Genomic DNA, 136,038 nt, shown 5'->3' with positions numbered 1-136,038 from the left:
TCAGTAAAAACCTTTCAAAAAAACCCTCAGTTAATAGCTCAGTTGTAATATTTCTAGATTCTGTTTCAGCATTTTTGCTAAAGTTTGTGCCTTTTCATCCAAATGAAGGCTTGTAGTGTGAATGCTTCCAAAATGTTTTTTATATTTATGCTGATATTCATTGCATTATATCAGATACATCCACCGCTTCTGTCCTCTTCCAAAACCTTTGTAACACATCAAGATATCATAAATATCAAATCTTTTTTGTACACATCAGACAAGATTCTGAGATAAGCAGCCCAGTAGTCACCATAGGTGCAGTATGTAACCTCGACAGCACATTCTCTTCATTTGTGAGGCATCTTGTCGCAGACCAAAAGCATTAACCCCACTGTGCTAAGAGACCAAAATCCAAAGGAATCATCGACTGAGACTGATGACTGCCGGACCCCGCAGCAATTTGGGCTAAAGTGGCTGAAATGTCACGTAGGATAGATGAATGGACACATCAGATTCATCATCCTTAAAATGTTCAGGTCCTTCATCAAGTGTAATCAGAAAAGGGCAGTGAGAGTGTGACTGTAAGACCCAACAGACTCTTTTACAGGCACAGCAACTGCAGCCAAGCTATTTTATCACTGGGTCATAACATCCATCATGAGTACCACCAGACTACAGGATTAAGCTACATAATGAACACAACTAGATGTCATTGGCTTATTAGCCGCTAACACACACACACAAGGCTTGTTATTCTCTTTGCTGGTGAACTATCAGGTCTGCTTATAAGTTCCAGAATCCCATCAGTTACAGCAGTTTTGTTAGAAAAACAACATGATGCAATGAAGTGCCTCATAGCTGCTGAATTCTAAGTACCTTTCTGGACAGTAACAGACAGAGGACAACTGTGGAGGCGTAACTGCTGATTGTTATCCACGAATACTTACCATATTCTACTGAGAACAGCAGTGGAGTGTTGCAGCCTTTGTTTTGAGGGGTGGCTGAAGGACATTTCCCAGACTGAGGTTTTCATTTTTGACAGAAAGTAATTTTGCTGCTTGTGGGTCTATTGTTGCTTGTTGTTTGAAAGGTGACTTTAGTTCTGGGAATCCATCTTACGAGAAAAACAGCCTTCATTCAGGGTCACAGGCAAGCAAGCTATTGGTCCTTCACCTTTGTCAGGAGTAATATATGACATACCCACTGCTGTGACACCTTTATAATACTGCGGGCCACATGAGTAAGTTCAACCTTAAGTGTTAACCTACAGTATATTTTGTATAATGGATCCATTCTTTAAATCATTTGTCAAATAAAAGCATGCAACTTTTTTCTCCTTTTTTAAAAGAGAACTCTTTTATGAGCCTTTTTATTTCAAAAACCTTGGCTAACCTTGGCTAATTAGCATAGTTATATATTCTGTTGATTAGCAGCAGTTGCTGACCTCAGAATAAGTTCCACAAATATGACATATGGGAGGAATATAGAAAGCTTAGTTATACTAGTTTAGCTGATGTTTTACAGCTTGATGTAGGAACTGAATACTGAAGTATTGAATGCTAGCATGAAGTTAGCATGAAGCTCACACCACATTTTGGCCCGATTTTGTAACTTTTTGTTGGTTACAAAAGGTCAGGGGTCTAGAATCGAGCATTCCAGAGTGGGACACGACTCTTTATGTACAAAAAAGTGGCCAGGTGGAAATGAATATGGAAATGCCATTTATCCCTGCTGGGCTTAAGCCTAGCTATCGTGAAACATGTACGTCTCTGGACCAGGAGAGAAACCTAGAGGACATGCAAACTCTAGATTGTGGATTTGAACCCAGTGGTCTGTTGTTGTGAGGTAAGAGTGCTAACTGCTGCATCACTGTGTTACCTAGTATGGGAATGCATGATGTTTGCTCATTTATTCACTTAATAATTTATTAAAAAAGACAAATTTGCTGTAGTTCTGTGATGTTGTCTATGACAACATGTTACCAGAGATCAGGGTATGCTGAGAAGATCCTGCTGTGGAGAATGTGGTGGACAAGATGACATTACTGATGTAAGGGATTCTATATATTCTCCAGTAGTAAAAGTGAGTAAGTCTTACAGACAACTGCAACAAAAACATGTTACTGCAATGAAAATGTGATGCGAAAGTATCAAATAACCATTCAAGTTCAGAGATTTAACAGATGGAAAGGTTTTTAATTATTTACACCTATACCTATTACACCTAATACTAATGTTGACAGGCCCATTTATTATATTTTGGACCAAAAAGAAGTCCAGCTGCCTTCATTTCGAGCCCTTAAGAATATTATGACCTAAATTACTGTGGACCGACACAGAAATCAGTGACTATGACATCAGTGATTTGTGGCTCAAGGATAAACACTGTAGTTGGTGATTCTAATACATAATTATATTTATGAATACAAGAATGTTGCTTTCATTGAGCTGTTCATGAAACAAGTCCCTGTTAAATAGCTGATCTGTCATTTGATTTTAAGTCATAATTTGTTACATGGCAATATCTTTCCTAAATTAATTGCATTATATTTAAAGCCTTGAACTTTTTGAACTCTCACAAGCTAAAATGAAAATAAACCTACCCTCAGATAAATCTAGTTTTAGAATAAATAAAATATTAGAAAAAAAATAACATGTACTGGCTACCATGACTACCTTGTGAAATCCATATTTGAATCCCCAATATTGACTTTCTGACTACCTCCATCTTGGTGTTTTGAAACCACATGTGAGAAGTAAGGGCGTAGATCTGACTGGGAAACCGAGGACACTCCACACTCTTAAGGCAGGGACTTGTTGTTTACAATCAGAAATCTTTTTAACAACCAGAGAAGTCGCCCCCTGATGGTTGTTAAAAGAATACAAGTTTAAGACACTCCAGCTTTGGCTCTGAATATTTCGATCTCAAAAACTTTGTTGTTCTCTTGTTATTTTTTACAAATGACCATACGTCCATTTTCATAAGCTTGGTAGTTGTGGCTAGTAAACATGTCAACCCGATGACTGCACTTGATCGTCCCATCCAGAACAGTCAAATCCTTCCCAAATCAAAAACCCTGGATTAACGGAGATGTTCGCGCGGCACTGGCGGCACGGAACACCGCCTTTGCCTCCGCGAACACATCGGACTACAAACACGCACATTACCAACTCCGGAAGACGATCAAAGCAGCCAAACGTGAGTACAGGGACAGGGTGGAACAACAGTTTGACAACCCTCGGAGTATGTGGCAGGGACTAAACACGATCACAGACTTTAGAGGGAAACCCAGCACACCGCAGACCACGGCCTCTCTGTGTGAGGATCTAAACGTATTCTACGCTAGATTCGACACAGCGAACACCATGAGACCGGACAGTGTGCGCACCGCGGATGACGTCAGTGCGCACACTGTGTCTGAGGAGGATGTGCGGAAGTGCTTCAGGAAGGTGAACGCACGCAAAGCTACTGGTCCGGACGGGATTCCCGGCCGAGTCCTCAGGTCATGCGCGGCTCAGCTGGCTGGAGTGTTCACGCACATCTTCAACCTTTCCCTCTCTCTGTCTGTAGTCCCAGCCTGCTTCAAAATGGCCACCATCGTCCCTGTACCCAAATCCTCCACCATCTCCTCATTGAACGACTGGCGACCTGTAGCCCTGACCCCCATCGTAAGCAAATGCTTCGAGAAGCTGGTCAGGGACTTCATCTGCTCTGCACTACCCGACTCACTGGACCCTCTACAGTTTGCATACCGCCACAACAGGTCCACTGATGATGCCATAGCCCTGACACTACACACTGCCCTGTCACACCTGGAGAAGAGAGACACGTATGTGAGGATGCTGTTTGTAGATTACAGCTCAGCATTCAATACCATCGTTCCCTCGAAGCTGGACAGGAAACTGCAGGATCTAGGACTGAGCAGCTCCCTCTGCAGCTGGATCCTTAGCTTCCTGTCTGACAGACGCCAGGTGGTCAGACTGGGCAGCATCACCTCATCCCCCATCACACTGAACACTGGTGCTCCACAGGGGTGTGTACTGAGCCCTCTCCTGTACTCACTCTACACCTACGACTGCACAGCCACTAACAGCTCCAACATCATTGTGAAGTTTGCGGACGACACTACAGTGGTGGGTCTTATCACCAACGGTGATGAGACGGCTTACAGGGAGGAGGTCAGCGCCCTGACCCACTGGTGTCAAGACAACCATCTCACCCTCAACGTCGCAAAGACAAAGGAGTTGATAGTGGACTTCCGGAGGTGCAGAGAAGTACACACCCCCATCACCATCAACGGCGCTGCTGTGGAGAGAGTGAGCAGCTTCCGGTTCCTTGGCGTACACCTGGCTGAGGATCTTACGTGGTCAGTACACACAAACAAAACAGTGAAGAAGGCGCAGCAGCGCCTCTTCTTTCTCAGGAGACTGAAAAGATTCGGCATGAGCCCCCGCATCCTCAGGACCTTCTATCACTGTGCCATTGAGAGCATCCTCACTGGATGCATCACCACCTGGTATGGCAACAGCACCGCCTACAACTGCAAAGCTCTCCAGCGAGTAGTGCGGTGCTCTGAACGGATAATTGGAGGTGAGCTTCCCTCCCTCCAAGACATCTACAGGAAGCGGTGCCTGAGGAAAGCGGGGAGGATCATCAAGGACTCCAGTCACCCCAGCCATAAACTGTTCAGACTGCTTCCATCAGGAAGGAGGTTCTGCAGCATCCAGTCCCGTACCAGCAGACTGAGAGACAGCTTCTTCCACCAGGCCATCAGACTGCTGAACACGTCATAGACACCTCAGCTTCACTACTGGAACTTCAACATTATGCACTCCACACTGTATATAAATGCCACTTGTTTTGCACATATTCAACTCTGTATATTTTATATATTTTATTATTATTATTATTATTATTATTTTATTTTATTTTTTTACTATTTAATTTGTAAAAATGTGTATACATACACACACACACACACACACACACACACACACACACACACGTAGGAAAATATTTAGTATACACATCCAGAAATGCATACACTATTATATATTGTACATATATTTATTAGTTTCAGGTTGGCCATTCTTGTATTTTGCTCGTTTGTGTTGTTGTGTTTGCACATCTCTGTTGCTTGTGGGGCTCGCACACAAGAATTTCACTCGCATGTGCTGTGCCAGTGTGCCTGCACATGTGATGTGACAATAAAAAGTGATTTGATTTGATTTGATTTGATCATTACGTTTGCCTCTTTTTAATTAGCTGCTTTGTATTTATAATTGGTAAAAACTACTGATTTAATTGACGTAGCACTTACTTTGTCTGATTCATTCAGTAATGTAGTGTAGCCTTGTTCAATCTGTCTGTGTTGCTGACAGATTTGAACACTGTCTGAGCATTATGTTGGCTGAGCTGAATGTTCAGCCGCAAACCTGTCAGTCTCCCAGTAATTGCTTTGCCACTCTGTATTTCTTTTCGGATTACCAAAAGATAGTAGAACATGTCAGCTGTTAAATTGAAGGAAAACAGTCTCTGTAGTAAGCTAACAACACAGACTTTATTGAATTAACATAGTGTTGTCTTTGCCAAGGTTTTCACAATATGTCCATCTCAGGAAAAGTTAATTCCTGTTTCCTGAAGGGTGACTCAGCATATCTCTTATGAATTAAAGAACAGCGAGTGTTGTTGTTGGTGCTGATGCAAATATTTATAGAGCATGTGGGGAAATGTGTTTTCTTGGCACTGCATTAGCGTTTAAACCCCACATGTGCCAAGTCTGTTGTTACCAAACCTCTGATGCCAGAATAGAGTGAAAATAATTCTTCCTAGGGTTTTTCTTGCTCATATGACCTATTATTTTATACAAAAAGAACATTTAAACCACTTAACATCTTGATATCTTCTGAATATTGTTGTTTGTGGGTATAAGTATTCATGTTGTACAAAAACCCTGCAATGCAATGGTCTGGTGGATGTTACCTCCCAACTTTTTGGGGGTAAACACCCACTAGTAAAGTAATTAACTTATTTGCTAGGCCGAAGTTTGAGAAAGCCTTGACAGTGCTTAAGTCAACTGCATTAAGGTTTAGGTTGACGGGGGAGTGGGTTGCATAGGCCACATGTGGAAACTGAGAACTTGCTTAGACTTCCCAGGTCAGTCATTCTCTTTCCCTTTGCCGAGGTGTTGGGCTGTCATGCCCACATTGACTGATTCGGATCAGTGGGTCCTGCGAATTATTCTGGACTGCAGAAGGTTGGAGAAACGGACCGTTCATCACCTTAATGGAAGAGTATTGATTGTGGTGCAGAAGCACGACCCGTCTGCAATAGTAATGGACTTCCTGAAATCACAAATGAAAAGGCATCAGGGGATATCGAGGAAGATGGGAGACACTGCTCCCATGATTGTTAGCACCTTGTTATCTGTTTGGATGTGTGAGTGCCAGGCAGCACCATTTTGTCTAATAATGTGCTCACATAGATAAACCTATTAAGGGATCAGTTCTCCATAACATGAAAAATCTAAATCTACCAGACTGGAAGCGAACCCTATCTTGTAGTGCTGACAAGATAATTACCTTCTTAAACTCAATAGGTTTCCTTTAGCCTTCAGTTGGAGTCAGTCTTCTGTTAGTGCAATAATCATTTGTTGATTTTTTTCTGTTTTTGGCCATTGGCCTGTGAGCAAATATTTCGGTCATTACGTGCTCACTTCTAGCTCGCCTTGAATTGACTAAAGCTCCTTAGAGCTCCAGACTCATGGTTTCTAATTCACAAATGGAAAATGGAAAATTTGGAACCTAATCCAGAGTCAGTGGTAGACATGTGCTCTGTAATAAGCTTATTAATATAACCAAATGGTGAGAAAGCTGAGGTTGAGTACCCCAAAACCTCATGCATTGCCTCATGTTGCAATGTGCTCATTGCAACATTGACCTTTACCAAAATCTTAGCCAAGTGTGTTTTAGCTGCTTAAACTTAACCATGCACCGATGCACTTTAGATGGCCTAGCTTTCAAGGCAAGAAGACACTCCTTAGTGGACACCGAAAAGGAGAAGTTCTTCTTATTGCACTACTAGCCATTGGAGTCTAACAAAAACTTGGGGGACAGGGGGTCCATAACTACAAAGTCTTATTTACAGCCTCTGATGATGACATTTGTTTAAAGTCTTACAATCTAAAACTGCCTTCTAGTTTTTTGTTCAGCACAGATTTTTTCTAGGATCAACTTTGAGGATCAGTATCATAGTTTCAGGAATGAAACGGCACCGATTCAATGCCTGTGTCATAGAGTAATGAATGTTTCTGCTAATTTACTGGAAAAAAGCTATAAAAATTGCACACTGGACAAACGCTCAAGGCTCATATCGCCATATGGGTTAGGGGGTTGGTCAAAACAAGTTATAGCATATGAAATGTGTCCTTTGACGATGTTGAAAACTCGATTTTGTTGCCCTATAACTAGTTTTTTATTTTATTTAAATAGGTTTAAGTCTTTAATCTGCAAGCTTGTACAATCCACCGCTGTTTACTTGATGTGTAGCCCATGCTCTCTGATGTATCTGCTTGAAGCTCTCCTTTTCTCCACCGGTCAGTGTAATCCCCTTATTCTGTAATGTCACGTGTCAAAATCATTGACAGCTGTTAAGGTGTGAGGGCCAAGGCAAGGGATGACGGACTGCACACTTGTCAACAATGTACATGTATGTTTGTGTTGTGGCGTTCCGACTGCAGAGCCTAATATCATAAGACTCTCTTGGCCTCCATTCGGTCGCATTTGACAATCCCCTAAGTGATTAGTGGAACAAATATCTGCCTGTCGTATTACAACTGTTGTTTTGCCGGCCATTTGTAAAGCTCTTGTGTCTTGCATGTTTTTCATTGGGAGATCATCTCATTACACAGCAGAGAGTGTGTGTGTGTGTGTGAGTGTGTGTGTGTGTGTGCATGCAGGTCTGCCTTAAATCGCTGTTATCCCGGCATCTGTTCTGTGCATGTTATTGATTCTAACCTTTGTAGACCACACCACAAACAAAAAGGCGATTTCCTCACCTGGATATTTTCTTCCCCGCATTTATATGGAAATTGCGCTCATTTATAATGCTCCGTAAAATATGTAAATGGAAATTATACTGCCCCACTGGTAATTTGGTTTCGTCTGTATCGCTCCATCTCCATCTGCCTGTCGGACTGTGAGTCGATTCGTCAGACTTTATCTTTGCCAGCCATTTTGAAAATTGCTCAAACCTGTCAATTTTAGTAACAAAAAGATGAATGATTCAGTCACAATTATCTTTCTTGCAGTGACAAAGAGCTTGTGTATTTTTCTGTGCCAGTTTGCATGTCTTAATTTAAGCCTCCTCCGCATGCTGTGAGGGAAAAGGAAAAACAATGTTTCATTTTTCTACTTGAATTTTCTCGACTACAGAGGAAGCAAAAAGCCACAAAGGCCCGTCATTGCAAGATCAGAGGTGGGAAAACCTCTGTAGCAGGGTTGTATCCAACGTGATCCTTTGATATAGAGGTGTTTTCATTTACAAGGCAAGTTGAGAAAAGAGAACATTCCTAATTACAGTCAATCCCTGTGGGAGTAGCTGCAAAGGGATGAAGGGTTTTTATTCAAGCACACACACACAGACATGCCCACATACCTGGAGACAGTCCAGAGAACCTCAGTCTTCTAAGGCTGGACTGAGAGCAGCACTAATGGAAGTGTGACTAGTTCAAGTGCACTTAGACAGTTGAGCAATATAGTGAGTGGGTGTAGTGGAGTGATTTCCCTGCAGATCCGGGGATTCATGCTGGCAACTATGACATAAGCCAGATTGTCTCACATTAAGCTGTTTAATAAGGCGCTTTTGGTTTTTATGGCTGGAAAACACAACTTGTTGGGGAAGTTTATGGAGCAATTAATGTGCAAATAAAATGTGTATGGGACTTTGCATGCATACAAATAGCCAGCGGGTTGTAATTTAGCATTTGTTGCTTCTCCTGTGAGCCAAAAAAAAGAGAGATGAGTTAAGAGCAGCAAGGAAGATGGTGAAAGGATCTCTGTGCTCGTACAGACATTTGAGTGTGATGTTAATTATCCAGATGTGGGTCGAAATAGGCTCATCCTGGCCCAGAGGGGGAAAGAGGAGATCATTAAAATCCAAGCCCAAACACACAGTATGGCGCGCTCAGCATCACAAAGAGGTGATGCAAAGAGAGCATCACAAAAAAATTAGGCACCAGCTAATATACCTGCTTAGGCATGGGAACCTTTTCACATATGGCTATGCATCAGTGCACATTTAAGTATGAGCGTATGCGTGTGTGCTCGAACATGCACGCACAAGCTGTCAATCAAGCAACGCTAAATATGGGTCAGCACGGATTTAACTACTGTGTGATTAGCGTGCGATCAAGTCAACATCAAAGACACACAGGAGCATGTGTGTCTTTGATTCACAACCAGGTTTGGAAACTACAGCTTACACCAGGTGGACTTGAGCAGTGGCAGTGGGTTTTATGGTAACATTTCAGTGCAGCATAAGTACTTAAAAAAAATAAAAAATACACGCCCTAACACCTAAAGGCATGCCACCTGTTGTAACTAAGAGTGTGAAACTGGCTAGCAAGTAAAGAAAGTGATGTAAACTGTTAGCTAACTGCTATATAACTGCTAGCGTAAAATTATATAAAAAGATTTTGGGAAAAAAATGTACAAAGACTAACTAAGAGAATTACAATAACAACGGAGTGTCAAAGATAGTTTACCTAAAAGTAATCAAAAAAATAGCTAAAATAATTAGCATGACTAAAACTGCTAGCTTAAATTAGTAGGTAATATGTTCAGTTAAAACAGCTAAAAGCAGGTTTATCTAGCTTTTAACCATTAAACAGTTGGAATAACTAGAATTACTAGTGATGTACGATACCACTGATTTCCTTTCCGATCTGATACCAAGTAAAATTCAGGGTGGTATCGACGATACGGATCCGATACTTTGTGCAAAAACTTAATGTTTTATTGTATTTCAAATTATAGCTTCATTATGATTACAGGGCATCAGACTACTTGTTCCTATTGTTTAATAGGTCTGCCCCAGGGCAGCTGTGGCTACAACTGTAGCTTGCCTCCACCAGTGTGTGAATGTGAGAGTGAATGAATAGTGGAATTGTAAAGCGCTTTGAGGGTCTCAAAAAGCGCTATATAAATGCAATCCATTATTATTATTATTAATAATGCAGAATTATCATATAGAAATAAAAAAAACCTGAAGTTGTGAGCTATTTGAACACGCTGCCTGCCTGCAGCACTAAAGGACTCCAAGAGACGTCTGCCTCACCCTAGCAGCACCTGTCCCTCTCCTCTCCTCCTCTTCAGTTCGCCTCGTCATATTCTGTGATATGATTTACTCTGAGGTGTTTGACAAGGTTAGTAGTGTTGCCACAACACCTCACTGTCTTGCCACATGTATCGCAAACCGCATCTTGGCTGTTTGTGGAGGAAATATACGTCTACACACAACTCCGTTTATGCTCAGCTGCTGTTGTGAGTGCACATGCCAAGGGGCTGCCACACATTCATACAGCTGTAAGAGAAAGTAGTTCCTTCCAAATGATATAGTTTCTTTCCACTGTGTTCCTGTTAATGATAAACTACAAATTTACCCCAAATTACTAAAATATCGATATTTTAATATGAGAATCGATTCTAGAACATAAATAACTGGTATCAATATCAATCAATATCGATCCGCACATCACTAAGAATTACCACCTCACAGCTGAATGCCCCCACCAGCCAAGTCTGTCCAGAATCCCAACTTACAGTGAAGACTTGAAAAGGACTGGATCAAATGTGCTCAATGTATTTATCCTTGCCCAATAAAGCTGATTCTGACAGAACACCAAGCTGAGACCGCTGGTGTAGATGGTGCTTGAAACGTGACTGTTGCTTCAAAGATGCTGCAAATTCTAACTAGTGGATGACTCACACATATCAGTCTGGCAGGTTCAAGCTATAGGGAGGGCACCTAGTTTTAGTGACGAAGCTGATTCAATGGCTTCCCCCAGGTGAAATATAGTTACAACCTCCCTGTTTCTGAGTTATGGCTTTGAATAATGACATAATGATATTACAGTGAAGAGACGATCGACCCATTGGAAGAAAAAAATGTGATCACATCGTTAATTTCATCCTGTTTGACATTTTGCATAATTAGCATTTGGAGCTATTTATTAACAAAAACACTGAGTCAACCATTTAACTGTATTTTATATATCCTATCTGTTCAAGTTGAAGTTTAATGGATGAAAGAGAAAATTAGCTAGAAGAGGTGGATATCGTTAAGTTGAAAGTTATGGATAAAAGTGAACCCAATTTACAATTTGACTGACACTAGTGATTTTCATTAACCTCCAGACATGTCTGTTTATGTGCCCCCTGACACATGCAAACTATGTTTTTTTCATTCTTTGTAATTATTTCAATTAAATTTCTCACAAGAGCCACAGTATACGTACATTAAAGTGTCAGAGGATAAAGAGTCTAAATGACCATATTTTGTCAATCTAAGGAGTATAATGCACATCAACATTAACATTAATTCTGTATTCAGTAATTGTGTAGGCTGTTTAAACCTATTTAAAATGCGATAAATCGAGTGCTGTTGACATCAAGCTGTAACGTCTTTGGATAAAAAATGAAACCAAGTTCTTCTAATGCTCATTTGAGGCTGGCTCCAAAAGCAAGTCAGTCCCCATAGACTCTCTTTGTAAGATGGCCAACTAAATAGCATTATAAGGCATGTTTACAGCCTAGTTAAACTAATTGTTTTGGATAGTTTATGTCTAACGACTGTACAGAGGGTGATTTGTTTTCAATAACTCATGCATCATCGATACTGGTAAGACATAAAATCTAAAAGTGTGGCTGCTTTAATCGACAGGACCCTGTAGCTGCTTGCTGTCTGTTAGGCCTCATCCCTGCAAATTTTGGCTCATCAGACTGGACATGTTGACTGTGTTTGTACTGTTGGGTATTTTTTAATGCCGTTATAAGAAAAATAATCAGGCTTGCTGAGAATGGAACAGAGCTGGTGAGTATAGGATTAGACTGTTAGCACTCATTAGCAGAAATTCATCAGATCGCTAACAAAGCTTGTCATCTGGCAAATATGCATGTCAACCTTTCATCTAGATATGGTCACATCTGATTCCTAAAAAACAATATTGTCATGGTTCTTTTCCAAATGCTAACTTTACAGTCCAAACTCCACGGTGGCTATGTCTATCATTTATAAACAGTCTATGGTTGATACAGGAGCTGGGAGCTCATTGAGTAGGACACAATATGTCCAATATACGGTACTGTGCAAAGGTTTTGAACCACCCCTCAATTCATTACAGTTTCCTTCCAAGAAGCCAGAGTTTCATGTTATTTTTAAAAAGTGGTTTTAACCCTTTCATGCATGAATTATGACAACCTCAATCAGGATTTTTTTTCTTAAGTATTTTTATTCTTTAGGCATGAAAAGATGAATAAAGAAAAAAATCCTGATTGAGGTTGTCATAATTCATGCATGACAGTGTTAAATAACAATAATTACAGTGAAACACTTTATACACCTATAGTAGCATTAAACGACCAGTGGGTGGCAGGGTATGAAGCGTCACATCAGTCCAATGTAGTGGTTTATGTGCAAGTATGCCATCAACACTGACGCAAATACAAGAAAACACCCTTTGAATAGCTGTCCACTGTAGTGACCACTATGAGTGAAACGGTCAAGGAAATAGTTGTGTAGGCTTTCTGAATGTCTTTCAATTTTTTTTCTTTGGACATTGGTTGCGTTTTCACCAATTTTTTAGTCTGGTCCGTGTTTTCAAAGAATTTTTTTTAGGTCACCTAACACTGACCTATGATTGTTTAAGAATAAATATGGAACCTAACTCAAAGGATGGACCAGTGTTGTTTCCATGGCGATCCAGGGTGGCTGTAAATAAGCCTTTCCTAAGGAAAGGCAATGGGAAGAAAACTTTAAGGAATGCCAAATTCCATGAGAACTGTCCACTAATCAGACCATATTTAAATTACCTGTCTAATATTTTGTAGGTCCCCACCATTCCAGGATATGAACAGAGAACCTCTGACACCAGGGCGTTGGCAGCTGACCTTCTGAGTTCTGTGGGTTTTAGAGTGGGACCTCCATGGATCTGGTTTCTTCTTGCACGTCGCATACAAACTTGATCAGACTGGGATCTGGGAATGTTGGAGGCCTTGGGCTGTTACTGGTGTTCTAATACAATAACTGTTTGTGAAAATTGCCATTAATAACAGCATAGCAGGGACGTTTTCCTGCTGGGAACGACTGCTGCTGTTGAGTGGATGGCACCTGTCAGAGGAGCAGAACAAATTGATTTACATTATTTACCTGTCAGTAGCTTTAAAGTTGTTTGTATTGTGCCACAGTACAAGACAGCAGACTGCAAAATGCTGCAAAATAGAATGTAACCTGTGCTCAAAATCATCCTCTGCCACACAGCCGGTAATGAACTGTGTCTGCAGTATGACTGAGTAGTGTGGTTTTTCAGGATATTGAGAGGCTGGCGGTTCAGCTTGGATTCTCTTGCCCTTGGCCAGATCGAAATAGGACTTTTTCAACTCAGAATCTCATTCCTGTCGTCGTCACAGCCGGAAATATATGATGAGCGTCTCTTTCTCAGCAGTAGACCATGGATGATCACATTTTACACGCCCGTAACCTTTCACAATAAAAGACGAGGCCGCTGTCCGTGGTGCTGAAACCACTCTGCTTCCCTCCCTGCTAATGTGTTGTTTCACAGTAACGTGGCGCTTTTTCTTTAGCGTCCTTCCTGCTGCTGTGGAACTGTCACTTAAAAATAACTGTAACAAAAGGTTGACGGCGGCAAGAGGATCACCTAGTGTGTTATGAAAGTGAATAAATGAGAGTAAAAGGAGTGAGGGATCTCCATCTCTATTGCTCTCTCACTCATGCACACAGAGCGAGAAGGAGAGAGAGAGAGAGAGAAGGGGGAGGGAGTCCGTTCAAGCAGAGATAATTAGAAGAGTGGTCACTATTGGAAGAAAGCAACCGATAAAGTCAGGGGGAAAGGGGGAATACGAATCAAAGCCGCATAATAATATGAGAGGAGGGAGACAAGAGTCTTAAGTCTTAATGGAGCATCATCAGCACTGAAGTCCAGCCCTGGCAGACGCGAGCAGTTTCCTCCGGCTCGCAGCGTCCAATTACAGCGGAGCAGCTCAGCCTGTGTGGACTCCTCAGCGCTGCCCAGCCAGGAGCGAGCAGGGCAGAGGGAGGGAAACAATGTTCCGACGCTTTCCCCTGCTGTGATTTCAAGTGGAATTCCTCTTTTTGTTTTTAAATTATTGTTATTATTGTTAAAAATTCTTATTATAGTTTTTCTTTCAAGTCGCCCGACCGCTGCTGCCGAGACCAAGTCCGTGCACGCAAAGAAAAGGGTAGGTTTTAAATGCGCTTTCCTTTCCTTTCTCGCCTGGGATAGTGAGACTGAGGTATCTCATACTGCCGGTTGTTAGCGACCCCGTTTGACGTTTGATTTAAATCCACATTGGTTGATTTTGTTTGTTTGTTTGTTTGTTTGTTTTTTCCTTTTCTGTGTTGAAGTAACAGAAAACTGTGCAGCCCACTCACACAGATACCAGAAAGGGAGTAAAACAGAAGAGGTGGCTTGTTTTGGGAAATGTTATTATTATCATCTCATAGTTGAAGCTGGGGAGAACACCATTTTTAATATTTTTATTCCTTTTTGGGGATTTTGTTGTTGTTGTTTTTCCCCCTGTCTGTGAGTACGTGTTACTTAAACTTATAGGTGACATATAACCGTTCCTAGAATATGTTAATTGAAGTGAAAAAAAAATAAGACCCTTTCGTTTCTGTATAGTGTTAATACTACAGCAGTATCTAACCTGGTCTTTGTATTATTTTTGTGAGTGTGTGTGTGTGTGTGTGTGTGTGGGGGGGGGGGGGGGGGGGGGGGGTAGTAACACGCCCTACAGACTTCAAATTCAGCAGCCTAGTGTAAAGTCCTGACATGGAAAGTCTGTCTAACTGTGTGTGTGCTAAATCACTTGTTATTGCTGTGTATGCTTGTGTAGTTCAAATCAATCTGGTGCATCTGCTCACTTCTCCTTGCAAGATGCCAGATTTTTGTTTGTTTGTCTTTTTTGTTACAATGATTGTACATGAGACGGACAAAAAATGTAAATACCTCCCGGTATACAACACATATAACACACATATCGAGTACAAATACTGCAAGTCCAATTCCGTACTGACACACGCATCACTCAAAACTCACCTTTGTATACATGACTACTATAACAGGGTTATTGCATTGCACAGCATTATACTTTGCAGGTGTACCTAACAAATGGGCCAGTGAGTGCACATAAATAAATAATGACCTATACAGCTCAACAGCAGCACAAAAGGCAGCCGCCATGAAACAGAATCAACACCTGTCAAAGAGAAAAGAAAAGAAAAAAACTTGAGGAATGATGAGCGTCACATATTCTGGGTTCCGCTGCAGAGCGGTTGTATCTCACTGCACTGGGTCTGCCGGATAAACTGGGTCATCACTGTTTGACCAGCTGTCAAAGGTTCTTGCTGTTTGTCTTGACACAGAACTCCAGGCGTGATTAATTAGCAATCCGGTCACAGCAGTGATTTGGAACTTTGTACTTTGTGTCCTCATGTGTCAGCGCTACGATGCTTAAACAGTTCTCTTAGACTGTAGAATACCTTTCAGACAACTTACACTAATGTCACTGCAGACAGAGCTGCAGCATATCCAGATTATCTGACGAGCTGCTGCTGCTATTGGAGATATTTTAAAGTGAGGGACCAAGAGTGATATATGATTAGCATGCAGTAGTGTAACCCTACAGGAAGACCACCCTGCTTTCTTATTTGGAATTTTAGACGTCTCTCTTCCCTAATGTCAAGAGTTGTAATGTGCTTGCCTCTGCTTAATTGCTATTCTGCACATGAAGCGGTGTGGAGCCAAACAGCAACCCCCCCCCCCCCCCCCCCCCCCCCCGCCCCCCACCCTAGATAGGACCTCGTTTGTTTAACTCTGAGGGTGGGGAATCTGTCTTCCGTGGACATATCCATACAGACAAGTTGACTTCTTACGGCTGCAGAGATGTTTAATTTTTCATTGGCTACTGTCTGCCAGACAATGATGACTGAAATGTCTCATGGCTGTAATTGTATAGTACCCTCAATTCTGGCCTGACTTGATACGGGCAGATGGCAAAGATCAGCTGAAATAAGAAATTCATGAGAAAAAAAAAGAAGCAGATTCTGTTAAAGTTTCATTAATTCCTGCCTGTATGCCAGACTGTACAGATAACCACAGTATAGGCTAGGTGTCAGAGTGCAATTTGACACACACCTGACATCCATTACTTGGAGTCAGCAGATGCTGTCACTTCCATGGCAACAAAGAAACATAATTTATGAGGATTCAGTGGCTCCTACCGCAGACAACCACTGCACACCCAAGTATTACAGAAGTGCAATATAGATGGATGATAAGCAATCATTATCGGAGCATTTCATTTCATTTCTGGACACATACGCTTTCACACACAGTTTCACTGCTGCTTGAGTAATACCTGCACTTTCAACTCGACTGCTATAAACAATATTTACAATTCAGATTCGTCCATCCAGAACAATGGGGGAGGGGGTGGGGGGGCAGCCGCTTAAAAGAAAACAGTCGCATAGAAAAAGAAAATCCATTCAAGTTAATGCTTCTGTCAAATCCAGGGAAATATAAGAATGGAAGGGATTGTTCTGCTTTGCCATACAGGATGATCTGTCTTCCCAGCATTTGCCTTCAAACTTGTCTGATCTCATCCATCCTTAAACCTTCAAACGTGAGTGGTGTTTGTCAGTGTCGTACTGGGCACAGCAGAAAAACAAGAGGTTTGAAGCCCGACTGATGAAAACGGACCAAAATGTATATAAATATTAAAATAAATCAATCAGTCAAACTGCTTATTTTAATCTGGGGCAAATTAGGCAGCCTGTCAGATGCGGCTACTGTGAGAGAAACGGCTAGGACTGATCGCATCCACCAAGCTTGACAATTAGAATGGACAGTGTGCGACAGAGAGAGGCTGGAGGAAAATGTCTGTGAAAATGGAAAAAAGTTGTGAGAGAGCACATGCGTATGTGTGACGTTGTGTTCGAAAAGGTGACACAGCCTGCTGCCAGCAGTGTTTACTAAGTGAGTAATTGAGGCACGCATACACAAACACACAATTGGCTCATTTATGTTTATTGTTCTCTCAAAATTTGCACTTAACTATAATTTCTTCAGGCAGGAAGACTGACACCATGCTGTAAAGATGAAGTTAGAGCCAAAGTTAGTTTGGCTTATCATAAGGACTGGATACAAGAAACAGCTCGCTCTAAGTACCCACTCAGTTTTGGCCGCTCAGCACATTTAGGAATGCAGATATGATCAAGACGATCTGCTGAAGTTCAAGCCGAGCATTAGAGTGGGGAAGAGGGGTGATTTAAGTGACCATTATAGTGGTGTTGTGAAAGCCACGGGGGCTGGTCTGAGTACTTTAGAAACTGCTGAGATTTTCCTGCACAACCATCTCTAGGGTTTACACAGAACGGTCGAACAAAGAGAAAATATCCAGCGAGTGGCAATTCGCTGAACCAAAATGTCTTGTTGAAACCGGAGGTCAGAGGAGAATGGCCAGACTGCTTGGAGCAGACAGGAAGGCAACAGCAACTCAAATAACCACCTGTAACAACTAAGGTGGCAGAAGAGCATCTCTGAAGCCACAACTTGAAGCAGATGGGCTAGAGCAGTAGAGGATCACTCCAGGTGCCACTCCTGTGAGCTGACAACAGGAAACTGAGGCTACTATTCGCATGGGGCCACTGAAAGTAAACAACAGAAGATTGGAAAAATGTTGCTAGATCTGATGAGTCTGTTTCTCATCCAGATGGTAGGGTCAGAACTGGGCATAAACAAAGTGAAAGCATGGATCGATCCTCCCTTATGTTAATGATTCAGGCTGCTGCTGCTGCTGTAATGCTGTTGAGCATATTTTCTTGGCACACTTTGAACATTATTTAAACACCGTAACCTACCCGAGTATTGACCACAGTGTACCCATCTCCTGATGGCTGCTTCCAGCAGGATAACACATCGTGTCATAAAGCTCAGATCATCTTATACCGAATGGTTTCTTGAACATGACAATGAGGTCAGATGGTCTCTACAATCCCCAGATGTGGTGGAAGAGGGGATTTGCATAATGGATATGCAGCTGACAAATCTGCAGCAACTGTGTGATGCTATTACATCAATGTGGACCAAAATCTCTGGGGAATGTTGAATCTGTGCCATAAATGATAAAGGCGGCTGTGATACAGTTGCTGCACTTGTCTAATCATTGTAGCTTAAACCAAAGCAGGTGCCGACTCCTAACCTAAAAGCTAGTCAACTCAAAGTGAAAACAAAGCTCAGCTGTTAGTGAAAAAAGAACACGAAACATGGCATTCAGGTTAACAGTGTGGTGATTTATGTCACTGACAGCCCACCTGTTTTTTTAAAAACAAGTATTAAGGCCGTCCAGACAACGTCCATCTGCTTACACACACATATACTAATGTTGGTTATTACAAAGTGCTGTAACTTTGGAGCTTGTTAGAAAATTTGTAAGAGATTTAAACATGGTGTTCACTGTTTGTGCAGCGTCTACAAGCAAGTGTCTCCACATTTGTATTTTGCTTGTTTACATTTTTGTATTTTGCACAACTCTGTTGCTTGTGAAGCTCGCACACAAGAATTTCACTCACATGTGCTGTACCAATGTACCTGCACATGTGATGTGACAATAAAAGTGATTTGATTTGATTTGATTTGATTTTGAATCGGAAGAAACGGAAGACAATGGGCCAAAGTTTTGCTAACTGAAACTGTCTGCATTGTATTTGTGGTCTGAATCTGACTTAACCAATCATGTTTGAGCAGGTAATCCATCACCAATCCATCAAATAGCAAGCATAGACCTGGATATACTGATATCGTGGCTAAAGCAGAAGATCTGGAAATTTGGCTCCTCCTCCCAGAGGCTAGTTAGTGAGGTTCCCAGACTGATGTATGTGTGTTTGCCTCTTATTATAATCATGTAGTCTGTTAGTAAGTGGGCAGCAGTTTCATGCTCTGTATTCTTTTATAAAAGGTTCTTGGTTAGTGAAAATGAAATGCTTTTGCTTTGCATTAAATCCATCCATGGTCAGTATACAGTATATAGTGGACTGTGTACAGCACCTTCATGGTGGTACAAATACAATGACTGATTTATTACTTTGTCTGGTTTCCTTTGAATTGTTAGTTGTGTGTACTTTGTCAGTTAGGGTCGCACTCTACACCTGTTGTCTGAGTACAATTTAATTGTCTAAAATAGCAAAACAGAAGCAAAAGCACACCCTAGAAAAAAGGTTTAAAATGCATTTTAAAAAACTATGAATTTAAACTTGTTACATTTTTGGCCACATTAGTTTGTTCTATTCATATATAATAAGATATACATGTGATATAGCAGCAGCCTTATTTTTATGTCAGACATTTTCTGACACACTGCTTTTGCAGTGTTGCTTGTATTTCATCATACTAACCAGATTTGGGGGAGAAAAAAACGAAAAAGAAGGCATGGAGCAACAGAAAACAAGTCGCAAGGCTAAAACGGGTCGAAAACCTTCTCCTGAGCTGTGAGCAATTATGACGTGATGTTTCAGCCACCCTTCCCGGACCACGAAGGCATAAAAATAAATCTTATGTGGAAAATGGAATGGAATATTGATTATGCAGCGCTGCAGTCGCCGCTGTGCTTTTAGTTCTCAATTATCAGTCGCAAATCAAACTGACTTGCAAGGATTCCAGCACACAGACTTGTTGAGCCTGCGAGAGACACCGTACGCTGATATTTCTAAATTGCTCCGCTCATGGTTGCAGTTTCAGCCAGAGCAGCAGCCTGTATAAAGCGTCGCATGAACCTCAAAACAAAATCAGAGTTTGTGGGTTTATTCGAGGCTCCGTGCAGAATATGTCAATACCTTCAGAGTCTATCTGCTTGCCAGCTTACATTAGCAACAACAGCCTCCACGTCACAGACAGACGTGTCACAGCAGTTTATCATGTGAACTCTTAAATAGCAAAGATTTATCGAGTTTGTCTTAGTACGCGGAGAGGGAGTGAAGGTTTTAGAGTAAATGCTCCTCTGGGAGTGGTGGCGGAGTGCTGCTGCTGCTCAGAGGGTGATTTGGCTCGAGGCAACCTGACAGTGAGCTAGACACACACAGACAGGCACACACACACACAAGTAACCCAGCAATAAGCAACATGCAGTCATTTACTCTGTTTCTCCTCAACACAGACATTCACAAATGCCAGCTCCCCTCCCCACTGCTTTCACGGTGAAAATCAATGGTTGCAGAGCCCAACTGGACGGAGTAATAGTGGAAAAATAAAGAAATCAATGCAGACTTATTAACTGAGCAGAGCTTCCTTTACCGCTGACACAAAAATATGTGAGTGTTTGACTTGTCTGTGTCTGTGAATGATGATAGCTGCTGCTGGTTGTAGACAAGATGTGCGAGCGCATAAGCATATGAGCGTCTTCCTCTATGTGTGTGTGCGTCTGCCAGTCAAGAGTGTGTGTCCCTGAACGTTGGTGGCTGGTGCTTGTATATGAGTGTTGTATTGTAGGCGTGCTTTGCATGTTCATGAGCGCTCCTGTGTGTGTTTGTGCATTTTGGTGCGCACCAACAAGACTCTCTCTCAAAGTCAGTGTGTTACTCTTGGGTTAGTGCCACAGTGCACTGCCGGAGCCTTGGCCCTCGGTTTATTTGTGGACAAAAGGATGCTCGGAGACAAATGATTTAGCACCTGTCAGTCAGAGCTGAAGGACAGGCGATGAGAAAAGAGAGAGGTCAGAGACTATGGAAAGGGAAAATGATGGCGGCTTTTCAAGGAAACTGTGAAGGGAACAAGGAGAGAAAGAGGGAGGGAAAAGTTGAAGCTGGAAAAAGAGAAAGAGATTCAGAACCAAAAAAAGAGAGTGAGAGAGAGAATTTACAATTTAGCTCTGGGTCATCACATAGCTCAAGTGCCTGTGAGCAATTTTCCCCTGGAAATGACAGCTTCTATTTCTGCAGAGTTGTTTGCCTAACAGCAGCTCACAGGAACTGTGGCTGGCCTTCAGGCCCTGCAAGCAGAAACTTCCCTGATTGCGAGAGTTACCATAACAACGGATGAGGCCGACCTGCACCAATGGCAACGCGGGAATGTGAACTTTGATTCCCGCCTCCAGCACTCTGGCTAGTCTGCTGCACCTCTGACATATCAACACCTACCCTTCTTGGCAAAAACAAGAGCGAGCTGTCGGCGCTGTGAGTGTTTGGTCAGCCAGAATGTAACTGTTCACCAGTGGGTGATGATTTTGTTTGCAGAAACAGATCACTGTGTCAAGCGCAAAAGAGACATTTGTAATTCAGAAATGCCCAAATAAACAAGTCCAGTGCAAAATAATGTTTGCAGAGATGTGCGTGGGCGGACGTTAGGAGCTGCTGGTGAATGCTGAGCAGGGCTTTGTGTGATGCCAGGTTTATTAGATTTCCTTTGGCATTTGTTGACTGACATCTGCCCTGGCAGGTCTCTGCGGCCGCTCTCTCCCTGACTCTTGGCTCGCTCTACAAACCAACAAGCCTTAATCATCTTATGTACACTTTCCCACGTGGTCAATAAAGATATATTGCTGACCTCGTTTTTTTTTTATGCCGAACAAAGTGCCTCCCTCCACAAAAACGTGGACAGCACAGACAGAGGCTTAGCTAACAAGCATCTGATTGTGCAGATTACCGCGTGTTCCGCGAGGGATTACCGAGACAGAAATGAACAAATTGACCTCTTACCACCAAAATCCCACATCAGCAAAACAAAAGATAAGAGTCAAGTCTCTGCTGAATCTAGAAAAAGTGGAGTATACATTGTACTGCAAAACAAGTGTCAGCAGCATTATTTAAAGAAGCCTGCCCCCGCCCGTTGTGTTATTTTTGTCACTGAGTCCTTTCAGTTTGCAGAACCTGATGACTCCATGGGTACCCTTTGTGTGTGGGCCATCCAGACTCTGTATGCGTGCGGTTTTTAAAAAACTGAGCAGCCCTGGAAGCAAGGAGAGAAATGCACGAGCTGTATTCTGGCAGTGCGTCGTTTGCATTGATGTTGGGCTCATGTTCTAACAACAAATATCTGACTGTGCACCCTGTTCTGAGTGTATTCTTAGCCGAGGGCAGGCGTCTTCCTCTCCGGTTCCCCTTCTGACACTTTTCAAGTTAAGTCAAAGCTATTTAGAAGTCATCTCACTGTGAGAAGTAACAAAGGCTCAATGACAGACCAAGGCCTAATTCAGAATTCAATTTTTGTGCTTTCTCTTCCCAACAATAGAAATACCTAATTTCTCTGCATGCTTGTTTGGCGAGCTCCAGAGAGGAAATGGCATGCTTTTGTTAATAAGTGTTTTTTTGGTGAGAGGAGACGATTGAAAAGCTTATGTAGGTCACATTGTATTAATCAAGCTGGCTACCCTTGCAAATGTGCTCTAAATGAAACACACAATGTTAAAAAAAAATAATCCAGTTTTATTTCGTATTTGCTTAATACTGCAGCGTGACCGCACTGAGAATTACTTCTCAGCCACTGAAACAGCAATCCCAGTACTTTTACGCTTAGGCATTTCGTCTGGATTATAACGCTGCCTATGGCGTGGACAGGCTTGATATCGGTCCGACAGAAGAGTTCAAACACCCGGCAAATGAAATATTTATCAGTCACAGTTTATTTCAGGCACAGGACCCTTTCATCATTTAGCTTTAATGAGAGCTGTGTGCATTCTGATGATTAATAGACTAAACGATCTTCAGATCGTTCCGAGCAAGATGCAAATACTATCAGTTATCTGTCCGGGAGACTCTTTAAGTAAACTAGGATTTTTCACAAGTTAGACAAGCTTAACGGGGGCCGGGGTACGAGCGAATGTTTTCTAACAATGTGAGATTTTAGATTGGATCAATGAGACATCGTCTTCTCTGCTGGAAGAAGCTGCTCCAGGACGAGGCAGGTGGCACAGTAAAGCACGGTAAATCAACCTGCTGTCACGGGGACAGAATGACAGGCTCAGTGTGACATTTCAGTGCATATTACATCTCCAGCCCTCCGGTATCCTCGTGTGACCTGCTGCAGATTAACTATTTTGAACACTGCCGGCCAGCATTGAGTTTTGATGTGAGCAACCAAGCAGAACAATAAATCCCTTCTGGACCGTATAGATGCAAAAAAAAAAAAGAAAAAAAAAAACAAAACGGGCGGAATGAAAGAAGTGCATGGATGAGTTGCTCTGCGATGGGTTTATATCAAAGCAAGACGTTGCTGTAAGGTGCAGCGAGCAGCCGATGCTGATGGTTTTGATCAGATGATTAGAGCTGGTTACCACTGGAGAGTTGCTTTGAGGAGGTAAATGTGCTTTCTGAGATTACAGAGTTCAAAACAGAGACCGTGACTCTTTGCTACACATTTGTGTGTGTGCGTGATTGTAAGACAAAGAAAGAGACCGAAAATGAGGGAGAGTGTGTTTGTGCATGCATTAAGCAGACAAGAGAGAGGTCCTTGAGGCAACCTGAACATCTTTTATCACATCTTTAATTAATTGAAGCCTATAATAGAAGCTGCTGCAGTCCCGCAGAATAGACACAGTTGAATGGATAATAGCTGGGGATGAAGAGATATGCTTGTTTTTGCTTGCTTTCTTGTCAATCCTCCCTTGCCATTTCACAGTTATATGCTTTAACAGCACATCTGGAGCTGCTGTCAGTCTCCGCTTTGAGAATAAAGTGCATTAACCAAGAAGAGAGAAATGTTTTCCCCTTTTTTCCCATCTTTTCAGGTTCTGCCTCTGAAGACCTACTGTAAAGCCGTCATGGACCTCTTGTGGTTCTCCAGACTAATCCTGATCATCCTAGTCCTCATCCCGCAGCCGTCCCTGGGCTGTCCCTCCGGCTGTCGCTGCTACAGCCTCACAGTGGAATGCGGATCTCTCGGGGTCAAAGAAATCCCACAGGGCATCCCGTCTGTCACCGAGGTCAGTTGGACTGTATGTTAGAGCACTAGTTGCCCGTGCCCCCGCCCCATCCAAACACACACACATGCACACCAGAGGTTTTCAGTTGACTTCCTCTCTGATCCATTCTTATTACCCTGAAATGATTGTGGTTAATCAATTCACCGTGACCCTCTTTGATGTAAGCCTGAGGGAAGGGCTGCGCTGTTGGCTGTGTAATTATTCATTCTTGCTCAGAGCGCGACTCTTGCACAGCTCTGATCATCTGTTGCGAAGATGTTTAACATTATGCCGTGGTTTTTTTTCCTCTTGGGTTCAACCCCCCCCCCAACATCACTGCAGCTCATGAATATTAATGTAAAGCATGCCCTGCATAAATTGTTCCATTAACCTCAATCAGCAGGTCTATCTCGTCCATCACACTTTACCTCGTGGCCCCCGTGTTTTCTTCCAAGGAAGCGTCACAGATGAATGCATATTACCAATCAAGCTGCAAAATTGTGCATGCCAGATCCAACGCAGAAAGCACGTCTCATAAAAAAACTCAGTCTAATGTTCTTTTTTGGGGATATGCTGACTTAAAAGACCTGTGATTTCTGACTAAGACACGTGAAACGCAACCAACTACCATTACTACCACAGTGCTCATTCAGGCAGAATATAACCCATGTCCTTCTCAATTTACAGATGGCCCCTAAACACATCACATGCAGGTAATCATATACTGACAACAAGAAGGTTGCACTCGCAGAATGTGCGTGGGTGTCACTGTGCCGGCTCAAAGTGGGGCTCTGCAGAACAGGCAGATTGTTGGCTGCAGCTAAAAGATGTAAATAAAAGATGGACCTAGCCACTGTGACATCACTCATTGTGGAGGCTCAATATGAAGCCTGATTTTGAATGTCTATGTCTTCACCCGGTGTTTTGAAACTGAACGTGTAGGGCAAAGGGGCAGATCTGGTTCAGAAACAGAGGCTCGAAACTTTTCAGTAACATAGTAAAGCATACCCTCAGCCGTCTCTGGGCTGTCCCTCCGGCTGTCGCTGTTCCAGCCTCACAGTGGAGTGCAGATCTCTCAGGGTCAAAGTTCCGGTTTGTTAAGTCAACACATTTTACTCAATTAAAATCATGTTGTATTCATTATGACTTGAAATTAGTGATGGATCCTATTGGGAGAGTAGGATCGCAGACAAGTGAGCTGATATGAGAACCACTCAGCCAAACCTATCTGAAGCTTACATACTTTGGATGTTATTTGGATTCTCAGCAACACATATGCCAGATTTGAGAAAGATCAGATGAACAATGATTACCGATGATAGGTTTAGAGCATACAGACATCATTAGAATTAGTAAGATTATCATAACTGTGAACTAATTCATTCTGCGGTATATGGAACACCACACATGACTACATTTAACATGCACAGCCCAGTGAGACAGTGTTTCAAGGTGGATCTGTTTCTGGTTTAATCCATTGTGTGGTTAATTTCTACCCGCTGAGTGCAGCACAGCTATAAGCCACACTCATTTTCTTGTACAAAACAAACCTCAGATGAAACCTCACATCCTATCTTCTGTTTCCCTAATGTAATCAATGTGTGATCACTCTGCTAATTTCATTTACCCTGTCGTCCATAAAGACCATTTTCCTCCAGGACAACGCGATAGTGCAGATCCGTCTTCAGGACCTGACTCGCCTTGGCAGCCTCCATTATCTATACCTGCAGAACAACAGCATCTCAGCCCTGGAGCCCGGGGCTTTTCTCGGGCAGGGGCAGCTGCTGGAGCTGGCCCTTAATGGTAACCTCATCCACCTGGTTACCTCTGATATGTTTCGGGGTCTGGAGCACCTAAGGATCCTGTATCTCGCCGGCAACCAGATCACTCGAGTCCAGGACCACACCTTCAGAGGACTACAGGTTAGGTTGTGTCAGCCCGAATGTATTAGTTGGAAATAATTAATGCAAACTTTGAAATAGGTGTTCTAGGAAACAAATATAGAATGTTTTTACAGAATGATGTCTTCAAATTTAATGCTACGTTCACACTGCAGGCGAAAGCGCATCAAATCTGACTTTTTTGACCCTATGTGACCCATATCCAATCATGGTATGACAGTGTGAACGGCACAAATCCGATATTTTCAAATCCGACCTGGGTCACTTTCGTATGTGGTACTGAATCCGATACATATCTGATGTTTTAGAAAGCGACTGCTGTTTGAATGGTCATGTTGCATTAAATCCAGACGCCAATTATCAGCGCCGGAGAAGCGCTCAAGAAGACATCGCGAACGCTTCCTGGCCATCCAGTGAAACTGTTGGGAAGACAACGTTGGAGAAACGTGAACATTTTATTTGTACTGTATAATCTGCAGATTCTGACAGAAATCTGCAACTATCCTTTGAAGCACCGCTCCTCAAAAAACAGCAATAAGGATAATTATTGGGCCATATGTAAATAACAAAATAACTTTATAACTTAAAGCAAAATTGGGAAACGTAAAGTCCGAAACAAGTCTTTATATTAAGGGCCATCAGTCAAACAATACTGTTTGGTCTGGGTCTAAACAGAGCGAGTTGTGTGTGACGTCTTCTTTTGCACATGCGGGCCGCTTTGAGGGTTAACACTAGAGCGCATTTGCTGTCGCATTTTATTTGTAGTGTGAACAAGCAGACAAAAAAATTGGATTTGATCAAAAAATCAGAATTGAACATTAAGAGCTGCAGTGGGAACGTAGCCTAAGTCTTATTCGTGACTGATGTCTCCTTAATCCCTAGCATGTGGTAATACAGTACAGACTGACTCAGGTGGAGCTGAGACACCCTCCTGTCACTATACTGGATAATTCTATCCCTTATGAACTTGCACATTTTATACTTACCTCTGCTTCCCCTGCTTTGTGCCATTTTTGCTGTCTGCAGCGTCTGCAGGAACTCCACTTGCAAGAAAACAGCATTGAGCTGCTAGCTGAGCAAGCCTTGTCTGGATTGTCGTCTCTGGCCTTGCTGGACCTCAGCAGGAATCACCTCCGCACCCTGGGAGCTTCATCACTCAAACCGCTTGTCAGTCTGCAGGTGCTCCGTGTTACAGGTGGGTAGAATTCCTAGATTATATTAAGTGTTACTATAATATGATAGAATCATCCAACACTGATTTTAATTCAAGGTGCCTTGAAAAACTTCTCTCTTTCCACACTTCCGAATAACTCACACCCCTGCAATAATGTATTTCCAACCACTGAAATTCACACTCTACCAATGAAATTATAACAGCGGGTCACAGCAGGCAGACTTCCGAGAATTAAAACCAGAGGAAAAAGCCAACTAAATTAACAAAACAGCTAATTAATGGGACCTCATGTGGAGGAGCCTGTTTACTCAGATAAAATCTGGTAATCCCTCCTCCCACACTTTTCTAAAGTTGGACTGACCCTTACTGTAACTTCCAAGAAAGCAACAATCCCAACTTCACACTCATTACATTTAATGACAGAGGCATTAATGGATTCAAAGAGTGAACTTCTCTCCAAGTTTGACATTTTTGTCACTGTCTATATGTCCCAAAGAGTGTAAAAAATGTACACAGTCTGTTTTTGTTATTATTTAAACAGCTCTATGATGTCTCTGTGACTATAAACATGAACAATGATTTAGTCTTGATTACTAAGGCCCATGGTCTTGCGGTGGGCTCAAAAGAACTCCACAGCACCACAATATGTTTTTTGTCCTGTCTCACTCCCATTATCCTCAACTGGTCACGGCAGAGCCTGGTTCTGCTGGAAGTTTCTTATGTCCTGGGTTTGAAATCTTGGTAAATCTAAATTGCCCACAGGTGTAAATGTGAGTGCAAATGGTTATCTGTCTCTCTGTGGTAGCCCTGCGACAGGCTGGCAACCCGTCCAGGGTGTACCCCGCCTCTCACTCTACAGCAGCTGGGATAGGTTCCAGCCCCCCTTGACCCTGATTGGATAAGTGGAAGAGAATTGATGGATAGATTAACTGAATTGAATTAGAAAGTTGATATTACATGAACAAAAAAATATATTTAACAAATCCACTTCAGTAGATCATGCAGGTGGCCAGGGTTACTTTCCACCATGCTATCAGATTTATGCTAGGTTAATTTTGACCTTGAAAACTGCGTTCCGTTTATATCTGTTTCCTTAACTGCTTTCTTTCATTCCCCTATAGAGAACCCATGGCGCTGTGATTGCGCTCTTGGCTGGCTGAAAACCTGGATAAGCGAAGACGGACAGCGTCTCTTGAGTTCTGCAGAGCAGCGTCGGCTAATGTGCTCTGAACCTCCTCGCCTCTCCCACCTCAGCCTGGTGGAGGTACCTCCAAACAGTCTGGTCTGCATCCCTCCAGTAGTGCAGCTCGAGCCAAGCCACCTGACCGTTCGCCTAGGAGAGAGTCTTCGAGTCTCCTGCCAGGCCTCGGGATACCCTCAGCCTCAAGTGACTTGGAAAAAAGCCTCCCATGGTAAACCACAGTTGTCACCTCGAGGCCTGGTTCAAGAGCTGGGACCCAATGGGGAGCTGTTTAGGCCTGGGGCCGGTGGAGCGGTGACAGCCTTACCAAGCAGTGGGGGGATCAAGGTGGGAGGTGTTGGAGCAATCCACGGGCCTGTACGTGGAACTGAGGAAGGTGGCGAGAGGGACAGCTTTGATCCAGACATGGGCAGCGGCATGCTGTTTCTCAGCAATGTCACCGTAGCACATGCTGGGCGCTACGAATGCGAGGCCTGGAACCCTGGTGGTGTGGCTAGGGTTACTTTCCACCTAGCAGTCAACATGTCTTCTTCCTCCTATTCATCTCAGTTTTGGCCTCGTTTGAACACTCACTCCTATGTTTCATCTTCGTCCAACTCCTTTTACCAGCCTGAGGTTGTGGATGTTAGCCAGGAGCCTCTGTATGAGCAAGACAGCATGGACTTTAATGCCCTGGGCCCTGCCACACAGACTGCTATTGCTGTTGGCATCTCCTTGCTGGCACTCACTGCTGTTCTCCTCTTGATTATGATCTACACTCGTCACCAGCAGTATCAGAAAGATGACACTGGCTCCTATTGCACGAGCAAGGAAGAGAGCATCCTCTATGTGAACGACTACTCTGATGGACCCACCACCTTTGCGCAGCTGGAGGAGTACCGCGATGACCATGGCCACGAGATGTACGTACTCAACCGAGCCAAGCCGGTCCTGGGTTCCACTTCGTCTGCATGTCCCATGATGAGCGGGTTTGTCCAACAGAAGGGCATGAAGGAGGCTCTCCTCAATCACGAAATGGTTCAGACTCTGACACGATCGGGGGGATTGGGACTACGCAGAAACCCAGCGGATGGGGGAGAGGGGCCCCTAACAACAGACCCAGAAGAGCTCTTCCTCAGTCAGAGTCTCCTGTTCGGATCACAGGTTGCCTATGAGATCCATTGTTAAGGAGTCATTATTATGCTCTGGCATGAAACAATATGTTGATGGACTTTTAATTAAAGACAATAATGGAAATCACCTTGGTGCAGTGATTTGAAGCATCAGATTATTATCTGGCCTTTTAAAGAGGGGAGATTGTCAGTCAGTAATTTCTGGGGGAGCCTGGTTCACAAGTGGCCTCTGAGAGAGCTTCTTGATTGACTGTATGACACTCGTGATGGGTTAAGAAGACTGACGATTGAAGGGGAAATAACACATGAACCACAGCTTTCTGTCTCAAAATCAACCCTTTAAGGATAACTCTAGGTGGGTAACCTCGTCAGAAAAGTTTAGTTACACTAAAAAGAGGCTGAAACGATGCAGCACACAGTGTCTGCTTTATTCTAATTTCGTTCGTTACGCTTTACTTTTCGTGTTTCGTCTATGTTTTGTGTAGTATAGTACAAAGTTAATTCTCAGAGTGAAGTACAGTTGTTTTGTGAATCCTGCTACACATCCCATTAGAATTAGGCCTAAAGCAATCCTCTTACTGAAACTACATTAACATTACCCATATGTGCGAGTGGGTGTGGGTAGGTGGATTTGTTTATAGAGGTTCATTCTGAATGCAGAAATCTAGTCTTTTTTATGTTTGTATCATAGCATTGTTTTTCTTGATGTTAACATGTTGTGTTGTTTTATACCTGCTGACTGCAACACTAGAACAAGATATTAGCATTTCTAATGTGTGAAGTCGACTCTCTGAAAGAACTCAAGCTTCATTAACGTCAGTCTGTGATTACCATTATGATGTTAATAATGTACATTTTGTCTTTGGTTTCTACATAATAAAATGTATTTTAAAAGAGAAAGTTTTTCCCTTTCCCCTCTTTTTCTGACTCTATAGACCATATTTGAAGTGTGTAGTTTTTCCCTGTGGTCTTCCCTTCATTCTATGAGATGTGAAAAGGGCTTTATAGAGAGACTGTAGATCTGAGTCACAGTGTAGAGGCCAGTCTGTGAGAGGTCAATGGTTCATAAACCATTTATTCTTTCCCTTTTCTGCTAAACACTGCAGATATCAAGTGTCCTTTCACAGCTACTTGTGGACTAAGATAGATGGTTGCAACTGAAAATGTGTTGAAAACCCAAATAATCTCTGCTGCTTTACACCAAGACCCAGAGCTGTATTGATTCTTGTTCAAAAACATGTCAATATTCTTTTTAAACTGGCCTCTCTGTAGGTATTTTAAAGCTGTTTATTACTGAGTATTAAATGTCATGGTTATGCTATGCAGCTTAATAAGGATTACAGCCAAAGGACATGTTTTAAAAATGTAAAGCCTGCTTCTGTCTGCCACTAACACTGAAAGTATCAGCACGATGCCACGGAGCCAAATAAACAAAAGTATTGTATAGTCTGAGAATGCTCTCTTAAATAGTCCAGAACTGGTATATGCACAAGTGAACCATCCTGTGCATGTAGTACATTTTTGTTGCAGTATGTGTTTGCTGAAGGTGGTTTCTATATAGCTATATGATAAAACAAGCAAAACTGCTTCAAAATTGTTTGGTTTCATGAACTTTCTAGACAAGAGCCATTTTTGAAACAAAAAACAAACAAGCAGCTCTGTTTGGGGTTGAAAATAGAGAAGGTGGCACAGGCTTCAGGTATCAACATACTAACTAACTTTTAGTGCATAAAACATGGACATGCAGTGCCATATTTATGATTATTTGCATCATTATGCATTTTGGAACCTAGAGCTTGGCAGACTAAGGAGTAGACATTTTTGTATATATATCTACTGTAGCCGCCACTATTGAGGTTCATAAAATGAAGCAATAAGGCACCAGAGAGGTTTGGTGAAGTGGGTCTTACTGTCTGGCTGAAGAGCTTCAGTTTAAAATCATGATTCTTTTATTTGCTTTCCTCTAAGTCTGATATAGATTCTCTCCTGAAGAAATAACTTTTATATAAGCGATCAGTAAAGCTAACGTTACTGAATGAAGCCTACTTACAGTAAACTGTGCAGCACATTATCACTGCAGTGTGCATGTATACAAGTACACTTAGTCCAAATGCTGATGAGTTACACTGTTGGACTTACAGACACTGGAACACAGATTAGAAAACTGATTAGTTACATTTGTAGCCTATCACCAACAATGCCTGTTTAATCGCCAGAATAAAAAATCCTTTATTAGGCTGACAGCAACCTTTAATGTTTAAATGTATCAGTTTAATGTTGCAGAGCTCTAACGTGGAACTGTCATGTTAGAAATAAACAGCAGTACTAAGAGCATTAAAACATAAATGTGGCACGAATGACGGACCCCACCACATTATCACACTTGTCAGCACACACTTTATTTCCTCTTGTGGTTTCCACAATACTCGCACCTGCAGCTTTTCAGTTCCCACCCGCCCATACGCCACCAACAACAACGACTACAACAGGACCCAGTACAGACTTTTATACAGAGCTTCCCCCGCAGCCACGCAACGAACCACGCCTCGCCACATACCCCCACCACCCAACTGAGGCTGGGGCCATGTCCAGCTGAAGACATCAGCTAAGACTTGTACTTTTTCATAAGTCCTCTAGTGACTGCACCTACTCTGGAAAGAGGTAAGCACACATATACAAACACATGCCAGTGGGAGACACAAAACACAGAAGGAGAAGGACCTCAATGAATGTATCCGCCGTTGCAAATGAATATCAAGAATGTTTTGGAAAAAAGGGAGATCAAATAATCAATTGGCCAACCAACCCACATTAGCATAAAGACTGAGACTAGAAAAACAGCTAGCCTGCCTATTCATTACTACAAATAACTCTGGATTCGTTTTATACCCAGATTTCCGTTTGATGGTATGATCACTAATGGAAAACTCAGTTTCAGGTGACACTGTACATACAGATTTGCCAACAGCAGCATTACCGCCAGGGAGCTAAGCTAACACAAAGGATAAAAGTACAGCATTCCCCAGACAGAAAAAAGACACAACCATCTGGCTGAAACTCACAACAACACCTTCTTATCACAGATGATGTATTATGCTGCCTATCTCACACAATGAAATGTGAAATACTCTTATTCCAGTTGCCCCCACCAAGTAAATGGATTTTCTTTGTGTCTACTATAACACAATTCGCGGGCTGTGTCATTGCATGTCCGACAAAGCTCGGTTCACAATGGTTGTCATGGGCACAATGGATTCAGTACATATAAGTCATCAGGCTAATGTTGCTGTGTCTGATTGAGTCTTACTTTCTCTGTGTGGATCACAGCAGGTAGACAAAAACACAGAAGCAAGCATAAGACTGTCCAATAAAACTGCAGTACATCCAAAAATGGCAACGCTTGCTCGTCTCCATTAAGGCATAAAAGCTGAATGCATTGAAACCACATTGTGCACCTTTGCTAATTACTCCAAATGATTCCCTCAACCAGTTTACCTGCAGACCCATGCTGGTTATTAGAGACCTCCCTAATTGATTTAACAGACAGAAAGTTATGCAAAAATAACACTAATGATGGCAGTAATATGGAAATCAAGACTTTTAATGTACTGCCACTGCTAAGTGCACCTCAAATGAGTAGTCAGTACATGATTTTGCTATTCCAAAATACACGGGCACTTTGCAATACAACATTGGTCACTGTGTGAGTGGATTATTCCCCATTTTTCATGCAGGAGGCAGTTTATGGTTTCTGAAAGGCATATTGTAGGGATGAATATGTTTAAGATTGAAGAAGAGATTAGAGTTTTTGGTTTATTAAAACCCTTCAAGGACTGCCAAGGGCAGCTGTCAACATTAAAAATTGAATTCTTTTCATTAAAAAAATAGAACGGGAGAGTTTAGCACACGTTACTAGTATAATATATATTCACAATAGGTACGCACACGAGCCTTTATTGCTGAGATGTTTTGCCAGTCTGATGTAGCTGTCTCTTTTTTATGCCTAAGTGATCCCATCAATCAACACGTGAGTGAGGATGCAGCAGAGAGGAGTGAAAGCTCATGGTTCTCATACTGATGCTGTTCTTTTCTTTTTTGTTATTTTTTTATTTTGCTATTTTATTTTTCCCCATCTACACCTTTTCTCAAGCATCTGTTTTCATCTCTCTTCAAACTCACTTCCACACAAGAGAATTAATTTTTCTGTAAGGTCAAATATGAGATATGTGAGACTGAATTATTGACGCATTTCTGCCTCGCCTGTCCTTTTCCCAGAAGAAGGGTTTGCACAAATTCCATCTAATGCTTCATGGCACTAACTTTGCGCACAGATTTCCTCCGCACATGCTTTTTTGTTTTGGATTTATGCAACTTTGATGGTGTTTAAACTGTTTTACAACGTAAGATCAGATGTGAGATTTATTCATATTTAACAGCTGTAGTAAATATGAATACCAGAGCTGGGATTGTAAGCTTGTGCGTAACTGTAGAAAAAACAAAGAGTAAGAAACAGTAATTAACCCCCTGTGTGTTGTTTCAAGTCAAGTGGAATGTTTTTCAGCAGCGGTGTTTAGTTTGGATGCTCGGTTGAAAATGTGGAATTTTTTCCGTAATCATTTTTATTCGAGGCATGATTAAACACAGAGTGATATTTCACCCAGGTTTACATGATCCAAAGCTAGAAAATCTATTCAGGTCATTGCTATGTTTTTTAGCACAAACTGTGGAAAACAGAAGAGAGATATAAAAATCAGCCATGGGTCTGCTTTCTGTCCCTCGCACTAACCTCCATACCTTTGGGGACACAACCTTCAGTGTGGCGGCCCCCACTTTCTGGTACTTTCTCCCATATGATCTTCCCAATGCCACGTCACTGGACGGTGCATTGGGCTGGGCTTCTCAGAACTCACCTCTTCAACAAAACCCTCAACCTCAAGCAAATAGTGTTTTTACTCTTGTGTAAAGTGTCCTTGGGTTTCTTGAAAAGCGCTATACAAATCTAAGTTGTTGTTGTTATTATTATTATTATTATTATTATTATTATTATTATTATTAAAAATTCTCACCTCACTTTGTTTCTCCCAAGCCAACAGGCACAGCAGAGTCCTGTGGAAAGAAAAATGTCAGGTAATCACACTGATAAAAAAAAGATTATAAATCTCAAATATGACTGATTATGACTGTATTGATAAAAATCATTATTTTTTTAATGTTATGACACGAGTAAAGTCACCAGCTGCCATAATAAAGCAGTTACTTTATTAGATGCTCATAAAAAATACTGACTTTTAAGCTTCCCACATAGCAAAATTGGTATGGCCCAGACGTGGCCCACACAATGTGCTTACACATGGCCCACATACTGCAAAGAATGACGGCCCTTTGGTGGCCCAGATCTGGTTTGCCAAATGTGGCCCATTCATGGGCCAGCACAAGGCCAGTTGCAGACACACTGGTGGTACTGTGCTGGCCCATGTGTGGATTATCTCTGGCAAACCTGGTCTGGGCAACCAAAGGGCTGTCATTCTTTGTGGTATGTGGGCCATGTGTAAGTTGTGTGCAGCCACGGGCCAGTTGCAGACACACTGCTGGCCCTGTGCTGGCCCAGAACAGTTTCAGCTCTGGCCCCAGATGTCAGCCTAATGTGTACCTTAATTAAGCCATGTAATAACAACATGTGCATAATAGTGCAAAAGTAACATGAAAAAACTCTGTTCAGACTGATTCTTCAACTCTCCCAGATTACTGAAAGTGCTCTATACAACATGCCACATTCACCCAATCACACACTTTCTCTTAACTGAGTGCTTCCTAACTACATTCATACACTTTCACACTCTTGACATGCAGACTGGATGAGCCAGGGGACCGAACCACTAACCTTTGAATCAGTAGATGACCTGCTCTACCGCCTGAGCTACAGCCACCCACTGGCAAAGATGAGTAAACTCTCACTAGGTTTTGGATAAAGTGTACACTCACAAACCTGTCAAACCTGTGAAATGTTGGCTACCATAGCAGTATAGTATTGCAACTTGGCATTTGGGTCTTCTAGCTAAAATAGGAAAATAGGAACATAAATAGTGCATCATTGCCAGACCTGGCCCACATCTGGTTGACATTCACCCTGCCATAACACCAGCCAGTCAGAAGTGCCAGATTGATGCCGGATCCCGGCCTGTTTTCTATGGGCCTGGGCCACATAAACCAAACCATAATCGGGCCAGATATGGCATGCAATTGCATAGAGAGTGCCATCATTGCCAGACCTGGCCCATATCTGGATGACATACGTCTTATCATGCCAGAAGTCAGCCAGCAGAGCCAGCTTGATACCAGATCCGGGCCAGACCTGCTTGCTATGTGGGTTATCGCTTATATACTGTATTTCCAAGTATGTTTGCTTATGTTTCAATAAACCTCTGCACCTAGACTTTTCCACAATACCTTAATACGTCTTTTCATATAAAGCATATTATAAAGCTACAAGGATTTTTTTAACGCTTTATATAAGGACTTAATAAAATGTTTAGCCTTTTGAAGATATAGATAGGCAGTTGTGTTGTCTGTGAAGTAAATCAAGACTGTAAACACGGAGACTGTGTGTAGTATACTTTTCCTTCAATATGGCTACTGTTAATGGCAAAAAATGTTAAACACATAAAGACATTAAGCTTATGCAATGATAAATATAAAAGTACAAATTAATCATGCATTACAGTAAATCTAAGCAGTAAAAGTGTACAGTACAGTCTAACTTTAGGGAAACATTAAAGAGTCACACTTAGCTTAGAAAGCTACGGCTCCACTGATGATAGGCTATTCGTGCACTACAGGCTATAATACACAAATAGAACAAGCTAAAGAAGAGTCTGAAATCCCCTAATGGCTGCATCTACTGCTCATCTTGCAGGAACATAAACATTTCAATATACTAAAACCCCAACAGCACAGTGATAGACAACAAATCAAGATAAATTGCATTGTTGGGGATTCTCTGCTTTAATTAGCAGAAAGGAAAGCTGCAACAGGGTAACAAGATGATGTGGCTATATTACAGAGTACTATCACAATATGCCATTATGCAGTCACTACTATGGCAAAGTCAGCTACAACAATGCCAGTAACATAAGTAACAGAAATAAAAACAAGATTCCCACATTACTCTGGACGCACAGGAATTTATCAGGTACAACAATACGGGAAAACTGATTTAACAGAAAAATGAGAAGACACTTCCAGCCGGCGCAGATTTAGTCAAGTCTTTGTCACAGCTCTTTTAAGTGAATTTCATTTGCAAAGCTCCGGACTTTGAACGTTTACTGGGAATACGTGCATTGAAACTGTGCGGATAATTGGATGAACGCTCTGAAGGGCTAGGTTTGCCCACTGAAGATGTTAACTCTGCATGCTAAAAATGGTATACGCAAAGCCACTGCATTCAAATTTGACGTTAAGACATCCTACTCAAGCGTGCCTGGGTGAGGAGTTGGTAGTGAGACCGGTGTCAGTGCTGTGACAATCGTGCACTTGTGTCTCTGCACACTGCATGAATCTCTGTGCAGCAGAAACAGTAGGGGCTGGGACTTTCAGTACAGAGCAGCAATAACATTTGGTAATTATTATATATAAACTGTTTTGTACCATTGTCATCAGAATATTATTGCTATGTCTAAGCTAGCCACAAAAGAAATCATCAGGTAAACAGAGCAGGCTAATTAGTTCCATCAACAGCTGACACATCTACATTCAAACTCTCGAATCAATGTTTTAAATGTTTAGCTGAAAGTAACGCCCTCACTGCAAGTAAAGTGCAAACTTGACCAAACCAAATTCAAACGTTATTGATTTTTGATTTGTTGAAATGACCTTATGAATTGCACTTGATATAATTAGCAATAGTGTAATGATTTTTTGAAGTGTGGCAGTAAGCCACAGAGCAACTATTTTAAAGGCCTTGATTCTTTTTTTGTACATATTTTTATTGATTGATTTTTTTTTTAAATTTTTGCATTACTGTGGTTTGTAAGAATGTCACACTGTGTGTGATTATTGAGCATTGAGACACACGATGTGCAGTTCCTACAGAAGCTGATGTTCATCAGCTTTTGTACCAGAGTCAAAGGCTTTTTTTACACTGAGCTAAAGTTATTATGATACAGCTATGCTAGCGTTTGATCAGCTAGTAACACCTTGTAATTTAATTTCATTCTTCCTCTCTGTAAGAAAGAAGATAACAAACCTTTTTAGTCCAGAAAAGAGTCCAACCTCAACTATTGTACTATTATTGGGGATGTGCGTGACTGTTTGGTTAGACATTCAAAAGTTGCTATCATTGTTGGTCGATGTCAGAAATACTAGTCAGTTAAACATGTTATGTTAATGTGTAAAGGTAGTTATCGGATCCAAGATATCGCAACACCATAAGCTACTCACCTGGGCTGCAGCCGTGATGGTCACCCTCTCCCTATTGTGGTTTTGCAGACATGTGACCATTAACCATGTGACATTAACTTATCTGCTATTTTGGATATGTGACAATCATGGTGACAATGTAGGAGCAAGTGAATAAAGCCCCAGTCACACAGGCCTAGAGATTGGTCTGTAATCATATGGCAATCACCAGTACTGAGGAAAAAAATGACTAGTGGTTGGACGCAGTCACTGGGGAAATGATTTGTAGAGACGCTGTGGCCATAGTTTGAATTAAAGTGATGGACTTGTCTACAAACAATAGCCAGGTACTCTCAGAGCTGTAGTTAAACTGTGAAAAGTGCAACCAGATATGAAGATCGTTTGCCTTCAAAGTAAAAGTTCAACCTTATGAAACATGTTAGCAGTTTTTCAAGTTGTAAAACCACTCCGACAGTTGCAATGTTTGCCTGCAAATACTCACTATTTGCAGGCAAACATGGAAAATTATAGGCAACTGTGGCAGTTTGCTAACAAGCAGTCTGCTAGCAACTAGCTGTGCCTACTTTGAATCTGATTCCACCTGAGAAGACACAGCAACCTTTGGAAACCACTGCCAACCAGTCAGGGAATACACATTTTTCCAAAGCAGTGATTGTAGCAGATCCAATATCGAGAATAAATCTCAAGCAAAGCATGCATGACGTAGCATGTATGATGTCATATCCTCTATATCTGTAAATAGAAGCAGAGGTGGAGAGTAAACAGATGCCTATGCTAATCAGTGCTGTTCTGCTGCACTTTAAAGTTTTAAAAAAAATATCAGAATAAAATGGAATTTAACCAAGTTTTTCACCGAGGGTGTGAACACTATAAGGTAAGAAACCATTGCTGCTAACACTGCAAAGGTTAGAAAGACTCTGCAGACTAATCTGATAATATGTTTGTGATGTCATGATGCAATATGCTGCACATTTCATATAGCTCCTAAAATACACTCATGGTATTTGCGTGGCCAAAGTTCATCTTCATGCATTGAAAGCGAGCTCAGTTTTACAGGTTTTCTGAGGTTTTTTGCGCTCTTTTCGTCTAATCAACTACTCAATTTTGTTTCTCATTTAAACAACTTTAAAATTTGTTGCCAGGGACATACTTAGTACTTTTGGTTTGGAAAAAGCCCACTTACACACTTGCTGAAGTTGTTGTGTTTTTAACTGCATAGTTATTTTGTCATGTCATGACATGACCCTTTTGGACTAAAGAGAAGGCTGTGTTCCAATGCTGTGTTTTCATTTATTAGCTTAGTTATGGGTGTCAGTGCTGTTTTCAGTAGGGATTTTTTAGCCTCTTTCTGTAATACAACTGGTCCATTGTGGCTGTTTTTAACAGCTACTTTAAAACCACAGGTGGTACAAAATGCCTTTAATTAAATTGTTTCCAACATTGTTTTCAGCATACTACAAAGAAGGTATACAGTATGTGACCAATCCATGGTTGTCATTGTGTTACTGAAGTAAATTGTGTTTTTTCTCTTACTGTCACGGTGGCTGTATTCTTCTCATCATCCCCCAGCATGCACATGCCATAGTGAATGCAATGGCTGTACAGGAATGCAAACCTTGGCAACGCTTCTAATAAATGCGAAATATGGAGCCACTGAACAGTGAACGATGTTGCTGCCTTCTTCTGCACTGCTCGGTCTAATACTGACCACCGGCACAAATGGACCATGAACAAGAATATAATCATATGTTAGGATAAGGTTAACTAGAAAGTCAATTGCTTTGCCATTGGTAGCATGGTAAATTAAGTCATGGACCAAATATTCTATTACAATAAAAGGACTATTTTCCAAATGTGAGCTTTGTGTAAAGATTAGCAGCCTCTTGATGGTCCATTTAGATCGAGGTGATTTAATTCTAATTTTAATTGATTTCAAAAGGTCTCATTACACTAAGAGCAGATCTGCCTTATTCTACAGTGCCTACTTTTGCATTTTTAAAAAACGTTTCACAGGCAAACTTTAATATAAAGCTAAGCAAATGTATGACTTTTGATCACTAAAATCTTTTAACATATTTAGACATTTCTTATTTATCATAGCTGGAGTAGATTGACACAGTATTTTTAAAGGTGCACCGATTTGTTTCAGTAACAGTGGCTTCAACAACAACAACTGGGCTTAGGGAAAAGAGGTCTAAAAATCCCAGTTATGCCATTTATGAGATTAACTGGTGAGCAGCAAGAGGTGTAGATTTCTCCATGAGTTGGAAGAGACCAAAAAAAAGTAAAAACGGGAGTTCATACTAGAGTTACATCATATGAAACAGAAGTCTCTCTTACACAAGCCTTTATTTTCACGACCACCAGCGTCAAGACTTCAGGGGTCCTGGCCTAATTCCTATCACCGCTGGGATTTCATGCTGCTGTGATGAGCCATCAGAGTCTAATCGCCAAATAGTGTAATTGAATTCTGACACAGAATAAATCATGTCCAATAACTTATAATGATCTCTACTCACTTAACTACTAATGTGCACAATCCTTTCACTTTGATCCTACAGGAAACTTTTTGATGCTGTGGATATTTAGCAAACTCATAGGCAGGACGCATGCAAACAGCTGGAAGCATCTAAAGAACTCCTCTTAAAATTGTATGAAACTTTCTGTTTAGCCACATGCATATTCTTACAGCTAGGTCTTCACAGGCACCTGGTATCTCCAGCATCATCCAGGTGGAAGGTGGACTCTGCCCATAAAGAAACGGATATCAGTATCAGTACTAAAATAGATACTAAAATAGATCCATCCACCCATCTTCTTCCGCTTATCCAGGCAGGATCGCAGGGGCAGCAGCCTAAGCAGAGAAGCTCAGACCTTCCTCTCCAGCTTGTCTGGGGGAACAGAAAAGGCATTGCCAGGCCAGCAGAGAGATATAATCTCTCCGACATGTCCTGGGTCTGCCCCGCGGCCTCCTCCTGGTGGGACATGCCTGGACAACTACATCCTTGTCAGATGCCCAAACCACCTCAACTGGCTCCTTTCGATGTGAAGGAGCAGCGGCTCTACTCTTTGCCCCTCCGGGATGGCTGAACTTCTCACCCTATCTAAGAGGGAGAGGCTGGCCACCCTTCGGAGGAAGCCCATTTCCGCCGGTTGATCTCGTTCTTTTGGTCACTGCCCACAGCTCGTGACCAGAGGTGAGTGTAGGGACGTGGATCGACCGTTAAAATTGAGAGCTTCGCTTTTACACTCAGCTCTCTCTTCACCACAACAGACCGGTACAGTGTCTGCATTACTGCAGCCGCAGCATCAATCCGTCTGTCGATCTCCCGCTCCCTTCTCCCGTCACTTGTGAGCAAGAACCCAAGATACTTAAACTCCTCCACTTGGGGCAGGAACTCATCCCTAAAATAGGTGTGCCATTTCAGCAATGCTTAGTTGAAGCTTAGGGGCCCAAAGTGTGCTAAGAAAATATCTACCAAAGCCTGAACAACTGACATAAGACAGGATACATACATCTTTCCATGTAGCACTCTGAGTATCGCAGTTTCCTAATCCTAGCTGACAAGTTTCAATGTGTTGTGCATTCAGAAATGCACAACACATCTTCTGCATACCTTTGTTGCCATGAGTTCTTACTGTTACTGCCTTCCATTTCCTCAAAGCAGCCTGGCCATTCTCCTCTGCCCTCCATCATCAACAAGCCATTTTCATCCAGAGGTGATATCCAGTGCTGCTCATTGGATAGCTTCTCTTTTTCTGACCCTATTCTGTAAACCCTTGAGGTGTTTATGCAGGAAAATCCCTGTAGATCAGCAGATTCTGAAATACTGAGACAAGCCCATCTGGCACCAACAACCATGGTGACAAAAAAAACATGATTATCCTTGCAGCTGTTTTAGAGCAACCACAGACGTCTGAACTGAAAGCAAAAAAACAAACAAACAAAAAAAAAAAACTACAGAACTACAGAAAATACACTATCCCAGAAAACATTAGGCTCCTGCTGAGCACGAGCTGTACTTATGAGTCAGTATTGAAAATGACTCTGACTGCAACATAAAATCCATGGACATCATCAGCCTCTAAATGACCAAGCTCACCTTAATGCCCCCCTATGCTCTGTGAGCAGACCAAAACTGAGTTGTAACACCCATAAATTGTACAGTGCCAATGGTAACATAGAAGCATGAAATAGATATTGATCCATATGTGTCCCTCTGTTTTCACCACGATATTCTGTCTAGCAGAGAAAGATAATTATCCAGCAAGAGCCCACTTATATTTTATGACAATGTAGAGTATGACACTTTTACATTAACAGAAAAGCAAACTTTTTGATGAACAAATCTAAAGCTGAGTCAGTTTAAAATGCAAATAAAATTAGGGGTCTGTAAACACTTTGCAGATGCAGAATTCCTTAGCTGTGCAGAGTCCCCAACAACTGAGTCGTACTTTTACAGCAGAAGGATTTTTTTATGCAAATAACCAACATATATACATATATATATGATAGTAATCTGAAATACAACATTTCTGTTAGGACTTCGAATCTGTCTTCTTAAAGAGGCTGTCAGAAATATCAGTTATCACTGAATAACTGTTGAGAGATAACTGTTATTCGTTTTAAACTTCATTGAACGTTTTCCAGATAATTTGTGTCATTCAAAGTCATTGCCGTCTCCTGCATATAGATATTAGCTTATCTTGTTCTTTTCACTCAGTTAATTCAGTTTTGTGCACTTTATGTTTGCTAAAAGTAAATTATGTTCTATATTTGGTTCAAGCAATGACAACATGATGTCAAATTGCAGAATTTTCTATATTTATTCTATATTTTCTCTGGGAAATCGAGATAGCCCACATTATATGCGCCATGGGCCTCTGTCAGCCCTCAGTGCCCGTTCTTATCGCTGTGCATTTTCTGCAGATGATGAGGACACAATGCTTCTTGACCCAATTGGACCACATCGCAGGAATGCTGCTCCATGCTGGCAATGACATTTAAAATCACAATGCTTATTGTTGAAGGAACTGAACCCTGACATAGGCCCAATCAGCAGCATGGTCAAAACGGCCTCGTTTCTCCAGGCATTTTCCATGGCTGCTTCGGGAGAAAGCAGCTATTCTGCGACTATTAACGTAAACCACCTGAACCTTAGTTACATGTCAGAAGAACTCAAAATAATTAGCAGCAAGTTGCAAATCCTACTGCAAATTGCTGCTAATTATAGTGCAATTATGTGCTAAGAAATGTTACGGTCTGTAACACAGCAAAATGTTCAGGGTGCATAAATAATAATTGTAATGTCTGACTCTGCAATAGGTGTATGAGTGCACAGGTTTGATTCATAAAATATGATAATTTTCTGTTCTTGGCTTACGTTTGTCTCCTTGTGTTGCTGTGTGTCTGCGTGACATGAAAACTACGAATGTTCTCTTGCGGCACCCTTTGTTCATGTTATGAAACATCCTGAATCACAGCTAACTGGAATACTTCCCATTATTTTACATTTGACCCCAAGAGATGAAATTATTGTAGCTTGACAAAGCAACCAGAGCTCCAAAGTCTTCAGCGGATAGAAATATCAAATGAGTTAATTCCATCCACTGACTTTCTTTCTTTTAGTCATCTTTTTCCCCACCCCAAGGTCAAGGATACACTTGCCATTAAAATGTCTACATTCACATTTTTAAAGGCATCTAGACTTTTGGATGGAATGGGATTTATAAATAGCAAACGCTGCGATAACTGAGATTTCTGTAGCATTTGTAAATGTATTTACTGTTTAAAATGAGGTTGTATTGTGCAGCTGTGGTCTCACTTAAGCAGCTAGAATAATCTCATCTGCTTCCCTGCAAATCTGAATGCCTCTATTGGATGTTCAATATTAGCGATAGTTGGTGAAAAGAAGGAAAACCACTTTAGAATATTGGAGGTAAAGAGGATAAAGACACCTAAGCAAGTCTGCTTTACACGTGTGTATTTTTTATTATTCTTTGACATACTGACAATAGGTATTTTCTTTATTTATAAGAACATATTGCACTCATTTTGAATAACACTGTGCTGGCTATGTCCTTCTGTGGTCTTATGTTCCATTATAAAAGGGCTCGTCTCTTTCTCAAGGTGCTTAACCTTTTTCTCTTGGCTATAATAAAACATCCTTGGAAATATGAGAGTTTAACAGTATAAAATAATATAAATCTGGACCTTGAAGATAAAACAAAAGGCAAAAGAAAACTACAGTATATATTATTTTCTCATTAAAGCCTCCATACAATGGATAATAACTGCTAAATAGATGTGCTCAAAGGAGTTCAGATGTTCACTGCCACAGCACACCCAGAGCCCTTATTTCAGGCCAAGTCATGTGTTCTCATTGGGTGAAAACGATAACTAGGTCCCTTTTCAGACAGTTTTGTGTTATTTTTAAGCTTCCATCACTATAGAAACACTGAGGGAAATTCTTTCTCTAAGCAGGTTGCAAAGGACATATTCAGTGTCTAAATTATTGATTGCAAAGTATGCATTAATTTCTTTCTTTTTTTTAAAGCTGCATAGAATTTTGTGGATGAAACAGTTTCTGTGATTCAGAGAATCCAGAGAAATCTTTGCTCACAAAACCTGTTTGAGTAGTTATGATCTTTGTGCTCTCAGGCATGATTGCATTTAAACACCAAAGAGATCTTAGTTACATGTATTGGTGCTTTTTCTTTTTTTTCTTTTTTTTAGATGGCTGTATGCTTGTGCAAGCTTGGCCTTCAGACACTGTCACAAAGCAGAATCCTATCCTTAAGCCTGGGCCTTGTTTCAAGCCAATGCCTTATTATCAGCAGCATCTGGGCGCAGGGCGAGTACAAATTTATTGATTGTTGCCATCCTCAAACCGCAAGGGCCGAGAGAATGGTTACAGACATGTAATTTTATAAAGCATGTAGACATCAAGATGAACTGAAATGCTGTTACCCTGAATGAAACACAAGCACACCCTAACGCATTTTTAAGATAAGAAATCCTGGGTTTTCTCTGTACAGAATTCTGTTGGGAATAACAGTAGACTCTCACTTTTCTTCACTTCCTACAATTGTGTGCAGCGTTTGAAAAAACAAAGGAATATTTGTGTGCATGAGTAGACACACATACCCACAAACACAGATGCACACGCCCACAGAGATGCGCACACAATATATAATGAAAAGAACATATTTCATACAGCATTGACCTCCATCTAGTGGCAGAATGGATTCCGCTTGAATGCATTAAGATTAATGATGAAGCTCCTGTAACACAGTGGAGACAAGACCGTACTGAAGCTCTACAACAGATTGAGCTACAGAGAGCAGAACAGACCACAATAAACCACGATAACAGAACATACAGGACAGCACAAAAGAACAGTGTATTTCATTAAACACACAAAGGTTGAAGCTGGGTACTGAACAGTACTACTTCACCTCCGGTGATTATTTTTTGTTACATGTCATGCTTTCTGTCATACTTGTTTGTTTTTTTTACTGTGTCGACTTTATCCTTGGATCTCTTCTGCCTCTCTTTCTGCCAGCCTGTCTCTATGTTTCTGTTTTGTGCCTCTTTTTATGTGTGGTTTTATTCATTCAGCCCCTACAAAACGGAGCAATATGTTCATTCAAATAGAAACGGCAGAGATTTGAACACCCTGTTACATCACATAAGTGGAGCAGCTACGGTAGCTTATCTGTTACACAACCTTCCACACATATTTGCAAGTAATTTTGCTGAAGTAAAAGCCCATTGCTTAAATGGTGTATGCATGAAAAAAAACTGATGTTTCTGCCCAGTGAGCACATTCAGATCTCAGTGACTCAAAGCAGTTTAACAGCTGCTTTTGAAGTAATTGTAGTTGCGTTTGTATAGTTCGCATGATGACCATTTACATGTGAAAGCTACGTAAAAGTGAACACCCAAGCTTGTCAACTGCAAAGTTCACATCAGTTCCTGACAGCTCGATGCAGTTTTCTGCACTGCCGAAACATTTCCAGCATCGGTGCTGCTAACTGCCAAAAATCCCCCTTTTAATAATTAATAATAATAATTAAATTCAAAGTGGTGCATAAACACAGGGTTGTTGAAAGGAGGTGAGAGAAGAAGAAACAGTCAGTGCATCGTGGGAAGCCGTCGGCAGCCTAGGCCTACTGCAGGATGACTAAAGGAGGATTCAGGGTCACCTGATCCAGCGTTTACTGTAAACATTTAAAAAAAGGAAAGGTTTAAGCCTCATCTTAAAAGGAGAAAGGGTGTCTGTTTCTTAAATCCAAAGTCTGAGCTGGTCCCACAGAACAGGGGACTGGAAACTTAAGGCACTCCTTCTCATTCAACTTTTAAATACCTCAAGAACCACAAGTAAACCAGCAGTCCCAGAGAAAAGCACTCTAGTAGTACTATGAGATGGGAAAAAAAGATTAACATGATGGCGCCAGCAATCTTTGGTTTATTTTTTTCTTACACAGCAATATTCACTTTAAATTGCATCATTTTTTAAAAGAATTATGTGGTTAAAGCCAGAAACATCAGTGTGGACAAAATGCAGTTTTCCAACTGATTGTGCCCTATTATCAGTTTGTCTGGGTTTCCCTATAGTCCTTGGCCTTCATCCTACAAACTGACCTTTTTTAAACAATCCTTTAGTTCCCATTTGGCTCCTTTTTTGAGCTGACATTAGATAATGATGATACACATAACAAGCTTTTTTAAGTATTGCCATGATTTAATTATTTGTGATTCTTAGGAACTATAAAGATTAGAATGTTATTATAAGGAATTTCCAAGTTGGAAGTAGTAATTGCACTCATTAAAATTACACCAATAACGTGTTTTTTTAGAAAATGTGATGTAAAAAGCAATATTAGAACAAACCAAGCTAAAAACAGACCAAGCAGGCTAAGAAAGATATTCAAATCAGTCATTTACCCTGGTCATTATAACGGCCTTGGACTTGGATTCTATTCAGAATAGAATAGAATAGACAGTGCAGATATACACAATGAGAGTTGTTCTCTCATTGTGTATATCTGCATCGTATATAATTCTATATTTTCTTAAGAGTAAATATATTTTGGCCATGGCAGTAGCTGAAACTAACCTTTGCTTTGTTACCTTTGAGCAAAGTCTGCATTGCTATCAATACTATAAGTTTGCTGGGTTGTATCATCCAAACCTTTCCTTTCTGCAAATGTCACGATCCTGGGTCTGTTGACCCAGCGTTTTGAGTTTTAGTTTTATGTAAGCCCTTCGGGTTCCTAAGTTCATTTGTTATCATGCCTAAGTGTTTCTAGTTCTTATCATTTCCCCCTCGTGTTCCCAACTATGGTAAATCTCCCCTGCTCTTCATGTGTTTCATGTCTGTGTCTTACATTGTCAAGTTCAGGTTGTCATGTCTAGTTTTAGTGTTTCCTGTTTTATTCTGACAGTGTCATGTGTTCTTTGTTCATTGTATTTAGCTTTCCTCTCCTGGTCCTGTCATTAGGTTTATGTCAGTCAGCTGTTCCCCCATGTGTCTCCACTTCCCCTGATCACCTCATGTATGTATTTAAGCCCTTTGTTTTCTGCATGCCACTGTCAGGTCGTCTGCTCATCCATGTCTCATCTCCAGGTACCCATGTCACTTCACTATGGTTAAGGTTTTTCATGTTTTGTTATTAGTTCACCCAGTTTAGGTTATTGTTTAGTTTTCACCGATGCCCTATTATTTTGTACCCTCGTTGCTAGCCTCAATAAACGGCTTGTTTTGTTAATCCACACCACGTTTTGGTCTGCGTTTGAGTCCTCCTCTGCAACACATACGGTCTGCCCCAGCCAGACCGTGACAGCAAAAGCATATAGTTAGGGCTGGACCAGGTGACACTGAATCCTCCCTTAGTTATGCTGCAATAGGTGTAGGCTGCTGAGGGATTCCCATGATGCATGGAGTATTTCTTCGTCAGTCACCTCTGTCACTCACTATAGGCCTCTCTGCATTGAATCATATTTGTGATTAATCTCTGACTATCTTCCACAGCATGTTTCTTCCTGTTAAAAGGGAGTTCTTCCTTCTCACTGTCACCAAAGTGCTTGCTCATAGGGGGTCATATGATTGTTGGGTTTTTCTCTGTATGTATTATTGTGGGGTCTACCTTACAATATAAAGTCCCTTGAGGCTATTGATGTTGTGAATTGAAATGAATTGAATCCTAGCCTCTGGTGATATTAATATAACCTAAAATAACACATGTTGCTGCTATAAGGGGTCATAGTTGATGAGATGTCAATTTCACTCTATTATCAAGGGGCTGCAGTTCACAAACAAAATTATCACCTGCCATGCCTGAACATAGGTGCCGGTATGGCACACAGTGAATGAATCTTGACTCTTTGAATTTTGATATTTTTTCTTCTCAAATGAAGGCGAGCTAAATATTAATATAATATTTTCAAGGTCTAGTTGACTTGTGGGCTCCGCATTCATTTCGACGGTCTCATTAGCTTGTTCAATTTACAATTCTAAAGCCCGGTTTGTGGTTCAGTATGAGAACAGACAGTTCAAGCATAAAATGTAGAGCTGTTCCTTTCAGAGTTAATTTGCCAACTCCTTCTAATGCATTCTGTCTCCATTTACTTCCTATTTTCTGAAGTGCATTTCACAACTACGCTAACGTCATGTACATTTTCCTCCACAAGTTTTCAGTCAGACTGTATCCATGTCTAAACGTGTTAATTAGCCATATCATTATGATGATATTACATATCAAACAGTGCAGTCTAGTTCCACTAATAGGAGCAAAAACTGAAATCATTTTTCCCTTCTGGGTCTCATGGGCTTTTTAGGCAGACAAGATTTACTGTTTTGCATTTCATATTCTTTCTGTTTAGCCTTTGTAGCAACAAGCAGCAGTTTGGAGCTGAAAAAATGACCACTGCATATGACCATTATATCTACAGGCTTTATGATTTCTTGGGCTCCATCAGTGTTAACATGTTGTTTTAAGTGACTGCATAATTATGTTACCTTATGATAACAGAAAGAAAGTCTTACAATGTTAAACTAGTATTTTATTCTCAATTGGTAGTAGTTTCACTGGCATGTAACAGTTTCTTCCTGTTGAAACTGATGTACTCATGGATGCATTAAAGACTATTAAAGTCTGTGTCTGTGTGGGTCTGGCTACACTTAGACATAGAAAAATGTAGCTTTTTTGTAAGCATGTAAACAGCTTTTTAGATCACTGAAAACAGCACTTTGGAAAACTGCTTCCAGGGTGAAGGTTTTCAGAAAGTCAGTTTATGTGTTCACATGTGAACAAGGAAAACGGCCCACACCTTTGATGTCTGGGAGCATCAAAGGTGTGGGCCTCTATTTCCTTCTTTGATGTCAGAATGGTGCACGGTGTTATTGTTGGTGATGGTTCCTCCTAGGCTTCTGATTGGCCAGCCTTTTAATACAGACACGATTATATCGCCACCTGTAGCGCTGCTGTGCTTTTGACAGTATTTGACATCATTTTGCACTTTCTACACTGTTAGAGTACAATTTTGACCTTTTTGAGCAAATGCAGCATTAAAAAGCCCTAGTCAATTGCATTAATAAGCAAAATAGACAGAAACTAAAGCAGAGCCAAAAGTAAACTATACTGTCCATATACGCCATCTGTGAAACACAAACAGTTAAACCCCAAGTGAGTGTTTCTTCTCTTCAGTAACAACTTTGATTGGCAGATTCAACAAAATTTAATTTTAGTTATATAGCTCCAAATCACAACAACACTTGCCTCAAGGTGTTATATATATTAATGTAAAAACGCTACAAGGAGCTAACCCTGAACAAGAACTTTGCAACAGTGGGAAGGAAAAACTCCCTTTTCCTTTTAACAGGAAGAAACCTTGGGCAGAACCAGGCTCAGGGAGGGGAAGACATCAGCAGTGACCGGTTTGTTGAGGAAGACATGAGAAAAGATACACAGTGGAAGAGAGTCAGAGGTTAATGACGATTAAATGCAAAGTGGCATGTAAGTTAGTGAAGAAGAAACCATCAGTGCATCATGGGAAGCCCCAAGCACTCTAGGTCTACTGAGGTGTAACTAAAAAGGAAAGTTTTATGCCTACATTTCCATCTGAATGCTAAACTTGGTTGATATTTGTGTGTGATTATCTAGCTAGTAACTTTGCCATATGACCCCTATAATTAGTAAAAATCATTCCCTCTTTTCCAAAAATGTCACAAGTTGCATAAACACATACAGTCTGGTACATAAATAAAAAGTCACATATAATTATACACGTGTATTTTGTTAATTTATTTTATTGAGTCTAAAATACTGAGTCAAGACAAGACTATAATGTCCCAAATGTATATTGCAGGAAACAGAACATGTAGCTCTGTTCAGACGTGGTTTGGTATGGTAAAAAAGATACTGGAACAAAGACCATATGTTTTGTGTGGAAAATTAATAGAAAAATTACATTCAGTTACAAACAGTAACAATTAACAGTTCACAAAATGATCTTAGTAAGCACGTACGTCCATGGTAGCCTTGTTATGGAAAGCAATAGGAACATGTTGCAGGTCACCCATGCCCGATGGATTATCCTGTAGTTGACAGAAAGAAGAATGAGTGATCTGATTAAAAACGATCCCTGATAATTGTGTTTCTTAAAGAATGTAATAGATCAGAGATGGCCATGATAATGGGGGCTTACAGAGAATCTCTCTTTCATCTCCTTAAAGTGTCTAAGTTCAGAATCCTCCTCTAGAAAGATGATATGAATGAACAAATATGAATGCAAATTAGTAGTCAGATAAATTTAATGCATTTTTATATCATATAAATCTATATAGAGGATTTGTGGCCGATGCATGCACAGACACACACACACACACACACACACTTCATAATTTAAAATTCAAAGGAATATGAAGTTGCCTTACTGTGCAGTATCCACAACTTTCTTGCCAATACAGCCAAGCCCACAAGGAGCAGGAGAGACGAACACACCGCTACAGACTCCAACATGTAACTAGGAAGCAGGCACAAAGCAGACTGAGCAGACAACCCACCTTCAACATCCATTAAAGTGAAGATAAAGAAGTGCTTGACGTTTACCGGTGACTGCTCCAGGACTCCTTAGTGATGGGTTTGGGTGGAGGGAGGTACACAGCAGACTGACTCGGAGGAGGTGGGGATGTCACAGGCTCTGCTATTGAAGGTAAAGATATTGTAGCGCTAAAAAAATACTGTAACAACTCTGTACATATGCTGTGATAGGTGAAGAGTGTTTGCAGCGTCCTGACATCAATATTGTTGATAGGTGACTTTTAATAATCAATACCCCCAAACAAGTAGAGACTTGAGAGCTTCTGCCATCTGTCACAAACACATATTGATCTTTAAAGCTGCTTCTTCTCAATTCAGCAGCTGCAAGGTGACATGGAGAAAATGCCAAGCAATCACGCAAATACCTAAAATGCATGATTTAAAATGCTAATAGGTTATCCAAATGATAAGCTATGACCATTTATTTGTCTTGGAAATGTTGCTTTTCCTCTAACCTAAGAACACAGAGATGGTAAATATGCCTTTAAAAATGAGCATGTAAGGACTGTGAAAAATGGGAAGGGTCTTAGTATGTTTTCTTTAACTTAAAACAATGCTGTAAAATGACAGTATGTATGTTAAAATCATTCGCAACCAATGACACACAATAATGAAACAATCTCTGTTTAGCATTTTAGTTCATTCTACAGTTAGGGAGAAATTTCATGTCTACAGGCTGTATCGACCAAATATTCACTTCGAGCAATGATAAATATTATATTAGGGCATGGTTGTTTTTAATAATTTTTTTAAAAATCAACCATTTCCATAATTATTTTTTTCCTGGTCATTTAGCTAAATGTCAAGTTTTGCTATTCAAATTAACACTAGGCTGCATTTTAGGGGTGACATGTTAGCGAGGGACTAAAATGAAAGAAATGTCAACTGTGTTACCTGTTACCATGGATAACACAGTCGACAGTCTATCATGACTTAGACTTATTGTCATATATAATTTTGTCTTGTTATTATTATGACTAAGAAATTACATGGTACATGTGATAAAAGTAGAAGAGATTTACATAACTGACATAAATATTATTATAATGTTGAGGTTTAGTGCTGAATAAATAATCACACTCTAACTAGACCTCACTACCAGATGAAATGAGCATTTGTTTTCAACATGATCTGCATTGCCTTCAGAAATACTCGTTTCAACATAGCAATGATCTCATAGTATGATTCATTTTGATGTGACGCGGTGGTTTGAAAGGATGGGCTCCAGCTGACATTTGTGTAATCTGCTCAATAACGAAGTAAGGTTGGAAAACTGAAAAGAATTGCTTTCAATCATTGCATTCACAGTGTTACAACGGCAGCATACATTATTAAACAGAGTGTTTTAAGTTGTAGGGAGATGAGGTTACCTTCTGCTGAGAAGCAGCACCACATGCTGATTTTGAGAGAAGCACTTAATATTTATAGAAAAACAGAGAGAAAATAAAAAGGTTTTTATCTGAATACAGGTTTCTCTTTTCCTCTTAATGCATGCCGTCAGCTGTGTGGTTCCTGTCAGTTGTATTTCTTTTACCGCTGACTGTGTTACATATGACTTTTGTGTCATAAATCTTTTAAATGTTGGCTGAACAGAAATAAAAATATCGGGGTACATTTCTAGAGAGGGAAGTCTTACATAAGGATGTTGAATAACTCTAAACTCCCTGCGATGAAAAAAATATTCATCCTTGATGATATCAGCACACAGAAAATCCATAATGAAGCTTAAACTTCACAGTTTCAAGTCAGTTAGACAGTGAAGTTCAAAAGTGTAATTTGTTATGTATTTTATGTCCAAAAAATGAAAGGCTCTTTATCAACTTACTAGTAGAGGCGCGTGGTGTGACCTGAACCTGTACAGCTACTTGCTGCTGCCCTGCAGAACATAAATACCAGCCGGCATCTCTCATCTGCAGCTTCTTTAAGGTTACAGTGAAAGTCCCAGTTCTGTCATCGCTGATGGCCACTGAAGTATCTTCGTAACTCCCTTCAGAACCCGCCGACAGACAGGAGCTCCAGCCTCCGCTCCGACACCACTTCTTCTCACTTTCTCTGTTGGCAGGCAGTCACAGGGGAGTCAGTGAATGCTCACTGTCCACCAGCGTTTGACACCAGTGGAAGTTTCCGGACAAATTCCCACATTTACTGAAGTGTGATCAGTTCTTCTTTAAGGACAGTTCTAAGAGTTTTAAAGGATAAAATGTGGATAAAATCCTCCAAAGCAAAACCAAATACCTGAATCTTTCACTGTAAAGGCATTGAACCGTGACACTACTTCCTTCTTCCCCACTCACCATGCCGTTCTCGACTGACATACCTGCAGAAATCATGAAAATGCAACAAACTTCTTTAAAACTGTGGGTGAAGAAATGTTTATCAAACCTAATATTTCTCCATTACTCACCGTGAATAACTTTCACTTTAGTGTAAGCAACATCATCGGCCTTCCACCCGTTACCTAATTCCACACCACACAAGTACCACCCAGACTCCGTCTCTTTCAGGTTGTTCATGGTCACTGTGAACATCTCCTGGGCCGGGTCGTCAAAAATGCTCACTTTGTCTTTACTTGGATTGGTCGAGGAGGTCTCGTCAGTTCGAGCCAAGCTGGTGCAGAACTCTCTCATGCTCCCACGACACCAGTACTTGACATGGTTAGCATACTTAGGGTCATATCGACACGGGACAGTGATGGAGCCACCCTCCAGGACACTAACCTCGTTCTGAGTGGTCACCCAGCAGGGAACAACTGATAAGAAGTGGAGATCATTCAATGTTAAACACCAATTTGAAATGAAACTTTCAGTTATGACACAACCTTAATAAAGCAGTTGTTCACATTGGACACCTGTTATCTATAAATGAGATGTGGGGAAATGTAGCCTTTGGCAACACTTGTACCATATTTATCGCTTCAGTTTCCTTTGTTATGAAGCACATTTCCTGCTTCAACTTCCCTCTTCATACTTCTCATTCCAAAATTGGATTATCCCTTTATAATACACAGGCTTTTGAAGGCCTGACAAAATAAACATCAAACATACTGTTTGCTAAAGGGCAAACTGTACAGACGATTGGAAGATTTGCAAAAACACAAAAGCCCTCTCCGGCTCCTTGCAAGCTTTTAACAACCTTCTAGTCTGTCTTAAACAAAAGATTAATAACAGAAAAGTCATAAAATTGCAAAGAGAAGCAAAGCCTAAGGAGTATCATACATTTTAGCAAGAGTATTTGCTAAAAGCACAGCAGAGAAGTGAACAGGCGGCACAGACATAAATTATCTTTGTTTTTTCCAATTATGTGAAGCAGAAAACAGCTTGAAAGTCTTTTTTGTCTGACTTCTCTATTCAAATGCACACAGTAACAGTGAATACCTGGGATCCATGGTAACAGGCTGAGCGTGAGTATAAAGAGTCGCGGCATGTTTCCACTTCAAGTTTGACGCTTAACAAGAAAGTGTTCTCTGCTGCGCAAACACAGACTGCAGGTTCCACAGAGTGTCAAATTCCCCTTTGTCACGTGACAACTGGCTGGATCCAGATGCTCCAGATGTTAACTGCATAAATGCCAGGCAGATTTTATTGACACTGTTCACCTACTGTGGTGAACACTAAAATTTGAATAAGATTAATGTCATGCTGATGTTAAATCTATCTTCTCTGTAGGAAACCTACTCCTTGTTTCTCAGCTCATGTATAGCCTATATATAAGTATATAGGTATTTTTCATGTTTGATTTTGATTCACAATAATGTGCGTAGAATATAACAATTTTAAAAAAACTCCATTTTGGACTTTAGTAGCTCTTTTTTTTATCGCAAGAGGAACATTTTTAATTCTCAGAAATACATTTTATTTCGCAATACACCTTTCAAATTCAAATTCTAATATTTTGTCTTTGTTGCGATGAGAGATGGGAAGTTTAATCCCAATCATAGCAGTTTTCTAAATAAAGCTAAAGGTAATGAACAGTTAGCTGTGCTAGCATAAAGACGAGAAAACAACCACATCATCTTGGCAATGTCGAAAGGTGATCTGGGTGGCGGCGCATTAAGTTTCACTCATATTTTTTACATATATGCAGGAATGCACGACACCTATAAAAGCAAAACATGATTTTTACACAGTTTAGTTCTTGCATGTCCTATTTTGCTTTCTGGATCCAGCTGCAAATGGATTTTGCATAAAACATCCAGCCATGTAAGGTATCATCAATCGTATTGTCTAACTAAACAGCACATTTTTGTTTCCCCTAAAGAGACTGTCATTCAAGGTTTAGGCTTGTAACTTAAGACATGACATACTTAGCCTTTTTATTTTTACAATAACGTTATTCCCCCTGACAGGCACATACTAAGCCTCTCCCTTCCATAGCTGGGGAGAATTCATTTGGCAGGCTGCAGTGAAATTACTTGATTCTGGTGCCTGAAAACCTTGGATATGGTCCAGTCTTCATTTGTCGGATTAAGCTTCAAAGCACAACCCCCTCAGACACTGAATTAACAAACAATTATTCCAATCCTTTCAATTTGCTCTGTGAAGGATGTCCCTAAAGCCCCACTTGCTCTTTTGTTGTTGCTTCTGCTACAAAACCTTTTATGGTCATCTATTTCCTGGAAAGATTTGGGATGATCTCAGAAGTGAAACTCAACTTTTTGCCCAGTTTGACCTTTCTGGAGAAATGAAACCTAACATTTCCCAAAGTTACTATTTTCAGATCCCTAACCCATATCCTTGTATTGCTTTGAAAACTGTGGCAGACTGTATGTCTTTTTGTATCTTACAAGAAATTTCAGACTGATGAACTTGATAAGAGGGCATGTTGATAAAAGGAAAACTTATTTTAATAGCTTTTCTCAGATTATTTGAAATCTTTGACTTTGCTTTTAATGTTTATGATGTCTCTTTATAATATGTCAAATGGTAAGCAGCTGTGCTTTTATATAGATGAAAACAGAATACTGTAATAATGCCTAATGCTTGTCTTTATTTTTGTGACTCTGGTATTCTTTGTGGTGTGATTGTTAGACAGGTTCAAAATGCAGACTGTAAATGACATTGTTTTCTACACATTTACTCTTCAAATGTGGTTTAGTCATTTTCGAGTAAAGTGTAAATGTACTAGTAAAAGTTTGTATTATATAACAAAACATTACAACTGAATAGTGGCCAAGGTTATTTAAAGACTAAATCTCAGTCTTATTGATTGCATACAATTACTGAAATATTGCTGTTGGTAGTGTTATACAATGAAGTTTTTGTGTGTTTGCATGTTAGGAACTGTTGTGGCAGATTTCTTTTCTGATGCATTAATCATATATGATTAATGCATTATAATATAATATAATTATAGTCATTATACTATAGCCATAATCATAATCATTATAATATAATGATTCATGATATATGACTTTAATCATATCACATTAGTAATAGCAATATCACTTTCTTACTTTAGTATAGCAAGATCACTCCTGTCACCAGTTGTATGTTATCACAAGTGGGCCCCAGGTTTTATTGCACCTTCACAGTGGACCCATTGTAGACTTGAAGATCTCCAGACACCCTGCTCAAGGGAGGTGACGGATGGTCGTAACTTAGAGTGGGAGGCGGTCAAGGATGAGCTGGACTGAAGGTATAGGGATATGTGATGTGTTGTGCAATGTTCTTTGAGAGTGTCGGTGTGAGATGTGAGGGCAGAGGCCAAATTTCAGAGATCATCCTAGTTTTTGGCTGGGATGATTCTCTCCATATTGAAATATGTTATTAAACCACTTCAAAACGCTCGCTGGGGGTGTTTGCAGGTTATTTAAAATTTCCACAATAGAACCAAGTATTCAAAGTACAATGAGCCTATGATTTTAGTCATCCAGATAATAGTGGTCTAAAGTGCTCGAGTAGATAACAGCTGGAATTAATTTAGGATCTCAATAATGTACTTCTAGCTGAAGTTCGGGACAAATCGCGTTCCTTTTCATCTCAATGCGGAACTTTAAAGTTCTACCTCATCGTCCAGCCCAGAGGCGATCATGACCAATTGGCCAATCCACCACCTTTCATTGTTTATACCATTACAAAAAACAAACAAACAAAAAACAAAAAACATCGGCCCGTAAAAATGAAAAATCACCGGGCATTTGCCCGGTATGCCCGATGGCCAGTCCAGCTGTGGACGTTCTCCCCTTTATAGTGATGGAGGAGACTAGCGAGGAGAGAATATGTAGTGGAGGAAGGCACAGAGAGAGCTGGCTCCGGGCTACAAGACAGTGCCAAACCTAAAAAGAGTGCTTGTGGTCAAAAATAAAGCTTAAACCACATCAATTGTACATTGTGTGGGTCCGGTCATTTCACAAGTGTTTTGACTGCCAAGTGTAAAGTTTAGTGGAGTGGGGATTAAGGTGTGTGTGTGTGGTGGTGAGGGGTCAGTTTGACTCGGCCACAGTTACAAAAATGAACTGTTCATATTTCGGCAAGATGTTGTGAAAATTTTCTTTCTACCAACTTAGTGGGAACAGTTTGGGGATGGTGCACGAACGAAGCAGGGTCCATAAAGACATGTATGACCGAGTTTGGTATGGAATCATTTGACAGGCCTGCACAGTCCTGACCTCAACCAGACAGAACACCTTTGGGATGAATTAGTGTGAAGACTGCAAGCAAGGCCCTCTTGTCCCATACTGGTGTCTGCCACCAGAAATGCAATTGCATTCTGGAATATTCCCATAAACACACATAGCTTCTAAAACCCTATGGATTAAGAATGGATTAAGATTAAAATGACATGAGTATTACCAATTACCAAAATATAGTATGCATGAACACACACATCCACACATGTGCAATAACACTAAGTGCAATAATCTTTTCTGGCATCGTTGTATTTTTACTCAGTTGTATATAGCATTTGTATTCTATTTTTATCTTATTGTATATTTTATTCTATTTTATTCTACTGCATATAGTATTTTATTTTATTCTATTCTGTACAGTTGTGTACTGCATTTATATTTATTGTATTCTAATTTTTGCTTCATAACTTTGCACTGTCCACTTCCTGCTGTGACAAAACAAATTTCCCACGTGTGGGACTAATAAAGGTTATCTTATCTTATCTTATGAAATTCTGAAAAATATGGACACATAAAAAATCTTTAAAGATACAGTAAGTAGTTTTTTGAGTGTATTTGACAGGAACATAGTAACATTGCACAGTAATCATTAGTATTTAGTTACGTCTACCAACAAGTTGATGTATTCAAAATACATAGTAGGCGCAGATTTCTGGAAGCTGCCATGTTGCCCTGCCATCTTAAATACAGTAGCCAAGATAGACATAGCTGTTCCACCTAATCAGGTTTAATGTATGTGGCCACATATGTAGTATGCCACAGGAAGAGGAGAATATAACTTGTAGGCATTTGTGTGGCATGGGGATAATTTTTAATTTGTGTCTACATCTTCAGAGTTCAGACTTATGAAGGATCATACCGATGTTTTATTGTCAGGGAAGGGGTCACTTTCACCAAAGAAGCAAAGATACGAAGGAAAGAGACCATGCAACTGATAAAACATTTTCCTCTTCCTCCTTCCACCTCAATCCTCATTTCCTAAACGTAAGTCAGGAGTCCAACACATCAAAATGTGCATAAACATACTCATTTATTCCAGACATTTTCACAAACAATGTCAGCAGATTAGATGCAAAACCTTCCCGTCTTTAGGCAGCTGACAACAAGCTGGGTAAACAATAACAACAGGTGCTTATGTCAGCTAATGTTAATCCCTAAAATTCACACTTTACCTGTGATAAATAGTTTGATTACATTCTCACACTGTGTCTCATTAAGTGTGCAGCAATCTTAGATGCACTTCAAAGACAGTTTTACTACCGCCAGCTAACTGCAGCTAATCATCAGCGTTTACTGACTGAAGTTTAAGAAATCCTCAGCAACTCAGTTACTCTGTTATCATTCAGACAGAGTAACTGTCTGAATGATTCATTTTGGACTCCTTTCACAAAGTAAATAGATGCCGACGCATATTGACAGCTGAAGTAAACAGTGGACTGACAGCCTACACTCACTACAGATGAATGGTGGCCAGAGTTGTTTGTCTTACAACAGCCACTGTAGCTAGGATTATGCACTTGAATTAGGAGGGGGGGAAAAACAAAATTCAGTTGACTGCAGTTTTCAACCTACTTACACCTACTGGTGATATTTTTCACACTGTAACACTGTATTTCAGTTCACATGCAGGCTTTCTAGTCTACTCCAGATGTCATGCGCGATAAGAGTCCCAACCTGAACATATCTGCATGCCGAGTGATTGTTGTAGCAACAGCTAGTATACATACTTAAAATGTACGAAATTTCAACTCAATCTGAGAGTATTTATGTGACTTATCATGTTCACTCAGTCTAAAGACCTGTTTAATGCTGAATTGCAACGCTTTCATTATAAAAAGTATTTCATAAGAGTTTCATTAGGTTGCAGCGTGATGAATTTAGATGTTCAATCACAACACAGGAACGTCTCACTCAATGTGAAAAGTCCAGCTCTTATCAAACCAAAATTGAGTCACAGTCACAATCAAAGCCCCATCAAGTGACAACAGGAAGTCAACATTATTAGATAAACATGAACTGATATGCATGATGTATGCACTGTATTCTATACATGTTATACAGCAGTATTCTTTGTGCATTTATAATGTTCCACATTGGTCACATGAGGATCACTGCTGCTTGTATCTTTAATTCCACCAGGGACTGTTTATCTTCCAGTAACCTTTACCTGCCCTGTACCCATGACAGGTCCTATAATGAGAGAATGATGACACATTTATATTTAATATGTAGAGACAGGTAGATGGACTGCCTAACTGCTTGTCATAAAGTCAGCACAGGAAGAAACTCAGATCTGACCTTTAAGGTTTCTGAAACATGGCCTGATGTACTCGATTCTATTTTTCATCTCTGCATGCACCAGGAGGGGGTTTCATTTCCAGTTCAAACACCCCCACAAACTCACACGCCAAGACCAAACTAGCTGAAATGTACCCTCGGGTCAGTGTTTTCTGTGACAAATATAAGCCTATATTGGCTCTGCACAGTTTAAAGCAATTTTGGTAGGAATGTGTTTGACTCGATCACTTCTCCCAGAACAAGTAATAGAAGCAAACCCTCTCTTTGCTCTGGGGGTAATGTTCTCGCTTTGCCCTCTCTTAGCAGAAATAGGGCAGCAGGGAAATGCAAGTTCCTCTGCCTTCGACTTGGAAGAAAGAAATTATGCAGTCTGTGGGAATAACAGAATAATATCTGCAAAGTGCGGAGTGGTGGGGAATATTCTCTTCCAAGTGAAAACAGATTTTACCAGGACCTACATTAAAAATGGACATGAGAAAAAGTATCTTAAGTATTCTGAGCGAAATAAATAGTCCTATGTATAAATATCAAGGGCTATGATATAAATGTGGCTTACATGTATAAATAAATATCATGTAAGCCACAGTGACAACAAGACGATTAACTGCTTATCTTGTTTCAGTGCAATCTTCTGCTGGGAAACCTTGGTCCTTGCACTCGTGTAAGGCCTACTTTGACACTGAGCCTACAGAGCCCAGGTTGTGACACTTAGAATTAAATGTAGTGTAAGAAATACTAATCCTAATAGATTCACTTCAACATTGAAAGGATTGTGTGGGAGTTATGGTCCTTCTAGTGTCGCTGTTTAAAGGTAATTGGACACTTGGATGCATTGTACCTTGAAAAGTGAAGGCAGAGAAAAGGTGGAGAGAACCCCAGGTGTCTGCAGTAAAGGTCTGTGAGGGCATCTCCAGGGAAAACACAAAGTGTCTGCAGATATCTAAGACTTAAAGCAGTCATTCACCACATGCTTTTCAATAAGAATTATTAAATATCACTTTGGATGTGGATCTCTGCAATTATTCTCAGACCCCTAAATTCTGCAGTAAAAATTGCTGCATTTTTATGGAAGACTTTTCAATACTGCCGTAAATCCACTCCAATTAAAACTGAGACTTGGCACATTAATACAGTATGCATTTCTTTATGTAGAACTGAATATGCTTAAGCTTAGATCCCGAAGTTAGAAAGAAAAAAAAGCGAGGGGAAGAAAAAGAGACATTTTGGACTGTGGCATAAAATGGAAATGCACAACTTCTAAAGATGTGAGTTCCACCACTGAGCCTGGAGTCCTTTGCCACAACCATTTGGATGTAGAGTTTTCTTCCCTGCTATCCTTGAAAAGAAGAAAGGATTTCTCTTTGCAATAACTAGCACTAAATGGTAATTTGAAAAGCCAGATTTGGACAGTACTACTTTTTATGAGAAGCTGCAGAAGAGGGGGGGGGGGGGGGGGGGGGGGGGGGATGCACAGATATATAGTGCTGTGCAAAAGTGTGGAGTCATCACTAATTTCTTTATATTTTGCAAGGAAAATGAGAAATAGGAAGCATGTGTAAATACATACGGAAATACAGCACATAATGCAAATAAGGGCCTTGTATAATCCTAACAAGCTTTAAAGTCAATATTTAGTATGACCACCTTTATTCTGCAACACAGCCTGAACTCTCTCGGGCAAGCTTTCATCTAGCAGTTCTCCGGGCTTCTTGAAGGCCATTCAAAGCTTTTCTTTGGATGTTGACTGCCTTTTGTTCTGGTGTCTGTCAAAATGCTCTAACACCGCTTCAATAACATTTAGGTCTGGGCTCTTGGGAGGCCGATCCATGCCTCACGGTGTTCCATTACGTGTTTTTCCATCCAGATATGCTGTAGCGCACTGACAGCGTGTTTGTGATGAGTGAAGAATGAAGTGTTCCCAATCAGACACATTCCAGATGGTATTAGATGGTGAATCAAAATCTAATGGTATTTTCCAGCATTCATAATACCATCAAGTTTGACAAGATCCCCAACACATCTGGCTGGAATTCCATCATCAAACCATGGCATAGCCTCCATTGTGTTTTACAGATGGCTGTAGACACTCCCACACATACATACTGACCACAGGACCTGTTTACAGCCCAGTTCTTGTGTAATTGGTACACCTCAGCCTTTCCCTTTAAAATATTTGTGATGAGGCTTCAGTAAACTGTAGGTGTGCTGAGGAGACATCTCTCATATCCTATGTCAGGTCTTTCCTGAATTTTTTCCTATTTCTTAAAGACATGACTTTCAGATACAGTTCATTTGCTGTAGATAGAAGAGGCAGGCAGGAAAAGCTTTTGTCTTCCACCTGTCCAATTTCAATACATATTTTAAGGACACACTGCGCACCATGCTGAGATATACCAAGCTATTGCTTAATGCCGCTTTGATAATCACCTCGTTGGAGCAAAAATACAATTTTATGCCTGTCAAAGTTTTCTTCTGCATTTCTTAGTAGATTCTACTGAAGAAATTGGAACAAATTGTGTTTTGCAACAGGCTGCTAATAACAAATGCCTAAAGATACACTTTAAAAGTGGTTCTCTGTTCTGTATTACCTGCAGACAATGGTGCCTCATCCCTTGAGTTAGGTGCCTTTTTATGCTTGAATGATTCATAGGTCAGTGTTAAGCGGTTTGAAAAAGGAAAACCAACAACGGAAAACTTTGAAAGGGCTTCACAAAGCCAGGAGAGCTACTGCTCAAGGCCACTTGTAAAAAAAAAAAAAAAGAAAAGAAGAAATGTAAGAAAGTGTAACAAAACAAGCACAACATAAAGCAATGAGGCATGACTCAAGACTTGTTTACAGAAATGCATCAACATAGCACTTTTTGCTATCAATCACAGACCTAGCTACTTGTTAAATCTAATTACATTAAAAAAAAATTATATCTCACACACACACACACACACACACACACACACACACACACACACACAGTCAACCACTGTTTAACAAGGCCACCATTTCAGTTGTTTTTATTTCTTTGTGTCAGTGCAAAAAAAGGGAATGCTGGACAAATGTTTACATAAAAAATGTTTCCATAAAAGTAGAAAGAAAAAAAAAAAAAATAGCACTGCATCGTATGTGACCAGATCCGACTTATTCGGTGAGGATGGGATAGTCCAGATCAGCGGGGAGTTTAATAACTTCTTCTCGTCGCGATCTGTAGAAAAAAAACAAACAAAAAACGCGGCGTTTGTGTGAGACAGCAAAGTTATGAAAGCAAAAAAAGAAATGACACATTGTGACCTTCCCAGCCAGCAGCAAGTCTAAAAATTCAATATCACCATTTTCTAGTAAAGCAAAAGCAATATGTGTCATCATGTAGTCCTCAGAGAAGCATCTCATCACATGTACTATCTGCTGTGCTGTTCCACAGAGAATGAAGTGACGAACTGGCAATAACGTCTAATGTGACAGAGCACCTGAAGGACAATATATCTGTTTACTTTTCACTGACAAAAACAACTCAATATCCACAGACACATATGGCAGATTTAGTTTGGATATTTTGTACAATTTCTACAGTTTCTCATCGTGGAACACTTAGACGCACTTACATGTTTGCCTCAGCCAATGAAATTCATCACAACGAGATGGAGGACGGTGTGAGCGAACAGGAAGTCGGCGAAGGCTCTCTCTGGGGAGATGGACAGAAAATCTCCTTTGTTCTGTGGGTTGATCTGGATACGAAGACACACTGAAAAACAAACAAGGGATTAAGTATCAGCATGTACCTCTTTCACTTGTCAATGCACAACTGCAGTGGGGCTACAGCGGAGTTTTTTTTCCCCATGATAATTTAATAGTTTTAATATTAGGGTTAGTTGTTTAGTAGTTAAACACCAAAAGTCAGACAGCCTAATTTTTTCAAAATTTTCAGCTCGTTACCTGTTTTTGCATTTAGATGGAAATAGGAAGCACAGATACTACGCAGTATAGCTGAAATAATTCACTGAATAGCTGATTGGTCAATGCAGACTGATAATTTCTCCATTTTTGTCATCCTAAAAACACCACACCTCCATCACATTTATAAACCAATTAAATTCTCATACTTGTTAATGTCCAACATGAGTTGTAAAGGTCAACCGATTTATCAATGGGCTTAATTTACTGACTTCTAGTAGCCATTTGAAGAGCCATTGGTTTTGGATTTCATACCTGACAATATATGAAAATCTGATATAAAGTACTGATAGGAGAAACACCCTTCAATCATGTTATGATTACTGATGTTATATAGTGTGTAGACCAGAGGGCACTCTGCAACTTCTTGTTGGCATCATGTGTGTTTGTAATGCCACAAACAACTAGCAGCTGACAGAAAAAGAAATTCGAGTTCACCAACATAAACCTCTGGTGGTTGCAGCAACGGCAGATCTTCTAATGGCTAGATATACAGATATATGAGCCTATGTATTTATGTTTTTCCAGATGGACAAAACAAACAATTTCCACTAACATATGCTAGGTGTACATATGTATTTACTTCTTTACACTCAGGTCAATCCAGCTTGAAGCTAACATGGTGAAGGGTGTTTCTCCAATCAGTATTTTTAAAAATTGTATTTATCGTCCATTGCAAATGCCAATGCCGACAGCATAAATCAGTGAATTGATACTAATGGCCACTTAAGGCTGGCTCCAAAAGCAAGTCAATGCCCATCTTAAAATCCCGAATTTTACTGTATTTTTTTATTTTTTATTTTTAAACAGAATGCTGGCTGTCAGCCAGGGATACCCCTCAGCCTCTTACTAGATGCACCAATGGAATGAATTTCAAAATCCTACATCAACTTGTTCTCAAGTTATCACATTCACAAGATTTTCAATTGATAAAATTGCTTCATTCTGGAGTTTTCACATTCACAAACATGGGTGCCCGCATCAGCTTTTCAGGACAAAGAGGTAAAAAGTTTACAGCACCGAACAAAAAACTTTTTTAGCTTCTATGCATGGGTTCCCCTTCACAGCAGCTAAACAGTGGGGTTTTTTTGTTATTGTTATTCCCCCCCCCCCCCCCCATCTCCATCTGTATTATAAAACAATCCACCATGTTTGTGCTTTTGGTACCTTGAGCATTTTAATAAGAAACGTATGAAAACCAATTCAAAATCTCTGCACACCTGAAGGGCCGACAGTGTCGGAGGAAAAAACGTCCTCATATACAACTAAACGTAACCCTACACACTGTCTCAATTACAGATGAACTTTTATTGTTTTAATGGAATTACCTGACAAACGAGCCTATTCAAAATAGACTTGGTTTGTGGTTTGTTTTTATTTCTGATATTTTTAATTCTAATATTTTATTACTTGATTAAAATGTGCTTATTTACGCTAACAGTTTGAACCAAGCTTGCTAGTGTTGGCTAATATTTTGGCACACTATGCCATCATCCAAATAAGGTGATTGTTGGCTTTACCAAAAAAAATAAATAAATATGGCAGAGGACAAACGTAATATTTTGGCTTGTATATGCAGAGCCTACAAGTCAATGGTCCAAATCACTGTGTGACCATCTAACATTTATGTTAGATGGTCACACAGTGATTTGGACCATTGACTTTTGTCTTTGAGTCCATGGCCTTTCCATGCACCTGCGGTGGACAGTCCTGAAAGGTTCAGGAATACGGGAATGTATGAAAACTGCTTAAAGCACATTTTTCTAGGTGCAAAATAAGCATCTGTGCAGCCTTGAAAATAATGAACCAATGCCACCCAGAGAGCTACTCGGGAAACACGTGTATTCATTTCGTTTTAATATTAACTGAAGTCACGCTACTAGTTTAGCATAGATAGCTAACTTGTGCCTGAGTGCACGTTCTGGATCACCCCTTTTTGTAAAAAATAAAATAAAATTACCAGCGACACGTTTAATCGAATAAACACTTACCTGCGAGAATAAAAGCACCCACGCAAGAGATGAAGCCCGAGAGAAAGCTATTGAATGGAAAGGTGCCGACGAGGAGACAGTAGAGGAACTGCAGGGCTCCAGTTAACAAGATGTACAGCAGATATGCGTCCACCACTTTGAGTTTGTTGGGCGTCGTGGTGCCGTACTCGTCCAGAAACCGAGAAATAACAGATATCACTGAGTTCGACATGATTTTGGCCGTCTAATTAGCAGAAAATTACTCAGGATTTTGTTGCACGAAACCTTTTCCTCGGTCGAATAAGTGACGTGTCCCAATAAACCGGAAACGGACGTGGTGTTGCACGTTATACGTTCCGACCAAATCGGAACGAAAAGCCACAGAGTAGAGCACGGAGATGTAAAAATAAGACAGATGATTTTCTCTGCTGCTATCTTGAGTTGCAACGATATTAAGTTGTTATTTCTCTCTTTTTATGGCTTAATTTGTGACCTCAGGCTGTGTGGTGGTCAGCACAGTAGATAATAGCAAAAAGAAAAATGAAGAAAAAGATGAAAGGATATGGAGGCTGAAAGTAGAAATATTGAGAGTATCAGTACCAACCGTAGTATTGGTATTTATACTATTAAAACCCACCCCTAATCGCAACCCCCGAACGTGTGACTTTTTTTTCGTACAGTTCGAGCATCATTTCGAGAGACGATCTTTGTGTTTGATCAGCTGACGTAGGAATGTACTTGTTACAAAACATTAGAAATTAGCATACAGCAGCTGAGTGTAACTTGAAAGCAGAGGAGACAGAGCGTGTTATCAAACGTGATCAGACTGAATGTAGTCACCGGAATATGCCCACCAATGGATAACCCTGCGACCATCGCACCTGTGCAGAACGATTGTGAAACAGAGTAAGTAACTTAGCTTAATGCAGCCGAATACAACCATTCACAAAACGCTGCTAGTCGCCTTTAATCAAATGTTACTTAAATCTCGGAAGACTCGCTGTATTCAGACGCGTTTTGGGCTCTGGGCGGGATGAACTGTAAGACTGTGCTGTGTCATTGTTTGTGAATCGGTCTCTAGCTTCTTTTAATGTAAAATGTAGATGTTGCCATGGTCTTTGGCACGTTCTGTGTGAAATTACTCTTGGAAACATAAAGGCAAATACTAGTATGGCAGAAAGTTATTTAACAGTTAGCTTTAAGTAACAAAGACATACAAAGTTATAGTAAAATGATGGTAAGTGTAGTCTACTGTTGACTTGTGAAGGTAGGTCTAATAAGGTAATCATAAGGTAGGTAGGACTCAGGGGTGTCACTAGGTTTTAAGGACAGGGGGGGCTTAGCCCCCAAGAGATGCACACGACATGAACGAACGTAGTGAATGAGCACAAAATTTCACAAACAGAAAACAAAGACTGAGAAATTGTTTTCCTACTTTTTTGGACAGATTAAACATCCTAGGCCACCAATAGATCTATTGTTTTATTTCAGTCTGCTTTATAATACAGTACAACAAAAAAACAGAGGAAATGTGTTTGCTGCATCAATAACAAGAAAAAAACTGAAAATAAAAAAGTACATTTTTCTGGCTGCAATCACCAGTTACTTGGTGGGTGGAAGCATCAAAGAATGACGTCTGTTTTTAAGAGTGGCAAATCGGTCAATCACTCTGTTGTGACTCAGATGCTGAAGCGTGTCTTTTTCAATAGACATGACTGCAAGACTGTGAAGTCTTTTCTGACCCATTGTTTGACGCAGCCAGGAGTGCAGCCGACGCAGTGCACTAAAGGACCGTTCACACGAGCAGCTGCTGACAGGCACTGTTAGGGCAACTTGGATGGTTGCCTTCAGAGAGGGAAACATGTCTGAATCAAGGAGGTTGTACACAGACAACATATTTTTGGGTGGACATCCAGCCTCTGTTTTCCGGGTAAGAAAGTTTCTGGCCACCAGAACCTCCTCTTTTTTCAGGTCAAGTCTGTAGTGCTTTGCAAGTTCATTCATGATGGAATAGACTTTAGACTTTGTCATTTCAGATACAATGACACTAGTAACTTCCTGGGCACAACAGTCAATCATGTCATTCTGGGATGTTGGTGAGATATACTGTGCATTTGATGGGGGATTATGTTTTTGAAGAAAAGGATCAAACTCCTTCAAAAGCTCCATGCACGCAAGAAAATTCCCTCTGTTTGGGCTGTCTTCACCTTCATCATGACCACGAAAAGGGAGTCCCTGTCTCCCTAACATAGAGGTGACTACAACAATTCGTCTGAGATACTCTCTTCTTTCGACTATCTCACTCACATTTGCAGTTGCTATCATCTGTGCAACGTTTCCCTGTTTGCTAGTTCCCTGGTAGCTTTTCCATGTAACAACACTGTCCTTATGTGTTTGTGCCATCTCATGCTTGCCAAAGATGACTAAAGCTTTCTTCCAGTTCTTGCAACCGTTACTGACCAAACTATCATGTTTGATGTTTTTGCCAAACACTCTACATGGGAAGCAGAAAGCTGCATTCTGGTTGACTGAATATTCTAACCAGTTGTGCTTTTCAAACCAGCTGTGGTTAAATGCTCGCTTCTGTGTACCAAAAGTATCATGTGGATAGCTCTTCAGCTTCACCTGTCTGGGCCCTGTGTCTTTGTCACCTAAATCAAACCCTGTAGTAGAATGAGTTGCTGCAGCTGCTTCATCATTTTCCCTCTCTTGGCCTGTTTGCTCTCCTCTCTCTGTAATAACTTGATCTTCCTCTGCCTCTCGATCTATTTGCTGCAGCTCCTCTGTCTCTCCTTGCTCTCTCTGACTTGAACTTGCCTGTTGACCTTTTTCTCCCTCAGCCACTCCTTCTGCCTCACCCTTCAAGATACATTAAAACATACTGAATTGTAATGTAAATTGCTAATATCATGACTTCTGCTCCCGCTCCACAGTAATTTGTTGCTCCCAAATATTTTGAAGTTACAAACATTATATTTTGAGCACGCATGTGACTAAAATGGTTGCAATTTAAAGCCCTGAAAAATATTACTAAATTACTTGAATTGAAGTAATATTAAAATAGAACCCTCAAAAATATGTGAGTCAGGCTAATTTGACTTATATACATATCTCTCTCTTTGCTCTCTCCACTTTCTAACCTTGACTCTCCTAAATAAAAGCTCAAGTTAAACAGGTCTTATATGTTGTACCGTGACTGAAATGTTTCATATTTCATATCCATATTGAGTCCCATAAAATTCTAATCAGACTGTCTCCATCACAAATGACTCCATCCTTTGACTCACCTCTCCAGCAGACGTCTCTCCCCTCTGCCTCTCTGTGCTCCTCTGCCCTGACTCCTACAGGTTAATGGGGATGGAGTGATTATTATTATTTCCACTGATGATAACCATACCTGAATGAGCTCAGCTGGATTTTTCAGAGCTAAAACGAGTGACAGAAATTAACATTATGCTAACAATTTAACTTAGTGCGCTAGCCAGGTTTTTATTTACAAAATGGGGAGCACCTGGTTCATTATTTACATGGGACTCTCTGCTGTTAGCTGGAGCTAACTAATTGTTACTACCAGCCAGTGATGAAAACTTACTTTCTTGAAAAACTTGCGTATATCCATGATTTCTTGCCGTTTGCCACATGTACGCTAGTGTTTCTGCAGGTGTATACGAGCGGAGTGTAAAGTAGCAGTGAAAACGAGGACTGGATTTTCAGTCATGTGGATGTCCCCTGTGAACAACTGGAAGGGATTGGATAACGAAGCACTGACGCTACCTTAACAATGTAAAGCGAAAGGGACCAACCGAGTTATGATCATATTTGTGTGAATAGCGACAGGTTTATATTATTATTTCTTTAAACTCATATTCCTGCATCTTTATATTGAATTTGTCTGCAAGTTCTGTAAAAAAAAAATCGAATAAGTTAAAAAAAAAAAAAAAAAAACCCCACCAAATTATTTAGGGGGGCTTAAGAATATTTTAGGGAGGCTTCAGCACCCCTAAAATAGGCCTAACGACGCCACTGGTAGGACTCTATTGGAGTGTCACCTGCACTCTTGGCTAACAGGTGCGTTCTACTTGTTATTGGCTGACAACAAAAAAAGGAGGAACAGGGGTGAGTGTGACTTATCAAAATGACTCAGCAAAGCTAAACTGCTTTGTTGATTGGTGAATAGGTGAAAAGCTCCTGGGATGTACCTGATGTAATGATGACAGAAGCAGAAACGCGATCCTGTTCTTTTTGTACCTCAGTGTAGAAAAAAAAAATCTATTATTCTAAAAATGAATGCTAATGAGAATGGAGGTAACCAGGATTTACCCCACCACCATCAGTCCTACAAGTCTGACTTTGATTAACAGCATGATGAAACGTGACTCTCGGCTCTGGCTCTGTACCACTCAAGTGTCAAGTGCATTATCTATGCAACATTATTTGCATTTCAAATAGTGATAACATTGATTTTACTTGCTTGGTTTTGCATCGCAGGAATTTGTATTGTGTTTCTACTCCACTATCTAATATCCCTTCATTCTTCAAATGTCTTTCTCTCATTCTGTCCTCGTCAGGACAAGTTCAGCTTGGAGCTGGTGGCCTTCCTGGCGCCCTACCTCCATGTCCCTTTTGAAGACAACTGAATCTAAGATTCTTGCCTGTAAGGATATGTTGATATTAGCTGGGTGATTACATAACAGGAAATGATATATAACTGTTTTTGTTTAAGACTTTAACCCTAATGATTATTCCTTCTTGTCTGGTAACATCAGGTATTCAGAATGATCTATGGGCCAGATTTGTGACCCTACAAAACCAGTACCGGATATGGACTCTGACCATCACCAACAAGGCGGTTCGCAAACCTGTAGAACAAGGTAGAGATCTCAGCTCCCCTTTTCGTATTCTTTGTTTGATTATAAGCAGACATAGCTGTAAAGTATGAATTGTCATAACAATGGCGTAATACATCATTCTTTCCTGTTCCTGTGTTGCCTGTAGTGCCTAAGACTCCACTGGTAATGGTTCATGGCTTTGGAGGAGGGGTGGGTCTGTGGATCAGGAACCTAGACGCCCTGAGCCGGTCAAGGCCCGTCTACGCGTTTGACCTCCTTGGTTTTGGCAGGAGTTCCAGGCCTCCCTTCCCTTCAGATGCTGCCGAGGCAGAGGAGCAGTTTGTGGACTCCATTGAACAGTGGAGGCAGTCTGTAGGCCTGGAGAACATGATTCTGCTGGGACACAGCCTGGGGGGTTACCTGGCAACCTCGTATGCCATTCAGTATCCATCTAGGTAAGAAAGCTGATGAAATACGCAGTCCATCATCTGTGGTCAGAATTACCTGTGGCTTACATTAGTCACTAGTATTTGAATTACGTGCGTCACATGTGTCATGTTGAATATTAACCAGGCGTGGCCATAGCAACATAATAAACCTGTTATGTTATTAAAGGCTGGATGTAGCTTAATGGTACTGTATAGATATGAACAGTATACAAATCATCTTATATTACTGTCCTCAAGAAAGCAACAGTTTCCAAAGTATAATCTGACTGTCCACTTTATTAGGTACACCTCTTCAGCTTCTTGTTAATAGAACTCTAATGAGCCAATCACATGGCAGCATATCACCGCATTCAGGTATGCAGACGTGGTCAAGATAATGCGCGGAACCTCAAAATGGCAAAGAAAGATGATTTAAGTGACTTTGAATGTGGCATGGTTGGTCCAAATTGGCAGCAGTAAATTTATTAGATAAAGCTACTTCTGGGAATTTTTTTCCTCTGGGGTTAACAGAGAATGGTCCAAAAAAGAGAGAATATCCAGCGAGCGGCACTTCTCTGGGAGAAAATGCCTCGTTGATGCCAGAGGTCAGAGGAGAACGGCCAGACTGCTTTGAGTTGTTGGAAGGTCACAGTAACTAAATAAACAGTTGTTACAAAATATCCAGAAGAGCATCTTCACACAGGCTCACCAAAATTGGACAGGATAAAAGACGGGAAAATTGTTTGTTGAGATTCGGTGTTAGGGTCAGAATCTGACATAAACAACATGAAAGCTTGGGGTCGTTCTCCTTTGTGTCAGAAGTTCAGGCTGCTGCTGGTGTTCTAATGATGTTGGGGATATTTTCTGGGCAGGCTTTGGGCGTTTAGTGTCAATTAAGCAACCATCCAGCACTCTGTCGACCATGTCCATCTATTTATAGTCACAGTGTGTCCTCTTTGTGATGAATGCCTCCACCTGGATAACCCACTATGTCAGACATCAATATAAATGACATTTATTTTTTTTAGCAAATTAAGCTTAAATCTGCACTGACTAATATTTGTTGTGCTAACAGCGGGTCACGTTACTGTCTGTAATGTGAAAACTATCACCAGCCTCATCAGCTTCCCTTTGTTTTTACAGCCTGTTATTGTGTTAAAGCTTGAAACTGTACTGTGTTGCTTCAGTCTCAGCCATCAGTTATTTCTACTGTAATGTTTCATTTTTACCAACTCGTGACTTTTTTCTATAAATGAGCTGGCGACTCATACTAATACATCGTGCTGTATGTTATCGTGATTATATTCTGCTTTCTTTTTCACAGAGTATCACACCTTATCCTGGTAGATCCCTGGGGTTTTCCGGAGCGACCCAAGGTCCAGAACCAGCAGGGCCAGGGGACAGATGTGGTGAAGAGGCCGTCCCCTCCCCGCTGGGTGAAGGCTATCCTAGCAGTCGTTACCCTCTTCAACCCACTTGCTGTGATTAGAGCAGCGGGACCGTTGGGTAAGAAGTGCGAACATCGTTCTGCTGCTGCGCTGTGGCACGCGTAATGTTGCGACCTCCTTCTCACAACGTGTTCTGCATCCAGGTCCGGGCTTGGTGAACAGATTCCGTCCTGATTTCAAAAGGAAGTTTGAAGATCTGTTTGATGACGACACCATGACCCAGTATATCTACCACTGTAACGCACAAACACCAAGGTATGTGAAGAAACACCCCCCCCCCTCCATATTAAAAATGCGATTCTGATTAGAGAGAAGTGACAACCTTCTCTTTCTCTTCCTCCATCCAAGTGGAGAGGTGGGTTTTAGGGCCATGACGGAGTCCTTGGGTTGGGCTAAGAGGCCGATGCTGGATCGGGTTCATCAGCTGCCCGCCTCCATGCCCGTCACTCTGCTGTATGGAGCACAGTCCTGGGTGGACAGCTCATCCGGATACAAAATGGCTCAGATTAGGAACCACTCCAACACCAGAGTGCTGGTAAGTAGAGACACACACATTTGCATCCATAGAAACACAAAGACAAGCATATGAGTCTAATTCAGCTTAATGTTATGTTAATATAATTAAAATCAACTTTGCTGTACATTCCTGCTGACTGCTCCTATCTGCTCCTCTTTGCAGCTGATAAATGAAGCCTCCCACCACGTGTACGCAGATCAACCAGGGGAGTTCAACAGAGTTGTTGAAAATATTTGTAAATCTGTGAACTGACATGTTTTTGGACTGAACTTGTTAAGAAAAAGTGGCGATGGTCTTAACACCGGCACTTTTGCATGTGAAGTATGCTGGGTGGGTTTGCATATTGAAATGCCATGATTTTGATTGTAGTTTCTTTATTATTATTATTATTGTAACAAGTTGTTGTTATTATTATTCCAGTAAAACTCTTATATTTGTTAGAAGGGGTTTTTAGTGTTATTTACATTTATTTTTGACATTTTCATGAAGAGCATTAACCGAACTGCCAGTGCCGAAATATACTGGGTTGTCATATTCCTTTAACACTCAGTGGAACACGCACACGGCTATGGATGTGTTATTTATTACCCATCAGCCACATGATTCCCGGTTCACACTTCAATATGTGCCTGACAATTTTTCTTTAATCCCTGCTCTTAATGTCTTCCTCATGTATCAATCAGCTGTATTTTGTAAAATGAAACCAGTAAAAGCTTATTTAAACTACCTACGAGTGATGCACTTTATTGCCCCACCAGCAGGGGGCAGTGACAGCTGGCATATTTTTTAGGTTTTATACTCTCAGTGGGTTTTGCCCATCAGTGGCACTGTATAGCGGTTAGCATTGTTCCCTCACGGCAGGGGTGTACCCACCACCTACCCAGTGAATGCTGGGATAGGCTACACCCTATCCACCCCTGTCTGCGACTCCAAATGGACAAATTGATGAATGGATATGAATTATAAATATCAAATGAGAAAGTCACTTAAAAATATATATTTACCAATTGTTAGAACAGCTGTTTAAAACTGTAAAACTTACAAGTATATAGATTTAAATTAACCTGTAAAGTAAATGTAGCATAAAAATAAATGCAACTGAAGAAAAAAAGTATATTTGGTAAAAGTTCCATAACACTTGTGATAAATCAGAAGTTGATTAAGTAAAAATACAGTTTTATATATATATTTTTGTACCGTGTTTGAAGGTGGTAATAAGTTAAGAAAAAATGTAACATCAAAAGTATAACAAATTATAAATCTAAACACAAAACTTGATTAACAGCTATAAAAGGTAACTTTTTTACATTTACTTTTCTTACTTTACACTGAAAAAAATGTTTTGTTCAATTTACTCAATTTTTTTATGACAAGTGGTTGCACGAAATAAATTTGTTTGAATCCAGAAATATTTTTTAAGTACACTGAATTTAATTTAAGCGAGTAAAACCAACATATATTTTTAAGCTACTTTAACTTAACTGTTGTGGATACGTCTTAGTCAAATATTATTAGTAAGTCCAACTAAGGTCGTGTTAAATGTACCAGAATAATTTGTTTCCTTTACACTTATGTCCCAAACTTATATTCAAATCAATCAAATTGTTAATTTCTCTCTATTTCAATTAAGTTAAGTTTACTTAAAAAATATTGCTTACCCTGATTTGTAGTTTTTAAAAACATCAATAATGAAAACTACAACATTCTTTCACATCATTTATTAATGCAAAATTTGTTGCAAACAGAATAAGAATCCACATCTCTAAGGGAAATTGCTGCAATTTGTATAATACAAATTACAAAACTTTTGCCTATGAACTAGTAGCTTTAAAAAGCTGTATTCAAACAAAACAGAAACAACAGACAAGAGAAATGTTAACCAATGTTTCTCTTCCTCTAAAAAAGAAAAAAAACACAAACAAACTCCTTACATAAAAGAATAAAACACTACCAGCAGTATAATGTATCACAATTAGAAACTGATGCATCCACAAACTAACCAGTTTCAGACTTGCTGTTCTGCGATCCATATTTAGAAATTGCATTTTAATAAGGTAATTAGACTTAAAATTAAACTTGTGTTTTCCTTACTGCTTATTGACCACTGTCTTTCCATTCTAGTCCTTCCTTGAAGATTCTGAATGTTTTACATATTTTCTGACCTAACATACTCGCTTCAAAACAATTAATAGTCTTTAAAGTGTTACCAGTGTGCTGCAGTGTGGTAATCATGAATGGTTTTTTTTGTTTTTTTTATCCGGTTGAGTTAACACTGATTATACGCAGGGCAGCAGCTATAACTGAATAATTACAAAGTTGCTCTTCAAGCTACTCAAATGTACCACACGTGAAACATTCATTATTGAAAGTTAAAATGTTCAATCGAAACATAACACAGAACAAATGATGGTTGTACAAGAGTTTCACTCCTATTCACAAGAGCACCAGTCATTGGTAATTTACATAACAGCATTCTCTTGATGTGTTATTTTAGAAATCTTCCTATCCAGTAGCAATTTTGTTCTTCAGCCCAAAGACTTTGGGGGAGAGCTTTTCACCATCGAATCCCATCAACACTTTCTAAATGAATTCATAATAGTCCTTCAATTCCTTGGGGAAGGCTAGGTTTAGTGCATAGATTACTCCAAGCATCAATGCACAAGCTTGGGCCAGAGATCCAATGTTGTCCATGACTATCTCCCCTTCAACAAATATTCCAATGTCATCATAATGTCCATCCTCCCTGTTGATGACATAAATGCCCATGGTGTGCTTCTTCAGGTCTCTCTGGATATCATCTCCTTCAATGTCCTAAACATTTAATAAAAAGGTAAAAGAAAAAACAATTAACTCTACAATTAAATTCCAATCTAGTCGTTTGTGTGTGTGTGTGTGTGTGTGTGTGTGTGTGTGTGTGTGTGTGTGTGTGTAATACACACACACACACAGATATCTATCTAAAAAGTGTGTGTATAGATGACTTGCTTACAATGACTTAAATGACTTACAAAGAACTCCCGAATAAGGCTTCCGTCCTCTTCACCAAGGTAGAGGCAAAGTGCCCTGAGAACTGCTTCCCTTTTCACTTTAACATCACTTTCAGCCTGTTTAAAGAGAGTTGCTGATTAAACCAATTTGGAAAAAAGAACAATGTCTGACATTCGCAATAAGTAAATTTTATCATATGTCAGTTCAAACATAGTAAATAAAATTTATATATGAAATTTCAAAATTTAGATCGCTTGGCTGGTCACCTAAAACGGCTTATTGGACTCACCAGTGACCTGAAGGTCATCTCCAGTTGAAGTGTTGTAATACACTGGAATTCAGCATTTACCTGTAACACACACACACACACACACACACACACACACACACACACACACACACACACACACACACACACACACACACACACACACACACACACACACACACACACACACACACACACACACACACACACAAAAAGAAGACTGGTGCTTAATCATTGGTATGATTATTTTGTTATTTCTTCATTAAATGCTACAATGCAATTGCCATCACTTCATAAAGCATGATTATCATATGGGTTAGTATACAGTGCATGAAGGATGTTACTACTGTTAATCAAAGAAGAAATGAATGGCATCAGTCCATTTAACGGGTTTAAAGGGTTTTAAAAAGCAGATATTTGTCTGTTTCAGGTGGTTGGCAACACATTTTCCTGTGCTCTTTGTCCACTGGTGGGAGTGTCTCACCTGTGAGGTCAGCGGGGCAGAACTCTGCCATCAGCAACAGAGAGCAGAGAAAATTTAGATGTGCAACTAAAAACATGCTTGCCATGTAAGCCCCAAACATCTCTGAAATTGCTCTGCAAACTTCAGAGTACTTATACTTCAGGAGTCCTGTGGGTACCGTAAAGACTCATGTATGCAAACAAACCACATTCTTTTTTGCAATCTGATCCTTTTTCTCTTGGCTGTTTCCTTCAGGGATCACCACAGTGATCCACCTCCATCTAACCCTATGCTCTGCATCCTCTTAACTCACAAGAACTAAATTCCTGTTTTTCATTTCACTTTCGCAAGTTTTTTTTTTCTTTTGTCCTGGATAAAAGAAATTTAATCATATATATTAATTGATATTAATTAATATCAATATTAATAATCACAAGAACCCTTAAGATGAGATAGATAAACTTGTCCCTGCAATACTGTGACAAATACTGTTGTGATAAATATGTAAGGAATTTGCATGTACTTACCAAAATAACACCATCTTCTTGAATAAACAGTAACACATAAGGGGAAGAAAATCTGCCAGAAAAGGAAGACAAATAAAAAAAATAAACTTTAGAAAGACAAACAATTACCGTTTCCAAGCCATTAGTGCATTACTTCATGATACTCCCTTGTAACAAAACAAATCTTACTTGTGCCTCTGTGCAAACTACAGATGGCACGATACCACTTTTTTATGTCCGATACCGATATCATAAATTTGATTATCTGCCGATGCCGATATGAATCCGATATAGTGTATTTTATAATAAATAAAACTGTTTTTATAAATATTTTGCTGCATTTTGTATAAGTTCATACTCAGTTTTAAAAACAAAACATTAAAGCTATTCTGTTATACCTGTATGCAAAAAATACACTGCACCCAAAATATTTTATACTTCAGCAATACTGATCAACCTAAAAAACTTACACCATCCTCCTTATTCAGGTATTCTAAACAGTACATAGAAATATTAAACTAACTAATAGGACTGCCAACTCCCAGCAAAAATATTAGGAAACCACCCCGCACCCTTCGCCTGATAATGCTTAATTGACGTAATCTACTTTAATGCACAGAAATCAATTATTTTTCTATAATAATTTGATTCAACATTTTTCTTCAATACAGTTGCAGACAGCGCAGACAGCGTACCTTCCCAAAGGAAAAAGTGCTATATGTACTACTATTACTAGGGCATATATTAGACTTAATATTTACTACATACAATAATGGATCTCTATACATTTAACCAGATCACCACTTTGGTAGTAAGATTTAGAATAATTATTTATTAAAAGCTAGACATTTTAAATGAGAATAAGAAAGAAATTATGTCTTTGTGTCTCCCTTTCCCTGTTAATGCCCTACCTGGCCCCCTGGCAAAACTTTGCTAGATCCGCCCCTGCACAGTTACCAGATGTCAGCTACATAGAAAAGGATCCTGGTGTTATTTGTCTCTCATAAACAGTTCATAACTTCCCTTCAACTCATTCATGTGACCTAAAATGTAAACCTGTTTCTTCATTACCTGTTCAGCTCTAATGATTCAGTAAAAACTTCTCCTGGTTTCACCTTCATGTTTCCTTCTCACCACATATCCAAACTATCATGACCAGCAGCTATTACGGCTGTGGCTCCAGAAAACATAAGCGGATACTAGAAGTAATATTAAAAAAATTCTAGCAACAGCTTATCAAGCTTAAACGTGCTGCTGTTGTTTATCTGCCGTTTTCCTCTTTCTAGCGCAAACTGGGTGACTAACAAATGAGAGAGACTAGCGACAGAAAAGCCGATCACCTGATAATCGATCAGTTTCATGATTGAAGTAGCAACAGGAGAGGGAGGGGGGAGAATGAGGGAAGAAGTTTTAGCTGTTCAGCATGAAGACACCGAATAACTCCAGCTTTGTGTCTTTTTTCATTCTAGCTGAAGTATAAAACAAATCGCTTCCTTTCCCCCTCAATACAAAACTCCGACAGCCAGTCCAGCTGTGGCTCCATACATCGGTTGTTAAGCTCAACATGGAAATACTATGCAAACATAAAGAGATGAACTTACACACTTGCTTTACTTCTGTGTTAGTTTTCTCTGAGATTAAATGCAGCGGTTTGGAAGCACGTAGCGAGGCTTTAAATGCTAAACCAGACCGCTGACAGGTCTCACACTCAACAGCTCTATCAAGTGAAGCAACTTCTTTTCTGAGTTAATTTCAGTCCTGACAAACCTCACTCTCAGTGCCTTTTGATCTCACATTTTTGGCAACCACTGAGTTATTCTCCTCCACAGTTTACAACCATTATTTTTTTCTGCACAAAAGACGTTGTGCAACGCCAATCCTACTTATTTCCTACTGCACCCCTGACTGTGCAGGTGCGTTCAGAAGCCCCCTCCCCCGCCCGACTATTCCTTAATGCCAATGTTGTGGCGGGAGGGACGATTTCTCCACTTAAAACTGCAGGCGACTGTACAGTGAACTTTACAGCTAACTACAGAGAAATTGCCTCGTTCCATAATTTGTTAGTACAAAGTGTGCCACAAGAACTAAGCTAAAAACATATGACATTTTAACGCATCAATACAATTACTCTTTTAATAGAGCAGTAGCTAATAGAGCACATAGCTAGCTTAAGTCAAATTCATGACAAAGTTCAGAGGTGTACAACTACTTAGACTTCTTTCTCCATGTGCACACGTCTTAAAGAGTCAACATGCTTTGACTGAGGTAAAAAAATAAAACAAAAACGACCGTAAAAGGTTTACTTACCGAAGCTAGACCACCTTTATATGAAGTTGTGCGATTAACTTGAGCCCGCTTGCAGCACACAAAGAGTCCGCTTCTTCAGTCCGCGTGCAAAATGGTGGCCTGTCCTAACGCATGCGCAAAATGGCCCAGCAGGAGGCTATGAAAAACATACTTAAGCATTTTGAGCTACATTTAATTAACTAAAATTAATTGGATTAAAACGCAGGGAATGTATTCTGGAGTTACTCGAATTATATATGTAGACAGGAATTACTCATTTGAATTGAAAAGATATACCAAAATATAATATGCTATATTTAAAAGGAGACAATATCACTTCTTTCAGTGTACTTTTAAAAATCTTAAACTTTTAATTTTATGTGATAAGTTATAAAAATTGTGCCTGAATGCAGAACTATAAAACATAAAATTAAAAAAATAACATTGTATTAATGTGAAAGGTAATATTACATCATCAAATCTGTGATAAAGTAAACAGTAAAACTGTTATTCCATCTCTTTTTGGCATACTATAATTACTGGGACATTATACGCTATATTTAACATTCAGATGAATTTTAAAACCTGAGTTTTTAAAATGTGTCAAATTCCACTTCAAACTGTCCGACAAGCCCACCGTCACAATGCTTGATGAACTGGAATTCAGGAAATACGTGAGTTCATAGCACTGCAAGGAATATGATCTGACATCTTTCTCTGATGGCTTCAATGACAGCGATTACTTCCTTTATGAACTCGTACATTTTCTAATGCCTTGAATGTGAAAGAGAGCTACAAATTAGAGCTGTTAAACGAGTCAAGTGGCATAAAGGGCGCAGTATTTCTCTGTAAAAAATGCTAAAACTATGAGCCACTGCCTTAGCACAGTCAGCTTTAAGTACCTGGGAATACATTACTCATCCTGATTGGTGAAACGCAGTAAAGGTGTGTCACCCACCATAATTTGTAAGGCTGAAATTAGTCACTCTCTTTTTTTTGCGCCATAAAACATTGTTCAATTGCAAAAGTGGAAAGTTTCCTGTTTCCTCTGAGAGGCTTACATCGGCTTTAACCAGCACAGGCTTGTTTAATAAAGAGCTGCAACATCATTTTAGTGTGACTTTTATTAAAGACACAGCACAGATGATAGAAAACCCAAAACATTCCAAGTAGATAAATGGTCTCGTTTCGGATATGCAGACATTTGAGGGGTTTGGGTTTTTAATAAAGGCGGACTTTTCATTTCATTTGACAGTTGAAATAAGTGGTAATCTGTGTCCTTGCAGACGACATCATTTTCTGTTTTCTGAATTGGTACATTTAAACGTTACATTTGCCAAAGTCAGCATCGTTCCCTTTCCAAGCGCGTCACAGTTCCCTCCCTTCATATAAGCCATGTGAGGTTCATTTTGTCAGACAACAGTTTTCACATTATGACTAGCAACATATATAGTATTTACATTAGCTCAATGTTGCCTGACTTTCTGCACCTTCACAGGTTTTTTTCAGTGTCTTCAAATGGACTTGTTTTAGAAGTCTAAGGATACAAACCCTTGTTAGTCAAAAAGCACCTTGTCACACGTCTATTACAATTCTTCCACAGCAAGACACAAGTGTGAATTTCTGTTATTTAAAATGTAAAAATAGTAGTAATACTGATAATGCTACAGTAAATCATCTATTAATAGTTTTATGAATATCAAAAATTAAACATTTTCTGCAATAAAAAACAAACAGTATAGCTCAAGATATGGGAACTTAGCACACTTAATATGATGAGGCATTGTCAGTTGATATTTTATAAGAAATAAGTGTTGTGCGAGAAGCTGATCATTGTGGTGCCTTTCATTGTTCAAGAACAACAATGTCAGCCACTCCATGCACTTGTGAGAGCTGTTCACAGTCGAGGGACGCCACCAGCTTCCTGGGTCCAGGTTGGGAGGGGATGAAGTGCTCTGTCAGCGTCACTTTGGAGTGGGCGCCGACGTCACTGAGAGGGGCAGGATGAAATGAAACGTTAGTCTCGACACAAAAATGTTAGTGGAAGAGAAAGGGAGGCAAAAAAGAGAAAGACTTGTTCTTACCCCACGACCACCTCATGGCCCTCCTGAAGGCCCAGGCCCTCCACTCTGAACACCACTCCCTTCAGTGTAGATGGCAGGGGGTTGGTGAAAGTAATCTTGGCAGCCATCTCTTTACCAACAACGGCGTCTCCAATAGGCTGCCAGAGAAAGAGTTAAATTAGTCAAGAGGGATACCTTTATTAGAAATAAATGTTATGCATGTTGTGTTAAAATAATGCTCACTGTATGAATAAGGGGGGAAAAATGAAATCTTACTGTGATGGTGATGTCAGGTGTGCGAAGCCTGAAAGTTGTCTGGTTAGCTAGCACTTGCTTCGTTTCAGTGACTCTTCCACACAGGGTTAGCATGAAGGCTGCTTGATCCACCAGCTGGCTCTGGTATTGTTGGTAGGTCAGGACCCAGTCAATGGTTTTCTCTATGTGATGGGAAAAAAAGCAAATTTTGTTGTTGTTGTTTTCAATTTAAATGAATGCTTAGACATTTTGGAACAGCAGCTAGCTGCTAGTTAGCTTGGCTCAAGTAACTTCCCACAGGACGAGCTAGCCTAGCCTAAGCACAATGTAAAGGTTTCAGAAAATAAGTTTGATTTTCCACTTCAGGTTTCAGTTTGATTAAAAATGATCCTGTCCCCAATTTTCTTCATGACTGTGCATTTCCAAAACTCTTGTTACCTTATCTTTTTTCACATCTAAACAAAGAGCTGCAGTTATGAGTAATAAAATGACTGTTGCTTGATTTAGTATCACACAGTTTTATCTTCTTAGCCTTTATTTACTTTAACACTTTTTAGATTAAAATATTTGTTTAACAAACTAATTTAATTAAACATGACATAAAATGTTAGTATTTCACATCTTCTACCTTTCATTTATGAATAAAGTTTTCCAGACCTTTAGTAACTTGTTTTTTTTTGTGATGCGAGAGCAGCAAGAGCTAAAAGATGGAAGTTTTGTCCTATTATTTTAAAGCCTTGAGTTTAGCATTTTAGCTTTCACCCTTGGGTTTGTTTGAAACCAGTCTTGATAAGCAAGAGAAAATCCAAACAAAAGGTAGCAATTGTTAATCACAGAGGTGAGGCTCTCCTAATCGCGCCAAAACGTATCATCTTTTTTACTCTAACTGGGCCTAGATGTTGCTAATTTCACATCAAATTGTACTGAAGAGGTTTTGACAATAACGACTAAGACCAAAACCCTACATAGATAGTGCAGCTTCATAATTGAGCTCGAAATCCAACCTTCATTAGGCGAAAGCTCCACAGGCATCTGCTCCTTCTTGATGGTTCCCTTCAGCACTCCAGTGTAGTACATGACAGCCACCTGGCTGTGGATTGTTGCCTGGCGGGGCTGTGAGCTTAGATTCTTCACCAGAATTTTCAACTGGGCATCAGCACCCACCCTGGGTCCCTCGCCATCCACCTTTACCTCCACTGACACATCTTCTGCCACTGGTGTGGAATAGACATCTGGCTTGCTGCCATAGCGACTTGCAGTCTCTACTGCAATGCGTTCTTCTTCTGAATCTAGTAGAGGAAGGAGAATGTAAGTGCACCTCATTCTGTCAGAGGTTTCAGGATTTACTGACATATGCAAGAGATATGGTGCAAAGTCTTTCCAATGAAAACAAACAGAGAGCTATATTTAAAGAATTGTGGAGAGCAGGTGAACAGTTGATGAGGGTTGAATAAGTTCAACAAAATGATCTATAGAGAATGACAGGACTAAATCACTGCTTATTAAGATATTTCCAGGTGGTGCAGAAATGATTCTGTCTGTTTCTGGAACATCAGTCTAAGGTAGACTTACAATTAGACAAGTAAAAAATAGCTGCCAGTACCTTCTTCATGTTTGTACAAGGATGTGATATCTGCCCGCTTATCAGAGCCCACCGCTTTGGTGCTGATGCAGTGGCCGACAGCTTTCTTTTCACTGTAGATCTGTTTAAATGTGCCGTCCAGGTTTCTCTGCCAGTAAATTTTGTCACTGTTGACCTGCCAGAAAAATACCAATAAACACAATAAGCTCAAACAGAACAGGTTACCCTTTTTACATATGATTACGTGATTCATCTTTTGCTGACGGTTCAAGCTGCAAAGACCACTTCTGAAATTCTTACATATCTATATCTAGTACATGCAAAACAACAAAGAGTTCAAGAACACGCACTCACCTCAGCAAAGACAAACGGCGTGTCATGTTTAAGGTAGACATGGCCAGAGCGGATGGCGTTCACAGAAGCAGGGCCACAGCGGAAGGTGCCCTGGCTAGTTTCCTGGGGAGTGGCGTCTACGGCCTGCCAGCCTCCATTACCTGGAGGTAAGTCTGGTCTGGCCATCCAGCAGTCATTCCATACGTGGAAATTCCTACAGTTAGACAGAGTTTAGGTATTTTGAATTTAAGTAAATTAAACTGTTCCTTTTAGGTTAATATAATAATACAATTAGCATGTAGTTAGCTTAGCTTAGCATAAAGCAGTTAGCTTGTTTATATGCCACAATTTTACACTTTAATTTTTTGTATAAAATGCAAAGTGTTCATTAGAGACTTTTGGTGGCATTTGTAGATATATTTTACTGACTTTAAACATAGCTGGCAATTTTTGTAGAAGTGAAACACATCTTAACAATTTAATAGGAATTAAGGATATGGGTTTAGTTTTTGTTACATTAGCTACATTCACAACATGTGCCCTGTTCCACAGTTATAGTGAACGGGTGTTCAGGCAGTTATAGGGATATGGAAAATGCAGACAGAATGTCTAAGGGCTCTTGTAGGATACCAGTAATACAGCATAAAAGAACACATAGATACAAGACAAGCCTATGCACTTTTAAAAGAAATTTCAACTTGGGGATTTTCAAGAACATTTTAGAACATTTCTTTAGCATAGGTTTAGATGATTTTCATGGCAGGATGCCATTCTACGTAAAGCTCTATATCTTACCAAACAGAGTCTCTATTGAGATAGTCAATTGGCTCCAAATTCTCATTAAGGTATACATCTGTAGTAAGGGATACGTCGGTATCATGTGCTGACTGGAAGTTGGTCACACTGCGGGAAGGAATGCCAAGGCAGCGCAGCACTAAAACCAAAGACACAGATATAAATAGATCAATTAAAATTTATTTCTGCAAGGCCATTTGATACTTGAGTTAGATTTTCAGATGGTAATACTTTAGGCAGCAAGGAATTTCATTATTCTGGTTGAATGAAAGCAACACATGTGGCTCTATCTGTGACAAATATAGATGGTATGTTAAGAATGCCAATGCAAGGTATTTGGAGTGCATAAAAGCTATGACTTGCTGTCAGGGGCAATATTATGTGCTAGGGTCAGCTAGCTATCATGCAAGCTTCCCTGGATGCACACACAGTGAATATGAAGTGCTCTATGACAGAGTTACTGTGAGAGCTAATGCAAAGACACAGACTGACAAAAAGCCATGATTATAATAAATTTGTGGATTTGTAATTAAATTGACATCCACACCAAGACCCACTCTTGGGTATTCTTTGCAGCTTTTTTACACACACAAGCCGAACATACAGTACAATCCATTCGCATGCCTTCTAAGGCTTGCGACTGCCTACTAAAGTTTAAGGTTTCACCACAGACACACTCTTAACTTTCTCTCAGCCATCCAGCACCCTTCCTTTTTAATGTTTTTTTCCTCATAATCACCTGTTGTAGTGATCCCAGAGAAGACCCAGCACTGTCCATATGACACAGGCGTTCCATTGGTCGAGTGGTATTTCCTCAGGATCTCCACGCTGCTGCTCCACGCCGTAGGTGAGACTCCATCAGAGTAATCACCTGACCAGTTTCCAACTAGAACACCGTAGTCATCCTGAGCATTTATCTAAAAAGGACACAGTGACACGGTCATTGCATTTCCTGTATTTTTTTCCTACTTTTTCTAGAAAAAACATCTTTCTTTTGTATATTAGCTCACCATGGCAGATATGACCCTGACCACGTTGACCGGATCCCCTCGACCAGATGGCGGCATTTCACTCTTCTCCATGATAAACAGACATGCTTCCAGGATTCCCTCATGAAACTACAATGAAGAAAAAAATTCACTATGAAACCAAAGTTTGGAGAATTGTCCTGTGAACACTGAATACTGTAAAAAAAAAATGAAAACATTTTGTTTTTAAACAGAAATTACCAGCTACTGAAAAACACAATGAAAATATAGGTACTGGGAACAGTTTAAAATAATTCCATCTTCAGCAGGAACAAACAGGGTAAGTGCCACAGGGTCATAATCGTGTAATGATAGCTTAGAAACCAAGCTTGCTCTTCATAGCTTGTACCTGTCCGAAATTCCACGTGCGAGCACCGATTTGTTTCTCCGTTCCGTAGTAAATCCTCCCAGTGTCATTCAGCACATACTCCTTCCTCTCCTCCTCGTTATCCAGGAACACGCTGTCCTCTAGAAACACAGGAATTTGCTCTTATTTAGCTTCATGTCACTGAAAATGTAATCCTCCAAGAACAGGCTTTCAATAATGCATGCACAGTTAAGTACATTTATGTGGTTATCCCTGACGTTCAGTCTAATTAAACCAGGGAATACAAGGAAACCCTTTTTTTAAGTAGATGTTTTAAATTTCTTTTAATGAACGGAAACATTCGAGCTCCCCCCCTGTTTGTGAAAATGACCTAAAATCCCTGCTTTATTCACCTCCTTTGTGACTGAACAACTCAAGAATGTGTTTTTTTTCTTACTTATCATGTGAAAAAAGTTCCCAAGGCCAGGAAATGGTTAAGAAACACAATGACTGCATAGATCTTGCAGTGAGGCCCACACTCACTTATGGGAAAAAGTCTGGTTTTGGTGACCTCAGCACTCCAGACTTGGGCGTGTGCCCCTCACCCGAATCTATGTGTTTCTTTTTCCATCCCTTTTTATCTGTTACTGTCACCACCTTGAAAATGCCCATGGGTGGGGACGAGGAACGGGACAAAGAGAAAGAAAGGAAAAGCAGTAAAAGTAACAGACTGTTTGAGATGGACATAAGAAAATGCAAGTGGAAGGAAGAGATTTAACAAAGTACGGGGGGCATAGGAGAGGAAGAGGGGAAGTTATGCTTGGGTGGGAAAAGAAGAGGAGGAGGAGGAGAGAGAGAGTGAAGCATAACATATTGTCTCGAGATTTTAAGGGATGAAGCTGATAGTATCTGGCAGCTGTGATAATTGTGGTTTTCATATCTTGCTAAAAAATTCCTGGAATGTGGGAAGAAATAGATTCATAGAGGAAGATGTTAGGGAGGAGGTCCAAGAGTCAGAGTGAAGGTCAGGTCAGCAGATAGCAAGAAAGGTACAAAACAGGGAGGGAGAGGCATAAAAACGGGAAGGAAATACACACGGAGGCAGTAAAAGCAAGGGAGAGGACAGGTTGTCACCAGCTGTAAGGATTTCTGCGAGCTCGCCCCATGGCGCTTCATACAGTAATTGTAGGATTTTGACTTTTATGAGTGTGAGATTGGTCTAGGGAAGAGGAGATTGAAAGAGGGAAAAGGAGATTGGGCATGCCGCCAAAAGCAGCAACCCCATAATGAAAGACACACAGGCTTTTTATCACAACCAGGTCCACTGTTTTTTCTTTTCTTTTCTCTTTTATTTTGCTGCATTGCAAATGTGCTTTTTTCTGTCGAATATCAAAGAAAAAAAATAGAAGTTTGGGTCTAAGATAGCAGTTCTGAGAATGTACAACAAGACACTCTACGGTTGAATTTCTTAGTGGAGCTTTGAATAGGGTTAAGATTAGCAGATAGAAGCAAGGGCCAGGCTTCACATAACTTATATCAAGGTAAAAAAGCTAAATTAGACATTTGGTCCCTCTTGCTGGCCACTGGCAAGAAGACGATAATAATTCAATTCAATTGTAGTTATATAGTGCTAAATTGGAACAAAAGTCACCTCAATGTGTTTTATATTGTAAGGTAAAGACCATACAATAATAATATATGAGCAAGCACTTTGGCAACAGTGGGAAGGAAAAACTCTCTTTTAACAGGAAGAAACCTCCTGCAGAACCGGGCACAGGGAGGGGCAGCCATCTGTCCTGACTGGTTTGGGGCGAGGGGAGGGAGACATGACTCTGATTATGGGATTTCTAACTGAGGGTTTAATTTGGAAGACATGAAAACTCAGTAACCATGCTGCTTTCACCAGCCCAGAGAAGCTTTACCCACCATGCCTGACAAGTTAGCACAAGTGCTGACCCCTGTCTTTCTAAGAATCACACACTCGCAATGCTGTCTGAAGCTCAGCATGTCCATCATGCTGAGCTTCTGTGCCATTGTGAGCTTTCTGTAGAGGCATTTTTTTTCCTTTTTTCTCTTTGAAAGAGGAAAAGCCCCTCTAGCTGTTGAACCCTTCAAAGAAAAATGTTTTCTGCAGGAGTGAAAGACTACATTGTAAGTCTAACCCTCTAGGAAACTGCATGTGCAACAAACATTGAAAAACTATGAAAGAAAGTTTTTAAAAAAAGTCAATAACAGACGTTTTTTTATTTCAATGAGTGCCCAATAAGTGGCTGAAGAATGTCTTATTGTACCAAGAATTCATATCAAACCAGTTCTACTGAAAAAAGCACAGTACACAAGATTGAATATCACATGAATAAAGCCACATAAAGAGAATTTGAAATATGCACAAAAAATACTCCTTCAAATAAATGGTAATGTATTATCCAAATTAGGAAATAACATAAAATCATTAGGTGACAGTTTCATCCCCTAAAAGCATTACAACTATCTGCTGTTATATTTAGACTGAACCTCACTAGTCCAGATTATTTGATGCTGGCCAAAGTTATGACACAGATAACTGGTGTGGTAATCCTCCAGGTGGTGTGGTCCTTCATCGTTATTTGTCATCCATCCATCCATCCATCCATCCATCCATCCATCCATCTGTTCATCCATCCATCCACTCACCCATCCATCCATCCACCCACCCACCAATGTCACTGGGGCAGCAGTCTCAAGAGAGATGCCCAGACCTCCCTCTCTACCTCTGCCAGCTCTTGTGGAGGGGGCTTTCCAAGCCAGTCGACACACTTAATGTCTCCAGTGTTTCCCAGGACACCAGGGACAGACGGCCAACTTCTGGAGCTTTATTAGTAACCGAAGCACCTAAAAGGGTTTTTCTTTTCTTTCAGCCATCTCCATTACTTATAGTCCACCCTGGCTTCATTTCCATTGTAGTCTGTGCTACGTGCAGCATTTTTTCAGCTTTTTCTGAATGTATTTTTCTCTGCTGTGCCTCTGTTCTGTAGAAATGTTCCCAATTTCCTTGTTTGTTTTCTTAAGTCATGGTGCTTTCAGCTCTTTGAACAGCAGGCATTTAGGCATACACAATTAGCAATCATATCTGCATATCGAATGACCCCGCTAAAGGTCTCCCTCATCTTACACCCAAACGGTTTTGATCTCCAATGCAGGTGAAAGTCGTGCTCTCACTTGTGGCTAAACCAAATACGGCAGAAGTTTTGGTCCAAGCCGGGGGAGTTGCATAACAGACCACAGTCACATAGACACACATAGTCACGCTGTTGCTATTCATGGGCAACAACACACTCATGGACTGACTTGGCCTCTATCACCCAAGTGTAATATTATACCAGAGCTGCTCTAGGAGATTAAATGGCTATACAGGCATCCATTTTATCTGAGTATTCGCAGTTAGACAGATGGAATCTGCTGCTCCCAGAAAAATATTGACTTTTTCAGATACTCAATTCTACCTAAAGCCTAACATAAATCCAGATAGTAAGTAATTCATTTCTGGAATGGTATGTAAGGTCACACGTCTTCTCTTTTTTTATTTTTCCAATCATCTGTGAGTCGTCTTCTTTCCTTCCTGTCTTCCACATTCCCTGGCTTCAATCCACCCACACCCACCCCCGCCTTCCCTGTTCCCATTGGTGCCAGCTTACCTTCACACCAAGGGTTGAAGAGCATGACAATGTTCTTGCTGGAGGTGTAAGTAGTTGTGGCGTCGCCTTTGAGCGAAGAAGTTGTCACAGTGAGCTCGTAAAGGCCGATCACAGCGTTGGCTGGAGAGTTGATGGACAGCTTGATCTTATTGCCGTTCTGCTCTACAATTTTGGCCTCCCAGCGTTCATCTTCCAGGTGCTTCACCAGCGGAATGATGACATGGGTCCCTTTGGATACCAAGGGCAGGGAACCTACACCAAACAGATACATAACCATATTATTCCCTTTTTTTAAAAAATTTATTTGTATATTTCTACTCAAACTACTAATAGTCAAAGCACTTGTTTAATAATTGAAATCCTTCTAAATGTTGCAGAGATATTAACTAAGGTTGAAGATGTTGAAGATGTTACAGCGAGTCAGAGAATCCAGGCTTAGTGTTGTGCTTGTTAGCATGAACAGGTAAAAATGGAGGCTGAAGCCGGACTGTTCATCACTGATCTATCACATGCTGAAGTTCGGGCTGCTGGGCTGGGGTTAGCATTCACTCTTTATCATCACCCTAGGTTCTTGGCTTGTGTTAGCATGCTATCTGTGCAGATGCTTGCAAAGAGCTGAAGTTGCATTATAGTATTACGTAGTTATTTCCGTTCTGGACGCAGTATGCACTTTACCATCATGCTCCTGTCAGTTTATGCAATAAAGATAAAAGTAACGTCCATAGCTCCACCATTTTCCTCCTCTTGACAAGAACTGAAATCAGCTCAATGTAGCATGTTTTTTCTTTTTTTTTCTGTCTGGGTTGTGCAAATAACGAAAAAGCTTTGTAATGCAAGTGACAATAAACTTGTAATTACTGGATTGTGTAAATGTAATACGATAGAGCAACATGTTACTTTGGAAAGCGTTACATTCAACACTGATTGCAATGACAAAGGATTTCAAAAATAGTTGTAAACAACTGCAACTTCTTTGCTAAAATGCTGCCACCTTGTGGCAGAGGTTCTTTTCAAATACACTTTATGAAGAGTTATGAAGAGTTTTTACAAAAAGTACATTTAAATTCATATTCATGGCATTCAATGTTTTAAAGACAGTCAGAGAATTTGTCTTTTAAATGTAAAACTTGAGTCAGGACACAGTCAGGTGTATTTGAGTGTACTGTGTGTGTATGAGTGCATGCACATAACCTTGTCAAGGATGTGGTAAAATATCTTTGCTTTATGTTTTTGAATGAAAATTTAACCTGCACAGCTCCAAAAAGTGTTTTCCTGTTTTCGCTTATTTGTAATTATAAGCTAACCTTGAAGATTTTGATCAAATAAGGCAGCAGCAACAACAGCAAAGAGACCTCCTTACAAAATCTGGTTGCAAACCTTTTCACATCACAGTAATTTTATGTTATTTCCAGTGTATGGCAACCATTCCAAACTGTAAACCACATGTGTATGATAGTCTTTGGCCCAGCTATGTGTGGGTTCCAAGAGTAAACACTAGCGTGGGCCTGGAAAGCCTCCAAAACTCCAGGATGTGCACATCTCCACAGAAAGCGTGCACATTTGTGTGAGTGATTATTTAGCTTTAATGTTCCTTTAAATGTGTTTTTCTCATGGACTAGCAAATCCATTAGTTAGATTAAAACCCTCTGGATGTTCTCCTCCGAGCTACTTGCTTTGTGCAACCCTGCTGGACGACCATTCGTCCAAACAGAAATACGGAGTTTACCAAGAAACCATTGTTCTCCATTTGACCGCATCCAGGACACCCCTCCCTTCCTCTCTCACCTCTGAATACTTTTTTTTAGCATACTTTTTTTAAAGCATGAAAATGATGAAAAACAGTGTCTCTTTTCTGCTCAAAACAACAGCTTTGAAAGCTTTACTGATAAAAATCACTGCTTTTGGAGCAACACTTCGAGCCTGTTCCCTGCCCACTGATGGCAGCCAGTCTGCTGAATGTGGAGAGCTCAGACACTTTGTTTCTTTTTTCCTCCCCTCTCCCCATGAAGCTATCACAGCAGAAGGAGCAAATCATTTCTGGGTGGTGATGTATTGCCAGAGTGTGTAGCGTGAGGTCTGTAAATACCAGAGGGAGGTGTCCAGTGTACCGAGGCCTGGAAACTGTTAAGACTGCGGGCTGCTGGGTGGAATCCAGAACTTGTTGTGCAGCCATGAGCTGCTGCTGAAATCAAATGTGCTAGCTATGCACAACATTTGGACCGTATTTCCCATGATTTGAGCAGTCGCTGGTTTCTTTCTTGTGTTTGCAAATGAAGCTAATTTTGGTTAAAAGGCAATCCAACAATTTTAAACGCAAAAAAACGTTTACAAATAGTTAGTGGCACTTTTCCTATGAAAAATCGAAAGCAGCGTTTTATTGAATGACTTACCTTCCAGTAACGTCAGCGTTAAATGTTATCTCCCACATGCAATGTTTCCCACATACACTTAATTACAATGTGCATCTGTTACTTTTAAAACTGTCTTTTAAATGGCTAAAAAAAACTATTGATCATACTCATTGTTACAATTTTTAATTTATTTTTCTTCATATTTTGGTTTTAAAAAGATGGACACTGTCCAGCCACTGGCTTCATACCTGTTTTCAGCTCCAGGTACAGCTTGTCAGTGTCAGTACTGAAGGGCCTGTTGAGCTCAACCTCTATCTGGAAGGTCTGGCCTCTGCGAAGGATCAGCTCATCCCGGTGATACAGGTCAGTGTGATGCTCCTGTCTGTTCTGACCTGCCTTGGAACTCAATAGGTCCACCGAACACACTGACAGCTTCCCTTCTAACAGGAGAGGAGTGAATATCAGATTTGATGCCAAAGACAATGTCATGTTTTCACACAGTTTAAAATAAGTGTCGTTACCATCTGTTTCCTTTGCCTCTCCGTTCTCGGGCTTCGGCTTGGGGGGATCTACGATGGCGGCAGGGGTTGGGAGTTTGGTGAATTCCACCTTATCTGTGACATCATATGAGGTGGCGTTTGGGTGCTTACAGCAGCACGGGCACATCTTTCTGAGCCACCATAGACAGCCCCCCTCCTCCCGCTTCTTCTCACCCTCATTCTGGATGGTCAGCTCCACCCTTGTGGGTGGGGCTGCTCCGGGGAATCGCCCAATCTCTGATGTAGTTCTTACTGTTAACCGCTCACCTGGCATTCTGGAAAACACATGAAAAAATGTTAACTGTAATTCTAAAGAGAAGAATTTTGGGTACCGATTATATGCACTATTCTCTGGTCTTTTAATTCACTAAAATTCAATTTTCATTCAGTTTTTTTTTTTTTATCGGCCAGTTCCCAACATATATATAGTAAAGTAAAGACCCCACAATAATAGAAAGAAATGAGATTAATTAAGTACACATACAGTTAATATTTTATGCCAATTAACTGCTCACAAGTAATGAGAGGCCACAGGCCGTCCAATTTATTTCATATCTTTGTAATAAAAACAATGCGATGGACTAAATGAACAGTTTCCTTGTTTCTTAGTTTCATTAATTACTACATTCCTGACATGGACTCTACTCAGCTGCAAGTCCTTCCCGAACAATTTCGGGGAATTTCGCCATTCTTCCTTCTTAGGTGCTCTGCGTGAGCAAACATAACTGCTTCGAGCAGCTGGATTCAATCTGCTGCGCCTCAGCTGCTGGAGAGCAGTGTAGCTGCTGTGCTCGTGATGTCTTTTTGCGTGCACATTGACTGCAAGCGCAAGTGGACAGGGTCGTGCACCTTACGAGCATTTATCATACTGTCACATCCCCACCCTCATACACTGCACTAATAATCACAGCGGAATGAGATCGTTAGTCTCTTTGAGGATTGGCCTGACCTTCCTCGCTCGTTCTTGTGTTTACTAGAATGCAAATCTGAGGGAGGAGACGGTTTTCCCTCAGTCCTTCTTTTGGTTTTACCATCTGCATCTTCTCTCTATCAAAACAAAATCACAAGCTGTGTGTGACATGCAACTTTGCAAATGTGAAAGCTATTTTGTTTTTCAAAAACAAACCATCAGTGAAGTTTTGTTAGCACATGTAAACTGTAATGAGCTGCAGTGATGCACATTGTTGGGAGAAAACAGTGTTGTTAATGAAACGTTAATAGCAGACACGTGGTTTATAGAGCAATACAATTTAAATAGCCATGAACATATATGTATGTGCATGTGTGTGCTTGTTACCAGTTCTTACTGGTGAATGGACTGGTTCTTATATAGCTCTTTTCTACTCTACTTGAGCATGTGGCTTTCACCCATTCATTTATTAATTCATCAAAAGCACGTTATTTCTACGTCTGAGTGCTTTTTGATCTAACATTAGCATACACAGTCAGAAATGTGGTTGTTCAGTATGTTGCCCAAGGATACTTTAGCATACCGACCTGTGCAACCAGGGACTGAACCGCTAATCTTCCGGTTACTAGATGATCGGCTCTACCTTCTGATTCACAACCACCTAAACATGAGCTGCCGTCAGCAGAACATGAGCATCTTTACTTCTAGGCAATGTTGATACTTTTGAACTTAAGCATGAACTGTACTGTAGTTAACTAATAATATGCTCCTTAGCTTTGGGGGTAACCCTAAGTTTCCCTATAAACAAGATACAAGGTAACATTTAGGGCTTACTTTGGAGATCATTTCTAGTTATAGTGAGTGAGCTGTGATTGGACAGTTACCACACATTCAATCATTTCTGTACATAACTTCAGCATACCAGTTTACAGGTACAGGTTTGACCGGCGAAGTAAAAAAGCATTACAGGAATGTTTAGATGATAACGCAGACAGATGGGAGCTGCTGATCCAGTGTGGCTGAGCTGATTTTCAAGGGTAACTATTTGCATGTCACGACACAGGGTGGAAAGGGCAGAGGTCAAAGGGCAGACAACAGCTGAGGAAGAGGGAGGGGCGCCTCATAGCCTCAAAGCTTTTAAAATCAATGCATGTGTGCACCATCTGTGTGTCGGTCACGTTTTGTATTTTTTAACTCTGTGGCTTCCTGAGTTCATCTGAATCCTGACGGAAAATGATAAAGCTGTATGTTTTTCACACAGTGACCTCACCCAAAGCTCAAGTCGATACTGTTAGGCTCACTGAATCTAAAAAAAAAAGGAAGCGAGGCAGAAAAACAAACACCCTCCATATGAGCTATTACAGGATCTTTTGAAACATAACTAAGTAAACAAGCAACTTACAAGTGTTTTTTGTCCTTTTTAAAATGAAGCCTTATCTTCCTCTTGCACCAAGGTGGTCAGTCGAATTTCCCAGAGGAACCCACCCGAGGGATTAATAAAGTTCTATCTTATCTTATCTTAAAATTGGCCAATTAGAGACATCCACTGAACCCCCTAGAACCATGAAAAGTCATTTCACAAGCCTAATTTTTTGGCAGCCTTTCTCTTCCCTTGCTCACACTCTAATGCACAAACTTAAAATGATCTATACTGTAATACAGCCATCAGCCAAGCTTGAAATGAAGTATTCTTCATCTCGTCCTCCCTTTGCTACTCTCACTACCACTCATATCACTTTCTTCCATTGTACTTTGCTCTGTATCTCCGCAGTCCTGCACTTTTCTTCCAGTTTTTGTTAGCATGGCTGGTATGCCTACTAGGTTCTGATATGCCCCCTACAAATTTAACTTTATCTTTTCTACAGTAAAACCAGCTTCAACTGGCTTGTTTGTCCAGTGAGTTTGGTCCCATGTAAAACTGACTGATTATTAAACTGTCGCAACAAATCCCTGGAGTTCCAGTGTAATTTTTTTTAAGTACATAGAGATATTGCTTAAATCCTATACACTACACATCGTCTAGGTCATTGAGAAAAGAAAGGGATGAGCTGCAGCAGCTGGCTGCCAACCAAAAAAGCTGAAGCCATGAAAATACCTGAACTAATTGACTGTGTTTGTTTGATTTTAAATGAACGTAGAAAACGTTTAAACAACAAAAAACGTCTTAGAGTTTGGAAGGTGGGGTCACCAGACATGTTCTTTCTACTGGACACAAATTAGATGAGGTGGCTAATTGTAATGATGAACATAGCCCTCAAATTCGAGCTTTCCTAACTTGTTTTTCCCCGTGGAGAAAGATCCAGTAAGAGTTTAACTGTAACAAAACCAAGAAAGAATGCGCACAACTTTACGCCTGTGCCTGACTTCAACATCTGTCTTAAGAAAACAAAATGCGAGTGGTTGAAAAACTTACTTTCTCTGTATGGATTCTTCTTTGGATCAACGATGAGACCTGGATGTCGTCGTGAGTAGCTATCTCTCAGCCTGTGAGAACTTTTGGAAACTTTTCGTCTTAATGCGCTCCGTTCGTGGATCAGAATTTTAAGGGTGTCCTGGAATGTCCTGCGCGGTACTTAAAGCTGACACACACACCTCTGTTTCACACCGCTTAGCACCACCGCCCCGCCCTTGTTTGAAGTTTCCCACTCCCAACAGAAGCTGCAGCTGACGTTTGTGCACGATGCGTCAGAGAGCGTAGAGTGGGACAAGGCGGAGGACCCAAAGTTTCGTTGTGCAACACTTAGCAAAACTTTATCGATGGAGGGAAGGCGACAGACAGTGAAGAGGAGAGATAAGGACGGCATGCCTGAAGAACTATTTTTTGTGTTTGCTTTATACGGCGCATACAATAGGACCAAAAATAACAAAAATCTCATGGATGTTTTCAGTTATGAACTCAGGAGTTCAAGAAAGTGCTGATTTAGCCAAACTTCCCTTTTTTCTCTTCTCCTTTTCTTGATTGCTGTACAGGAAAACCTCAAAGTCAAACCCATTCTGACCTCTGACCGCGCAAAGTTTGAACTTCATAATAACCAAGGCATAAGTTCATCCCGGGATAATTGAACACCTATTCGAGGTTTTATGACTCATAGGCCAATGCAAGCAAGCAGAGTGAATAACTGAAGTTGCATCAGCAGCTTTGTGGCTTGGCAGAATAGAATTATGAAGTCATACCAGATCGTGGTGATGATGACACAGACAGCCCGATAAATATCAAAACCTGCCCTCCTGTACCAATCAGCATTAGATGGTTGCTTAATCAGCTACATCTAGAGGAGAGAAATGCTCTCACAGGCTACAGTAAGGCATTACAAATTACTATTACTTAGAATTAGGGCTGCCATAAGCAAGCAAAATATTTAGGTGATGTTAAATGTAAATGTTGGTCTTATTATTATCAATATATCCTTTAAACATGTTTCCGGATGAAATTGCAGATGCATAAGTTTAACCTTTTAAAAATGTGGTGCATATGTTGATGTATACAGTTTGATATTCTTGTAGCTCAATCCACGTTTAGGCGATAAAGTATATCACTTTTTTTTCATTTCACTGTGTTCTATAGCTACAATTTCACCTGACATGCTGTGTACTGTATTTAAATTTAAAGCAGTAACAGACATTACAAGTTACTATAGCAATGCTGGGGGTTTTCCTAGGCATGACAATTAAGTCACTTGGTTCCCCTCTTTTATAATGGGAGAACCTCTGTAGTATTCCAGATCTTTGGAATTTTTGTGACAAATATGAGCCACTAAGAACAGCTATTTTCATACTTTCCATGTTCACAGTCAAAACATTCAGCCATGCTGGAAATCATTAGGACACATCTGTCCCCGGACCACACGTGTTGCCAAGTTTCATTGCAGCTAATCTAATTGTCAGTGAACATGTGAGCTTGTGGGGATACAAGAAGTAAAGTCTGGGTTTTACCTTAGGAAGAGTATCCTGATGTTGGTTTACAAAGTTTTAAAATTTTGGTGTGAACCTTCGTAATTCTTTATTTTTTAAAGATATTCAAGAGTGAACTTAAGTGTTGGACTAAATGTACCTTCGGCAAAGGTACAAGTTAGGTGCCAGCATGGCTGAGTAACAATGAGTTAAGGCATGTTTTTGCACTGTATGCCTGAGCGAAAACTTTCAATCTGTCAGTCCAAGAGGGGAAAAAACGTAGAAAAGAAAAAACAGCATTGACCATTCTGGAGGTGGTAGATTTAATAGTACTTTATCTTCTGTCACAGGACGCAGGCATATTGGGTCAAGCAGTCTGGGTTGGGGTTGAAGAGAGAAGGCCTGCAAAATGCATCAGCAAAGACACAGTAAACAGCACAGCCACAAGTCCGGAACATGAGTTTAACATTTAGTTAGGGACTTAATGGAACACAGAAATGTATTCATAAATGTCTAATCTAAGAGAGAGGGCTGTTATTATTTGAACCATTTGATGCAGAAATTAAAGGCCTAATGCATTTTTTTTACAATATAATTAGAAATAGCAGCTAAGAACCATAGATTTTTGTCATGATTTGTATTTTGAAAAGTGCAGAGGGTTTACCAGTCTTATTCTTGATTCTGTTGGCTTGGCACTAGCATGATAAATGGCTCAGACAACATTTGCGGCTTCTGCAGAGCGGTGGGCGTGAGAGGAAACATAAAGGTGACTTGGGTTCGCTGAGTATCTGAGTATAACAGATGGGACTGGGCCCTTGTTCTTATATTGTACTTGGGAAACTAAACACCCAGCAGCGGGCCAAAGGAAACTTCCTGGCTGTGAGAGACATAACTTATTAGGAGTTGGAAGAAACCTTTTATTTGTGTGTTATATACATTTTTATTAAGAACAAAAAGTGAAAAACATTGGCTGTCATTTATTATATATCATTTTACAATTGGATTTTTTTTTTCTCAGCAAACACACAGCAGGTTACTGTCGGACTGACCCTGTGTCTGTGAGAATATTTTTGGTATGTGTTGTATTGGTGTGTCTTTGTTAAAAAGTAACCAAGTTCCACTGACTTTTTTCAGTGGCGAGAGGATTAAAAAAAGCACAGAGAGCCAAAGCACACATTATGAGTTTAACATAAGAAGAAAGGGAAAATAAAAAAAGACCATGTTATGCTAAAGGAATGCTTAAGGCAGTTCTTTTATCTGTGGGCTGGATAGCTTTTTTTGCATAAAGACTGGAAGACAAGTGGAAGAGGAGAAGTAAAGCATTTTGAATAAAAGAAGAATATAAAAATAAAAAAAAATCAAAACCCCTCATTAAACATTTGTAATGAAGAAGCAATCAGTTGCCATTTGCCTCTTTTTATTTTCTCTGTATTCAGTCTTTATTTAGGAAATTATGTAATTAATTAGATAATTTGTCTCTTATGTGTTAATTCATAGACATAGATGATGTTGTGTAGAAGTAGCCTGGAAACAGATCAGTTTAGCATAATAAGGGGAGTTTAAAATAATAGAGGGCTAGCTAAAAACAAGAAAATCAATTAATAAAATAAAGTAAGTAAAAAAATATTTCTAGAATGTTTCACATAAATTTCTTTAAAAAAGCTACATTGTATTACTAAGCTAATTTTTTATTTTTTTATTTTTACCTTCGGGATAGATTATCTTGATCTGTTCTAAGTTCTGAAGCTAAGTGTCTTATTTAGCAACCAGACAAAGTTGTTTGTTGGCTAGAAATAGAACCACTCAAGCTCAGGAAAAGAATGTTTTATACACTTTATTCCTTTAAAAGCTTAAGAAGATAGACGTGGATTTAGCTCTAGGGTGGAGAAATAAATCCATTGCAAAAGTTTTCTCTGTAATATTAATCCTGCATCCTATCTGATCTGATTACATCTTCAACTCGTGATGGATTTTTACGTTTAATCACTCATTTCGCAACCTTTACTTTGAAAGTGTACGTGCTCAGTTTCTGGGTTGCATCACACTTTTTCAACTTTTACTGCTCGGCATTTAGGTAACAAGTGTTTGCAGACAAGTCAGGACCTTCCATGCAAACTTAAGGTGACTGCAGCAATCTGCCATTGACCAAAGCGATCATAAGGCGTTTTCTTTCTTTTTTTTGGTACAGCCTCTTTGCAACCCATTGACTGGCAACAACCTCCAGGAACCATTTATCAACCAGTTTGGAAATACACATCTTTCCCTTTGCAACTGGTGATTGTATCATGTTCAGTATGTTGAGCTATTTGCTGGAAGTCTTTGTGCAACTACAGCTATTGCCTCTTGGTGGCATTTAAAAACAACAGAGGTCTGAGGCACTTGATTTCACTTTTAAGCCCCTTAGGCTGGATCCATCTTTTATGCTGTCTATGAGCACTCCTTGGGCTCAGTGGAGAACTTGTTTACCAAATGCTTTTATGGACACAACCCTTGTACTTTATTTGGTAGGGAGTTTGAAAAACACACCTTTTGAACAAGCTAGCTGTACCCCTTTTTATGTTAGGCTTGTTGCCATCACCAGCATCTAAACTAGTTTACTCATAGTGTGACTCCACCTCATCCACCCATCTTTAATAAAGAATTCAACCCTGAGATAGAGATGTTTCATTAAGCGTGACACAAACGTCATACCTAAAGCCTGGTAAATGGGAGTGGAGGATTTAACATTCAAAGTTCTGCTGTTGCCCAGATTAACATGACTCAACAAGATTCAGCGCATGACATCAACAGCTGTCTGTTTTATAGTGATGTGATGAAATCTGTCTATGCTGCACGCCTGCATAGACAGGATTTTCTTTTTTCATAATTGAAGCATTCCTTCACAGTTTGCCATGTTCAGGCTGATTCATGCACTGCTGCAGTTGCTCTGGAGATGAATACAAACAGACAGAGCCGACAGGAACTCTGCTGGAGAACAAACAATATCTCTGTTCTCCTGCGTCCCCGCTATCAGTTCTTTGTTCCCACAATTTAAAATGAGCAAATCCAGAGAAAGTAAGATTCTCTTTCATGCATGATTCAGCTCTCCGAGTTAAAGGCAGAGATATGTGCTTTCTCATAGCAAGTACCCTTTTTCAGGGACTTATCTAAATCGAGAGTGGATCACAGAGTGTGTTCTATAGTATACAGATTGCAAAACTGACCGGACATTGTCTGTCTAAAACTTTATGGTTGTATATACTGCTTGAGCTCTTTTCAAGTGGAACTAGACTAAATGGAATGCAATCAAATCTGTAGTTAGGCTGTACAGGCTGAGTGGTAAAGAGATTTAGATCTGGTTGTTGCTTAGAGCTAAATGCTAATGTAAGCAAGCTATCAAGCACAGGCTGCTCAAAAAAAAACTTTTCATTAATCCCTTTAGGGTAATTGTTGCTCCAGATTGTGGAAAGTGAAAATTGTATAGCTTAAGCACGAAGGATGTAATGTAATGTCCTGTAATGTTCAGCGGAGCCTTTAGTCTATCTCATCCTCTGGGTGGGATAATGATGCCCCTCTAGCAAACCAAACACTATTTAAAAGGTGGGAGACATAAATGGTAGAGAGAAGTTTTGACAGTATCCTCCACTGCACGACTGTGTAGTGATTGTCCAGCTCTACCCACAGGACTGAGACAGCTTTCTGAACGTATTTGTTTAGTCTCCTTGTATTGTGCAGCTTTAGCCTCAATGGCCAATTAAATGGAAGCAGATTCTACATACTGATAAGAAGGAATGTGAATATTATTTAGGACTTTTTTTTATCAATTCTGTTTATATGTCCAGTTCATTATTAACAGAGTTATTGATTCCTGATCTATTTTTGTGTAGAAAAAAAGCCCTGTGGAGGTTTCAACTTTTACTATCTGAATCTTAACACAGTGCAGCAACAAAGTAGACTAAAGGTTTGGATGTAAGCCTTTTATCTATTGGACAATTTGCATTTACTCATCATGACTAAAACTACAATGTTATATTACGATGAACTAGGACTGAAAAAGGAACACGGAATTGCAAAGCCTGCAGTTCCTCTGATGGCCACTTGAGGCTAGCTCTGAAAACAAACCCCACCCCATGACTGAAGTTTAAAGGTTGGCACAGAACAATGGTTTTGGCCCTGTTGGTAATTTCCTCCTTCTTAAGAACTGTACAACACATGTATTTCTGAAATAACCTTTGTATTTAGATTTTTTTAAGCTTAATGTTAGGGGTGTTAGCCAAGCCAAAACAGGCTAGCTGATGTTAGGTAGGCATCACCAGAGCTTAGTTGTGACTGAGCTATTTATGATCTGATAAATAAATTGGCCTGTTTCGAGGTTTTATAAGGGAAATTACAGTTTTATTAGTGTATTTATTAGCTTGTTAGCAGTAATTAGCAGTTGTGGACAAGCACTTATGAGTGCGATTTGATAATCCAGATTGATCGCGTCAGCTAAATGACTTTTCACCGTCCGGTTTAAATATGGTCATTTCCATCTTTTGTATACAGTCTATGGATAGGACATAATTTTGACAAATCTTTTGCACTTGCTGGCTGACTGTGTCATGGCTCTGAATGGCTAAAAATCTGTAAATAGTCTCCTTTCTGCTACAGCTGCCTGTGGGTTTTTTATTTGTTTCCTCTGCATGCATCATTTACCTGTGAAAAGTAGAACCTGCATTTCTCATCTGAAAGCACAATATTTCGACTTACATCACCTCTAACAGCACTCCCAGCCATTTACTGCATCCACAGATGCGTCACCTAGCCAGAAGAAGCACGCTGGCGTCAGAAGGATAAGTAATTGTTGTTACTTGAGACTGGCTCCAACAGCACTCTCCCATAAATACTGTTTAAAGTCTAGTATAAAAATGGTTTGGGATTTCTAGCTGAATTTTTCATTCTTAACAATTGTACAAGGTATCATCTTTCTTTCTTTTCTTTTTTTTTTTTTGTCAATATAGCATCAATTTGGATTTTGTTGACATTTTGTTGAAGTTAAGGGTGTGGCAGCTTTGACAAACAGGCAAGCTGAGACAGTAAGCTATAGCCGATCTCTGCCTCCTGTACATCCACTCAGTAATCTGGACCATGCTTGTTCCTTTCTGAAAATTTCATTAATGGAATTGCTAATCCAGCATAACAATGTGAACTGAAAAGTATGCACTTGTCCATAATGTCACAAATCTTCTAAATCTCCCCAGCAGCTGATTATGTTTCTTTCTATTTTCTGTATGGATTGGCTGGCATTTCTAATACCACACATCTCTAAATGCTTCTCTTTACCAACATCTCCTTGTGTGAGATCATTTTTCTTAGATACAACACATGGAAGGAGAACAGGACTGGTACTGATTGGCTCGATAGAAAGATCGAGCTGTATCAAAGGTAGAAATACACTAAAAAGTGAAGAGAGTGTGTTAGGAAAAATGTGCTTTGAATAAATGAAGAAAACGAGAGAGACAGAAGTTCAGAGGATTAATAAGGAGGAAGAGAGGGTAGCTGTGAAGAGGATGAAGAGTGGAAAGGCGGGTGGTCCAGATGTCATGGAGATGCCTCAGAGAGAGGACATTTGAACAGAATTTAACACAGTTCTGGAGCGTGAGGGGATGCCTGAGAAATGCAGAAGAAGTGAAGTGGCATTGATTTTCAAGAACAAAGGTCCAGAGCTGTAGTAACTACAGAGGGATAACGTTGATGAGTCAAACCGTGAAGCTACGCTGTTGAAGCTAGGTTAAGGGGAGAGGTGATGATCAGCGAGCAGCAGTGTTGATGAAGAAGTATAGAGAAGTTCACAAGTTACACTGTTTCATTGTGGATCTAGAGAAATGTGATAGGATGTCAACAGGAAGGAACTGTGGAACTGAGGAAGTCAGGAGGGGTAGATTGGTAAGTGAGGATGGAGACTTTGGGATGATGAAGACGAAGCTGACAGGCAGGAGGAAAACAGGAACACCGCAGAGAAGGTTCACGGAGGGTTCATGCAGAGGGTTGGTGTGACGGAAGAGGAAGCTGGGGATAGAGTGAGATGGAGACAGATGACAAAATCTTAACTTACATCACCTCTGATTCATTTAATTGTGCAACATTTACTGTAGCCACGGATATGTCATTTTTTGTAGTTTCAGATGAGTGGGCTTTTGTTTTTCCGTTACACTACGGTCAAGTCCCAGCAGAAATCCAGAATGTTCTGCCCTGAGCAATAAAACCACTAACCCATGAACAAACAGTTATTAGGAAACAATGCCCCCACCCAAATGCAAAAAAGGTGGGATGCAGTAAAACTGCATTTTGACTGATTTGGTTAGAGCTCTCTCTTCACTTGTGGAATGTATCTATTAACCTTGAAATAACCATGTGTTGATGATAACTGTGATATTAAGAAAAAAAAGGTACTATGTTGATTTTGTCCTTTATTTTATTTTTATTTTATTTTATGCCTTTAGGCAAACCTTTTCAGTAGCTCTTGTAACACATTTGAGCTCAATCTGCCCAAAAAATACATTTTTGTTTTTATTTTTAAATCAACGTCATATCATTTTTGTGTAATTATGACGCCAAATTGTGATATTATGGCATTGCTACCATGAAAAAAGCACGTTTTTTGTTTGAGAATTATAAGGTTTAATTTGATAACCTTGCTGCCAGTTAAAAATCCCAAGAACATTAAAAGTGGCTTCCTATTTTATGCCCAACGAGACTGTTCTGTTTTGTGGGTTGGGATGGTGTAAGATGTCGACATTTGATTATCACAGGTTTTTTTTTTAATTGACTCATATGCCTGTTGGGCACACCTCTGAACCCCCATCGAGAGGTCGTCCCGAATCAGCCTTTCAGGAAAGTAGCTATGCTGCCCTCTGCTGGTGTCAACCAATAAGGACATTGAAGAAAAGACAGCGACGTGCTAGTTACGGTAAATACAACCAGTTTTTATTTAGGCTACATAAATAAAGCCTTTTCGAGCATGGTGAACTATTTATTTATGTATTTGTTTATTTCTTTATCCATTCATTAATCTTTAAGGAAACTGTAATAATATTTGTCCGCGTGCTGTTACGTCATCATCACGCGTCAACGGCACAGTGCTTCTGTCTGACTTCTCTCACACGTGAGTAAAACGTTGCTTTACAGAAACGATATTAATATACACATTTTTCCGCAGAGTAACTTAGCAGTGTGGTTTAGTCATTCTTTAACATTTTGGGAAACCATCGGTTTTTTTTATTTTGGCAACGTTTTCGAGAGTTTGTGTTGTTGTTTGGAGTGCAGCACGTTAGCATGGACAGTCCCTGTGCCTGTTTGCATGTTTTAGTCGAACTCCTTCTAAAATAATGACAGCTTTATTTGTAGCCACTTTAACATTATGCCAATATTACCTTTTACCTGTAACAGCTTTTTAAAGTACAATCTTGATCCGTATATGTTGCTAGGAAAGTGCAAAATAGGTGCAGCTATTTATTGAAACTTGCAAATATGCACGGAAAGAGAGTATATAGAGCAAAAAAACAGTGTGTGCAATGCTAATGGGTTTGAAAGTCAGTATTTGGTATTCTTTATTCCAGCCTGGACCCTGTTAGGCAAGCTCCCTTCTCTCCTTACTTCCTTCTGATATGCTGACAACGATTTGAACCAAACATTTTTATTAATCACTCCAAAAGTCCTGTTCCTGCTGATCTTTAGTCCCATTCTTGAGTAATATGGTATTCCTCAGTCTGTTCTCCCTGTTTCCCTTCCTTAAGATTTTTTTTTCTAGCCACTCTTTCACTGAAACCATTTCCGATGAGGCTTCAGCATAATCATCATCCATCTCTCAGGTTCTTTGCATAAGTGTTCTTTCCGATTTCTGAAAGACATGACTTTCAGATACTGTTAGCTTGCTGTAGGTAGCTTTTTAGACCTCCCAATGCTTCTTTTGTCCTTAAAATGTTCCCTAAATAGTTTTTTATTAGATTTTCTTCGGAGAATCACTTGTTTTTTCTTTGGAAATCACCTTTTCGCCGCACAGATACCATTTTATGCTGGTCAAATTGCGTTATCTTTAGCAACTGATAACAAAATGTAACCAGTGTAAAACTGATTCTCTGCTAAGTTGTCTTTTATGTTTAGACACAGCGTTGGTTCAACCCTTAAGTTAGGTATTTTTTGTTTTGTTTTTAATGCTTGAATAACTCTGAAAATGGTGAGGTATGAGGACAAATGATTACATAAGCAGCCAGTGTCCAAAGAAAACTTTGGAAGACCTTCAAAGAGCCTGAAGCCCAAAGAGCCTTCGCTCAAGAGCTCTTTAGAAATCACAAGAACATCTGGGTCTGTGGAAGCAAAATATAAAGAAATGAGGGTTTGATCAAGTACTATATATCTATTGAAGTATAATAATCTGTCTTACTGGTAGCAAACATGCAGCAGTGTAATGAGATATGTTATGTAGTTAATTGGTTCAAATCTGCTTTAGAAACTAGCTTTATATTTCACTTGTATCCTCGTGGTTAAAGGTTCAAGATATGCTGTCAAAAGCAGAAGACAAGAAGCCACAGAAAGGGGGAGGAAAGAAGAGGAGGCATCCCGGAGAAGATGGAGGAGGAGAGAGGAAGAGGAGAGAAAGTCCAAAAGGAGAGAAGGGTCAGGGTGGCAAGAAGCGCTTGGACGCCCTCAGTGTGGGCTATTTCCGCCGTGTCGGAGAAAGGCTCAGTGAAGGCTTTGAAGATGATGAGGAGAGAGGTGAGAAAGGTCTTTTTTTCTGGGGATCTGAGTAAAGCACAGGACTGGAACTTTAAATAAGGGGTGCAGCAGAAGGTCACATTACACAGCACCATGTGCAGCCATGATTCATGAACTTTATCTTTTGAACTTGGCTGCCATAGGGAACAGAAAATCACAGACTAGTGATATGTGGAGCATCCTCTGCCGGCTTTGCTTGGATGAGGTCTGCTGAAGCAGACTTAGACTGTAGAGAAGAAACACATAAGCTGACAATTCATTAAATGCATTTTTTTCCAAGGTGTACATTTACTTATTCCATCTTCATAAATCGAATCATTTTTTCACATTTCTTGAACTGCGGGATATTGATCTGGTCGGTCAAGTATCAGAGGGGGCTGTTAATCAGTTTCAGCTGCTTTGGTGTTAATGGCATTAACAACAGGTGCACTAGAGGGGAAACAATGAGACAAGCCCCGAAACAGGAATGTCTGTACAGGTGACATTTTTCACTAGTTTTGCTTTTGGCTAGGGTCAGGTAACATGAGGTGATACATGGGCCCTACAGAGGTTGCACAGGTAGCCCAACTCCTACAGGATGTCACATCAATACGTACCATTGCCAGAAGGTTTGCTGTGTCTCCCAGCACAGTCTCAGGAGCATGGAGTAGATTTCATGCGACAGGCAGTTACTCTAGGAGACAGGGCCATAGAAGGTCCTTAAACTATCAGCAGGACCGATACCTGCTTCTTTGTGCAAGGAGGAACAGGTTGAGCACTGCCAGAGCTACAAAATGTAATTAATTATTTTTTTGAGCTGTTTATGTATAGTAGATTGAATATTTGTGAGTTTTGAGCACAGCACATAATCTGTGCACTGTACATACATCAGTTTGGCTGCTTTTCCCTTCAAGGTTGTGTCCTTAAAGTGGCGTCAGCATTCATGCTACATTTACGCTGGCTCACTTCTCGGAAGTTTTTTTAACCACTTCTACTTAAATTTTTTTTGGAGAAGAGGTTCAGGTTACAGGGAGCCAAATCTTTGTGTAAGTACTATCTTGGCTGGCCCAAAACCTCCTGTGTTTCCAGTGTACTCTTTACTCAGGATGGCACGCACCTCGACTGTTTATGCCAAATGTCCTGTCTCAGAATGTCACAGCCGAACTCCTCTGAACTCTGCTCCTCGCCACATTAGTTTGCTTTTTATTGGTTGATCTCACCTGGTTTATATCACCAGGATGTCCAAAAGAGGATAACAGGAAGTTGAGCCCCACGTGGAGCAAGAACAACTAAAGACAGCTCAAACTCCCCCGATTCACGATACACTGGTGCCATGAATCAGGGCCCAAAACAAGAGAGGTTTGATTATTTAAATAACAAACTAGAAGATAATTGGTGGTGGGTTCAATAAGTTAATTAAATGTGTTTTCACACAAAGCTTGGTCCAGACTGTGAAGGTCGCTCAGAAGCTGTGTTCTTGTGCTTTCTGACTGATTAATTTCTGCATTCCCACAAACGACCATCTGTTGGAGGAATTAGCTGACCACCATCAGTGCGAACATCTTCAGCTCTGCTCTGCCACAGAGCCGATGGTGAATGCGACACATAAATCACCTCCAGCCTTTCCAGTTGCTTATGTAGCGAAGCAGATGGCAGGTTTATTTACTAGCATTAGATCTGCTGTCACGTGTATATAATGAAGAAAAAGAGGAGAAAGAAGAGAGAAGCCTGAATTGAAAAATGGTTTCAATCTGTGATTGATCGCCCTGTCCGTTTTATTTATTTATTTTAATCTCTATTTAATACAGTACCCACCACTACTTCATACCAAAGATGCCCACTCTGTTTTATGCTAATTAATTCATTGTGTTGACAAGTGATGTGTTAGTACGCAAAGTTGGTACTTTGTGTGTTTCTGGAGCAAAATCCTCCATTAAGTAATTGCTTTAAGAAAAACTGCCTGGAGCTGGATATAACCGTCTCTTGCACTGACCTCGACTTATTCACGTCATGCACTGATCTTAAATGACTGCTCATTGCACGTCCATTGCATCATTTTACCTTAAACATAACAAACAGCTTCCTCTCCCTCCTTCCATTATATTTCTGCTTTTAACTCCAGCAGCTTTCTTCTCTGTTTATACTCACCCCGTCTTTCACAGAGATGTTTGTGGAGAATGTCCTCACAGAAGTAAAAGGTAAAGCGGCCTTGGTGGCGACAGATCGGACCGGAAGCATCACTCTGCAGCGGCTGCTCCCGCTGTCCAGCCCCCAGCAGGTCGGGGAGGTGCTGGCTGAACTGGGTGGAGAATCGGGCTCAGAGTTTAAGGCGGTTTCTTGTGACCGGTGTGGAGGCCATGTTGTGGAGAGCGCAGTCAGACAGATGTCCAGGTGGATGGGTAAGTTCACACAAGTGTAAGTTTGCTTTACAAGTGAAATATCAATTCAGCTTCAGTTTAGTTTTATTTACACAGCTGTAAATTACAAAATCATTAACTTCAAAGTGATTATATGGTAAGGTACCTACAATAATTCAGAGAAACCCCATCAATCAGATGACCCCCTATGAGTGAGCACTACTTTACTTTACTTTACTTTAAAAACTCTTTTTTTAAAGGGAAAAACCTCCAGTCAAACCAGGCTAAGGGAGGGTCGGCCATTTCCAGTGATCGGTTGGGAGTGAGGCGAGGGGGGGAGGGAAATGAACTGTGGAAGCTGGAAGAAGGATAAGAGTGATAAGAAGGGAAAACATTCCCATTTTCTACTGTGACAGAGAACAGCTGCGGTTGAGAAAATCGCACCAACCTAACTCCTGGTAGGACTCTGTCCTTTTTAGAGTCTTCAGAGAAGGAATCCTCTCCGCCCACAGAGGAGGAGGGAGAAGAAAGCTGTGGCCTGTTGGAGGCTCAGGTGTTGTCTTTCAGTCAGGTGGTGAGGGACAACGCTGCCGAGTTCATCAGACATGTTCACGGCTCACACGTGGTCCGCACGCTTTTACACGTGCTGGGAGGCTGCCTCGGACCACCTCGCACCGAAACCCGTCCAGGTAAATGCACGCAGACACACACTCACGCTGGTATGAAAAAAATGACGATTTTTAGTGGATACTTTTTCCCATTTAATTAGTTAAACAAAACACTCAAAACAACTACCCCTGAGGGTTATAGTTGTAGGGCGTCGTATTGAAAAAAATAAAAAGTGTGTTGCACTACTCTCTCTCTGCTCGTTCATGTCATATATTACACTTGATTTGGTTTCTTGAATATATTTTTTTAAGGTCAACTTTGATCTTGGGTGCAAACAGTGAAGGTCTGGATCAAATCCTTAGCCAACCTAGGTGCTCACGCCCCCTCATTGCTGTCTATTTCCATAAAAAACTGTGGGTAATATAAAATCTTTGCTGCTTTTCACACTTGGTGTGACCTTGACCTTGAGCTGATTTTCACAAAATTGAATCAGCTCGAGCTGTTATTGGTACCAACCATCACACAAACTTCAATACAAGAGCAGTAAATTTAGGTCAAAGTAATGAGTGATGTCACAAACTAACCACCTCCTATCATCAGTTTAAATTTGCTCTTTACATAAATACATTTATATGCATATGGAACTGTACCTACTGCAGCCCACCCGCAGTACATTAACGGCCTACCGTGGGGCTCCAGCCCTCACTTTGGGAATCCCTGTACTAAAATATGCAGCAACAGAGAACCGTGTGTGGTTGTTAGACCTCCAACAATGAGAAGCAACTTTATGCTGTTTTCTGAGCAGTTTTTGAGTTCCACAGCAGGATGCTCCTGTCTTTTTTTCAGGCCATGTTAAGTGGGAAAACAAACAAGCCGAAAAATATAAATGACTAAACTAACCGAGCACTCAAAGCACTTTTTATTATTCACCCTGTTAAACGCACATTTGTACAAGCGCTTTTTTCTGTGCCTAAACACCTTTTCTTAACATTCACACACACTCACCCTCCAGCGGATATGCATGCAGACTGGAGGAGCCAGAGATCAAACCGGATCAGATATTCTGGATAATCCTCTGGTCTGACTTCTAGATCATAATGATCATAATTTAGAAACAGGACTTCGTGTTTAAGATGTTCACATATGTCCTGCCAAAGGCCTGTTTTCCCATAGATTCTATAGAAACAGTCTTTTTGTAACCCAGGTACCCCTGTTAGCCAATAAAAGAATGGAGATTGAAAGCACTTAGCTGTTGGTAGGATTGTGTTTTCAGGCCTGGAAGCTACATCCATTATTTCACCCATAGATGAGTAGAATAAGCCGGCATCCATGTTTTTTTGGGGTTTTTTTGTGATCTTTACGTTTTGTCCAATTAGCAGCACATAAAGTATGCGGAGTTAACCTCTAGATGTTCCACTTTGCAAGATACCCATGCAGGCACAGGCTGTTATCACTGTAATCCGCTGACACCAAAGAACACGTGAAATACGATTATTCTCTGCCAGGTTCTGTAGCGATCCAGCTTGCTTTATTTGTTAGCTTTAGAGATAATGAGATCCCCAGGAAGCACAAGTCAAAAAGAATCTAAATACACATGCATAATGCGTGTATGCTAAGAGCTGACTGAGTTATGACTCAGAGAAAAAGTGCAAATTATGATACAAATTGCAGCAATTGGCTGAGAAGGCATGTAGAGTAGCTTAATTGGCAACACTGGCACTAGCTGACATTTGCTATACAGAGAAAGAGCTTTCGGTTCACCCTACGAAAAAAAAGCAATTTCTCCCATTTGGCCCGATGTCTCACTTCAGTTTCTTTTTCTGCAAGATGTAACAGAAGAAAAATACAGCTCTTGATCTGCTGGCTTTGTCAGTGCGCTTTTCTTTTGAGACTATGTCAGGCCCTTTATGCCAAGAGGTATATTCTTCTTCTTCTTCTTCTTCTTCTTCGTGTTTTCTCTGTTCATATTCTTGTTTTTAACCAGGAGGAAAAGAGCGAAGCATCCCTCCTCAGCTGACAGACTTTGAGATTCCCACTTCCTTCTGGTACGAGCTTAAAGATCTTACAGAGACCTTGATGGAAAACATTAATTGTAAGTCATCTTTCATAAAATAATTGGTGGTTTTATTATTATGTTGGAATTTAACTGTTGTTGTATGATAGATGTTTTAAGTAGGTCATTAAAAAAAGAAAGCAGCAGTGTTGCCTCCCTCTTCCTGTGCTCTCCTGACTCTTGTAACATTTTTCTGGGAATCTGAAAACCATAGAAGCTGTTTTTGAATGCAGGCGAGGATTCGGAGTAAAGTCAAAGGGGAATTGCCTAAAGGCAGTCTTGAACAGAACGCTGACCAGCATGTGTTTAGAATTTATGTGCTCAATTCAAATTCTTGCAGTCGTAATATCAAAACAAAATGAAATGGGCAGTAAATAAAGTGAGGGCAAATGCACACGCTGCAGAGAAGCCTAAGTGGCTTTTAGTAGAGCTCTGTGTCAGAAAGAAATGCTGTTTAGTCCACAGTTTTTCCATTAGTTAACGTGCACACACACACACACACACACACAGTCTCTGATTGAAACTATAGGCTTTAAACTGTAAGCCATTAATCTGACAGAGCAATGGTGGAATCTGGCACAGCAGACGCAGTTTAGCAGGCCTTGTAACATAAATTGTATTAAAATGAGATATTAAATGCAGTGTGGCTCCAATGCACGTTCAGTTTTCTGCATTTGGTGAATTTAAATTTTTTTTTTATGTCAGTGTGAGTTGAGTGATCAGAATTTTTTATTTGTCTATAATTTGAGGGAATAGAGTTGCAGTCGAAAGTTTGAACACATATTCACAATTTTCTGTCATTTATTTCACAATTTTCTGTCATTTGGCAAAAAACCCAAAGGTGGATAATTAAACATAACATGTATGGAATTGTGTAGTAAACATTATGTGTAACTTCCTTTAGACTTCAGCATTTCCCTTTAAATGTATTTCCTATGTTCCAGCTATCATACCAGGCTAACAAATATAGCTGGTGTCAACAAATACAACATCTATAATGGCTAAACAATAAAAACATAAACTATAGCTCAGTGCAAAATGACATTTATGTATGTCCCGAAAATCTGGGAAGGGTTATAAGGCCATTTCCAAGCAATTTAGAGTCCATCGCTCTGCAGGGAGAAGGATTATTCACAAGTGGAAAACATTCAAGGCATTCTTCCCAGGAGAGGATTCCCAGCAAATTCACCCCAAGTTTAGACTGCAATGCTCAAAGGAACTGCGAAAAAACAAAACGGACAACAAAACCCAGGAGCTACATTTCAGACACGACAGGCCACAGTTAAGATGTTAAATGTTAACATTCATGAGTGCACAGGTAGAAAAAGACTGAACAAGTACGGCTTGTTTGGAAGGATTGCCAAGACACAAAGCCTGTTAAAAGAACAGGAGGTGCCCACCAGGAGTGTTTTTTTTTTTCTTTCTTTTGCAGCCTGCAGCTTTTTTTAAATCTGCAGTTCTTCGAATGACCACTTGAGGCTGTACCCAGCTGTGGATTCAATCCATCCTTTCTTTTCCAGGATAATTGCTTAATAGCTGCGATTAAATAAACCCTCCTACATTAATTAAATTAGTCTGGTACAAAAAAGCAATTTTATTTTCTAATTCTTCTCCTTCATAACTGTATGGAATTAGGTTTATTCTTATTCATTCATTTACCCATTGGGATATTTTAAAGAGAAATTATGAAAAAACTTCAGATGAGTGCTTGCTTCCAATTTCTTTTGACTGGTACTATTTCTTTAAAAATGTGGCCTCGATCACATTTTGCAGTTGTAGTGAAAGAAGAGTGTTTCAGTCTTATGATGGTCTCTCCTCTGGGTGGACCTACTTGTGGAAATGCTGCAAACATGCAACAGTGAATATTGTGTATTTTGTTAAGGCCGTTAGTACATAACACCTGCTTGTGTATGCAGTTTTACTCTTGTACTGCTGGTGGCAGTCACGCACTTGCAAAGACAGGGAAGACTACTACTACACAGTATTAAAGTATTCACACACAGTGTGTTTCAGTGTGGAAGCATCTTTTGTTTTGTTCATGATAGGGCACCTTTGTACTGGCAGGAAGTCTCAACGGTGCTTCTTCTCTTTGTAGTAAGTGTGACTGACGCTGTTGCCAGCGCAGTGTTCCAGACCATGCTGACTGTGTGTCACAGAAAACGGCCCAAACTCTGCAAACAGCTCCTCCGGCGCATCATGGAATACCTGACGAGTCGCAGCGCTGCTCCTGGAGTTAGGTAAGAGGCCAAAGTTTGCGTTTGTGAACCACTGAGTGTTTTTTCTTTCTTTATTTTAAGAATGTTGTGTTGTGTGACTTTTATTTCCCCATAGTCCGCTTCTAGTCTTTCTGAAGGACCAGGCCTCCAGTCGCCTCATAGAGACCATCATACAGCTGTCCCACAAGCCACTTCTCCGCGGGCTCTACAAGAACCATCTCAAGGGCCAGCTGGTTGACCTCGCCCTCCATCCCATCGCCAACTTTCCCATCCAGAGGCTAACAGCAGCATCTGCCAAATACAAACTGGTAGGTCACACCTTGTGATTGAGAACGTGGGAGGGGTGATTTGCTGGAAATTTTCTCACCGGCTTCCTGGTGTCGTTCCTTTTTCCACAGTTCCTGAGAATATTTGATGAGCTGGTCCAGGGAGTGGAGGCAATCTTGGCCGCAGGTCACATGGGTGTGATAGTTCAGCTGGCAGAGAGCTGCGCAGAAAGTGAAGAGAGGCAGGACGAGATGATGCAATGCCTCCTCAATGTAAGCTTAAAAGAGGGTTTGTTGTTGAAGTGCAGGCCCACGTGGGCCCTGAGTGATTAGAACAACCTTTTTTTTCATTTATCCCTGTGTTATGATTGGTGTTGATGGAGCATAACAACTACTTCATGTTTGATTTGTGGATAATGAAGCCCTGTCGATGTGTTGCCTCCCAGGCTTTCCACTGCGCTGAGCCTGGCTCTAGACACGTCGCCTGCCTCCCTCTCTTCATGTCTCTGCTCACCTATGAGGTGTACTATCACTCTGACACCGCAGAGGGCAACATAAGCACGGAGGTAAACTGCTGGGAGGAAAAACATTTGTTTGATTGTAATTGTAGTGTTGGCGTTTCAGCTGGACTAACAGTGCAGCGCTTCACCAAAATACATGTTTCATCAGTTGTCAGGGTTTTTTCTAGATCCCACTGACCTCCATATGTTACCACGGATCCCGGCTGGTCCAGGCACTGGCTAAATTCAAGGAGCGCTCACTCCTCCTCAGCAGCCTGCGCACTCTGAGCCCTTCGGACCTGCTCAGTATGGCTACTGACCCCGCAGGCAGCCACGTCCTCCAGGCCCTAATCACCACATCCAGTGACAAGGGCAGGGGGAAGATCCTAAAGAGACTTGAGGTACGTGATACTTACAGAAAGCAAAATTACTTCAAGTATTACATGTGTAAGTTTTAATGATCATTCTCTTTCCGTATCACGCTCTTTGTTGTTTCAGGGTCAGTACGTCCAGATGGCCTGCTCCAGGTTGGGCAGCCGGGTACTCGAAGCCGTGTGGAACAGCTCTTCAGTCGGTCAGAGGCAAAGTATCGCACAGGAACTAGGTAATAATGACAAACATTCTCTCTCAGAATCCCACTTTTCCTGTGACTCACTTCCCTATTCATGACTTCTGTTCCTGTCTCTCCTCCCCTTCTCAGTTCCAAGTGAAAGCCAGCTGAGGGCAGATCAGTTTGCTCGTCACGTGTGGGCCAAATTTGCTCTCTCCCACTTTGCACACAGAAGAGCCCACTGGCAGGAAATTCAGACGGGCGAGTCCAAGAAGCGGAAGCTTTTCAGTGACATTCTTGAATGACAAGTGCATATTTGTGAAGAATTGTTTTGTTGTGATTTTATTTTTGATGTAAATAAAAAAAAAATCTGAAAATATCTGTGTGTGTGCTGAATTAAAGTTTAGTTTTACCCAATGTATGCTATGGATTGTATGAATCAGCCTGACCTGTAGGGGGCACTGTAGGAACATGTATCATTTTAGACTTCATCCCATGGATGAGGTCTTCAGTTAACTAGAGCAACATTAGTTTAAATGTGTGAGCACGCAAGGCCCTTTTTAACATATTTTTAGTGTGTTGCTGAATAGTTACTGAATCCCCCTTATTTACACATTAACTAGGCACACACATAATAAACATGTAAAAGGGGTTTTGTTAGATTGGGGATGTAACAAAGAAAAGGAGTCAGATTCAAAGCATTTGTTAAAAAGCACCACCACCCACCAGTGAGTCTGACAATGAAATACATCTTAATCTTGAGCTCATCTAAATGTCATCTTTCCTCAGGATTCTTTCATGGAAATGCAAACAAATTCAGGCAGTTAGAAAATTGCTCAGTGCCTCAGCAGCGGGCAGGTTTTGTTGTTGGAGACACTTTTATTGATCATAAATTGATTTGAAGGAGGAAAGTCTTTATTTGGGAAGAGCTTCTCTTCTGAGAAGAATCACAGGGCTGGGAAGAGCAACCAGAAGAGAACCAGAGACTAAAGTACTCAAAATGCTGTCTATACAGTAGTGGGTGTGTTAAAAGCTGTTAATCCTTGTGGAATACCCCCACCCATCTTTCACTTGTCCTTTTAATCCATTTTATGAAACAAAGACTCAAAATACAGATGATAAAAATGGGCTAATTATTAAGGTGTTTCCAAAAGTAACCCAGTAAAGGAACTTGACTAAGATTTATGGCAGACTGATTTGGTATATCCAGATATTTTGATAGATCCTGTATACGTCCATTTAGCAATCTAGGGTTGCACACGTATATATATTTTGAGATGTGTATATTTGACTTCACAAATACATAAGTCACTTGAACCAAAGAGAGTGATATTACCAGCAGTGAAGAATCAGAATCAGAATTAGAATCAGAATGGGGTTTATTGCCAAATGTTGAGCAGGTTTACAACATTAGGAAATTGCTGCGGTGCTTCAGTGCAAACATGGTGTCATAAATAACACTTAAATAGACATGGAAAAAATAAAAGTAGGGATAAGAATTAAAAGTGCTACGTGGAAAGATATGTGCATGAGATATACATGAGATATATACATGAGAGTAAGAATTAAGAGTGCTACGTTGAAAGATATATACATGAGTGCAGGTGGTGATCAGTGCCAAACATGGAATGATACAGTGAACACAGCGTAGGGTCATGTGTTAGTGGCGGGGACAGTCATATGGTTATTGTTCATGTGTCCAACAGCAGAGGGGAAGAAACTGTTCTTATGGCGAGAGGTTCTGGTGCGGATGGACCGGAGCCTCCTGCCTGAGGGGAGCAGGTCAAATAGACTGTGTCCAGGGTGAGAAGGGTCAGCTGAGATCCGAGCTGCACGCCGCAATGTCCTGGAGGTGTACAGGTCCTGCAAAGATGGGAGTCTGCAGCCAATCACCTTCTCAGCAGAGCGCACAACACGCTGCAGTCTCTGTTTGTCCCTGATAGTGATATAGACCTGGTTATATCATTAATGTGTATATTCTTTGTGCTCTTGTTAGCTTCTATGTTACTTTTTCCAACAGGCTAACATGTGTCGTATAACATCAAGCGAACTGTATTTTCAGATACTGTAGCAAAATGCTTTTTCAAAAATAAAACTATAAGAAAACTATTTTGCTTACTTAGCAAAAAAATACACAAAAATAACTAGCTAAGGTAATAGAGAAAACACTAGGAACCACAAATGCTAATAGTAGTGCTGCATTCATAGAGAGTATAAAACCATAAATAGTTTAAGAAAAAAGATGCTAGTACTGAAGAAAAATTAAGCTAGCACTAGCATTAAGTATTAGCATAATTAGCATTAAGCGCCTCAAACCTGCATTTTATTTGGCCACCAGATGGCGATAGCTGTGGTTGTAAAAAGACTTCTGGTCCTATAGAAGTATATGAGAAAACTTGAGGTTACTCTATTCCGTAACCCCTGTTCTCTGATAATATGAGTGAGTTGTCTCACTATGGGGAACGCTCTCTCAGCGTTGTCCTCAGAAGCCTCCATATCATTACTCCAGCCAGTATTGGCTGGCAGTTGTGACGCTTGCGTCAGGGAGGGGCCACCCTCCTCCTTATAAAAGGGTGTGACGCAGCGTCACCCGTCATTGACCCGTGCTGGAATAAGCCAATTGGATCGCCTCAACAATCCAGTGGGAAATGCGTTGTTTGCTAACGGGCTTGCCAAGATGTGGTTTAGCCCACACGATTCCTCAAATACCCTCCACTTGTTCTCATACAATGATCTTGTGGAGGGGGCTCTAGCACTCTGAATAGTGGCTATAACCCCCTGGGGGAGTCCTGCCGTACTCAGATTCAACCTCTCATGGGCCAAGCCCACAGGGCGAGGCGCTCGGGGTGAGGGTGAAAAATCTCCCCCCTGGCTTGGGAGACTAGGTCTCGTCGGAGAGGGAGAGGCCAAGGTTCGCTCCACAAGAGGGGCATAATCTCCGCTAACCAATGGGACCTCATCCACCTTGGGGCAATCAATATCATTGTTAGCCCTCTCTCTCTCACTCTGGATAGAGTGGGAGAAATTAAGGCCAATGGAGGGAACGCGCATAAGCAGAGCATGTGGCCAGTTGTGAGCTAATGCGTCTACCCCTAGCGGAGCCTCCTGGTCCCTCAGGGAGAAATACAGTGGACACTGAGCGTTCTCCCTCGAGGCAAACAGATTAACCTGTGGCTGGCCAAAGCGGGTCCAGATTTGGGTCACCACATGTGGGTGCAGGGTCCAGTCCCCCTACTGCGGGTTTCCCCTGGACATTAAGTCTGCTCCCAAGTTCAGAGCTCCTGGAATGTGAGTAGCTCTCAGTGACAACAGATTGATGCTGCTCCACATTATCAGTCTGCGAGCCAGCATGTGCAAAGGACGGGAACGTAACCCGCCCTGTCTGTTCATTTACGCCACAACAGTGGTGTTGTCTGTTCTGATCAGAACATGGTGGTTTCTCAACAGGGGAAGGAAGTGTCTCAGTGCTGGAAATGCTGCTAGCAATTCTAGCCAATTTATGTGAGCATCCCTCTGTTGTGAGTCCCAGCTGCCGCTCACTGCTCTGCCCTCGTGAGTGGCACCCCAGCCCGTGAGACTCGCGTCCACGGTCACCACCTTTCTGGCTGTGACAGCCCCCAGTGACACCCCCTGAGTGAGAAATGTGGGATTTCTCCAACAGTGGAGTGCTGCAGCGCAGTCTGCTGTCACTCTGATATGGCGGTGGGTATGGCGCTTTCGATTCAGTCTCAGTGATGCAACCCATCGCTGAAATTCCCTCATATGCAGTCTGCCTAGTGGAATGACCGCCAGTGAAGACGCCATTAATCCCAGCATCTGCAGACATTTTCTGAATGGGAGATATCTTCCCAACTGAAAAATGCCGGCATGTGATAGCATTTTTTTTACTTTGTCCACAGAGAGACACGCTCTGTACGAGGCGGAGTTTAGAGCTATTCCTATGAAAGAGATGGCCTGAGCTGGCTGCAGGACACTCTTTTGGTAGTTTATGGTGAAACCCAGAGCCATCAGATGATCCACTGTCAACCTGGTGTGCTCTCTTCCCATTATTTCTGACTCTGATAGCAGCAGCCAATCATCTATGTATGTTGCTATGCGATGCCCCGCCTCTTCAGTGGGGCTATGGCTGCCTCTGTGCATTTCACAAATACCCGAGGGCTCAGTGAGAGACCAAATGGCAGGACCTGGTACTCATACATTCTGCGCAGGAATTTTCTGTGAGGCGGGTAAATAGGGATGTGAAAATATACGTCCTTCAGGTCTATTGATGTAAACCAATCGCCTGGGCGCACTGCATGCAGCAGGGTGGTGGTCGTCAACATCCTGAATTTGTATGACCTCAGATGCTGATTCAGAGCCCGTAGGTCCAATATCGGACACAGTCCCCCGCCCTTCTTGGGCACGAGAAAATACTTTGAGTAAAAGCCGCATTGGCTCTGCTCCTGGGGTATTTCTCGTACTCCTCCCTTTGATAGCAAGGTAGTTATTTCTTCTTGCAGGATCCTGGCTGATTCGCCTTTTGCAAGAGAGAAAATCACTCTGTGAAATCTGGGAGGGGTGGTTGCGAATTGCAAACGATAACCTCGCTCTAATGTCCTCACAACCCATTCTGGCGCAGCGAGAGCTCACCATTTCTCTATTCTTGCTGACAGCAGCCCCAAAGACAGGCGCTCCACAGTAGACGGAGCTCTGGCTCCCTCTTGTGGCGGAAACTGGTCCTTCGGGCCAGACCCGACTGCACATGCACGGGCTTGCTTGACCAGCGCTTATGGGGCCGGACACCACTGAGGGAATCAACCCCGGTGGTGTCTGGGTGCGTGGGGGCATTATGTTTTTCAACATACTTTCTGTGTTTTTCACACATTTTTCCCGTGACCTTGGCAACATGCCTGGATGCAACAGGTGAGTTTTTAATAAACAGTGTGTTTTGTGAGACTGACATGCTTGATTCAGCTGAACAATGTCTCGTCGTCTCTTTGTTGAAATGCGCTCTGTGGGATCCAACTCGAGTCCCAGGAGTTGAAAGGTGGAGGCAGAACACACTTCTCCGAACGGGCTCCGGAACTGAGCCCTGGAGTGAACTTGGAGCCCGGGCTGGTCCGGCTCCAATCTCCCCGTGGGGGATGTTAGGCAGTCCACTTCTTCTTGCGGTCTGACTGCTTGGCTGGTGATGGGGCACCCTGAGCGGCAGCAGGCGGGACATGTTTCCTGGGCCAGTGGGTCTTAGGGTTCTGCAATCCTAGGGGACCCTGGACCGCGAACTGCGGGGCTGGGCGGCCAGGGATTTTAAACGTCGGCATGCCGGCTGGAGACCTGAGCGAACGTGCGGCGACCTGGTGGAGGCGGGGGCGCAGCCTGGGTCTTCCTAGGGAGACACAGCTGCAGGGCCTCTCCCTCTTTCTTTTCTCTCGCAACATCTTTGCATGGTGGCAACGGCGGTCCCGAAAAGGCCAGCGGGGTCGATGCTTTCGTCCAGAATGTCACGTTTTTCTCTGTCCGAAAGCCCCGACAAGTTCAGCCATCTTGCCCTCTCCTGTAGGACGATGATGCTGAGGGCTCTGCCCGCCGCTTGTACTGCTGCTCTAGTGAGGTGGAGACACTGGTCCGTAAGTACGCCCAGCTCTTCCCACAGCTCGCTAGCATCCGGGTTTGCAGCAGCCTGGTCCTGGAGCTTCGCCGAGTAGGCTAGCAGGAGCGATGAGGCGTTCAATGCCCTCGCGGTGGTGGCAACCGATTTATACGCCTTGTCAGCCAGGGAGGACTGCAAGCGTTCGGCCTTGGAGGGCAGGGACAGACCAGATGACATGGAAAGTTTCTGGTTTGGGTGGAGATGAGAAGCCACCAGATTCTCCACTGTGGGAATTTGGTAGATGCCCTTCTCCTTCATTCCAGCACAGTCAAACACCGCCGCTCCCTGCACGGGGTTGGGTGACAAAAATGGCTTTGCCCAGCAGCGTGTGACCTCGTCCACGCATTCGGGGAAAAGCGGCAGTACCTGCTTAGTAGTGCGCTTTGCTTTGGGGAGCATTTTACCCCTCGTACCGTGAGGTCGAGGTCTCCATTGTCACCGCGGGCCATGGGATTGTCAGCTTTTCAGCTGCCCGTTTTGCAACGTCAAATAGCTCCATGCCGCGGGACTGTGTGCCGGGGTTATCACAATCGGCTCCTTGTGTCACAGAATGCCGACCAGAGGGGGCAAAGAAAACGTCGTCGTCCGAGACGAGATGTTCCGACGCTCCCTCAGAGGATTCGCTGAGTAGCTCGTCATTAGCCTCGAGGGAATCAGACAACATAGCTTCGCAGCTGACCTCGGCATCATCCAACAGCGGGAGGACGATATCCATCTCGTCGACCCAGCTGGTGCCTGGTATGGCGGACTCAGTGTGCTCCATTGGTGGGCCGATTGGAGAAGACATTGGGTCCTTCTTCGACAGGCTAGCCTGGCGGGCTAGCCTTCGGCGAATGCTTTTAGGGTGAAGCGAGCGCAGTGTTCGCATATACCCGGTGTCGAAATAGCCGGGCGTGTTGCAGCCCGAGGCACATCACACACGCGTCATGTGTATCTGAACCTGAGATTTTGCAACCGCAGGGGCAAATTCTGGGCAGCGGTTTGCAGTCTGCCATATTAAGGAAGCTTGGTGTAGCTAGCTTGGAATGGCTGGACGGCTAACGCTGATTTTTTTTTTCTTCTCTCGGTCGGGTAGCTATGGTGAGTTAGTATGACCTAGCTAGTGTGGTGGCTAGCGCTTGTGCTACTTGGCTTGGTGACCGTGTGTAGCAAAGACAGTTAGCTTGGTCAGCTAACTGTTGTGCTAGGTGCGTGGTGGCAGCTGACACACTCTCCGACCTGGCTCTGTGGTGAAGAGCAGGTGACTCAAAACGCAAGCCGTGCTAGCGCCCAGTGACCAAGGTGTTAGCTTGCTCGTGTGGACAGTTAAGCTAGCACTCGCGTTCACAGTCAGGAGAGATGAGGTTTCTAAGAAGCGAGAAGAGGAAATTGAATGATGGGTGACGCTGCGTCACACCCTTTTATAGGGATGAGGGTGGCCCCTCCCTAATGCAAGCATCACGACTGCCAGCCAATACTGGCTGGAGTAATGATATAGAGGCTTCTGAGGACAACGCTGAGAGAGCTTTCCCCATAGTGAGACACCGAAACGAATGTTTGAAAGAGAACAGGTTTCTGTAAACAGTTTCCTTTTGATTTTACCCTGTCACTCATTTTGGGTCATATGAAATAAAAAGTTGATTTTATTTAATCAACGTTGGCCATACTGTGGTATGAAACCGCATGCTCATTGGCTAATGACCTGTCAATCCCAAGCCGTTAGCCAATGAACACGTGGTTTCACAGTCAGAGCAGCCCTTTTCATCACATCCATTTCTTTTGCAACCAAAATGGAGATGGTGGAAACCCTCACGTTCACATCGGGACTCCAGAAATCAAAATCAAATCAAATCAAATCAAATCACTTTTATTGTCACATCACATGTGCAGGTACATTGGTACAGTACATGTGAGTGAAATTCTTGTGTGCGAGCTTCACAAGCAACAGAGTTGTGCAAAATACAATAATGTAAACAAGCAAAATACAAGAATGGCTACATCTGAAACTAATAAATATATGTACAATATATAATAGTATATGCATTTCTGGATGTGTATACTAAATATTTTCCTACGTGTGTGTGTGTACCCATATTTTACAAATTAAATAGAGTAAACAATAAATAAAATATATAAAAATATACAGAGTTGAGACATGTGCAAAACAGTGGCATTACTGTACAGCATAGGTGTCAAACTCTGGCCCGCGGGCCAAATTTGGCCCGCAGCCTAATTACATTTGGCCCGCGAAGCCATACCAAATTACTATTAGAGCTGGCCTACTGGTATTATACAGCTAATATATATATTGTTTAGTATTAAGCTTTGCTTGTTCCATATTCAGTTTTCCAGCAAAACTTATTTGAGTCCATAAGAAAAGATTCATTCTTATATCTGGAGGAAGATTTTTTTTTCAATAAATATTAATGTTAGCCCGGGACTTTGTTCCAGTTTTGAATTTTGGCCCACTGTGCATTTGAGTTTGACACCCCTGCTGTACAGTATGGAGTGCATAATGTTGAAGTTCCAGTAGTGAAGGTGAGGTGTCTATGACGTGTTCAGCAGTCTGATGGCCTGGTGGAAGAAGCTGTCTCTCAGTCTGCTGGTACGGGACCGGATGCTGCAGAACCTCCTTCCTGATGGAAGCAGTCTGAACAGTTTATGGCTGGGGTGACTGGAGTCCTTGATGATCCTCCCCGCTTTCCTCAGGCACCGCTTCCTGTAGATGTCTTGGAGGGAGGGAAGCTCACCTCCAATTATCCGTTCAGAGCACCGCACTACTCGCTGGAGAGCTTTGCAGTTGTAGGCGGTGCTGTTGCCATACCAGGTGGTGATGCATCCAGTGAGGATGCTCTCAATGGCACAGTGATAGAAGGTCCTGAGGATGCGGGGGCTCATGCCGAATCTTTTCAGTCTCCTGAGAAAGAAGAGGCGCTGCTGCGCCTTCTTCACTGTTTTGTTTGTGTGTACTGACCACGTAAGATCCTCAGCCAGATGTACACCAAGGAACCGGAAGCTGCTCACTCTCTCCAGAGCAGCGCCGTTGATGATGATGGGGGTGTGTACTTCTCTGCACCTCCGGAAGTCCACTATCAACTCCTTTGTCTTTGCGACGTTGAGGGTGAGATGGTTGTCTTGACACCAGTGGGTCAGGGCGCTGACCTCCTCCCTGTAAGCCGTCTCATCACCATTGGTGATAAGACCCATCACTGTAGTGCCGTCCGCAAACTTCACAATGATGTTGGAGTTGTTAGTGGCTGTGCAGTCGTAGGTGTAGAGTGAGTATAGGAGAGGGCTCAGTACACACCCCTGTGGAGCACCAGTGTTCAGTGTGATGGGGGATGAGGTGATGCTGCCCAGTCTGACCACTTGGCGTCTGTCAGACAGGAAGCTAAGGATCCAGCTGCAGAGGGAGCTGCTCAGTCCTAGATCCTGCAGTTTCCTGTCCAGCTTCGAGGGAACGATGGTATTGAATGCTGAGCTGTAATCTACAAACAGCATTCTCACATACGTGTCTCTCTTCTCCAGGTGTGACAGGGCAGTATGTAGTGTCAGGGCTATGGCATCATCAGTGGACCTGTTGTGGCGGTATGCGAACTGTAGAGGGTCCAGTGAGTCGGGTAGTGCAGAGCGGATGAAGTCCCTGACCAGCTTCTCGAAGCATTTGCTCACGATGGGGGTCAGGGCTACAGGTCGCCAGTCGTTCAATGAGGAGATGGTGGAGGATTTGGGTACAGGGACGATGGTGGCCATTTTGAAGCAGGCTGGGACTACAGACAGAGAGAGGGAAAGGTTGAAGATGTGTGTGAACACTCCAGCCAGCTGAGCCGCGCATGACTTGAGGACGCGGCTGGGAATCCCGTCCGGACCAGTAGCTTTGCGTGCGTTCACCTTCCTGAAGCACTTCCGCACATCCTCCTCAGACACAGTGTGCGCACTGACGTCATCCGCGGTGCGCACACTGTCCGGTCTCATGGTGTTCGCTGTGTCGAATCTAGCGTAGAATACGTTTAGATCCTCACACAGAGAGGCCGTGGTCTGCGGTGTGCTGGGTTTCCCTCTAAAGTCTGCGATCGTGTTTAGTCCCTGCCACATACTCCGAGGGTTGTCAAACTGTTGCTCCACCCTGTCCCTGTACTCACGTGGGAGGAGATCACAGTAGCTATATCAGTCTTTTATGTCCACATGAATCCAAGTTCTATAGAGTTTGCTGTTATTTGTAGAGAAATAGTCCTGTGGATTTCAGTTAGCTAAAATTAAACCTAATCTTAGCACAATAATGCTAAGCTAAGCTAAGTTCCAAATAGTGATGGGTCGGTCGCGAACGAAATGGCTCTTAGAGCCGGATCTTTGACGTGAACGACGCGAGCCGGCTCCTTATCGCAAGCCATGGGGTTTTTTTTCTTTCTCTCACCCTCTCTCGCACTTTTTTCCGCTTTACTCAGCATGCGAGGAAGAGGGGGGAGGGGCAGTAGTTGCACTCAGTAGCACAGGAACAGAGCAGGAGGGAGAGACAGAGAAAGAGCCAGGGACAACAACCTCACATTAGAAAGGTATAGTAATCATCCACAACTATTTTCAGTTGCAGATGATAAAGGATTCAGAAAGTTTATTCATGCAGGTCCATATGACAGAGAATATGCATGTTCTTTTTGTTTTCATATTATAATTTATATTTAACTGTGTTTTGGTTTGCAGTGTTTTGTGTTGTTTCACTTTAAATTTGTAAAAGGAAAAAGCTGAAAATTTAAATAGTTAAAAGTTGAAATGTGAATAGTTGATTTTTGTATTATATGATTTATATATTACATTTTATGTGGAGTGAATAAATAAAAGTATATTTACGGTGGCCCCTACAGACAAAGCACATACAAAATTCAAATCACGTACAAACTCTGAAACGCGTACAAACTCCAAAACACGTTAAAACACGTACAAACTCCAAACCGCGTAAAAACTCAGAAGCACATAAAAGCTCAAAACACGTACAAAAGACAACAGAAGTGCTCCAGGATGCTAGGGGCAGTGTTGAGCTTTTGTTACCTAGTGGCTACACAAGCCAGCAAGTACCAACGACCGGATTTGGTGTGTGGTAATAACAGGTAAATGAACTTTTTTTTTTTTTTTTTTAAATATTTGACTATATATGAATGCTTGTGTATAAATACATAAACAATACACATATACTTTCATGCTTTCAATTGTGTAATTTAAGTGATCTAGGTAGCTCTGTTTTGGAAGTTCAGTTCATGCTAGAAATGTGTTTTGGAGTTTGTACGTTTTTTGTCTCTAGGGGCCACCGCATATATTTATATATAAACATATATAAATAAAACCACTTTTTTTGTACATTAGTAATTCCTTTTGTGCATAATTTTATATTATTGTTAATAATAAGTTAATTAAAGCAACAAAACAACCTGAAGAGCCGGTTCGGAGCCGAAAGAGCCGGAAATCCCATCAAAGTTCCAAATGCCCATGAAAGTAAAGACAACATTGAGAACAGATCTACTCAGCTCCTTTAACCTCCTAAGACCCGAACTCTTCCACTGCATGCATTTTTATTTCTCTTTGATATTTGGGCATATTGGGACCCGATAAATATAAAAACAAAGGATTACCAGATTTTTTGAGAGCCACATATGAGGATATTCATTTAAAATTTCGATAGAACAGTAGCAGTATAATGTCCTCGAAAGTGGATATCAGGCCCTTGTAGAGCAAAATTGAGTATTCTGGTCTAAACAACCCAAAATGTGATGTCCACATATGTGGACGCCAGGTCCTAGCAGGTTAAAGTGATTGATTTATAGCAGTGATTAATAAATAAATAAACTTTCTCTAGTTCTACAGAGTGAATCTTTTTTAGGGTTGCCATATTTTGCAACACACGGCTTTGCTTACACGTTTTGACCTGCTATTAATCCACATTACTGAAAATGTGGGGAGCACTGTGTGGGGAATTCAGCGCATAATGAGTTTGTTATTACAATCCCCTGGCCTTATTGTTCACCGCAGCTTTGACCAAAACAATTTTTATTACATCAGCGGGAGATAGTCAGGCTATCGTCTGGCTCATCCTCACTCCTTTTGTTGCGTTTTGGTTATCTCGAATGTATAATCGGCTCTATGCACTCATGAGACAAAGCAGAAAAACAATGACCTTTGAGCTACAATGAGCCGTTGCTCCTTGAAAATAAATCACATGAATTCCCCAGAGCTTCCCTCCAATGCCACTTAGTGCCCTGCCATACCAGTGTTGCGGGCATCTCTGCAGCCTCCACATGTCCCGGTCCCAGTTACCATCATTACCCCCTTGCTTACATGCCCATACCAACATATCAGGGAAATATGCTCCTTATTAGTTATGCACAGCACTTACTGAAAATAGTCTATCTATGGTGCAAAATGAGGAGTAAGTTTGACAGCCTTTCTCTGGCACACAGTAGGTGGTGTTTCGTCTTTTAAGCTCCCTGTCTTCCCTGCTCCCGAGAAGTATTCTTTTTCCCGAAAATCACAGTAAATGCCCACAGAATGAGTCAGCGACAGAAATACAGAGAGAGGGAGGATATCTGTCACGATTTAAGAGACTGATATACTGTCAGTGAAACAAATTCTATCATATTTTCCTTTTCTTTTTCGTTGAGAGATTCTGTATGGCTGTCAAATATCTGACAGCTATCTGACCTGTTTAAAATGCCATAAAATCCGTTCTGCGTCTTCTCTTCTGAGAGACACGTTGCACAGTTATTTTGAAGGGCCATCCAGCGTGTGCGCGTGCTTATCACCATCTATTTGCTTATTCAAAAAAAAAAAAAGAAACAGAAAAGTAAAAGCGAACATGCACAAAAAAATCTCCCCTGTTTCTGAAAATCAACATAAATATAGGACATTTGAGATGCCAAAGGACTCTAGGACTCATCGTCTCCCTGACAACGGTCTCCAAGCAACCATTACTCCTCAAAGCCTTTCTCCAATCCCGTCTCTGCCTCTGAGTCTCTCTCTCCTCAACCCCTCTCTGTGTCTTTGCCAGTTTGCCTTCCTCTCAAGTGTCCTCCCATGTATCCACTCCAGATAGTTAATGTACCAGTGTAAGAAAACACATCAGCCGTCCGATGTGATCGTGCGTGATTGGGTGTAGGCTGTGGCGCTCTTGCATTTTGGCATGAGGCTTTTCTCTACACCTGCTAAATCTAGGGTGGAGCAGAAAACGGGTAATGTTCAGATTCTTCATGGCATCTTTTTTTTTTTTTAGGTTGTTCTGTCAAAAAAGCTTCTAGTACTGGTGAAGCAACTTAGTCCTAAAGGGGCACTATATGATCTGTAGTGATATCCATGCTGATTTTATTTTTGGAACTACATTACTTCAGTAAAACAGGCAGGGCATAGTTATTTTTAGCTGTGTTTTTGTTTTGAGGGAGAAACTAATACCCCGAAGATCACAACACTGTTTTTGTTTTCATCCCAGACTGTATGAAAAATTTGTGCATGACGTAAAAGGCTCTGAAACTTTTCCTGACACAAAACCGGTTAAACCAGTAATAAAATAAGACTTATGCTGTTTTTTATTTTGTTGTTTTTTTCCGCCTTTCTTCATACTTTATGTGGCATATTGCTCGCTAAATAAATCTTCCTCAGGGCACTCGTGGTTCTTTTATTGTTGTACAAGAAAAAGTCCCAGGCAGAACTGGAAACATTAACAATGCTTCATTTCCAGCAATCATTTCATTGCAATGCGGCAATTACCAGCCATTTTTTATAAACTGGCGTTAGAGAAGATGAAATGTCTGCTGTGAAAACGGTCTATTTAACTTCATTTTCCCATCGTCATACGCTGCCCTCTGGAATTACGCTCTGTGAAATTAAATGTTCTTAGCAGTGCGAGTGGTACAGATGAAATTCCATTTACTTCCGTTTTACTGGGCTTAAAGCAGACATCTGAAAATCTGGCCAAATAAATCCAAACTTTCTGCATGGTGAGATACTATTAGGTGTTCAGTCAGTGAGGAGAAAAATCATGCAAGTTGGATGAACCACAGAGCTGCAGTTCCCAACCAAGAACTAAAATTACAAAGTCAAAAAAATAAATATAACTGAATAGGTTGGAGCTGAGTGTGAGATTGAGTTAGCAAGTGAGCAAAGTTGAAGTTAAAAAGTCCAAAAGGTATGGAGCTACTGAAGCCTATAAGGTTCAAATAGTATTTACAAGTTCTTTGCAGAACATCTTCATACGCTCCTCGGCCGCTTTGCTCTGGACACCTGTTCAGCTGCTTATTAACACACATATGTAAACAGCCATTCTTAAAGCAGCAACTCAGTGCATTCAGGCATGTAGACATTGTTAAGATGACCTGATGGAGCATGAGAATGTGAAAGAAATGTGTTTTACGTTACTTTGAACAGGCTGGTCTCAGTATTTCAGAAACTGCTGAACTGAACACACAACCATCTCCTAGGTTTACAGAGAACGGTTTGGAAAAGGGAAAATATCCAATAAGCGTCAGTTCTGTTTGTGAAAATGTCTTGTTGATGTTAAAGCAGAAGGTATTGCTGCTTCAAGTTGATAGGAACGCAACAGTTAATCAAATAACCTCTCGTTATAGCCAAGGTATACAGATCTCTGAGTACACAACATACCCAACCTTGAAACACCTGGGCAACAGCAGCAGCAGAAGACCACACAGGGTGCCATTCTTGTTAGCTACAAAGGCAACAATTCACACATTCTTAACACGACTAGATATAGAACACTGGGAAATGAGGATTCTGAATTTATGTTGCGATGATTTGGGAGGGTAAGATATTGGTAAATAACATGAAGTCATGGATCCATCTTGCATTGTATTAACAGTTCAAGCTAATAATGCAATGCAACATTACACCAAAACGGTTCAGGCTGATGGTGATGTAACATTGTGTGAATATTTTCTTGGCACACTTGGGTCTCTTAATAGCAATGGATCAATGTTTCTGCTTCCAGCAGTCTAAAGGAGCACCTTTGGAATATTGTGGAATGGGAGATTCACTCCGTGATTCAATATGAATATATATTGAAAAAAACAAAAAAAACACCCAGCACGCCCCTGCGGGCGGTTTATCCTTCAAGCTCGGGTCCTCTACCAGAGGCCTGGGAGCTTGGGGTCCTGCGCAGTATCTTATGCTGGGCTTACACTGTGCGATTTTTGGCCCATTTTGAGCCAATTTTTGAGTCGTGCGACCGTTTTGGCAATCGGCCCGATTTTGGCCTTCATCGTGCGTCGTGCATCGTGTAGTATACGTGGGGTAACGAGAAGCGATTAACACCTCACGACCAGCTCCCGATCATCAATCGCTTGGTCGTGAGGATTTCAAACCTGTTTGAAATCCTCGCGACCGTCGTGAGGGTGTCACCGTAGTTTCTCACACTGCGCACGCGCAAACACAAATGTCAGCGAAAAAGACGGCGCAGCACAGCAGTGTAGCGTGTGATGTGGACACAAGCGATGGAGGCACAATTTGTAGAACTTTGGAAAGCTCATCCGAGCCTTTTCGATGTGGCATCACAAAATTATCACGACCACAACAACCGTGAAAATAGTTGGATCTACATTACTGCTCAATCACAGCTGCCTGATCAATGTTTTTCATTAGCAATTTAGCAAAGTTGATGGTGGTGGTGTGTCTGTGTGAGTGAAAGACAGAGAGGGAGAGCGAGCGACAGAATTTCTGTTATAACCTTCATTTTATGGACGCACAGTGTGAGCACTCGGGTCGCATCAGAGCATCGGGTCGTATAGTGTGAGACCCTGCATCGTGACCTATGAACTTCTAACCCCTGCGAGTCAATCGTACAGTTTGAGCAGGAGCTGAATCGCGCGACTGAAAAAATCGCACAGTGTAAGCCCAGCATTAGCTGTTCCCAGGACTGCACTCTTCTGGACAGAGATCTCCGATGTTGTTCCCGGGATCTGCTGGAGCCACTCGCCTAGCTTGGAAGTCACCGCACCTAGTGCTCCGATTACCACAGGGACCAGCTCGAGAGTGGAGGGTGACTCCACATCCTCTCGAGCTCTTCTCTGAGCCCTTGATATTTCTCCAGCTTCTCGTGTTCCTTCTTTCTGATGTTGCTGTCATTCGGGACTGCTACATCGATCACTACGGCCGTCTTCTTCTGTTTGTCTACCACCACTATGTCCGGTTGGTTAGCCACCACCATTTTGTCCGTCTGTATCTGGAAATCCCGCAGGATCTTAGCTCGGTCATTCTCCACCACCCTTGGGGGCATCTCCCATTTTGACCTCGGAACTTCCAGGCCATATTCGGCACAGATGTTTCTGTATACTATGCCGGCCACTTGGTTATGGCGTTCCATGTATGCCCTGCCTGCTAGCATCTTGCACCCTGCTGGTATGTGCTGGATTGTCTCAGGGGCATCTTTACACAACCTGCACCTGTGTTCTTGCCTGGTGTGATAGACCCCAGCCTCTATGGATCTTGTACTCAGAGCTTGTTCTTGTGCTGCCATGATTAGTGCCTCTGTGCTGTCTTTCAGTCCAGCTTTGTCCAGCCACTGGTAGGATTTCTGGATATCAGCCACCTCCTCTATCTGCTGGTGGTACATACCGTGCAGGGGCCTGTCCTTCCATGATGGTTCCTCGTCTCCCTCCTCTTTCTTGGGTTTCTGCTGCCTGAGGTATTCACTGAGCACTCGGTCAGTTGGGGCCATCTTCCGATACCCAACATCCACAATGACGGCGAAACAACTACTAGCTCAGTGTTCCAACATTCAAAAGAAGGGACTGCTCTCACAGCTAGAGATTGACGAGGTACAACATAAATGCTACGGCAAGGGGGAGCCAGGACGCCAGGTCAGGGGGGAGATATCATCACCCCCACCCGAGATTGGGTACCAAGCCCCAAGTGCGATAGGAGAAGGATCGTTGAGTGCGAGAGGAACTGACCTGAAAGATAGGACCATGGCCAAGATTGAAACCTGGACCCCCCGTAGCCGGTTACCAAAGGTGGAAAGTAACGAATTACATTTACTTGCGTTACTGTAATTGAGTAGTTTTTTTTGTGTATTTGTACTTTTTAAAGTCATTTTCCAAGTTGGTAATTTTTCTTTTACTTAAGTATATTTTTTAAAAAGTATTGTACTTCGCTACATTTTCAATCACACCCGTTACTGAGTAAATTAAAAGAACAAACAAAGAAAACAACAACATTGCGCTTCGGAAATACTGCAGGGAATGATGGGTAGTAGAACAAATTAGCGTTGGGTCACGATAAAAATGGAGTCTGACATCGGTGGTACGGATCCAGCGAAAAAAGAAACCCCATCGAATTCTGCTGATCCTGAACTCGAAGAAACCGATGTGAACCCCTGGCCGTATTTAAGGGACCATTTCGGCTTCAAGTGCAAGAAAGGCAACAGCTTTATTATGCAGTGTAAGCTGTGTTTGCACAGAGAGTCCGAGTTAGCAGCTTTTAAAAATTCCACATCAAACCTGCGCAAGCATGTAGAGGTAAGTTAAATGAAACTTGTACATTTATTTTAGCAAAAAAGGCTGTGCTCAAGTTAATCACATTAAGTTAAGACATAAGCTGTTATTGGGCACGTTGTTGTCCATGCAACTTAAAATATTTTTACTTGATTGGTAAATTGCCAAAAGAAAATGTGTTCACTTTTCCTGTTTGTTAATAATAATAATTAAAAAAAAAAAAAAAAAAAAAAAGTAAAATTAGACAGAAGACAGAAGCGGCTACTTTCTTACTTAACCCACATATGTTCACACTGCAGGCAAAAGAATAACATGTGCTATGTGCAGAGGTGTTTTTTTCTGTTCTCAAACTGATCTCCCTGTTGGAGCTCAGTCTAGGGCATAGGTGTCAAACTCTGGCCCGCGGGCCAAATTTGGCCCGCAGCCTAATTACATTTGGCCCGCGAAGCCATACCAAATTACTATTAGAGCTGGCCTACTGGTATTATACAGCTAATGTATATATTGTTTAGTATTAAGCTTTGCTGTTCCATATTCAGTTTTTCAGCAAAACCTGTTTGAGTCCATAAGAAAAGATTCATTCTTATATCTGAAGTTTTTTTTTCATATAAATGTTAGCCCGCGACTTTGTTCCAGTTTTGAATTTTGGCCCACTGTGTATTTGAGTTTGACACCCCTGGTCTAGGGGGACTTATTTTTTTCTTCTTATCTTTCCTCACGTGGTGCATTTTCCATCGTTATACCTCTCTGACCTGTCTTCCCCATGTGATGTTTGTGTAATGTATGTATGGTAGGAGGGTAAGATGACGCTGGCAAAGGTCGGCAACCTTAACCCAATTTCCTTCGGGGTCAACCTTCAGGATCAATAAAGTTTTATTGAATTGAATTGAATTGCTCCTCAAAATTAACAGAGCAGGGCCAAGTTTAAAAAATTAAAACACATTTTTATAGCAGCTGCCGTACAGCTCAATTCAGTACTTGTTCTCTTATTTGACAGTTTAAAACACATTCACATGTAAAAGAATTATATGGTTTTGACAGTTTGGTTGGTTGGTTTGGTGACCATTATCCATTTTGATGTATAGACTTGCAGTTTAACTGCCACTGAGCTTTAATTTGTAAAGTTTTTCTTTTAATTAAAAAACAACTACTTTGAGATTTATCCCATTGTCTTTTTTGCACTACTCAGAAGAGGTTGTCCTCCTGCTGACAAAAAAGTAACTATGTAACTTTTACTCTGAGTAAATTTTAAATGAGCTACTTTTTACTTTTACTTGAGTAAATTTTTAGACAGGTAATTTTACTTGTACTTGAGTAAAATTTCAGCAAAGTAATAGTACTTTTACTTGAGTAAAATATTTTAGTACTCTTTCCACCTCTGCCGGTTACCAAGATTACGTGAAGTACCCTCAGAAGGTCTGCTAGATGATGTTAATGCAGCACTACGGACGATACCTACAGCCACGATTACCGACACTAACAAGCTGATGTACAATACAGCAGCAGTGATCAGTGAGATGCTTGGCTACAAGTTGAACAGCCACAAGGGGCAGTACCCTCCATGGAGAAGGAGGCTAGAGGCTAAGATCAAGGTAGCACGGAGGGAGGTTAGCCAACTATCGGAGTTGCAGAAAGGTGCGATGAGGTAGGTACCTAAGAAGTACAGGAAGCTGTCTACACCTGAGGCCTTGGAAACTGCCATATATATATATATATATATATATATATATATATATATATATATATATATATATATATATATATATATATTAGGGGTGCAACGATACTCGTATCGATATTGAACCGTTCGATACAGTGCTTTCGGTTCGGTACGCATATGTATCGAACAATACAAAATTTGTCATTTATTTTATCAACTTTCCTTCTAACGATGCTGTCTGTGTTGAGCGCTCAGTGAATCTGCGTTCGACTACTCCGCCTAGGCTGCACTGTCGAGCGCAGATCCACTGAGCGTTCAACACAGACAGGATCATCAGAAGGAAGAGCGCAGGGCAAGCTAGCGAGACAGAAGTTAAGCTCTCCTTGCAACATGGCAAATTGAACCTCCCCCACCCTCATTCAGATCTGGCGTTTGGAATTATTTTGGTTTTCATGTGACGTATGACCCTGAAGGTAAGCGCGTCATGGACTAAAGTAAAACAGTATGTTGGATGTGCCACGCAATGCTCAATTACATGGGTGGGAACTAGTGTGTTAGCACAGTTAGCTCGTTAACGTGTTGGCCGTCTAGCCCCACGCAGGGGTAGCTCGTTAACGGAGATTTGCCGTGTTGTGGCGTTAACATCATTTCAACGAGATTAACGCTGACAGCACTAGTGGGAACACAACGAATATGACTGCACATTTACGCCGACATCATCCTAGTACAAAGACAAGTGGAAGCAGACAAAAACAACAAGCATGCATGCTACAAACTTTATCCGAGTCATTTAGACAGCCGTTAGCACATGATTCTCCTTATGGGGACCTGCTATGTTTAATATTGTGGCGAGCTCAGACAAGGAGGAGACGGAGGTATCGTTTGGTCTTGCTTCCCGTGAGCTAGCCAGGAAGCACAGCCGTTTATTGACATCTGCAGAAGAACACTGCCGCTAGCTAACTGCTCAGCGCGGAAACCGCACAGCAACAACAACAACAACAACACACAGGGCGCCCTCTGACCCCGGAAGGACACACCGTCGCAGCGAGAAGGCGTCACCCGTCACTATGGCAACATAAACAAAACATAACTGTACAAACAGAACCCCGAACAGCCCTGACCCGCTACAATATGCTGCTGAGAATATAGCCCAGAAGAAGCGGATAGTATAGCTTTTATTTTGGAAAGAGCCATTTCTCTGTAATAAACTCTCTTTTCCAAAGATGAGTGATTCCTCAATCAGATACAGGGCTCACGAAATCGCTAGCCCGACGTCCCGGGGCTAGCGATTTTTCCAGTCGGGCTACCAAAATCTATCTCTGCCCTGCCCGTCGGGCTATTGTAGGAAGGAAAAATATATGTCAATGCTTTTGCATTCTTTCAGAAATGTAGCTGGGTAATTATGTCATTGGCATCGGTGAGCCACTGTCAATATGTGACATATTGAAATCGCGTTTGAATTTGCGCTTGTTTTTTGCTTTCACTTTGCAATCGCGCGAACTGTGTATAGAGAGCGACAGCACTGATCTGTGAGTGATGATAATTTGCGCACCAATTCCTCTGACATCGTCTTATCAATCGTTAGCTTACTATGCAAACATGACAAGTGAAATCTCCCGCAGCAAGCTTAAGCATATGAGAGGTTGATCGCGCAGAGAATCGCTGACCGTGTGTGTGTAAAAGTAGCAGGATATATATTTCAGTTCTGCTGAGCCAAATAAGACAGGTCAGGGTGAAGAAGTGACAGCCAAAGAAAAGCTTACCACAAAACGGAAAAGTTATGACAAATCAGACTATAAGGCAAAAAGAAAGTGCAGCTTTATATTTCTCTGTAATAAACTCTCTTTTCCAAAGATGCATGATTCCTCAATCAGATACAGGGCTTGCAATATCGCTAGCCTGACGTCCTGGGGCTAGCGATTTTTTCAGTCGGGCTACCAAAATCTATCTCTTCCCTGCCCGTCGGGCTATTGTAAGAAGGAAAAATATATGTCAATGCTTTTGCATTCTTTCAGAAATGTAGCTGGGTAATTATGTCATTGGCATCGGTGAGCCACTGTCAATATGTGACATATTGAAATCGCGTTTGAATTTGCGCTTGTTTTTTTGCTTTCACTTTGCAATCGTGCGAACTGTGTATAGAGAGCGACAGCACTGATCTGTGAGTGATGATAATTTACGCACCAATTCCTCTGACATCGTCTTATTAATCGTTAGCTTACTATGCAAACATGACAAGTGAAATCTCCCGCAGCAAGCTTAAACATGTGAGAGGTTGATCGCGCAGAGAATCGCTGAGCTTACGTGAGTGCGTGTGTAAAAGCAGCAGGATTTATATTTGACTACGATGACCTGGATGACTGAGAACCTTCACAGACAAATATATATTTTAGTTCTGCTGAGCCAAATAAGACAGGTCAGGGTGAAGAAGTGACAGCCAAAGAAAAGCTTACCACAAAACGGAGAAGTTATGACAAATGAGACTATAAGGCAAAAAGAAAGTGCAGCTTTATGGTTTCATGGACAAAATAATTTCTGTGGCTGCAATATGACGAGCTAAATAACCAGGGCTGCACATAAGTGGTCCGCAGGTGCGCATTCGCTGTCAAAATAAAAAACACGCACAAGG

The 136,038-nt window shown here is 41.1% G+C and overlaps 6 protein-coding genes across 9 annotated transcripts; 3 read left to right on the top strand and 3 right to left on the bottom strand.

Moving 5' to 3' along the window:
* Positions 1–23,845: 23,845 nt before the first annotated feature.
* LOC146613954 (leucine-rich repeat-containing protein 24-like) lies at positions 23,846–29,631 on the top strand. 2 transcript variants are annotated; one of them, XM_085378497.1, is made up of 5 exons: positions 24,048–24,209; positions 25,832–26,110; positions 27,116–27,284; positions 28,385–28,777; positions 28,841–29,631. In XM_085378497.1, the coding sequence occupies exons 1-5, from the start codon at positions 24,048–24,050 to the stop codon at positions 29,629–29,631; spliced, it is 1,794 nt and encodes a 597-aa protein (XP_085234623.1). The 2 variants fall into 2 exon arrangements, with proteins under 2 accessions (XP_085234622.1, XP_085234623.1); XM_085378496.1 differs by having other exon boundaries at positions 23,846–24,209; positions 28,385–29,631.
* Positions 29,632–50,287: 20,656 nt separating this feature from the next.
* pigr (polymeric immunoglobulin receptor) lies at positions 50,288–54,590 on the bottom strand. Its single transcript, XM_085376947.1, has 8 exons — positions 54,473–54,590; positions 53,503–53,847; positions 53,334–53,415; positions 52,924–53,150; positions 51,108–51,201; positions 50,933–51,021; positions 50,704–50,753; positions 50,288–50,593 (listed from the first exon to the last, which is right to left on the bottom strand). Exons 1-8 carry the CDS (start codon positions 54,519–54,521, stop codon positions 50,510–50,512), a joined length of 1,020 nt encoding a protein of 339 aa, XP_085233073.1. The 5' UTR covers positions 54,522–54,590; the 3' UTR covers positions 50,288–50,509.
* An 8,430-nt stretch (positions 54,591–63,020) lies between these two features.
* On the bottom strand, positions 63,021–66,257 carry dad1 (defender against cell death 1). The gene is made up of 3 exons (XM_085378131.1): positions 65,959–66,257; positions 63,619–63,758; positions 63,021–63,221 (listed from the first exon to the last, which is right to left on the bottom strand). The coding sequence occupies exons 1-2, from the start codon at positions 66,167–66,169 to the stop codon at positions 63,628–63,630; spliced, it is 342 nt and encodes a 113-aa protein (XP_085234257.1). The 5' UTR covers positions 66,170–66,257; the 3' UTR covers positions 63,021–63,221; positions 63,619–63,627.
* A 441-nt stretch (positions 66,258–66,698) lies between these two features.
* Positions 66,699–73,861, top strand: abhd4 (abhydrolase domain containing 4, N-acyl phospholipase B). Of its 2 annotated transcripts, none has more exons than XM_085377137.1 (8): positions 66,699–66,843; positions 70,506–70,591; positions 70,704–70,808; positions 70,933–71,221; positions 72,519–72,700; positions 72,786–72,897; positions 72,991–73,177; positions 73,322–73,861. In XM_085377137.1, exons 1-8 carry the CDS (start codon positions 66,794–66,796, stop codon positions 73,409–73,411), a joined length of 1,101 nt encoding a protein of 366 aa, XP_085233263.1. In that variant the 5' UTR covers positions 66,699–66,793; the 3' UTR covers positions 73,412–73,861. The 2 variants fall into 2 exon arrangements, with proteins under 2 accessions (XP_085233263.1, XP_085233264.1); XM_085377138.1 differs by lacking the exon at positions 66,699–66,843 and adding an exon at positions 67,983–68,191.
* A 6,953-nt stretch (positions 73,862–80,814) lies between these two features.
* tgm1l1 (transglutaminase 1 like 1) lies at positions 80,815–96,111 on the bottom strand. Of its 2 annotated transcripts, none has more exons than XM_085377037.1 (14): positions 95,921–96,111; positions 92,580–92,872; positions 92,307–92,498; positions 89,708–89,959; positions 86,076–86,194; positions 85,709–85,816; positions 85,438–85,615; positions 84,699–84,837; positions 83,925–84,117; positions 83,592–83,745; positions 82,993–83,277; positions 82,010–82,170; positions 81,755–81,891; positions 80,815–81,660 (listed from the first exon to the last, which is right to left on the bottom strand). In XM_085377037.1, the coding sequence occupies exons 2-14, from the start codon at positions 92,869–92,871 to the stop codon at positions 81,516–81,518; spliced, it is 2,355 nt and encodes a 784-aa protein (XP_085233163.1). In that variant the 5' UTR covers position 92,872; positions 95,921–96,111; the 3' UTR covers positions 80,815–81,515. The 2 variants fall into 2 exon arrangements, with proteins under 2 accessions (XP_085233163.1, XP_085233164.1); XM_085377038.1 differs by lacking the exon at positions 95,921–96,111 and adding an exon at positions 93,547–93,601.
* An 8,376-nt stretch (positions 96,112–104,487) lies between these two features.
* Positions 104,488–114,966, top strand: nop9 (NOP9 nucleolar protein). Its single transcript, XM_085378205.1, has 12 exons — positions 104,488–104,521; positions 105,906–106,131; positions 108,273–108,509; positions 108,947–109,156; positions 111,061–111,168; positions 113,225–113,366; positions 113,461–113,653; positions 113,744–113,884; positions 114,058–114,177; positions 114,300–114,512; positions 114,610–114,715; positions 114,812–114,966. Exons 2-12 carry the CDS (start codon positions 105,915–105,917, stop codon positions 114,964–114,966), a joined length of 1,842 nt encoding a protein of 613 aa, XP_085234331.1. The 5' UTR covers positions 104,488–104,521; positions 105,906–105,914.
* The last annotated feature ends 21,072 nt before the right edge of the window (positions 114,967–136,038 follow it).

This window comes from Diplotaxodon limnothrissa, linkage group LG18, assembly GCF_057381915.1.
Source record: "Diplotaxodon limnothrissa isolate DT_005_m linkage group LG18, D_limnothrissa_male_GT1.1, whole genome shotgun sequence".
NCBI lineage: Eukaryota > Metazoa > Chordata > Actinopteri > Cichliformes > Cichlidae > Diplotaxodon > Diplotaxodon limnothrissa.
This window is presented reverse-complemented; position numbering and strand designations above follow the sequence as displayed.

What these genes read in the sequence shown, in the direction of transcription:
- LOC146613954 (XM_085378496.1), top strand. Translation starts at nt 23,985, where the DNA reads ATGTTTTCCCCTTTTTTCCCATCTTTTCAGGTTCTGCCTCTGAAGACC. An exon ending in GCATCCCGTCTGTCACCGAG is followed by an intron (nt 24,210 to 25,831) that starts GTCAGTTGGACT and finishes TCGTCCATAAAG; the next exon opens with ACCATTTTCCTCCAGGACAA. An exon ending in ACACCTTCAGAGGACTACAG is followed by an intron (nt 26,111 to 27,115) that starts GTTAGGTTGTGT and finishes TGCTGTCTGCAG; the next exon opens with CGTCTGCAGGAACTCCACTT.
- pigr (XM_085376947.1), bottom strand. Translation starts at nt 54,521, where the DNA reads ATGCCGCGACTCTTTATACTCACGCTCAGCCTGTTACCATGGATCCCA. An exon ending in TAAAGTGAAAGTTATTCACG is followed by an intron (nt 53,416 to 53,502) that starts GTGAGTAATGGA and finishes TGATTTCTGCAG; the next exon opens with GTATGTCAGTCGAGAACGGC. An exon ending in CTTTACAGTGAAAGATTCAG is followed by an intron (nt 53,151 to 53,333) that starts GTATTTGGTTTT and finishes GCCTGCCAACAG; the next exon opens with AGAAAGTGAGAAGAAGTGGT.
- dad1 (XM_085378131.1), bottom strand. Translation starts at nt 66,169, where the DNA reads ATGTCGAACTCAGTGATATCTGTTATTTCTCGGTTTCTGGACGAGTAC. An exon ending in GGGTGCTTTTATTCTCGCAG is followed by an intron (nt 63,759 to 65,958) that starts GTAAGTGTTTAT and finishes TTTGTTTTTCAG; the next exon opens with TGTGTCTTCGTATCCAGATC.
- abhd4 (XM_085377137.1), top strand. Translation starts at nt 66,794, where the DNA reads ATGGATAACCCTGCGACCATCGCACCTGTGCAGAACGATTGTGAAACA. An exon ending in GCCATTCAGTATCCATCTAG is followed by an intron (nt 71,222 to 72,518) that starts GTAAGAAAGCTG and finishes TCTTTTTCACAG; the next exon opens with AGTATCACACCTTATCCTGG. An exon ending in ACTCCAACACCAGAGTGCTG is followed by an intron (nt 73,178 to 73,321) that starts GTAAGTAGAGAC and finishes TCCTCTTTGCAG; the next exon opens with CTGATAAATGAAGCCTCCCA.
- tgm1l1 (XM_085377037.1), bottom strand. Translation starts at nt 92,871, where the DNA reads ATGCCAGGTGAGCGGTTAACAGTAAGAACTACATCAGAGATTGGGCGA. An exon ending in GTACCTGGAGCTGAAAACAG is followed by an intron (nt 89,960 to 92,306) that starts GTATGAAGCCAG and finishes TGTTTGGTGTAG; the next exon opens with GTTCCCTGCCCTTGGTATCC. An exon ending in CTCTGGGATCACTACAACAG is followed by an intron (nt 84,838 to 85,437) that starts GTGATTATGAGG and finishes CTTTGGTTTTAG; the next exon opens with TGCTGCGCTGCCTTGGCATT.
- nop9 (XM_085378205.1), top strand. Translation starts at nt 105,915, where the DNA reads ATGCTGTCAAAAGCAGAAGACAAGAAGCCACAGAAAGGGGGAGGAAAG. An exon ending in ACAGATGTCCAGGTGGATGG is followed by an intron (nt 108,510 to 108,946) that starts GTAAGTTCACAC and finishes TGTCCTTTTTAG; the next exon opens with AGTCTTCAGAGAAGGAATCC. An exon ending in AAGTATCGCACAGGAACTAG is followed by an intron (nt 114,716 to 114,811) that starts GTAATAATGACA and finishes TCCCCTTCTCAG; the next exon opens with TTCCAAGTGAAAGCCAGCTG.